This window comes from Salminus brasiliensis, chromosome 3, assembly GCF_030463535.1.
Source record: "Salminus brasiliensis chromosome 3, fSalBra1.hap2, whole genome shotgun sequence".
NCBI lineage: Eukaryota > Metazoa > Chordata > Actinopteri > Characiformes > Bryconidae > Salminus > Salminus brasiliensis.
In genome coordinates, this window is record NC_132880.1 from 2405611 (window position 1) to 2549789 (window position 144179).

Here is a 144179-nt window from a genome sequence, read left to right on the forward strand (position 1 = left end):
GCCAATCCAAGCGTGTGGGGGCGGGGCTTTGACGTTCTAGAACGGAATAATGTCTGTAAATCTAAGCAACGAAGCAATCAAAGCACAGGAGGGCGGGGCTTCAGCATTCTAGAACGTGAGTATTTGAGTATGAGCTACTAGCCAATCCAAACATTTGAGGGGGCGGGGCTTTGACGTTCTAGAACGACAAACTGACTGTGAGTATGATATACCAGCCAATCCAAGGGCAGGAGGGCGGGGCTTTGGCTTTCTGCAACAGTAGACTGCCTTTGAGTAAAAGCTACCTTCCAATCCTAGCCCAGGAGGCGTGGCTTCAGAATTCTAGAACGTCAGACTGCCTGTGAGTATGATCTACCAGCCAATCCAAGTGCGAGGGGGGGGGGCGTGGCTTTGGCGTTCTACAACAGTAGACTGCCTTTGAGTATAAGATACCAGCCAATCCAAGCGCCTGGGGGCGTGGCTTTGGCGTTCTACAACGGCATACTGTCTGTAAATCTAAGCAACAAAGCAATCAAAGCACAGGAGGGCGGGGCTTCAGCATTCTAGAACGGCAAACTCTTTGTGAGGATGATCTACCTGCCAATCCAAATGCTGGAGGGCGGGGCTTCGAAATTTCAGAATATCAGACTCCCTATGAGTATGAGCTACCAGCCAATCCAAGCTCAGGAGGGCGTGGCTTTGGTATTCTCGGACGTCAAGCCGCCTGTGAGTATGATCTACCAGCCAATCCCAGCTCAGGAGGGCGTGGCTGTCCTGAAAACGGGTGGAGAAGGAAAAATGAAGCGGCTCCGTCGCACCGTGTTTGGACCGAAGCCTGGGAGCCGCGGTCAGCTGAGGAGAAGACGCTGAAGGAGATGCAACAAGGGAGCGGAGCGACCTCAGCGCGGCTCCTGCTGTAGCTCCTGCTGTAGCTCCTGCTGTAGCTCCTGCTGTAGCTCCTGTGAGCTGTCACACACCATCTCCACGCCCCAGCCTCGGCTTGCCCCGGTAGCGGGGTCAGGGAGCTCTCAGAGCGGGGTTACAGGAGAGAGATGCCCCGCTGTGGGCTCCCGGAGCAAGTTCTCGTTGTGGGCTGACTAGGTCAGCAGCATGCTCCGACAGGGCGATTTTAAGGTCCTTTTAGCCCCCAACTTCCTCTGGTCTGCAGTGCTCTCTGTCAGCTCACACACTGTCCAGCAGTGACAGAGCAGCCGGGCACTGAGGCTCCACCTGCTCTGAGGCACCAGCACTGTCATCGGAGCAGCCACCATCACGACACCTGAGATGGCCAACAGCCACGACTCAGTCCAGGTAAGAAGCCTCCTGAGGGGAAAAGCCTCCTTCTCGAGCCTCTGGTTCATTTGGGCCACATGTGATCTCTTTTCTAGGAGTCTGTCTTTAAAGCATTAAAGGGACGATACCCTGCATCCCTGTGCACTACTGAACTCCCATCATGCTCACCTTCTACTACTGCCAGCTAGCTACCTTCTGATTGGCTTATAAGGTTACAGTAATACCCCTTATAACCTCAGCGTGAGTGTTAAAGCAGGGCTGAGTGATCTTAGGCCGTATAGACGTTAATACTGTTAATGAGTTTTTGTGACATCATAAAGTCAAATCTAGACGTACCTTTCCTGTAATGCTAATGTATGCAAATGACCTCTTTTCTGATTGGCTTATCTGTATACTGTTATACTCAAAAGGTTAAAACACCCCTTCTAACTTCAGCGTCGGCTGCATAGACATTATTAGTGCTAATATTTTTTGTGACATCACAAAGTCTGCTTAGTTTCCATATATGGACTGTACGCTTTAAAATGTTGTGTTTACATGTTTTATCAAAGTTTTAAATAAAAAAAAAAACTGATAAAACTGATATTGCCTCAGTCCTCAGCATCCAGAGTAAACATGAGGTTAATTTGGATAATTTTGGTTCGTTTGTACCACATTTGATCTCTTTCCTGTGAGTCTGCCTGCATTAAAGGGACAATACCCTACATTTCCTTGCATTTTTGCATTCTACATATAATGTTTTTGCTTATGTAGCAGATTCATTCTTTCTAACATGACTCATTTCAAACCATGTAGCATCTCTTATATATATACATTAATATAAAATAGTTGAATTAAATAAGCTTACTGTGCCTTTAATACTAATATATGCAAATGATCTCTTTTCGGATTGGCTTACCTGTGTTGTGTACTCAAAAACAGCTGTGCTCAAAAAGCAGGACTAAAACCTTTGCAGCAGGACTAAATAATTATAGGCTGTATAGGCAGAAAAACAGCTAATGGGGTTTTTGTGACATCACAAAGTCTGGTTGCATTAAAGGGCCAGTATGCTGCATCTTTTTGCATTGCACTTTATTCCTTCAGGGCTCACTAATAATGTTTTCCTTTACGTAGTAAAATTCATACATGACCAATTTCGAACCTTGTGGGATGTCTTACTGCATCTTTAATACCAACACATGCACACTATTTCTTTTCTGACTGGCTTGTCTGGGTTGCTGGCAGGGCTAAAACACTCCTTATAACTTCAGTATGAGTTTTGTAGTGGGGTTTGGAGTGTTTGTAGGCCATATGGACAGATACCGCTTAAAAATACATATTAAACATCTACATTTTTTAAATACATATAGAAAAAAAGATTAATATGACTTCAAAGCAGGCTGTAACCTTTAATACTTCTAAAAAAGTGATGATATGGGCCCTTTAAAACCATCAAATTCCACGATAGCTGTACATACAGAGCACTGACTGGGCCATAGTTTAGTAAAATTCACTGCCGTTTCCTTTTTTTTACTATTAGCTCTGGCTTTTTCCATTTCCCCTTGCTTTCACACAAACACACACACACACACACACACACACACACACCTTGACTCATTGTCCTGTTGTGGTGTGGTTATGCTGGTTTACAGACTCTAAATAAAGGCAGGCAGTCAAGCGCAGGTCAGCCTGGGTTGGACTGGCTTGTTTTTTTAGGTTGTATAAGGTGGTTTAAAGGGCCAGTCCCAGGCAAAACAGAATTGTCCTCATTAGTTTGGGATAAAGCATTGTATATGCGTTGTATATATATATACGTATATGCATGTGTTAATATATATATATAAATATATGTAATTTCTATATTCATATATATTGAAATTAAGCTGCTAAAACAAAGTCAAAGTCTTTGTGATGTCACAACAACCAACACATTTACGTACCCCCCCTCCCCTGTTCAGCCTATAGCAGTTTAGCAGTCTAGTCCCACCACAACAACACAGCCAATCAGAACCAGGCTTCAAAATAAGCATAAAGCCCTCCTGACCTTTTGCGGCTCCTTGGCTGTGAGCACAGAGCCTCGCTGAGGTCACTCTGTCCCACAGATGGCATGCTCTCTCTTTTAGGGAACGCCTCCGTTCTGCCCCAGCGGTGGGAATGGTTAAATATTAAACATTGTGGCTTTCTGAGCCCGAGCCAGAGGCCTACACCTGACTCCAAGCAGGTCAGTCTCGGGAGGGTTTGGCCAGAGCTGTGCTGAAGTGGCGGAGTGTAGTGGCTGGCGGAGGCTTCCTGCACTGCTCTTCCTCACAGCTGCTCAGTGGCTCTTCTCTCTGTAATGACCCACTCGTCCACCGCTGCATACTTCTGTCCGAATAAAGGAATACGAAATGTTAGAGGAGGTCCGAATGTTAGGTGGACTGTCTTAGAAAAGCATAGAAAAGCACTGACAAAAAGAACGGCATGCTGTGGAGCAGCTGTACGTGAGCCTAAGGCCAACATGCCCAATGTCAATCATCAGCTAGAGGGGGTGCAAAGCCTCCCAGTGATTGACTGTGGAGCAGTGGAACTGCAGTCTCTGGAGGAACGGAGCTCTTTCTAGTAACTTTGAATGCAGTCAATCAGCCAAGGCATGTTTGGTGTCCAAATTCTGGAGTTTAGTAAGGTTTTGTGTTTTAACATAGCAAATCCTTTCCTGTAAAAACACACACTTTGCTCTCAAACCGATATTTTAAAGAAAATCTAATTTTGTTAGTGTCAGAAACCCTAATTTTGAACAAGAAAACAGTGATGTTTTTATATTTATATTATTTTATATTATATACAAGAATAGTGATGTTATTATATTATTCACAGAAACATAAACATCAAAGAGAAGTAATAAGATCATAATAAGAGCTTAATGATCTGAAGAAGCTTGCACACTCACTCTGAGGAAAAACATAGCGCATCCAACAAGAATGAAAGTATGGAGCCTCTGAAATAAATGGCTAAAAAACATTGGTGAAAATATCGCCTTCCTGCTGAACAACATGCCCCCCCTATCATTTATATAGTTTATTATCTTGACCAAAAAATACAAAATACTATATAATAAGACCCTTATAAAGAGATTATAAGTGGTTGTTAATGAGCTCTTTAGCACCTGAGAGAATAATGAAAAAGGGCAACACTGGGGGACAGAGAGTTTGGTAAAAACGCTAAACTAAAGCTGTCCGATTCTTCATTTGGCTTCAGTCACTATTCTGGAGTCGATCGTCGAGGAAAATCCAGGTGTTCATAAAGGAAGCGGGATTCAGAGCAACACCTGCGGCTAGGGTTGTTAATGCCCATAGTTCCTTATAGCCCTAAACCCCATCAGCAAGTCTGCACCACCCGAATAAAGACCTGGATGTGTTTGAGGCCGCTGAGAGAAGTCTGTTAGTGACTTCGGCTGACTCTGGACTTGTAGTGTTTGTTAGCTAGCTAGCCGTATTAGTCTCGTAGCGCCAGCGCTAAACTAAAGATGCTAAATTTGGACACCTGACATGTCTCAGATAAACAGCTGGATCTGGGGTACTTGGACAGTTAGATTGTTAAATGAGCCATTCTTTTAAAAAGTTGACAGTTTGTTACTCGTTAGCTAGCAGAATTAGCCTTGTAGCTAGCTAAGGAAGCAAACTTCAGGTACCAAGTGTGTCTTAGCTGATGGATTACATTTGCGGGACATGGAAAATAATGTAAATTGGATTTTTGCTAAACCATTATTTAATAAGTTGACATAGTTTGAGGTCTGAGTAAGTTTCAGTTGCGTATTAGCTAGCTAGCGACATTAGCCTTGTAGCTCCACAGCTCCATAGGGAGGAAACGGCAGGGACACCAAACTTGAACCAGTACATTTAGGGTAGGATGGAAAATCTGTGCATTCATATATAACATTCATATATAACATTAATATATAACATTAACATATAACATTAACATATAACATTCATATATAACATTAATATATAACATTAACATATAACATTCATATATAACATTAACATATAACATTAACATATAACATTCATATATAACATTAATATATAACATTCATATATAACATTCATATATAACATTAACATATAACATTCATATATAACATTCATATATAACATTAATATATAACATTAACATATAACATTCATATATAACATTAACATATAACATTCATATATAACATTCATATATAACATTAATATATAACATTAACATATAACATTCATATATAACATTAATATATAACATTCATATATAACATTAATATATAACATTAATATATAACATTAACATATAACATTCATATATAACATTAACATATAACATTCATATATAACATTCATATATAACATTAATATATAACATTAACATATAACATTCATATATAACATTAATATATAACATTCATATATAACATTAATATATAACATTAATATATAACATTAACATATAACATTCATATATAACATTAATATATAATGTATTTGAATCTATAACGAAAAGAAACATTGGCGAGACGCCCCAGCCGATCACAGACAGACAGAGATTATACCCAGATCTCCGTCTTCATGCACGGCTCCTCCACCTCAGCTCAGAGCTTTCTCTTCCTGGCCTGCATCAGATGCATTAGGCTCAGTCAGCAAAATCAATTACCCTGTTCTGGCTGAAATAATCGCCCCAGTGTTCGCCATTAGCAGAGGCAAAACACACCGCAGTGCCTCATTAAAGAGCGAGGCCAAACCCCCTCTCAGACACTCCTCAGACTCCTCATGGTCAATCAGCAGTTCAGCAAAAACTCACATCCCCTTCCTTCCTAATTTTACTTCTTTAGTTTAGCGCTGAAGCTATGAGGCTAAGGTAGCTAACCCTGGAGGTCCGCAGTCACCCAAACTCTTTCTAATAAAACCTGCACATATTTATCTCGCTTAAACACATTAAAGAACCATTTAGCAAGAATTTAGATTCCCCCCTCATCCCAACTTTTACGTAGGCGTCGCCCAATTTTTTTCCACATATATTTATTTTGCTTAAACGTATTAAAGGAACAGTTCAGCAAGAACGCAGATTCCCCCCTCATCCCAACTTTTACTTTTTCATTTTAGCGCTGTAGCTACAAGGCTAATGTAGCTAACAAACACTAGAAGTCACCCAAATATTTTCCCAGTAAAATACCTACAGATATATTAATTTTGCTTAAACATATTAAAGGAACAGTTCAGCAGCACAAACTTAGATTCCCCCCTCATCCCAACTTTTACTTTTTTATTTTAGCGCTGTAGCTACAAGGCTAATGTAGCTAACAAACACTAGACGTTGCCCAGTTTGCCCCCCCCCCCCCCTTAAAAACCACATATATTTATTTTGCTTAAACGTATTAAAGGAACAGTTCAGCAGCACAAACTTAGATTCCCCCCTCATCCCAACTTTTACTTTTTTATTTTAGCGCTGTAGCTACAAGGCTAATGTAGCTAACAAACACTAGACGTCGCCCAGTTTGCCCCCCCCCCTTAAAAACCACATATATTTATTTTGCTTAAACAGATTAAAGGAACAGTTCAGCAAGAATTCAGATTCCTCCCTCATCACACATTTATCTCTCTTAAACATATTAAAGGAGGAGCAGTTGAGCGAGGACTAAAATCTACCCCATCGTTCCAAATTCGGGCCATAGTTTAGCGCTGAAACTACGAGGCTAATGTGGCTAAAAAAGAAAAAAGAAGTCAATAGTTGTCAAAGTCAAAAGTCTTTTCCATTAAAGCATGTGCATATTTGTCTCACTTAAAGGAACAGTCCAGCACAAACTTCCCCAAAATTCCCCCCTCATCCCAACTTTTACTTCTTTATTTTAGCGCTGTTGCACATATTTATCTCGCTTAAACACATTAAAGAACCATTTAGCAAGAATTTAGATTCCCCCCTCATCCCAACTTTTACTTCTTTATTTTAGCGCTGTTGCTACAAGGCTAACGTAGCTAACAATGAATGGTTCAAGCTAATGCCTCACTAATTAGCATCACACACTTGTTTCAAACTACAGGGTAGTTAAAGGGATGACCCTAAAAGAAATGGACACGAACAGCGTCAGAGTTTAAAGCGCTATGTGGAAATATGCTAACTAGCATTTTGACCTTTATTGTTGTTGTGATGTCACAAAATCCCCACCCATGTACAACCCGAGCCCGCCTGTCCAGCCTTCAGCAGCTGCTTAGCAGCTTATCCATTCATACCGAAGTTCTAAGCCTGGACTTAGGCTTGAATTGCTTTTTTTTTGGAATGAGGTACAATACAGAGTAGCCAATTAGATCAGAGCTCATTTGCATATGTCCCTCTTAAAGGCACAGTAGGAATAATTTGTGGGGCATGTGACTTGCTTATGTGGTTTCTAGCTCTGTGTGACTTATTGTGATCTGTAATCTGATTATATACGGTATATAACACAATATCTATATATATAATGATGTATATTCACAAAACGTCTGTAAAAGTCCACCAGACCTTTAACACTGTTAACATTGGCTTCCTGCTTTGGGTCCGGTAAGTCCAGTAAGGATCCACAGCCCTTATTGTGACAGTCAACACAGGCTGTTTACACCTCCATTTCCATGCTGCTAATGGGAAGGAAAAGGGTGAAGGTCGTGAGAGCAGAGTGAGCGGAGACAGTCTGATCTTAATGAGAGCAAGTGTGGACAGCTGGTGTGTCTTCGTGGAGCTCTGGTGTGGAAAATGGAGAGAAGATAGCGTAATGATAAAGCGACACCCATCAGAGCTTCAGTGTGAATTTTTTTAAGTCTCTGAATGCTGACAATCAATCAGATCCGACCTTTATGTTTCTCTTAATAATACAGTCAAACCCCAGTACAATCTCTATTTTTAGTAACAGGAAGCGTCCAAACAAACTATGGTGGCCAAAACTCTCCCATAGGAATGCATTGAAATGTGTCTGTAAACTTTTCTTTTTTAACCAAAAATTCAAACGTCTCTACTGGACGCATTTTTCGAGCTACATACACCAAAACTGGCAAAATGATAGAAACAATGCCATAGTTTTATGATGTATGATCTGATTATGTGCGGTTTTCATAAATTATCGTATATTTTGTCCCCTTGGGAATAAATGGCGCAATGTTCAAAAAGGTCCCACTGATAATGTCACTTTCCCCTACACCAGCTGAAGGAACGCATGCAGCACCCCTTCACTCTCTTGCTCTCCAGCACTCTCTGTGCTTGGAGGAGCTTTTGGACAAACCACCTTCTGGTATCCCACATTTTAGCCAAAAGTTTGTGGACACAGCTCAGTTCTATTATCCAGACGTATTGGATGAGCTTTTGCCTGAAGCAAAAGTTGTGGGACCTTACTTTGTAGCCAAAGGTATTGTCAACACCACTCTACCTCGGCCTAGTAACACCTAGCAACCGACACCTGTATCACAGCAACACCGCTGAGCTGCGATCACACTCTGGATTCTGCAGGGACAGTATGTAATTCTAGACTAGGACTGAATTGAACAGAAGTGATATCAGATTAGAGTGAGTCGGTTGTTGGTACTGAATATTAGCCACAGATGCTAATCTGTTTACCGTTTACTTTCATCGTTAATTCACTTTCATCAGGGACAGAGCTTTCAGAGATAGAGAGAGCGGAGTTCCCTCTAACGGAGTGCAATTAATTCAATTAATCTCTCCAGACACACCGGCCAATCCAAATCAGTCTTCTCCGTATCTTCGGCTTGTATTCGTAACATGTCTTAGCGTAACAGGGCTGTAAATCACTCTAAAAGCTGTAGTTCTGTTCCGGTCTGTTCTAATCCGGCCAACATTTGAACTGACACCCACTGCCGGAGCTACCATATGGGCGACCTGGGCCACTGCCCAGTGCTTGGCGACACCAAATGAGGTTGCACCAAATAAAAATCACTAATAAATAAAGCCAAAATAATTTTTTTTAAATATATTTATTATTTATATTCGGTTTATTTATTCAAAATAGTCTGACTATAGCAACAATACGTATCATGCAAGGTCAGTGGTCAATACGCAGTGTCTGATGAGTCCCGAAATGCAGAATTACATTCAATCCAATGCCAAAAATATTAGATATTATTGTACTTAATAAAGGTAATAAAGAAATAGTATTACATAAAGGGAAAGAGATGCGAATCCTTGCATGCCATGTCTTACATAAAGGGGAATTCCACCGATTTTCCACAATTTCTGCATAATTAAATGATTGAGACGTAAACAAAGTCATTCAGAGCAGTGTAACACTGAGACACGCTCAGTTCTGGAGCCACAGTGGTGGTGAGTGGTGAGCCAGACGTCTGAAGAGCTTAACGACCTTTAAGCTCCCTCGCAGAAAGGTATTTCTCCGAATGGGTATGAATACCAGAGACACTGTTTTACCAGCGTTTCCGCTATCTAGTACCCAAATGATCAGATTTACTGTTTATTTTTACGTAGATTAGACCAGTGGAGGTAGGCGTTGTGTAGCCAAGTCCGTCACGTTGGATTTAGAGGACGCCTGCTGAGGCCAGCCATGAAGGAATTGGGCTGAGGTGTGGTGGGGAAGGGCAGTGTGTGACTGCAGGTGTAGTATGGGGTGTAGCGTTATCGGAGTTGTGGGTAATCTGGTGAAATCTGAGTGGGTCTGGGACACCAGACTTCACTGTGGAGGCCTCTGGAGGTAGATCTTGCAATGCAGTGGGTGGCTAGTATATGGTCGGGCCCTAGCTGTAAGTATTAGCTGTGGGTTGTTAATCTGTCCTTGCAGTGGGTCATTATAGCGTTGTTTTATTTTTATTGTAGGTCTGACTGCTTAGCGGTTGAGAAAATGGACCATGGTGTTTACACACTGCTCAAGTGTCAAGTAGTTGTGGTGGTTGAGGTGGGCTTAACCCAGCAGAGCACTCACAGAGGGAAGTGCGTAGCTGATAACCCCGGTGAAGAGGTTGTAATGTAGTGGGTGATTAGAATAGTAGGGGCCCTGTGTCCTTTCACCACCATGGAAAAGAAATCAGATTTCAACCACAGAATTATGTTGAATTTTTGAAAAGATGGTGGAATTCCCCTTTATTTTCTCAGTGGCAATCAATGGGGTCCAAGCACCGTGCACTATTATAGAGCCAGTAGAGCTCAAATGACTGGGCAGTGGTGATTATAATAGAGGTGGGGTCACAAAAGGAGGTTTGTGGGCATGACATGAATTTGCATAGGTGTTGAACTTGAATAATTAGACAGTAATTACTGTGTAATTAAACTTTAATTACCCAGTAAAGTGGCTAGACCCCAGTACAGGGGCTGGTTTCTGAGTTTTACTTCACATTTGATCTGTATCACATCATTAATTCAATAATATTAACATAATTAAGTCACATTGTCAACTGGAAACCAGTAAATTTGTCAACAGATTCCACGTTGGCCCCACATATGGATGCCGACCAGGGTCACTCAGGGGAACAGGAGGGGTTAAGCATGGGCCCCATCAGGTTTGCACATTGCACATTGGGGCCTAGAGGGCGACTCATGTGAGATTAAGGTGGGCTGTAATGATTGGGCCCATTTGGGTAGCCCAACTGGGTCCCAGTGAAAACGCATCCATGGACAACGAGTCCATGCCCACCTGGAACCCACCTTGCCCACATTCCACCCATGTGAGCCCCACATATGCAGGCTGGCTGGGCTTGTATCTCCATTTTTGTCATTTGTCATTGTGTCAAAATGATAGTTAATGGACCAATAGAAATGCTCCTAAATGACTCGGAATAAACTCTTTTTCCATTTTTTAAATTGTAATAATAATAAATAATAAATAATAATAAAAACGAGCCCCAGAAAAGAAGTAAAAAAATGCTTGAATGTGCTGATTATAGATGAGAAACCGGCGGCCCCTGCCGAGACCCGAGCCCTCTTGTTGTGCTGCAGTGCTGAGAGATTTATTCATAGCCGGCGCCACTCATCCAGAGCTGATCCTCAGAGCGCGCTGCATTTCCCCCGGCGCTGGCGTGCTGATGAAGCCTTAATGCTGCGGGGGGAAGAGCTGATTGGGTTCAAATGGCCACAGCAGCCATGCTGACGGGCTAAACCTGTACACTCACTGCCTGCTGGCAGAGCAGAGCTGGACCTAATGCAGGGGGAAATGTAAGTTAAACAGGCTCCAGCAGAACCGGCTTCTTGTGTTCCCAGGGCCAGCCGCCAGATTATTATTATTTTGGATCCCAATTATCTGCTGATCTTGGTATCAGCTGTATATACCAGCTGATATGTGTGATTCACATTTAATAAATAAAGGTAATACAAGTAATATATAAAAAGGGGCAGTTAATCAAGTGGGGGGGGAGGGGGGGGGGAGGGGGGTGTTGGGAGGTTGTGTCCGACGCCTCAGAGCCGGGTGCACTGAGCTTTGGTGCGTTGGCTGCCCGGTGCCGCTGCATCGACGGCAGTTCGGAAACAGGGCCAGTACCAATGCCTGGCTGTGCACCTGTAGGTGGAGGCGTTTGTTGGTCTTCACCCTCCCAGTGCTGGGAGCATTGCATGTGATGGGTTGGGTAGCTGGTGATCCAAATAAAAAATCCAGTGATGCACATTTTGGGACATTCTCGGACAGAGCAGGAGAGAGCTTGATCAGCGGCCTGGATGAAGTGTCGTCAGAAGGGCGCGAGAACATGAGCGGCAGCCACTCGCCCCCCGCTCTCATCCTGAGTCTCATCACGTCTGTTGGAGCAGAGTGTGTCTGAGTGCTGCGTTTGTCTTGCTGGAGCAGATCCACTGATATCTGCCCGTAATGGCCCTCTCTCTCGCGCACCACTCGCGCTTTCATCTTCCATATTGATCTCTGCTTCCAGATGCAGTTTGCTCTCTTCCTCTCACGCTGCTCTTCGTTCTCCCTCTGCTGCTTTTTTTCCACCAGAAAACTGCAAACACATGCTTTAGAGGAAGAGGCCAAAGAGTCGGACAACTCTCTCTCTCTCACTCTCCCTCTCCCTCTCTCTCTCTCTCTGCTTTATTCCCAGTACTCATTCATTTTTCATTGCTCTATTGCCTCTCTCTCTCTCTTCCTCTGTCTGTCTCTTTCGCGCTCCCTCTCTCGCCCTCTCTCAGGGATGTGTAAGAAGCTGAAGAAGCAGCCTCTCATTACCCACCCTGCTCGTCCTCAATCCCCCCGTCTCGCTCCTTCAGCTTTTTACTAAATGACTCCTTATTGATCTGCTGCCGGCTGGAACGCGGGGAGATGTCCGCGGCGTCTGTCAGTCAGTGTCCTCAGCCCTCTGCATCCCACGTTCCGCATTCCGGTTTGGTTATGAGGATGGATCTGGATGGATACACACACACTCACACACTCACACACACACACACACCTGTTGCTCAGAACTGTGTCCCCCACTTCAATGACACTTGCAGCTGTCATCGCTGGGAGAGGCTAATCGGATTAGAGGGACATGCGATGCTGCCGGGTCTTGGCCCCCTGTTATTGCTGCGGCACAAGACCCTCCACTGATCCATCCCCCTATGGGGTCGGATTAGACTGGGGAGTCTGAACCCCACAACCCACCACACCCCACCACACCCAGTCCTACCCTAAGTTCTAACAACTATTCTATTTCCAACAACAGTAATAATAATAACTTTATCTGCCATAACATTAAAACCACCCCCATGATACTAAGTCGGTCCCCCTTGTGGCCCCCCAACAGTTCTAAGCGTTTGAGGCATGGACTCCACAAGACTTCTGAGGGTGTCCTGCTGTGGTATCTGGCACCAAGACTAACATGAGCAGCAGATTCGTAAAGTCCTGTAAGTTGTAAGGTGGGACCTCAATGGGTGCCCATGACCCTGTCGCGAGTTCGAATGCCGAGCCATGCTGGCTTTCCCTCAGCAGCCGGAGTCATAGAGAGCACAACCGGCCGTGCTGTCTCCAGGTGGGTAGATGGCGTTCTCTCTCCCCCTCATCACTCAGGGGGAAACAGGCATCAGGGGACCTGGCACTTTCCTTTCCTTTCCACTTTACTTGTTAGATACACTATTTGGACAAAAGTATTGGGACACCTGTTCATTCATGTTGTCTTCTTTCAGTTTGAAAAGAGGAGGTAGCTGACTTCACATACCTTAAGGCCTTACCCAGCTAGCGGGAGCCACTGGCAGTAGGGTGGGTTAACTGGCAGTAAATAAGCCTTTCAACATTGGGAGGTCTCTCCACCGTCTCACCCATGTTTACACGTGTCTTCCTTATTGGCTCTTTCTTGACCACCTCGTGCATGAGTATGAGCACAAGCACGAGCATGAACGCCCCCCCAAAATGTTTTGGACAGAGAGTGCCTTTAAGGGTGCGCGTGAGAGTGTGTTGGGATAATGGAAGTGTGTTTTCCCGCTTGGCCCTAAGCCGTGCCTTGCTTCTGTCCGTGTGTGTGTGTGTGTGTGTGTGTGTGTGATGAGGGAATGGCTTTGGCTTTTCTCTGCTCGTGCTGAGTGGACTCCACAAAAGCACAATCCTCTTTCTGCCTGAGAGCTTTAAGACACACACACTGAAAGGAACGTCCCTCTTTGGTTTGCTGTAGGGTATCGAGTGTGTGTGTGTGTGTGTATGTGCTTACACAAGCAGGCATGTGGGTATCCACAGAGCTCAGTTAACCCCTAAATGCCTAAATAGTTCTTTAACAGTCGATGCACACACTATGTCCAAAAGTATCCAGACATTGACTGGGGGAATATTACCTACACTGGTATACTGTGGCACCTCCTGCCATTCAATCCAGTAAACTCCTTACATGGTACTGGGATTCTCTGGAATGATGGAGCTCCATTCAATATCTTTAGGATGAGTTTGAGAGACCCCCGCTGAAAAAACAAAGCAAAACAAGAGCTGGACTACCACCATGACCAGCCTGGTCCACCAGTATGACCAGGTTGACCACACTGGTGAGTATGAGCAGCTTGGCCAAGTTGGCCTTACTAATAGACCAGCTAATCCTGGAAAACTCATGGAAAATATGCCATGCTGGTCAAGATCTAACCAACTCGTGTTTTGGTCTGGATGACCAGCTTTTGAACCACCTTGACCATCAGAGACCAGCTTAGGTCATCCCAAACCAGCTACCAGCTAGAAGCTGGCCCCGAGCTGGATTTTTCAGCAGGGACAGTACAACCGACTGATCATCCAACATCAGTACCTGACCTCACTGGTGCTCTTGTGGGGCTGGATGCAATCATCTCCCCCTCTGAGCAATGTTCCAACATCTAGTGTCTTGACTCCCAGAAAAGAAGAGGCGGTTCCTGCAGCACAGAGAGAGGGCAAACTCCCTAATTGTACCCGTAAATGCAGGAGAAATGTTGGAGGACCAGGTGTCCATAAACTTTTGGACACAAGTCAACCAGTATGGGGAAAATGAGGTCAGGGGTCACTGTGACCTGAGGTGTGCATTTTAGGGGCATGTAAGACGAGCAATATCAAACACATAAGCACCTTTTTAGCAGATGGCTGCACACACACACACACACACACACTCCAGCTGATATAACCCCCTGGATAATCATCATGTTTACCAGAGCTCCCTCATCCCCAGCCTTCATAATCATGTTAATCTGCTTTCCATGTCCATTAAAATCAGTTGGCCATTTATTCGGTATTTCGGTGACCTCTTCCGGACCGAGGGGAGTGAGGAGAAGGAGAGGTCAGTTACATCATCACGACACGGTCAGATCCCACCAATCACAAAAGCAAAGTCAAACACTGAGTGCAATCAGAGCGAGTGTCCCAGTTCTCTCCTTTGTAACTGGTCACTCATGTATTGTGGTCTGGACAGAGCTGTCTGAAGGTCTCAATGAGGACGTTAGCCAGATAGACTAGTTCTGGCCCAGACTTACCCCTCTCACCCGGCCCAAATACTGACATGGAACAACAGCAAGCACAAATCTGGCTACAGCTGGGCCAGTCAGTTTCAGCCCAGCATCTAAAAGTTCACCGCAGTGCTAACAAGAACAGCATCCAAGATTGGTTGGAGAAGGTTTTGGAAAGCTAACAGGAACAGCAGCCAGGATCCACATGGTTGGAGCAGATAAGGCATGATGCTAACAGTCGGAATTAGCATAATTGGGGCCGCAATGCTAATAAAAACAGCAGCCGGAGAAGGTTTGTCATGAAGCTAACAGCCGGGATCCGCAAGATTTAGGATCGTGATGCTAACAGGAACAGCAGCTGAGCTCAGCTGGGTTGGAGCAGGTTAGCTGCGATGCCAGATGAACGGGAGAAGGGAGGCGTGGCTGAATATACATTGGTTTTGTTCTGAGATGCTGGTGCCCTATTGCGACACCTAGTGGCAGACAGGATCACCTAGCGCTTCTTTACTCGGGCCAGAATGAACTTCTGTCTTGGCGATAGACCTGAAAAGCATCTCAGGTCCAAGCTTTCGGCCTTCATGTTTGTAAGTGAATCGTTCGGTTCGTGTTTGTAAGTGAATCGTTCAGTGCATTTTTGTAAGTGAATCGTATCCACCTATGATCCTGATTCTCCACTAACATGGAGGTTACCAGATCTCTGGGTGCTTGATTTTATACCTTACCGGTGGCAATGGGCTTCACCAAAACACCTGAATCCAGTGATTAAGAGCTGCGTCCCAATACTTTTGTCCATTAACTGTATATGATAATGACTCAAATCTGTTGTCTTCTCACTGCAGTTAAGTCTAAGTGGCTGGATTCTATGATGTCTGCACTCACAGTGTGCCCCCCCCCCTCCTCTATCCGATGTGGCAGCCCTCCAGAGTTCAGTAATAATCTGGCAGAGCTGAAAGCACTTCTGGCTCTGCACTAAAGCCTGAGCTTTCCTTTGCTCTGCACTGCTGTGTGACATTTAGCAGGCTCTCTTATCCAGGTCCTACTTGTTCTTCATCCACAAACTCCGTCGGTTCTCTCCTGGCTTCAAAAGATCATATTAGGGCTAGAATCACCTGGCTCACCATAGGTGGCTACTCTGCATCTCAAGCTATAAGTGACTGCTCTATTTATCTAGCTCTAGGTGTATCCACTATGTTTCTAGCTCTGGATGGGTACTCTATGTCTCTATCTTTAGGTGAGCGCTTTAACCCTTAGTGGGCACTTTATGTATGTAGCTCTAGGTGGCTGCTCTATGTCTCTAGCTCTAGGTGTGTAGTCTGTTTTTCTAGCTCCAGGTGAGTCGTCTGTGTTCTTAGCTTTGGATAGGTGCTCTATGTTTCTAGCTCTAGGTGGCTGCTCTACGTCTCTAGCTCTTGGTGACAACTAACTCTAGGTGGGTGAGCTATGTCTCAAACTCTAGATGAGCGCTCTAGCTCTTAGTGGGCACTTTATGTATGTAGCTCTAGGTGGCTGCTCTATGTCTCTAGCTCTAGGTGGCTGCTCTATGTCTCTAGCTCTAGGTGGCTGCTCTGTGTCTCTAGCTCTTGGTGAACTCTAACTCTAGGTGGGTGATCTACGCCTCTAACTATAGGTGAGCACTCTAGCTCTTAGTGGGCACTTTATGCATGTAGCTCTAGGTGGCTGCTCTACATCTCTAGCTCTAAATGTAGACTGTGTTTATAGCTCTAGGTCGCTGTGCCCCTGTGTCTCTAGCTCTAGGTAAGAGCTCTGTATCTCTAGATTTAGATAACTGCTCTATATCTGTAGCTCTAGGTGAGTGCGCTATGTATCTAGCTGTACCTGGGTGCTCTATGTCTGTAGCTCTTATTGAGTGCTCTTTCCCCATAGCTGTCAATGGGCGCTCTATGTTTCTAGCTCTATGTAGCTGTTCATCAGGACTCTATGTCTCTAGCTCTAGGTGATTGCTCTATGTCTGCCGCTGTGCTCGATGTCTCTAGGTCTTAGAGTGTTTGTGCCCTTTCACACAGCTCTGTACTCAGGACTGCGTCTCCAGATGTGAGTGCTGTATGTTTAGCTCTAGGTGGATGCTGTGTTGCTGGCTCTCAGGATGTGATTAGGATATCTGTGCTGAAGGGAAGGTTTGGGTTATTTTTATTGCCAGGCAACCGAAGCTGTGTTTGTCTCAGGAGGCTACTAACAGTTATTTCTATTACAGCTTAATCTATTGACTGTTATTCAGTTAAGCAGCTAATCGAACCATTATGCCTTCTGCCATTTCCTCTCACTTGGCCCTGTCACAGCACTGCTGTCTCTCAGAGCACACTTTCAAACCAGCCACCAACCAGCAGAAGCTCACTGAGGCCCAATACATGAGATCTGCTTTCTGGTAGATCTGATCTCCAGTAGATCTACTCTCTCTCTGGTAGATCTGCTCTCTCTGGTAGATCTGCTCTATGGTAGATCTGCTCTGTCTGGTAGATCTGCTGTCATTGGTAGATCTGCTCTGTCTGGTAGATCTGCTCTCTGGTAGATCTGCTCTCTCTGGTAGATCTGATCTCTGGTAGATCTGCTCTCTGGTAGATCTGCTCTCTCAGGTAGATCTGCTCTATGGTAGATCTGCTCTGTCTGGTAGATCTGCTCTATGGTAGATCTGCTCTGTCTGGTAGATCTGCTGTCATTGGTAGATCTGCTCTGTCTGGTAGATCTGCTCTCTGGTAGATCTGCTCTCTCTGGTAGATCTGATCTCTGGTATATCTGATCTCCAGTAGATCTACTCTCTCTCTGGTAGATCTGCTCTCTCTGGTAGATCTGCTTTCTGGTAGATCTGATCTCCAGTAGATCTACTCTCTCTCTGGTAGATCTGCTCTCTCTGGTAGATCTGCTCTCTCTGGTAGATCTGATCTCTGGTAGATCTGCTCTCTTGTAGATCTGATCTCTGGTAGATCTGCTCTCTGGTAGATCTGATCTCTGGTAGATCTGCTCTCTGGTAGATCTGCTCTCTCAGGTAGATCTGCTCTATGGTAGATCTGCTCTGTCTGGTAGATCTGCTGTCATTGGTAGATCTGCTCTGTCTGGTAGATCTGCTCTCTGGTAGATCTGCTCTGTCTGGTAGATCTGATCTCTGGTATATCTGCTCTGTCTGGTAGATCTGCTCTCTGTGGTGGATCTGATCTCTCTGGTATATCTGCTTTCACTTATTGCTATAAATTCTGATACAAATATCGATCATCAATATTAAATGGTATTATCAGCCTATCAATGTATCAGTCGGGCCTTAATACTTATACTCTCTCTCTCTCTCTCTCTCTCTCTCTCTCTCTCTCTCACTCCCTTTTACTGTGTCTGACTGAGTGTAATCTCTGTGTCCAGCTCTGCCGGTTCATTGCAAGGCTCAGATTTGCTTCCTGCTGAGACGTGGTAAAGCAGCAGACAGGCTCGGAGTGTGTGTGTGTGTGTGTGTGTGTGTGTGTGCGCTTTGTTGGTAATTAGAATGCAGTGTCACTCCTGTAGGCTCTTGTAACCCAAATCTGCTGCAGTTGAGTCTGTGTAGAGGATGAGATGTGAGGGCAATTCAAACTAACCCAACACACACACACACACATACACACACACTCACGTACGCATCACCTCTGTTGCTCTGATTTAATCTGAAATATGAAAACACAGCGATTGGCCAATGCGACTGCAGGGCCTTCTTACCGGCCCGTGCTGTGCGTGAGTGTGTGTGCGCATGTGTGTGTGTGTGTCACTAATAGCATCTCTCTGAGCCGTTTCCCAAAGAAAACAGGGCCGTGTGTCTTTAATCCCACCCCCAATATTTGATGATTTTTTTTCTTGGAATCCGGCCGAGACGTTCTTATCGGATTTGGGAAGATTAAAGGCTCGGATTCTGTGATATGAAATGATAATTGTTACTCGCAATTAATGCTTAGGATTCATTTAGAGCAGTAAGCAGCGCTAGCCATGAGGGCTGTTATTAGATTAGTGGCTTAAAGCACACTTCGGTTCAGGAGCTGCTAGCTCAGCACAGGGGCTGCTGACAGGGGGGAGCAGGGGGCGCGTCCGGGTTGTAGATGTAATCTGGGAATTATTCCAACTGGGGGAAAAAAATCCCAAATTCCTTAATAGGAAGAGTTGCATGCTATCCAGCTGTTCCAGCCTGCTGTTGTTTAAAGGGCCTGTATCAAGGGAAAGGCTTGATCTACAGTGTAAACACTGTTGACCTTTCAGTACATTGACTTCCTCAGCCCGGAACAAAAGTTTGTGGACACTTCTTCTAATGAGATAAACGCCTTTAGCTACTACTGCTGACACAGATGTGCAAATGCACACACGCAAAGCTTGTCTAGTCCCTGCAGAGTAGAAGTGCCGCCAATAGAATAGGACCATCTGGAGCAGATCAACAACATGAACCTATTGGCACCATGCTGCCTAATGCCAGGCCAGGCGTGGGCTAGTAGAGGGGTATAAAGCCCCCCAGCATTGGCTCACCCCATGCAAAGCCATGAGTGCTGGTGATCATCATCCAACATCCTGTCGCTGAACGCAATCAAATCCTCACAGCAGTTCTACTCTAGTAGAAATCTAGTAGAAAGCCTTCTTCCCTGAACAATGAATGCGCAAGCGTCCCAATACTTTTGTCCAGATAATGTATGTCCCTGAGATAATGGTTGCCTTGTAGTTTCCCGTCTTCAAAAAACAGTCTGCGCTGAAACTCTCCTTATAAGTTTAGGTGACCTTAGTGGGCGGGGCTAAACTGTTCTAGGCCAAATAGGCGTAGCTGTGCAAATGTGTGGGGTTTTTGTGACCTCACAGAGGAATTGGATTTTCCATCATATGGGCCTATCTGTGTTTAATGGTACTGGAGGCGCTGCCGCATCGTTGCAGTGGAGGGTCCCGAACTGGCTCGCACTCTTGACCTTTGACCCTTGACGGTCTCACTGTAGGAGAAGCAGAACTGTCCACTAAGACACACTCGCAGCAGACGGTGTGCGCAAAGTGATTTTACTCACTTAGACACACACCGTCCGCCTCTTGCCCTGTGAACAGGAAGTGATGCGGTTAAGCATGTCTGTGTGTGTGTGTGTGTGTGTGAGTGTGTGTGAGCAGGCATTAAAACAAGTGCGAAAGTGCAAAATGGCAATGATATGTATAGGAACAGGAAGCTAGGGTGGTAGCTAGTCTCTCTCTCTCTGTGTGTGTGTGTATGTCTCTCGCTCTCTCTTTCTGATGTCGTGTGGAGGAAGTAGGCTGTGCAGACTCTGTGCAGTGTAGAGCGCTCAGTGGCGGTTACACACACACACACACACACACAGAGACAGACAGACAGACAGACAGAGAGAGAGAGAGAAACGGGCGAGTGCAGGAGGTTAGAGGAGAGCAATGGCGAGCGAGGGAGGAGTGTGTGAGGGCTCGGAGGAGCACGGCGGAGAAATATCCCTCCTTTCTGACACCAGTGAGACGGACCCCCCGGTAAGACACTTCAGATACACCCCGACTCACACACACACACACACACACCTAGGACACACTGAGGAGTGCTGGCTGTACGTGATTCAGGCGAGCCCGTCATTTCCGCATTCATAAAATACGCTACAGTGCGGCCCAGTACAGCTACTGTCCCTTATTGGAATACTCTGGGCAGTAATTGATTATTGATAATTGATGTAATTAATTGAATCCATATGGAGTTGATTCACACAGTGAAGTTACAGACTAAAACCTTTATCTGATTGGCCGGCCTGTATTGAGCCTTATTCCAGAGCAGTCCAGTCTGAAACTATGCTGCTTATAACTTCAGTGTAAGTGGGCGGGGCTAAATATATAGATATATATGTGAATATGAGGGTTTGTGATCTCGCAAAAGCAGTGATTTTAAATCAGGCCTGTTTTCGTGGCCTAGTTTCCATATATGGGCAGTGTGGACTTGGGGAATTGGGTATATTTCCGTAGGATGGGCCCTTTAAATTCTACACTGTAGATATGTGTATTTAACAGGACAGCAGCTGAGCCTATGTACTAATACAGTACATAATATAATATATTATATATTTTATTAATATAGTAATAAAGTATTCTGAGGTATGTGTGGATCAGGGTTCTCACAGTACCAGAATTTAGATTTTGATAGCTATAGTGTAGCTCATGATTAAACGATACTACAGTTAAACATATATATAAAAACAATAAAAACATCCGCATATTTAATTAGTTGAGACAGATAATATTAAATATTACATCTTAACCCCTCAGACCTGGATTTAATTTATTTATTAATCCTAATTCAGAAACAATATTTAATATTGAAATATTTGGTATCTATTTAGTTCAGCACATTCTGTGGGGTCCCACAGGGTTCAATTTTAGGGCCAAAGCTGATGTTACTTGTGATATTACAGTAGTTATGAGAGTGAGGAACTGAAGAACCCTGAGTACACGGTGTAAGAGGTTAATTAACATTTGCTTGGGATTGTCTATTTGTGAAGCAGGTGCTAGCTAATAGGTTCTAGCTACATAAAGTACTGAAAGCTTTGAATATGAATGCTCTTTGCTTGGTTAAATGGTTCTTGTATGCATCCCTTTATAGAACCTCCTTTTATGAATGCCGACATACTGTACGTCACCAAAAAGGGTTCTTCTGTTGTTACAAACCATACCAGAACCTAATAAAAAGGTCCTTTAGGGGAATTCTGTGAAATCAGTGGTTCAGTACAGAACCATGAGAGCTCAAAGGCCCAGTGTTGAGAAGACCAGTTGGTTGCTATGCTGGAGAATATATGATAAGAACCAAGAACCATATGTTCTACATACTGTACTATGTAGAACCCCTTTTCCTTGTTTTATATTAATGTTCTAGTAAAATTGGTTGTTCGAGGGTTCTTTAGTAAAGGATCACTCTCAAAGATGTTCATATGGTTCCACCATGGTGGGGAACCTCGGGTATATGGTTCTTTGAAGCAGCCATTTAAGAAAGTCAAGAAATATTTATTGGTACTAGGGTTATCTAGAACCATTTTAATATAGTGAACATTTGCTTGTGTGTGTGTTCAGTGCGCTTTTTTGTTCATGCTGTATATGAATTTTGCCTCGCCAGCTACAGCAACACAAACATACACACACACACACACACACACACACACAAACAAATCTGTACAAATTATGTGTGTCAGTTAACTATTATGTATTAACTAACTGTATTAGCTTAACTGGGCATTGCTGTGTGTGTGTGTGTGTGTTTGTGTGTGTGTGTGTGTGTGTGTGTGTTCCTCAGTTTCAGCAGTTATGTTCTAAGTTTAGAGCTCCATTTTTCTTCCCCTATGCTTTGTCATCTGCCGTCAGCTCAGTGGAAGAGGGAAGTTCCATTCAGAGTGTCACACTACATGTCCAAAAGTTTGTGGACATCCCTTCCACTGAATGCATTCAGCTACTTCCAGCTACTTCATCGCTCAGAAATTCAGCTACGTCCAGATGTACAAACGCACACAAACACACACAGCTTGTCTAGTCCCTGTAGAGAAGTACTGCCAATAGAATAGAACTCAAGAATATGAACCTATTGGCTCCATGCTGCCTAATGCCAGGCGTGGGCTAGAGGGGTATAAAGCCCCCCAGCAGCATTGAGGAGCTGTGGATCAGTGGAGCTGGCACACTTGATTTCAGAACAAACAGTAAATAAAAGAGCAGGTGTCCAAATACTTTTGTCCATATGGTGTGATAGTCTGTATGGGCTAAGTGTGTTTCAGCTCAGTGCCACGGTGAGCCTGAAAGCTTCTTATAAAGCCAGACGGCCATTTTCTACCTCACTTCCTCAGAAGATGTGCAGAAACCGTGGCTTCACACCCACACAATCACGTACAAACACACACACACACACACACACACACTCTCAGCCTTCACCTGGTAACAAACAGCGAAGTTCTACGGCTTGTGTGTGTGTGGACATGTTTTTATCAGTGCTTTGGGTTGGGGTTTGGGTTTAGGAAGACAGGGATGAAGCCTAGTCCTGGTCTACACAGCATACGGAATGAAGATCCCAGGACTATGGAAGCCTAAGGGAGTTTATGGGAGGTTATGGAAGCGTAGGGGAGGTTATGGGAGCCTATGGAAGCCTATGGAAACCTATGGGAGGTTATGGGAGCCTATGGGAGGTTGTGGGAGCCTATGGAAGCCTATGGGAGGTTATGGGAGCCTATGGAAGCCTATGGGAGGTTATGGGAACCTATGTAAGCCTATGGGAGGTTATGGGAGCCTATGGAAGCCTATGGGAGGTTATGGGAACCTATGTAAGCCTATGGGAGGTTATGGGAGCCTATGGAAGCCTATGGGAGGTTATGGGAACCTATGGAAGCCTATGGGAGGTTATGTGCCCTCTCCTCAGCTAGCGCTGATTCAGTAAACACTGTTAGCCCTCTCCTCAGCTAGCGCTGATTCAGTAAACACTGCTAGCCCTCTCCTCAGCTAGCGCTGATTCAGTAAACATTGCTAGCCCTCTCCTCAGCTAGCGCTGATTCAGTAAACACTGCTAGCCCTCTCCTCAGCTAGCGCTGATTCAGTAAACACTGCTAGCCCTCTCCTCAGCTAGCGCTGATTCAGTAAACATTGCTAGCCCTCTCCTCAGCTAGCGCTGATTCAGTAAACACTGCTAGCCCTCTCCTCAGCTAGCGCTGATTCAGTAAACACTGCTAGCCCTCTCCTCAGCTAGCGCTGATTCAGTAAACATTGCTAGCCCTCTCCTCAGCTAGCGCTGATTCAGTAAACACTGCTAGCGCTGAGTCAGTAAACATTGCTAGCCCTACGATCAGATCTAATCAACTGTCTGATTCCGATGTTTAAAAGTAATTATCGGACGATTCCACAGTATTATATTAGGCTACGTTCAGTACAGCCATTACACGTTAGGTCTGCAGGAACGGAAGCTCACGGGTTTCAGTTTCTATACCCTGCTTTAAAACATGTTCCTGTGTGTGTGTGTGTGTGTGTGTAAGAGCATGTTCAGCTATCAGCTCCTGGTCTCAGTAGCTGTATCAGTAGCAGGTGCTTATCCTGATCTCAGTTAATGCTGCTGTAATCATGTTAGCATGGATCGCTAGGCTTGACGCTCCCACTGCTGAGAGCTGGATTAGTGAGCGAACTGCTCCACTCAACATCACGACCTCCTCCACCCTGACCCTGAACTGCCCTCTAGTGGACGTACAGCTTCCAACATCCATGTGATACGTAACGGCCACATAGAAGTATGTGGGCAGTGGCGGCCACAACATTTATAGGGGGTGTGTTCATTTCCATACGTAAAGGGAGTATGAACGAGCCTTCAGAGGTGTGCAGAGGCGGGGCTTAGTGAGGAGTGGGGGGGGGTAGAAAGGTGCTGGTCAGAGGCTTCCATTGGTCTACTGCTGTGAAATGAATGTGCTGGGATTTGCTAAATGGGTTTCTATGTTTCTATGTGTGTGTGTTAGCATTAGCGTTAGCTTCCACTCGGTAATCTGAATGGGTTCACACTGCAGAAGCTCAACTCCTTTATTTACCTTCTGAGAGCAGCCAGCTGGGCTGTAATGTCCATTAATGGCGCTGTGAGGACACCAGATGGCGCTCTGGGATTAAAATAGCCAATACCCGATCCATTAAAATATGCCTGGATCAGCTCCAATCCACTGGATCAGGTCGGGACATCCCTACTGGTGAGGAAATATTAATTAGCCAGGAAGGAATTCCCTGAGTAATCTACTGAGAAGAGCGAGAGTCCAGACCTCATCATCATTGAATGTGTTTGGGATGAGTTGGATGGTGCTCTTAATCCTGAGTCTGAACTTTGTGTTGACTTGAACTGAGTGTGTGTGTGTGTGTGTGTGTGTGTGTATTTTTCAGACAGACCCTGGCGGTTCAGTGCTGGAGCAGCTGGGTCTGGACCCCAGCTCGGATTTCTCGGACAGCGGCGTGCAGCAGCGCCTGGAGGAGCAGCGCGAGCGGATCCGCAGAGAGATCCGCAAAGAGCTGAAGATTAAGGAGGGGGCAGAGAACCTGCGCCGCGCCACAACCGACAAACGCAACGCCCACCAGGTGGACAGCCAACTGCGCTCCTCCAACCGCAGACTGGACACACTGCACACGCAGCTGCAGGAGCTCGACGCTCACATCATGGTGAAGGGGTCCGACGAGAGCAAAGGTGAGGTCAAGAACCGCCCTCTGTGGGTTCCTATGAATCATGGGTTCTATTAATGGGGCCCTTCGGTCAAGGTGTGAAATTTAACCGTTGCTGAGAAAAACTGTTGGATACGTGTAACAATATATGTGTACTATGAATAGACAAAAGTATTGGGACACCTGCTCATTTGCATTTGGAAATCAAGGGGGTTACAAAGAGTTGATCCTGCTTTTGTTGGAGTAGCTGTCTCTACTGTCCAGGAAAGAAGGCTTTCTACTACATTTCAGAGCATTGCTGTGAGGATTTGATTGCATTCAGCGACAAAAGTGTTAGTGAGATCAGGCTGTTAGATGATCGCCACCTCACCTCATCATCCACCCCCAACTCCCCAACTCATCCCAAAAGTACTGGATGGAGCACCACCATCCATCATTCCAGAGAACACAGATCTTCCACTACTGGGGGGCTTTATACCCCCTCTCTAGCCCATGCCTGGCATTATTAGGCAGCATGGTGCCAATAGCTTCATGTTGATCTGCTTCAGAGTGTCCTATTCTATTGGCAGTACTTCTCCCTACAGGGACTAGACAAGCTGTATGTGTGTGTGTGTGTGTGTGTGTGTGTATTTGCACATCTGTCTCAGTAATAGGTGCAACTTAAAGTGGCCGAATGCATTCATTAGTAGGGGTGTCCACAAACTTTTGGCTCAGCTAAAGCTTCCTCCAGGTTCTCTGCAGTTATATGAGGGGGTTTGGATTTGCCTTTCTTACCAGCATATGACACGTACAGTGTTCAGACAGTTGTGCTCAATTATCAATTATGCTGTGTGTGACCCCCAGATGACCCCCAGCCTATGGGAACGCCGGGCCGCTCTTCAGCCAATCAGGACCGGATCACAGCCCTGCAGAGACAGCTCAACATTGAGCTGAAGGTCAAGCAGGGAGCAGAGAACATGATCCCAATCTACGCTAACGGAGCTACTAAGGTAACACCCACCACCCCCAACCACCCCCCCCACACACACACTGCTGTATGCAAAAGTTTAGACACCCTTGTAAAGGGGTTGCTGTGGCAAACTCCTAAACTGACCGTATGCTGACCATAAGAGAGGCAGATTCCACTGTGCAGCATTGCCTACACAAACATACTCTCTATGTCCAAATGTTTGTGGACACCCCTTCTAATGAATGCACTCAGCTACTTTAAGTTGTATCCATTGCTAACACTGATGTGCAAATGCACACACACACAGATCTTGTCTAATCCCTGTAGGGAGAAGTACTGCCAATAGAATAGGACACTCTGAAGCAGATCAGCATCATAAACCTATTGGCACCATGCTGCCTAATGCCAGGCGTGGCTATAAGGGGGTTATAAAGCCCCCCAGCATTGAGGAGCTGTGGAGCAGTGGAAGAACTGTGTTCTCTGGAATGATGGATGGTAGTGCTTCACCATTGGGGATGTTGGGGATGAGGTGGAGTGCTGATCAACTAGCAGCCAATTATCCAAGGGGTATAAAGTAGCAAGCTACACAATATATATTGACAAAAGTATTGGGACACTTGTGCATATTTGTGCATAGAACATTTTTTTTCTGAAATCAAGCGTATTAAAAAGGGTTTGTCTGTACTGTCCAGAGAAGAAGGTTTTCTACAAGATTTCTGAACAGCATTGCTGTGAGGATTTGATTGCATACAGCAGCAAGAGTGTTAGTGAGGTCATTATGTTGGATGTTCACTATCCTACCTAATCCCCCCCAAGTCCCCAATGTTTATCTGCTCCAGAGAGTCCTATTCTATTGGCAGTACTTCTTCTCTACAGAGACGAGACAGGCTGTGTGTGTGCATTTGCACATCTGTGTCAGCAATTGTTAACACACACAACAAATCTATGTATGAACCCCGCCTTTATTAACCCAGTCACATACTCACACACACATGCCATAGAGCCAACGTAGCAAGATATAAATGTTTCAACACACACACACGCACACACACACACACACACACACAATCTCTCTCTCACATACACACACTAATAAACCCCACCCAGTCTACATCAGTAATGAAAGCCAACGTAATTGCTCTAATAGAATCAAGGTTGTCTGGTTTGTGGTCTGTTACTTAAAAATTGCATCACACACACACACACACACACACACACACTTCTCTCCTGACGCTCAAACACACTCGTCTCTGACCGGTGCATGATTTTCTGTGTTGTTTGTCAATCAGGCTTGTTGGGAAGCGCTGACTCAGTGTGTCAACTCAGTTTTAGAAAGCCGTTTCTGCATCTCCCTGCGTCGCTTCCTTCCTGTCACATGTCACTTTCTGCCTTCTGTGTGTGTATGTGCATGTGTGTGTGTGCGTGAGTGTGTGTGTGTGGTGAAAGCTGCTTTGTGCCATGTGCCTATATTCTACTCCTTAAACTGCCCAGCCAGTCTTACAGTAAGAACTGTGATAAAGGGATGCTTATCCAGTATGAATCTGCAGTCTGCCTGAATGAATTCTGTACATACATGCAGAGTCATTTTAACCCAGTATGAATCTGGGTGAGTCTGTAGTGTTTATAGTCTGACAGTAATAAATGTGGAGCGATGGTATCCAGTATGAATCTCCTGTGGTTGTAGTTTTTTACATTCTTACAGAACTGTGATGAAGTGGTGTTAATCCAGTATGAATCTGATGTGTGTGTAGTGTTTATAGATTGACAGTAATGATTGTGGAGTGATTTTATCCAGTATGAATCTGCAGTGTATCTAGTTTTGAAGTCTGACAGTAAGAACTGAGAAATGTAATCCAGTATGAATCTGATGTGTGTAGTGTTTATAGATGTACAGTAATAATTGTGGAGTGATTTTATCCAGTATGAATCTGATGTGTTTCTAATCCAGTATGAATCTGCTGTGTGTGTAGTGTTTATAGATTGACAGTAATAATTGTGGAGTGATTTTATCCAGTATGAATCTGCAGTCTGTGTCTAATTGTACAGTCTGACAGTAGCAAATGTGGAGTGATTTTATCCAGTATGAATCTGCAGTGTATCTAGTTTTAAATTCTGACAGTAAGAACTGCTGAAGTCAGTTCATTCCAGTATGAATCTGCATATGTGTCTAATTGTACAATCTGACAGTGGTAACTTTGGAGTGATTTTAATTCAGTATGTATCTGATGTGTTTCTAATCCAGTATGAATCTGCTACATCTGTAGTTTTTGTGATGAAGTGATGTTAATCCAGTATGAATCTGCAGTCTGCCTGAATTCTGTACATACATGCAGTCATTTTATCCAGTATGAATCTCCTGTGTTTGTAGTTTTCTACATTGTTACAGAACTGTGATCAAGTGATGTTAATCCAGTATGAATCTGCATGTGTCTAATTGTACAGTCTGACAGTGGTAACTTTGTAGTATTTTAACCCAGTATGTATCTAATGTGTGTCTAATCCAGTATGAATCTGCTGTGTGTGTAGTGTTTATAGAGTGACAGTAATAATTGTGGAGTGATGTTATCCAGTATGAATCTGCAGTGTGTGTAAAACCTGTGTAAAAATCACTGTACTCTAGAGTAACGTATCTGCTGTATTGTGTCTCTCAGGACAAGAAGCTGCTGCAGACGGCACAACAGATGCTTCAGGACAGCAAGACCAAGATCGACATCATCCGCATGCAGATCCGCAAAGCCATGCAAGCCACAGAGCACACGGACGACACACAGGGTACCTATCGCTCTCCACACCCCTCTCTCACTGCTTCCACATTCATTCGAACAGTGTTCTCTGGAATGATGGTGGTGCTCCCTCCAATACTTTTGGGATGGGTTGGAGAGGTTGGTGTCCCACCAACTCCAGACTTGGATGTCCTTCTTGTTAGACGTCAGGCTTTTAGAGTGTGTTTGTGTGGTGTTGTGTTTGTATTCGGCTCATGAATCCAGTGGTCAGTGCTGTAGTGATGGGGACGGTGTGTTTATGCGTCTAGAGCTTTAGTCATTCTGCTGCTCATTTCCCCTCAGGCCCTCCATCAGCGAGCCAGTTTCCTCTGCACTCTCTCTCACCCCCTCTCCCTCTCTGCCCCTCTCTGCCCCTCTCTCTCTCTCTTCAGTTCTACATAGCTGTATTAGCGAGCTTGAGTACAGTATGATGATTGTAGTAAAAGTATTATAACAGCAGTAACAGTTAATTGCAACAATTAGATGGTAGACAGTAGTAGCTAGGGATAGCCTGAACTGTGTTAGGGGTCAATGGTGTAACAGTGCGTTATGTGGTACAGGTCAGTGGTGTAATACTACTGAGTGTTATGGGTCAGTGGTGTAACAGTATTGAGGTATGGATGTTGATTTGGGTCAGTGACACTACTGACACTACTGGTGTAACACTATAAAGTGTGTTACGTGTCAGTGGTGTAACACTATAAAGTGTGTTACGTGTCAGTGGTGTAACACTATAAAGTGGTGTAACAGTATAAAGTGTAACAGGTCAGTGGTGTAACTGTATAAAGTGTGTTACAGGTCAGTGGTGTAACACTATAAAGTGGTGTAACAGTATAAAGTGTTACAGGTCAATGGTGTAACTGTGTAAAGTGTGTTACAGGTCAGTGGTGTAACACTATAAAGTGGTGTAACAGTATAAAGTGTTACAGGTCAGTGGTGTAACTGTATAAAGTGTGTTACAGGTCAGTGGTGTAACACTATAAAGTGTGTTACAGGTCAGTGGTGTAACACTATAAAGTGGTGTAACACTACAAAGTGTGTTACAGGTCAGTGGTGTAACAGTATGATGACTGATCAGTGGAATGATGATATAGGTTTTGTTGTGGGAGGAGCTATTTGCTTATCTGTTTTGTTTTGTTTTGTTTAGATTTGCTGGTTAAATTTGTCTCCAGTGTCAGTTTGAATTTATCACAATGGTGAAGACTCTCCCTCTCTCTCTCCCTCTCTCTCTCCCTTTCTCTCTCCCTTTCTCTCTCTCTTTCTCTCTCTCTCTCTCTCTCTCTCTCTCTCTCTCTCTCTCCCTTTCTCTCTCCCTTTCTCTCTCTCTTTCTCTCTCTCTCCCTCTCTCTCTCTCTCTCTCTCTCTCTCTCTCTATGAGAGGACTCTTTTACAGTCAGATCAATGCACATTTCCCTCCAGCAAAGTTAAGTCAGTCTCCATTCGGCCCCAGCAGTTCAGTTCTATTGAATTCTATTCAGCAGCAGTGTATGCAATACAGTAAAGTATAAATCATAATCATGCAGTGAAACACATCAGTGATGTCCCTTTCATGTCATCCTGAGTTACCTTCAACACTGACCAGCACATTTTAAGGAGTGTACATGCATTGATTTCTCTCTCTCTCTCGCTCGCTCACTCGCTCTCTCTCTCTCTCTCTCATCATTTTCATAAATTCATTCATTCGGTTCTCCCTTTCTCTCCCAACCTCTTGTGACAGCTGAGTTCATGTCCTTGCACTCAGAGAGAGAGAGCGAGGGGGAGAGAGGGAGTGAAGACAGAAACTAGGAGAAGAAGAAGAAGAGAATCACGCCAGCGAGGGAAATAAAGAGAGAGAGGGAGGAAATTGATGGAGGGTAGCAGTGGCAGCGGAGGGCGAAACTGAAGCGTAGAGCTTTAATGGACGGTAATGGTGTGCTTTTGGGTTTTTTTGGTCCTGTGCTGCGTCTCAGTGGCTGCTTAAGAACAGGTGGGTTTGAGCAGTGAAGACTGTAGGCAGCTTTAGCCCCAGTTTAACCACAGCTTTACACACACACACACACACACACATATACTGGTACTTTAAACTCAGAGACATCAACCCTTAGAAGTCTTAAGAGATTTGCACACCTGTCCCGACTAAACAAGACTAAACAAGCAGCATAATGGCCAAAATAGACCTAAATACAGCGCAAAGCTGAAGCTCAGTTTCTATGAGTGAGTCCAAACAGCAGATCTCCAGAACTCTGTCCCACACACCAACTCAGAACTCTTTCTGTCTCTCTGTAGATATGTGTGGTGTGGAGTTGAGGATTGAGGAGCTGTGGCATCATTATCGTGTCGAACATGCCATGGCTGAGGGGGCCAAGAACATGCTGAGGTTGCTGGGAGCAGGGAAGGCCCAGGATAAGAAGGCTATAACAGAGGTAAAGACATACACACACACACACACACACTGTCCCTGTCATTCTGTCCACTGTCATTCAACATTATGCTTGCATGCCTGTAGTTCTCCCATTGGTCAGAACCGTGACGTACCTGGGACCTGAAGGGGGAGGCAACCAATTCAGTTCGGGTTCTCAATAGATGAGTGAATGAGCCAGTTTACAGCCTGTAGCGAAGACATACTGCCATACCACTCTATAGTCCTATTCTATTGGCAGTATGTCTTCTCTACAGGCTGTAAATCGGCTCATTGTGTGGGCTAAAGGTGTATAAAGCCCCCCAGAATTGAGCTGTGGAGCAGTGGAAGAACTGTTTTTTCTAGAAAGATGGTTGGAGCTCCATCCAAGTCCTAAAGTAGGGTGGTGATCATCATCCCACATCCTGACCTCGCTGACACTCTTGTCACTGAATACAATCAAATCCACACAGCAATGCTGCTCCAAAATCTAGTAGAAAGCCTCTTTGCTAGACAGTAGAGACAGTAGTTCCTCCAATAAAAGCAGGATCAGCTTTTTTAAATACCCTTGATTTCAGAAGAAACAGTGGAGGAGGAGGTGTCCCAATACTTTTGTCCATATTGTGTATGTCAGTGAGTTCTCCTGACCTTCTCTCTCTCTCTCTCTCTCTCTCTCTCTCTCTGTAGGCTCAGTGCAGGCTGAGTGAAGCGTCTCAGCGGTTGGATCTGTTGAAGGAGTCTCTGGAGCAGCGGTTGGTGGAGTTGCCAGAAGACCACCCTAAGGCTTGTCTGATTAAAGAGGAGCTGATTTTAGCCTCCTCTTCAGCCTTCAGTGCACACCACAGCGCCCCCTATGTCCACAACCAGTACAGCACCCTCAGCAAGCCGTCACCACTCACAGGTACTACATTTTTATTTTGTTTCATCATAAATACACTCAGTGGTTCAGCTCATCCCCTAATGACCATATAGATCATATACATCATATATACAGTCTGTGTTTCATCTCCTCCCCCAATAACTAATTAGATCATATATATTGTATGTACAGTCAGGGATTTAGCTCCTCCCCCTATGACCATATAGATCATATAGATCATACAAACAGTCTGTGGTTTAGCTCCTCCCCCCCAATGACCATATAGATCATATATACAGTCTGCGGCTCAGCTCCTCCCCCAATAACTGTATTGATTATATATATCATATATACACTCAGTGGTTTAGCTTCTCCCCCAATGATCATATAGATCATATATACAGTCTGTGGTTCAGCTCCTCCCCCAGTAACTGTATAGATTATATATATCATATATACACTCAGTGGTTTAGCTCCTCCCCCCAATGACCGTATAGATCATAAAGATCTTATGTACCGCCTGTGGTTCAGCTCCTCCCCCAATAACTGATTAGATCATATATATTGTATGTACAGTCAGGGGTTTAGCTCCTCCCCCAATAACTGTATAGATTGGTGCTTCACATCAGTGACACTGTGTGTTCTTGTTACTACACCTATTCACCCTATACAATATATAAACCCCTCTCTCTCTCTCTCTCTCTCTCTCTCTCTCTCTCTTTCTCTCTCTGTGCTGTAGGGACTCTGCAGGTGCGCTTGCTGGGCTGCATGGGTCTGTTGGAGGTCGTACCCGGCCGCAGCAGAAGCTCCCCAGTGGTTTTGCCCAGCTTTACCCCCGGAGACGGGCGGCCCTTTAAACTGGGCCTGTACAGCCGCAACAGCAGCCTCAGCCTCAAAACTCCCAGCAAAACAGAGGAACTGTCCTGTGAGTGTGTGTGTGAGTGTGTGTGTGTGTGAGTGTGTGAGATAGTGTGTGTCTGGATGAGTAACTCTTTAAGAATCTCCAGGGCATATGCAGATTTGTATCTCTGCTCACGCATAGCTAATCAACTCCAGAAATATTGGCACCACTCATACGAATACACTATATGGACAAAAGTATTGGGACACTTGCTCATTTATTGTCTTTTCTGAAATCAATGGGATTAAAAAGAGTCTATCCTGCTTTTGTTGGAGTAACTGGAGTCTCTACTGTCCAGGGAAGAAGGCTGTCTACTAGATTTTGGAGAAGCATTGCTGTGAGGATTTGATTGTATACAGCAACAAGAGCGATAGTGAGGTCAGGATGTTGAATGATCTGCCACCCAAAAGTCATCCCAAGAATACTAGATGGAGCATCATCAATCAGCTCAGTTCTTCCACTGCTCCACAGCTCCTCAATGCTGGGGGGCTTTATACCCCTCTAGCCCTCGCCTGGCATTAGGCAGCATGGTGCCAATAGCTTCATGTTTATTATCTGTTCCAGAGGGTCCTATTCTATTGGCAGCACTTTTTCTCTACAAGGACAAGACAAGCTGTATGTGTGCATTTTCACATCTGTGTCAGCAATGGGTGCAACTTAAAGCAGCTGAATGCATTCATTAGAAAGGGTGTCCACAAACATTTGGACCTTTGGTGTATCACGTTGATAAAACTGTAATATGTGCACGAGCCAATCATGATGTTGTTGGTGTGTATTGATGTGATGACCACATGGACCTGGTTGTAACTCCCTCTGTCACTCACTTATTCACTCACTCATGCTAAGCAGACTCAGGATCCTCCACAAGGGGGTGCTGTTGGTACTCGAGCAGTTTTTGGTGCTTCACATCAGTGACACTGTGTGTCTCTGTTCATACATTGCAAGGCTAATGTAAATCATGCTAGATAGCGTTTTAATTATAATGTGTCTATTGTGCTCATACTGTAGGTCTCTCAATGACGATTTGTGTGTGTGTGTGTGTGTGTGTGTGTGTGTGTGTGTGTGTGTGTTTTCAGCCGAGGTCAGCGCTGTATTAAAGCTGGAGAACACAGTGGTTGGTCAGACGAGCTGGAAGACAGTAGGAGATCAAGCGTGGGACCAGAGCTTTACCCTAGAATTGGAGAGGGTATGTGTGTGCTTATGAGTGTGTGTGTGTGTGTGTGTGTGTGTGTGTGTGTCTGTGTCTATTGTTGTATGTAATGAGTGTGTGTATCTCCTTCAGTCCAGAGAGATGGAGATAGCCGTGTATTGGAGGGATTATCGCTCTCTCTGTGCTCTGAAGTACCTCAAACTGGAGGATTTCCTGGACAACCAGAGACACAGAATACAGCTGGAGTTAGAACCACAGGGTCTGCTGCTCGCTGAGGTACACACACACACACACACACACACACACAACCCCCCTACATTCATGTTTATGTAATTATAATATGTAATAATATTATTATTACATATATAATATAATATATGTAATAATACTATATGTGTATTATACACCATTATATGTCCAAAAGTATGTGGACACCCCATCCAATGAATGCATTAAGCTACTTTATTTACATTAAGTTACACCCATTGCTGACACAGATGTGCAAATGCACACATACAGCTTGTCTAGTCCCTGTAGAGAAGAAGTACTGCCAATAGAATAGGACTCTCTGGAGAAGATAATAAACAGCATTGAGGAGCTGTGGAGCAGTGAAAGAACTGTGTTCTATGGAATGATGGATGGAGGAGCTCCACCCAGTACTTTTAAGGTTAAGGTGGGGTGGTGTTCATTTTGTTGCTGTATGCAATCAAATCCACACAGCAATGCTGCTCCAGAATCTAGTAGAAAGCCTTCTTCCCGTTCAAGGAGAAACTCTTTTTAATACCCTTAATTTCAGAAGAAACAATGAAAGAGCAGGTGTCCCAATACTTTTGAGTATCTATATTTAGTAATAAGTCAAAAGTATTGGGACACCTGCTTGGAGTAACTGTCTTTACTGTCCAGGGAAGAGGACTTTGTACTAGATTTTGGAGCACCATTGCTGTGAGGATTTGATTGTATTCACGTTAATGAGGTCAGGATGTTATGATCTTTAGGTTTATAGGATTATAGGTTCCCTCGGCTCTCTTTGTCTTGGAAATGTAAACAAACACATGCTTTAAAGCACTCTGGTTAGCTGTGTGTGTGTGTGTGTGTGTGTGTGTGTGTTTCAGGTGACGTTCTTTAACCCTGTAATAGAGAGAGGTCCTCGGCTGCAGCGGCAAAAGAAAGTGTTCTCCAAACAACAAGGTGAGAGAGAGACTAGCGTGACTATAATCGGCTGGCGTCTCTCGCCCAGATGTGTCCTTTCATAGCAACTGTTGCCAGGTTGGACAAGCTTCGTCAGTCAAAGCCTCTACGTTCGACGGTTAGAAGGAATCAGATGTAGAATAGCAGTATTAGCATGGCGACTAGGTCACTGTCGTTGTTTCCAGTCCGTCTGCTTCTGATTGGCTGCAGCAGCGTAGTCCAGCTCAGCTCATCCGGGATTTTCCTTAACGTTCTGGGAAGCTCAGATTCCAGCCTAGCAACCGTTGCTAAAGGTCGGTTGAACTAAAGCTCAGTAATAAACACATGACCATAGCACTGATCTGAGATCAGCTACAAACCCCCATCTCCTGACCTAAACTACCAGCGGAGGATGGGTGTGAACTGGTCAGAGCTCAGCTGAGCTGCTCTCAGGCTCTCAGGCTCTCCATCGCCATCTAGTGGAGCTGATAAAACAGCACAGGTGATTCCTGGGTACAGGCGGAACATGGAGGGAATACACAGGGAGAGGGGGGCTCAGGGAATGGGGGGATTGTTGTTGTTTATTGTTGTTGTTTGTTGTTGTTGTTGTTTACTTTAGGTAAAGCGTTTTTGCGAGCCAAGCAGATGGACGTGGACATTGCCACCTGGGTCCGACTGATAAAGAACATGATCCCAACCAGCACCTCCACCAACAGCTACTCACACAACTCACACACACACCACACAGGGTGAGGGGACACACACACACACACACACACACACACACATACACACACACACACTATTGTTACACAGCTGTAACAATAGTGGAATCCTTATCAGTGCTACAGAGTTCTAGATAGTTCTGAAAAAGGGTTCTTTAACTGTAACGATAGTGGAACACTTTTCAGTGCTACAGAGTTCTATATAGTACCATAGTGGAAACATAGTGGAACCCTTTTCAGTGCTACTGAGTTCTAGATAGTACTGAGAAAGGGTTCTTTAGCTGTGTGTGCGCTCGTTGCAGAGGTGAGGTCAGTGAGGGTTACGGAGTGTGTTCGTGTTTCAGGGTGATCTCAGTGGAGAAGCTGCAGCTGGACAGTGAATCTCCCTCACGGTCAGAGAGCCGCAGAGACGTTCCAGACACACCACTGCAGGTGAGAGACAGACACAGAGCGAGACATATATGTCCACACCATACGGACAAAAGTATTGGGACACATTACACCACAGGCATTAATCTGGAGGAAGATATTTGATGCCCTTCTGTTGAACCAGCAGTGAAATATGAGAAAATACTGCCTCAGGAGAGAGAGAGAGAGAGAGAGAGAGAGAGAGAGGGGCGAGTCAGAGAGAGAGAGAGCGAAACAGAGAGAGAGAGAGTGAGGGGAGAGAGAGAGCGAGAGAGAGAAACAGAGAGAGAGAGAGGGGGGGGATAGAGAGAGAAAGAGAGAGGGAGAGAGAGGGAGAGAGTGTGAGGCATAGAGAAAAAGAGAGGGATAGAGACAGAGAGAGAGAGAGGGATAGAGAAAGAGAGGGAGTGAGGGATAGAGAGAAAGAGAGAGAGGGGGTAGAGAGACAGAGAGAGAGAGGGATAGAGAGAGAGAGGGTAGAGAAAAAGAGAGAGAGAGGGATAGAGAGAGACTGAGGGATAGAGAGAGAGAGAGAGAGTGAGGGATAGAGAGAGAGAAAGAGGGTAGAGAGAAAGAGAGAGAGAGAGAGGGTAGAGAGAAAGAGAGAGAGGGATAAAGAGAGAGTGAGGGGGGGGGATAGAGAGAGAAAGAGAGAGGGAGAGAGAGGGAGAGAGTGTGAGGCATAGAGAAAAAGAGAGGGATAGAGACAGAGAGAGAGAGAGGGATAGAGAAAGAGAGGGAGTGAGGGATAGAGAGAAAGAGAGAGAGGGGGTAGAGAGACAGAGAGAGAGAGGGATAGAGAGAGAGAGGGATAGAGAGAGAGAGAGAGAGAGGGATAGAGAGAGAGAGAGAGAGTGAGGGATAGAGAGAGAGAAAGAGGGTAGAGAGAAAGAGAGAGAGAGAGAGGGTAGAGAGAAAGAGAGAGAGGGATAAAGAGAGAGTGAGGGATAGAGAGAGAGAGAGAGTGAGGGATAGAGAGAGAGAGAGGGATAGAGAAAGAGAGAGGGATAGAGACAGAGAGAGTGAGGGATAGAGAAAAAGAGAGAGAGTGAGAGAAAGAGAGGGTAGAGAGAGAGAGTGAGGGGAGAGAGAGTGGATGAATGCAGTCTGTTTACTGGGCAGCTTTAACTCAATTGGAAGACAGTCAGACACTTTGCACAGCGCTGCATTAGGTAACGAGGGGTGGAGGTGGGGGTGGGGGGCTGGACAGATGGTGTGGTCAGCAGGGTCTGAGATTACAGGATTAATTATGAAGCTGTGTTTGTAGAGGACTAATTAGCAGTAACGAGGGAGACAGGAAGACAAAGAGGGAGCAGAAAAAACAGGCAAAACAGACGAAGAGGAACAAACACACACTGGATGATGGTGTGTGTGTGTGTGTGTGTGTGTGTGTGTGTGTGTGTGAGAGAGAGAGAGAGATAGAGAGTGTGTGCTGTTCTGTAGCTCGGGTTCAGAGCTCATCCTTCTCTCGACCTCCTTCTGCTGTTGTATTTACTAGATACACAACATGTCCAAAACTTTGTGGACACCTCTTCTAATTAATGCATTCAGCTGCTTTAAGTTGGACAGTAGAGACAGTTACTCCAACAAAAGCAGGAGAAACTTCATTAACTAAACTAATCTTGATTTTAGAAGAAACAGTGAATGAGCAGGTGTCCCAATACTTTTGTCAGAATAGCATATCTCCAAAACAGCAGCTTTACAGGAGAAGGAAAAAACCTTCTTAACTTTTAATAGAAGTCAATACAAAAAGATTTTATTCCAAGTCATTTTGGAGCATTTCTATTGGTCCATTCTTCATGATTCTTTAAAATTAGGCCAAAAAGTGAAAAACGACATAAATGGAATGAAATCTTTTTCCACTGAAAGTTACCTTTTTTTTTACTTTTGCCTTCTTCTGTAAAGCTGCTTTTTGTAGATATGAGTCTTTGCGTAATAGCAATACTGATTAACTCAAACTGTTGCATAAAATGAAAGTCTAAGGTTTAAATATCAAATATAATAATCAATTCGCTACATTTTACCTCCTAATAACTGATGTCGGGACAAAAAAAACATCTCACAGGGTTTGGACCCTGATGAGTCCATACAGGTTAACATCTTTCCGCTGGCCCCCTAGTGGTCATCCAGCCTGTGCACGAACATGTGTTTGGTGGTGTAAAGCCTCTGTGTAGAAGATGCACACTAGGCTGTAGTTCTTGTTGGATGCGCTGTGTTTTTTGGTTGTTGTTTTTTTACAGAGTGAGCGTGAGCTGATTCAGGTGGATTGGGTCACTGCCCTGAATTATTAAATGTCTGAATTTTGGGCAACATCAGTGAGGTGTCACGTTAGGGAACGCCTCAGAAATGGTGGACACCTGTAGGGCCTGCTGAAAGTACCCCACCGGATAGCATAGCTCTCCCTTTAAACCCCATGTGGTCTCTCTCCCTCTCTCTCTCTCTCTCTCTCTCTCTCTCTCTCTCTCTCTCTCAGGTTATAGAGCCGTTCTCTCCTCCTGATTTGGCTCCAGACCGACAAGTCTGCAGGGTCAGCTCCCACAATTCCCAGCGCAGGTACGTGTCCTGCTGTCACACAATATGGAGCTCGCTAGACCAGGCCAACATGCTGTACGACCTACTCACTCACTCACACACACACAGCGTGATGTTCTCACACACACACCCACACGCAAGATGTTGAGGGAAGTACTTTCTACACCCTCCAAACACACCCTGACTGCTCCAGGCAAAGCTCAGATGTTAACAACAACCTTCTGGAACCCCATGACCTCTGTCCTGAAGCTGAGAGATTCAGTCTAGAGCTGCATATTAACCCCTATAGGCAGAGAATAGGAGCGGACTTCAGTCCCTCGGATCTCCCCCTAGAGCGCATCCAGACATTATCCGGAGGAGCTGCATGTGTGGACACAAATGTCCAGACCAGGACATTAATTATGGAGCCGCGGGGGTTGCGGGTTCGAGTCCCGAGCCATGCCGCTTTGCCATCAGCTGCCTGATGAGTCTGAGAGAGCACAAATGGTCGTGCTCTCTCCGGGTGGGTTGATGGCGCTCTCTCCATCCACTCATCACTCTCAATGCGACAGTGGCCGGCACAGCTGTCTATTGGCTGGTGCTGTGGAGCTGGGACCCCGGCACGACCCCGGCGCCCGGGAAGGTCACCTGCCAGATTGTTTTCCAACCGCATGACTGGTCAAGTTTTCTGTGTTAGAAAGGACACGGTCAGAAACCCACCTGTTAATGTTTTTTATTGTGTGTGTGTGTGTATGTGTTTCTGTGTGTGTGTGTGTGTGTGTGTGTGTGTGTGTGTGTGTGTAGACAGAGCAAAGGTCCGCTTTCATTGCAGGACTTCCGACTGGTTGCTGTGTTGGGCAGGGGCCATTTTGGCAAGGTACACACAGCACACACACACATTGGCATAAAGCTGCAGTAGCGGAAATCTTCGTCATGGACACGAAGGACGGAGATTGGAGGAGGAGGAGCTATAAAGGACAAAATATTAGTCACCTTGCTTGTTTAAGGTGGTATTAACTTCAGGCTCCTGCAGATGGCGCTGCACGAGGATGAGCGGGCTATGAATACGTGTGGGGTGTGTGATGGGATTCATAGATGGAGAAGAGGTGGTACGGTGGAGTGAGGGTCTGGTTGGATGTGTGGAAAATGGGTCGCAAAGCAGATGCAGTTAATGATTGGCTAAAAGGAGTGATTGACTGCATCTGGGCGTGGCCAGAGACCACAGCGTGAAGGAAGAAGCAGAATCTGCAGGTGTGTGGAAGCTTACGGTCATACGGGTCTACCAGCAGTGGCAGAAATCATCTACAGTCTACAATAAATCTTAAGCTGAAGTCTTAAGTGCCACTCCCTGCACTCCCTCTGCCACTGCTGGTAGACCCGTATGACCATAAGCTTCCATCCACCTGCAGATTCGTCTATGAGTCCAGTCACACACCCTGCAGGCATTTATAGCCGGATCATCATGTGCAGCGCCATCTGCAGGAGCCTGAAGTTACTAGTTGTGTGTGTTACATTCTGCTGTTTGTGTTTCAGGTGTTGTTGTCTGAGCACAAGCGCTCTGGTACTCTGTATGCCATCAAAGCGCTGAAGAAGGGAGACATTGTAGCCCGAGATGAAGTCGAGAGGTATGGGAAAAAACCCACCAGTACCATGATGCTAATTTCTGCTAGCCCTCCAATAGGGATTCCTGTAGTATGTTAACACGAAGCTAATGACCGTGCACTCGAACATGTTTTGGCTGTTCTAGATTAGACCCAGATAGCTGTGGCACATGTTCACCTCGTCTGTCTGCTGACTGAATCCTGGTTAGACTGCTGTTCATATTCACAGCCAGGGACGTATCTAGAACCCCCCCGAAAAGGACTAGAGCGCTGTTTCATGACTGAAACCGATTGGCTGGTTGATTCCTCAGTCAGTTCCTGATTATGCTGGATGGTAATCTGACACCTTCAGTTCTTCAGTTCTGCTCATGAAGTCCTGACCAATGGAACCACTCGCTCTCCTGATTGGACAATTTTCACAATTTTAACCCTTTTGTTTCCCGCCAAATTCATAAGGCTCTAATTTCTCTGGAGGCCTAGAAGGCCCTCAGGGCTCCTCACTGGAACCTGATCTTCTTATACTGATGTGATGGGGCAGTGGTGAATCAGCGGTTAGAGCCCCGGGCTTTTGATGACAGGGTTGTGGGTTCAATACCCGGGCTCTGCAAGCTGCCACTGTTGGGTCCTTGAGCAAGGCCCTTCACTCTCTCTGCTCCCTGGGTGCCACAATGGCTTTCACTGGTGTGTATTGTCTATGGAGTCACGTCTCAGTCGTGCACAGTTCACCCTCTGCCTGATTAACCCTTCCGTTACCAGAGAATAACCCCGGTGGGGGATTACACCTTAGTGTATCACATACAGCTCCCTCTCTTTCTCTCTCTCTCAGTCTGATGTGTGAGAAGAGGATCTTCGAGACGGTGAACAGTTCTCACCACCCGTTCCTGGTCAACCTGTTTGCGTGCTTTCAGACCGAGGAGCACGTGTGTTTTGTCATGGAGTACACGGCCGGAGGAGACCTGATGATGCACATCCACGCCGACGTCTTCTCTGAGCCGCGCTCTGTGTGAGTGCACGTGTGTGTGTGTGTGTGTGTGTGTGTGCACACTTAGAGTGACCTAAATGACTACTCAGCTAGCTATTAACATAATCAGAGAATTTGTTGATTAATTTATTAGTTAAATTAAATTAGTTAATTAAATTAGTTGATGAATGAAGAATATATATATATATATAAATGTATAAACCTGTGTGTGTGTGTGTGTGTGTGTGTGTGTGTCGTTTAGGTTCTATGCTGCTTGTGTGGTTTTGGGCCTTCAGTTCCTTCATGACAATAAGATTGTGTACAGGTAAGCAAACACACACAGAAGGGGATGTTATGGAATTAATTAATTAATTATTATTGTTTAATAATAATATTGTAATTATTATAATCCAAATTGTTGTAAATTAAATCACTAAATATTGAGAAATTGCCACATCCTTTATACATCCTTTATATATACATACACACACACACACACATGGACCCTAGGCCTTGTAGTATATACTGTATATATATCCTTTAATAGGGACCTGAAGCTGGATAACCTGCTGCTGGACACTGACGGCTTCGTGAAGATCGCTGACTTCGGCCTGTGCAAAGAGGGTGTGTAAACATCGCCAATCACCGACATATGCAGTCAGTACATAAGTTTGCAGACGCCTTCTAAATACTAAATTTCGCCAGTTGGTTTGGTGTGAAATGGCTCCAGTGGTGATGAATGGAACCAGGTATCAGTCGTCATGACTACAACACAACTTTATAGTCACTTTATTTACCATCCAAACCCACCAGGGAACCTACCCCTGTCTGCGGAGTTGTGGGCATAGTGCTGCAGTGGGCGTAGGCTTGCATAGTCTCCATAGAGGAGGCTCTGGAGGAGCCTAAGGTCTCCATCCTCAAAGCCAAGCATGGGCTTGAGGGGTAGCATGGGTTGAACCCACAACACTGGGTTCCTCCTGTCTTCTCTAGAGAGATGGAGCTCCAGTATCCAGTATCCTCCCATGTGGTAGAACTAATGACCCAACATCAGTACCTGGCCTCACTGATGATCTTGTGTGGCTGAAAACAATCAAATCGTCCCTTAAAGCAATGTTCCGACATGTAGTGTACATCCTCCTAGAGGCATAGAGGCTATTAGTTGAGGCCAAGGGGGACAAACTGCTTGCTAATACCCTTGATGTCAGAAGAAACACTGGAGGAGCAGGTGTCCACAAACTTATGGATATAACCTCCTTAAAAATGCCATTATTGTGGTTAGATGTCGGTAAGAAGTCCTCTGTCTCTCTCTCTCTCTCTCTCTCTCTCTCTCTGTCTCTCTCTCTCTCTCTCTCTCTCTCTCTCTCTCTCTGTCTCTCTCTCTCTCTCTCTCTCTGTCTCTCTCTCTCTCTCTCTCTCTCTCTCTCTCTCTCTGTCTCTCTCTCTCTCTCTCTCTCTCTCTGCAGGGATGGGTTACGGGGACAGGACGAGTACCTTCTGCGGTACTCCAGAGTTTTTGGCTCCGGAGGTTCTGACTGATTCCTCTTATACTCGAGCGGTGGACTGGTGGGGGCTCGGGGTGCTCATCTACGAGATGCTGGTTGGGGAGGTGAGAGCATGTGTGGGCTTTTGTGTGTGTTATGCTGCTCTTCCTCCTCCTCTTCCTCCTCCTCTTCCTCTTTAATTATCACCATTAACTCCTACATACCTTTATTTACATTATGTGTTATATATATATGTATATATGTGTGTGTGTGTGTGTGTGTGTGTGTGTAGTCCCCATTCCCAGGTGATGATGAGGAGGAGGTGTTCGACAGCATTGTGAATGATGAAGTACGCTACCCACGATTCCTTTCTACAGAAGCCATCAGTCTAATGAGACGGGTGAGGGCCCTCCACCAATCAGATCACAGCACAGCACAGAACAGCACAGAACATCTGGGATATTTATATTTATAAATGATATGAATATAGATTATTAAATGTATTTATAAGGTTTAACTTCTATCGTGTGATTGACTGGCTGCTTTGACTGACAGCTGTTGTGTTGTTTTGACAGCTGCTCAGAAGGAACCCTGAGAGGAGGCTGGGCTCCACTGAAAGAGACGCAGAGGATGTGAAGAAGCAGCCGTTCTTCAGGGTGAGACATTTTGAGTGGCGTTAAATTTTTTACAGCCAGGAATAAAAATATATGACATCATATTGATGTTTGATTGATGTTTTCCTTTTTCCTGTATTTGCAGTTTTGGTTCGCTACTATAGAGATAAAAAAAAATCTGCATAAATATACATACTGTCCTATAGAGCTCCAACTGGCTCCCCTTCATGATTATGACCCCTAAATATTTACTGTTTCGAGACTCTTTTCCTTTAATCTTCAGGATTTATGGAAGATTAAGTCTTAAGATTAATAACCAAGCTGTACTTTAATGTGTTTATTGGCTTGAACGCGTCATTTTCACCCATTTACACCATTTTCTGCCCAATTTGGGTCACCAGTTACCCAAACCATACATATCCCCCTCTTATCACATGCAATGTTCCCAACACTGGGAGGGTGAAGGCCGATACACGCCTCCTCCGTCCCAAAAGCCGTCAGCCCTTTTTTTAGAACTAAAGCGCAGTGAACCAGGCTCTGATGCATTGGCCAGCACTGCATTATGGGGAGAGAGCGTCATCTACCCACCCTAGAGAGTGCAAGGCCAATTTAGCTCCTTCAGGGCCTCGGCATGACTAAACCACAACTCCTGTGGTCTTAGCTACAGTGCCTTATTCCGCTGGACCACTCGGGGTCCCCAACATGTCATATTTTAAACCCAGTTAAAAATAAAGGTGCTTATACCTATCTGTGTCTTTTTAGAACATCGACTGGGAGGCTCTCCTGCAGAGGAAAGTGGTCCCCCCCTTCGTACCGTCTGTAGGAGGGAAGGAGGACGTCAGCAATTTCGACGCCGAGTTCACCGCGGAGGCTCCGGCTCTGACTCCGCCCCGCGAGCGCCGGACACTTTCCCGCAAAGACCAGGACTGGTTCAGAGACTTCGACTACGTCTCGGACCTCTGCTAAACCCGGGACGGGGGTGCAGATTAGAACTTCACACTGTTGACGATACTGTGATTAGGAGGCCTGGGCTGTGTTCCAGTCTCCACCACAAGCCCTACAGACGCTCCCTGCACTCTGCTCCCTCGGGGTAAGGCAGCAGAGCCAGGGATCACTGGGGTTGAGGTTCGTTTGGACACTGTTGCTCTCAGATGATGCTGTTTATCCTCAGGTTCAGAACTATGAAGAACACTGGAAGTTTGGGGTGTGTGTGGGGGGGTAGTTAATATGATCAGAAACAGAACGAGGAGATAAGGGATAAGGGAAAGGATAAGGGAAGTGCATTGTGGGATCTGGACTGTGAATAAAGGGCTGAGAATGTCAGAAATAAAGGGCATCCAGGGATTCAGTAATCCAGATGATATGGAGCTGACTGGAAGTTGAGGAACATGGTGGGTTCCTCCAGTGTTGGAACAGCAGACCAGTAGTAGCATCATATTTCTGCACTGTGAGGCCTCCCGTTTGTAGGCTTAGTAAATCGTAGGGTTGGACGATATGGCAAAAAACATAACATCCGATACTTTTTTGTGTCTGAGTTTGAGAAGGTGGACCAAGTCCAGCACTGCCACACTTATGCAGTCAGAACTGCACGGTGTCACAGTTAGTCTAGAGCCTATTTACACCTGCCATTAACATGCGCTCTGTATCCGGACAGTATCTGCATCCACTCGGACCGGGTTCTGTTCACACTTGTCGTTAAAATGCGGCTCTGGTGTGAACAGAATTGTCCCCTGTGGACAGAGAACGAGGCCCTTTCACCCTGAGTCCCGATTTTTTTACAGGCCGACCAACCAGAGCTTCATTGTAATGGTTGCAAACCAAACAAATTGGCATCATCAAGGCGGCAGCAGCAACATTAGCAACGTAGCTGAAAGGCTGGGGAAGGCCGGCTACTTTATGTAGCTGTTTTTTTTTCCAGGTGGTCTCGGTGCACCCCGGTCTGGTCATGTCCAAAATATCAAGGTGCTACTGCGGATCCACTGCTATAGAGTACAACCACAGTGGTGATAAACAGCCGGTGAGTAGTGTAATGCTCTCGGTTAGAGGCGTATTAATAACCACTACATTAAAAACCTGGGTGTTGTGGAGCACCATCTAACCTGTATCCATCTGCGTCTTCGGCTGAAGGCGATACATCCTAAACATCTACCCAAACGTCTAGACGTCTGCTCGTAACATTTTGCACCACCATAGAAGCGGCTCTGTTACACAGCTCCGGTGAAGCCGCGGCGCCGGTTAGCTAGGTTAGCTCTTAGGCTAACCGGGTGCTTGTGCGTAGGGATAAATAGGGTTAGCTCTTAGGCTAATGTCTTATCTGGCAAGCACCCATCACATTAGCTTTACCGGAGCCTCAGAACCGAGGTTCCCCTCCGATAAATCAGGTGAGCAGACGTATGGAGACGAAGGGAGGCCTGCAGTCCCTTAGAAGTCATATGAGCAGGTCTTTTGGTAGGCTGACCACTTCTGGGAAGAAACGGTGGGCTACTGTGATATTTGTGACCAGGATGTCAAGATGTGAAAATGTCAGCATGTATCAGCACCCCTAGTTTGGGAGGCTAGGGGAGAACATGCAGAAGCTCTCAGAAAAAAAGTGTAGCACAGCGTAACTTAGCGCTGAATCGCCGTATCATCGCCATGTCGTCCACCCCTATTAAAACCCGTCACCAAATTCTCATTTAGAATTCAGCTTGCTTTCCCTCTCTTTCCTCTCCTTCCTTTCATACGTCCCCTGTCCCCTCCCCCCCGCCGCCCCCCCCAGTGTCCTGTATGTATTGTCTGTTGTGGAACTGAGTCTCTGTGTGATCCCTGGACCTTTGCTGACTGCTGTGATACACAAATATGACCACAAGAGGGAGCCAGAGTACATGTTGTTTCTGAACGAAAAAACTGAAGAAATATGTGTGTGTGTGTGTGTGTGTGTGTGAGAGAGAGAGAGAGAGAGACTTCACCGCCTGCTCTGTGTACGTGTGAGTTCAGTTTTGTGGAGTTTGATCTGTCGGTTGTGATGTCATGCTGTGTCTGGATTACAAATTATTAAAAAAAACATAAAGCTTTGATCTGTTTAAACAATATCTGTCCCTTTGATGTGAGATACCAGTCCAGTATTCAGACACACCTTCCGACTAAATGCAATTCACCTGCTTTAACGGGTTCTATCATCTTCACAGAAAAGCACTGGGAGGTCATGTAAGGTCATGTGTAATACAGAGGCCTGCCGTCAACAAGAGGGGTATGAGCTGCTGAGCTGCGGAGCAGTGGAACTGTGTTCTCTGGTTCTGTGGAATGAAGTAGCTCCATCCAATACTCCTGAGTCGAGCTGGAGTGGCTGAACTTATCATCTGACATCAGAACAGGACCTCAGTAATGCTCCTGTGAGGCTGAAGGCAATCAAATCCTCACAGCATGTTCCAAAATTTAGTGGGAATAGTACTGGTGTGGGATACAGGGGTGAGCATTGGAGCAGTGGAACTGTGGGGTGGTGATCATCCAACATCCTGACCTCACTTGCTCAGGTTCAAGGGTGGTCAGGTTGGAGCTCCGTGGGAACAAAGTCACACTTTCGTCAGAAACCAACATTTGGTTGACGTCGAGCTCCAACGTTAGACAGACGTTTCATTTTGGTTGGAAATCAAAGTCATAAATGCGTCAGAAATCAACATTTGGTTGACATCAAGCTCCAACGTTAGACAGACGTTTAATTTTGGTTGGAAATCAAAGCCATACATGCGTCAGAAATCAACATTTGGTTGACATCAAGCTCCAACGTTAGACAGATGTTTAATTTTGGTTGGAAATCAAAGTCATAAATGTGTCAGAAATTTGGTTGACACTAAGCTCCAACGTTAGACAGACGTTGATACCAGTTGGAAATCAAAGTCATATCCATCAGAAACCAACATTTGGTTAACATCGAGCTCCAACATTAGACAGACGTTGAATTTCAGTTAGAAATCAAAGTCATAAATGTGACAGAAACCAACGTTAGACAGACGTTGACTTTTGCTTGAAAATCAAAGTCACACATCCATCAGAAACCAACATTTGGTTAACATTGAGCTCCAACGTTAGACAGACATTGCCTTTTGGTCATTTAACACCATGACTTAACAGCAACAACACTTCAACATCTAACAGTGTTAGCATTTTACATTGTTTGGACGATAACATTCTAAGGTTTAGCAGACGTTGGATGTAGGTCCCCATACCTCACGGCTACATGTTGGTATATTACGTCAATATAACGTTGGCATGTGACGTTTGCAAGACGTTTTGGTTTTGGGTTATTTATCATCACAACTTAAAAGCAACAAAATATAAATAACCTCTATTCTACGCCAAGTTGGCGTTGGCATTAGACATTGGTCCAGATATCAACGTCTATCAACGTCTGTAACTAACGTCGGCTGGGCGGAGTTAAGGCAGTGCAAATGAGAACGGTCAGATGACTAAACTGACTAGTCCTGATAGCCGAAGGACAGGAGGCTTTCTTGTGACCTGCAGGAGAGGAACTCCACGTCCTCTTCCATTCCATTTCTCCACAGGCCTCCTTAAAACTAGCCTCCTGCCTCGGCACGGGAACATTGTGCCCCGCAAGTCTAGACAGCCTCCACAGGCAGGGCATGGGGTTTCTCCAGCCCTGTACGTCTGCAAAGCCCCACCTCTGAGGTGGGAAAGAGGGAGAGACAAAGAGAGGACCGAGAGGACGAGAGGACGAGAGGTCTGCGGAGATAATGTGTCTGATTATCACCCCCAGGAAGGAAAGAGCTCGGCGGTGATGGAAAGAGCAGAGTATGGGTAGAGCGAGGGACATGTGTAGAAGGCATCGCGAGTGATGTCATGATGCCCTTCCGAGTAAAAAAATAATAATTAAACCCCTCTATATCTCCTTTCGCCTCTCTTCTGCACCGTCCTCTTCAAATCCAATTACAGTGGAAATTCTGAGGCCGGTGCAGTTCTTTACCTCCAGCACTTTCCCCCCAGGCCTCGAGGGCTGGACTCCAACCCAATTACATGAGATGGTTTGGATTTTCTGTCCTGTTTTTCAATGCTGTCTCAATGCGTTTTTGGAGAGGACTAAACGAGATGTTCAAAAAAACAACCCAAAATAGTCTTCAGACGCTGCGGTTTAGATCTCTTGCTGCCTTCAGTAATCCCCCAGGTTCACACGGTGCTTCTGTAGTCACCAACTTAGTCTCTTTGGGGGGCATTCTGGCTAAAAATGACTGTCATTATGGGTCATTTGTCATAACATGGGCCTCTTTTCCACTGCAGGGCCAAATGGTTACTAAGGCCGCGGCGTACGGACTGACCCGTTCGACTAGGACCAGTGTGACAACTCCTATCCCCGCGACTGTTCCAGTGGTTACAGTCGTGCATGTGATTAACTGCCCCTCTTCACACAGCCGTCATACTTATAGGTCAGCAACAGTAGCATGCTAGCTAATACAGCCGAGAGGGTGGACCAGCTCTGCTGGCTAACAAGTAGCATGCTAGCTAATACAGTCGAGGGGGTGGACCAGCTCTGCTGGCTAACGAGTAGCATGCTAGCTACATCAGCTGGCTAATGAGTAGCATGCTAGCTAATACAGCCGAAAAGGTGGACCTGCTCTGCTGGCTAATGAGTAGCATGCTAGCTAATACAGCCGAGAGGGTGGACCAGCTCTGCTGGCTAACAAGTAGCATGCTAGCTAATACAGTCGAGGGGGTGGACCAGCTCTGCTGGCTAACGAGTAGCATGCTAGCTACATCAGCTGGCTAATGAGTAGCATGCTAGCTAATACAGCCGAAAAGGTGGACCTGCTCTGCTGGCTAACGAGTAGCATGCTAGCTAATACAGCCGAGAGGGTGGACCAGCTCTGCTGCCTAACGAGTAGCATGCTAGCTACATCAGCTGGCTAATGAGTAGCATGCTAGATAATACAGCCGAAAAGGTGGACCTGCTCTGCTGGCTAACGAGTAGCATGCTAGCTAATACAGTCGAGGGGGTGGACCAACTCTGCTGGTTAACGAGTAGCATGCTAGCTAATACAGTCGAGGGGGTATGTAATTATTATAGAGTTATAACTGCCGCATAAATATTACGAGACGCTGTGCGTGCACTTCCTGGTCCTGATTCAGCAACACAGTAGCTAGCGTTAGCTTACTGAAGCTATAACTTGTCTGTTAGCATCGTGTAACCTCCACGCGTAAATAATTACACTCGTCCCAAAGCACGTCAAGGAGGCCATTTTTTTATAGATGCAGTAACGGCGAGGTCGGCATGCAGTTAGCACTATGCTAACGGACAGCAATAGGCATGGTCACACATCAGCTGGGCCATGCTAATTTGGCGGTAGCAACAAGGTTAACCAAGCGATAGCGATGCTGGATCAGGCCCATCGCAAGCTGAGCGGGCAAATACATTCCAGTCGAGACTGTGATGTAACAGTTTTACTGTTTTGGGATTGGCCTGTTTTCCAGCCCTCTTTTGGTTTTGCTGGAGGTTCTTTAACAGGAGGAACAGCAGGGTTTGAGGTTCACAGCTCGTCACTTCCACTTCGTCACATTTTAAACCTCAGTATTATTAAACCACGCCATAAAAATACAGTTTTCCATTCTAGAGACCCCAATATTTAATCCGCAATACCTCCCCGCAATACCTAGAGGCTGGAGTACTGACCTATGTGTTTGTCTTCATCAGCATTCATGTCATTAGCCTTTCACTGGATGAAATCAAAGGATGAAGCACTAATACAGGAGCTGTTTTCTATTCGCTCACCCAGACTGCAACCGTTTTCATTTTGTTGTTTTTTTCCCCTGGCCGTGGACTAATTAATCCAGGCCCATTAGTGTTGGCCATGTTGGCTTTTATGGTTATGTTGTAGCAATATCTGTTTTTTTTCTCTCTAAAAAGAAAAGTTAGACCATAAACTCCCAGCTGGACTTCATCACACTCTGCCCCTCGCTTTATTTTCCAGAAATGCGTTCATTTTTCAGCTAATGAGGTTTAATGGGACTGTCTGCGAGCGCTTCCACGAAAAACCTGTCAGCATCCAGCAGCCATTCGTCAGGATTCTGACATTAGCCTCAGTCCATGAGGTCCATACAGTTTGCTCTGTCTTTAGGGCCATTTCCACACTGGGCCGGACGGCACGGCTGCTTTCTGGGCTTGATTACAGAGCAACGGTTTGACTAACAGAACTGTGAAGCTGTCGCATGAACTTCATTCAGTTACGCCACACATTGATTTCCATTCAGTCCAAACAGGCTCAGTTTCCTTTAGATTTGGTTGATGACGGAAGAAAACTGAAAGGAGGACAACCCGTGAACCAGCGACAGGATCATCGGCACCTAAAGAAACCTAAAGAACCATGAAACATGGACAAACGTACAAATCCGAGCTACTTGGACGATTGGAGGGTCAGAACCTTGTAAAAATCTTTTCTTGAAGGTTCCTTAAAGCACCTTAAGATGTTCCTCCACAGTTTCAAACTGAAGAACCCCTGAAAGTTCCTCAAGGATCTTATGCCTTTAACAATTTGGGGTGCTGCCGGGATGCAGTGGTCAGTACCTACCAAAAGGGCTCCAAAGGAGGACAACCCGTGAACCAGCGAGAGGGATCATTGGCACCTAAAGAACCCCTAAAGAACCATGAAAAATCTTTTCTTGAAGGTTCCTTAAAGCACCTTAAGAGGTTCCTCCACAGTTTCAAACTGAAGAACCCCTGAAGGTTCTTAAGGATCTTCCACTATGAAGAAACCTCTTTTAAGTTTTTTGGACAAAAAAAAGGTTCCTTGAAGGTTCCTCAAAGAATCTTATGAGAGGTTCCACCACAGTTTCAAACTGAAGAACCCCTGAAAGTTCCTCAAGGATCTAATACTGCTGGGGTGCTGCTGGTATGCAGTGGTCAGTACCTACCAAAAGGGCTCCAAAGGAGGTCAACACGTAAACCAGCGACAGGATCATTGGCACCTAAAGAACCCTAGGGAACCATGAAAAATGAACAAATATACGAATCCGAGCCGCTTTTCTCCACGATTGGAGGGTCAGAACCTTGTAAAAACCTTTTCTTGAAGGTTCCTTAAAGCACCTTAGTTTTAGTTTTAGTTTTAAACTAAAAAAACCCTGAAGGTTCCTCAAGGATCTTATACTATGGCGAAAAAGGTTCCTTGAAGGTTCCTCAAAGCAGTTTCCTCAAAGAGGTTCCACTATAGAACCCCTGAAAGTTCCTCAAGGATCTTCTACCTTTAACAATGTGGGGTGCTGCCGGTATGCAGTGGTCAGTACCTACCAAAAGGGCTCCAAAGGAGGTCAACACGTAAACCAGCGACAGGACCATTGGCACCTAAAGAACCCGTAAAGAACCATGTTTTTTGTTTTTTTGCTAAAACTGCTAAAGAGTTGGTTGCTGTCGGCTGGTTTGTTAACTTTCAGGTTAAACTGGACTACTGCGGCCTCTGGTCGTTGCTAGGGTACAGGCGAAGAAGGCGGATTGATACTGGCAGAGATTTGTTCCAAGTGCCATTACTGGGAGATACTAGCCCTCTCGGCCAGTCAGTCACACTGCGAGGACGGAGCGCTAATGTGGGATAATAAATGTTTGCAGTAAAAGTATGCCACCAACGTCAGCGGCAGTAATCAGCTGAATTAGTCTAAATGGCTGTCATCAGTGGTATGCTCTGCACTCAAATAACAGGTTCTGCTCTCCCATTAGCGTGGAGGGCACTTGACCCGAGTGCGACAGTCAGCCTGGTCAAATCCAGAGACTAAAACCATTCATGAATCAATTCTAAAGCTCCATCAGCCAAGAACAACATTTTCCATTTCATTAGACACTGAATTGGTGGAATTTTAATGGAGACGGCCGAAACACTGTATGTACCAGATGATGCGCGCGTTTTCATCCAGCGCAATAAAAAATAATAGAAACTTTCGAAAAGAAACCAAGCTTCAAAACCACGCTGCAGGCCCACAAAGCAGGCCCGGTTCTGAACGTGGACCAGAGGTTTCATATGCTGCATGTCCGAATATTTGTGGACACCCCCCTGCTAATGAATGCATTCGGCTACTTTGAGTTGCGCCCATTGCTGAACAGCTTGTCTAGTCCTGTAGAGAAGAAGTACTGCCAATAGAATAGGACTCTGTGAAGCTGATCAGCATGAACTAATCAACTAATGCCAGGCGTGGGCTGGAGGAGGGGTATGGAGCCCCCCAGCAGCATTGAGGAGCTGTGGAGCAGTGGACGAACTGTGTTGTCTGGAATGATGGATGGTGGTGGAGCTCCATCCAGTACTTTTGGATTTTTGGGATGAGTTGGGGAGTTGGGATGGATGAGGTGGGGTGGTGATCATTCAACTTTCTGAAAATATCACTAATGCTCTGGTTGCTGAATGCAATCAAATCCTCACAGCAATGTTCCTCCAGAATCTAGTAGAAGGTCTTCTTCTCTGGACAGTAGAGACAGTTACTCCAACAAAAGCAAGGTCAGCTCTTTTAAATGGCCTTGATTTAGAAGAAACAGTGAATGAGGTGCAGGTGTCCCAATACTTTTGTCCACTTTTGTGTAATCAGTAGGACTGAGCATCTCCAGGCCCTATTTCAGTCTAATCACTTCCTGTGTGTGTGTGTGTGTGTGTGTGTGTGTATGTGTTAGCATTAGCTTTAGCCTCCACTCAATTCATGAGTGGATGAGTGAATGAGTTCTTCAGTGCTGGTTTAAGAACAGAAAAAGGCGAGTTAATATACTCTCTCTCTCTCTCTCTCTCTCTCTCTTTATTAATATACTCTCTCTCTCTCTCTCTCTCTCTCTCTCTCTCTCTCTCTCTTTATTAATATACTCTCTCTCTCTCTCTCTCTCTCTCTCTTTATTAATATACTCTCTCTCTCTCTCTCTCTCTCTCTCTCTCTTTATTAATATACTCTCTCTCTCTCTCTCTCTCTCTCTCTCTCTCTTTATTAATATACTCTCTCTCTCTCTCTCTCTCTCTTTATTAATATACTCTCTCTCTCTCTTTATTAATATACTCTCTCTCTCTCTCGCTCTCTCTTTATTAATATACTCTCTCTCTTTATTAATACTCTCTCTCTCTCTCTCTCTCTCTTTATTAATATACTCTCTCTCTCTCTCTCGCTCTCTCTTTATTAATATACTCTCTCTCTTTATTAATATACTCTCTCTCTCTCTCTCTCTCTCTCTCTTTATTGATATGCTCTCTCTCTCTCTCTCTCTCTCTCTTTATTAATATACTCTCTCTCTCTCTCTCTCTTTATTAATATACTCTCTCTCTCTCTCTCTCTTTATTAATATACTCTCTCTCTCTCTCTTTATTAATATACTCTCTCTCTCTCTGTCTCTCTCTCTGTCTCTCTCTCTCTCTCTGTCTCTCTCTCTCTCTTTATTAATATACTCTCTCTCTCTTTCTTTATTAATATACTCTCTCTCTCTCTCTCTCTGTCTCTCTCTCTCTCTTTACTAATATACTCTCTCTCTGTCTCTCTCTCTTTCTTTATTAATATACTCTCTCTCTCTCTCTCTGTCTCTCTCTCTGTCTCTCTCTCTCTCTGTCTCTCTCTCTCTCTCTATTAATATTCTCTCTCTCTCTCTCTTTATTAATATTCTCTCTCTCTCTCTTTATTAATATTCTCTCTCTCTCTCTTTATTAATACTCTCTCTCTCTTTCTCTTTATTAATATACTCTCTCTCTCTCTTTATTAATATACTCTCTCTCTCTTTATTAATATACTCTCTCTCTCTCTTTATTAATATTCTCTCTCTCTCTCTTTATTAATACTCTCTCTCTCTTTCTCTTTATTAATATACTCTCTCTCTCTCTTTATTAATATACTCTCTCTCTCTCTTTATTAATACTCTCTCTCTCTTTCTCTTTATTAATATACTCTCTCTCTCTCTTTATTAATATACTCTCTCTCTCTTTATTAATATACTCTCTCTCTCTCTTTATTAATACTTTCTCTCTCTCTCTCTCTCTCTCTCTCACTCTACCTCTTCTCTCCCCATACTCACTTCCTCTAGTGCCCTATTCCTCTAGTCGAGACAGAGAATGAGAACACCGCCTATCTTTCTGCATTCAGCTTTGCCCCCCTCTCTCTTTCTTCCCACTCCATCTCTCCACCTCTTGGCCCCGCCCCTTCCTCGCCCACCCCATTGGGGGGCGGGGCCTCACGCGCGCATTTCACGTCTACAACAGCCCCTCGCGCCTCCTCCTCCCACTGAAACCAAAACTCTTCTCTTCCTTTCACTCATAAACTTTCAGCTCTCACAACTAACCCCTCTCTCTCTCTCTCTCTCTCTCTCTCTCTCTCTCTCTCTCTCTCTCTCTCTCTCTCTCTCTCTCATAACCGCTGCGCGTGCTCTCTCTCTCTCTCTCTCTCTCTCTGTATTCATCATCAGAGCTTAGGCTAATTAATTCTGGGATTCTGCATCTACAGGTCCCCAGCGAGTGTGTGTGTGTGTGTGTGTGTGTGTGTGTGTGTATGTGTGTGAGAGAGAGAGAGAGAGAGAGAGAGAGAGTGTGTGTGTGTGTGTGTGTAAAAGGGGCGTGTGTGTCCTCATACTTAAATATGTGAACCCAACGTGGAGCCATCCCTGCTGACTCCTCGCGCATCAGTGATGTAATTTGGGACCACGTCTTGGCACAGGTGCGTACCCCAAACCAGCCGGTCTGACCTAGCGCTGAATATGACTGAGATTTACTGACCGTTAGTGAGGGAGACCCTCAGTACCTCCACCTAGACCTCCCTCAGCGCCTCTCTGCTCAGCTCGTGATGTTTTACGCTTGTAATTAGATGCAGGGTGCTGAAATCTCAACACCCTGCTCAGTGGTGTGGTGGGGAAGGCTGGTTGACCCTTAGCTGACCTCTGTTTATATGTGTTTAGACATTTGCTGAGATGCTGAGCTATACAAGCCTGCCCCTGCTGCTGTGTGTCTCTCTGTGTGGAGACTTCTGTCAGGGTCTGAATGTATTTAACCCTGAACCTGAACCTGGTCTCAGCTCAGCTCTGAGCTGCTTGACTCTGTGCTGTGGTCTGAGTGCTGAGCTCTGACTCTGTACAAAGTGCTGAGAACTGAACGACTTGGCTCAGCTTTGTCGTTACATACAGTGATAAAGCCCGGCTCAAGACCAGTTATGGTGGCCGGTAGGTGGTTTCGGATGGTCCGAGCTGGTCTTTGAGGGTCCCTGTGCTGCTAAACTAGCTGGTTAGGTTGACTAGTGTGGTCATGCTGGTCAAACAGCATCAACCAGCAGGTTGGTCATTCTGGTAGACCAGCTAAACACACACACACAGAACCTCAACAAGAACAGACTGAATATATATATTTATATTATATATATATATTATGTATATATATATGTATATATGTATATGTATAAATGTTAAATGTATGTATGTATGTATAATATATTTGTGTTTAAAGGCGTTTAATTTGTAGTTCAGCCTTGATTTCTGTTGATTATTGATTTTAATTACTGATACTGAAGCTTTGTTTATTTTCAGCAGGTGTTTAGTTCAGTTTTATTAATATTGGTTATTAAACAGATGCAGGGTTTTAAATATATATATATATATAGATGTATAAGATAATATATTTGAGTATAAAGGCTTTTAATTTGTAGTTCAACCTTATTAATTCAGCTAAATTACTGATATTTGTTAATTATTGATTTTAATTACTGATACTGAAGCTGTAATTAAGCTGCAGTTAAACACTAAACAGCTCCAAACTGCCCTTGTCTCAGGATTGTAGTGGCTGAGGCTTTAATTAAGCTGATGAAGCTGGTTGTTGTTTAGTGCAGCTATATTTATGTTTGGGTTTTAAACATGATGTTTTTTATTTGATTTTCTTTTATGGCAAAAATAAAGATCTGCAAGTATTATATGAATATATTAGGCCTGTTGTTTTATATATTTATTAAATATGATAAATACATTTGCTTAGTATGCACTATATGTTATTTTCTGATGATTGTGTGTAAACAAAAGTGTTGTTTTTTAAGTAAGTTTTGGATTCATTTCTGTGCACTTTTATTACATATGTTAAAAAATAGGTAATTTACCTGAAGTTCCATTTAAAGAATCGAGTGATGGGAACTAAAATACTAAACGTGCAGTTAAACATTTTTAGGTTAGTTATGAATTAAATATTTGTGTTCTTTAATTACTTAAATGACTAAATAATAGAACAATAAATTATAATAAATAATAATAATAATAATAATAATAATATGAAACGGCACTGAACTGCACGTTGCTCAGTGGTGTAGTTGTTTAGGAATGTTATTATAGATAATATATATATATATATATATATATATATATATATATATATATATATATATATAAAATATATAGAGATAAAACTGGTTGCCATTTAGTTGTTTAATTAATGTATTTATATTTGTAGCAAATACATAAAGACTTATAATATAAAATATTATATATTCTACTTGTTTTATGAGTGTGTGTATATACATTTTGAATTTTAAAATAAATGAAATAAATAATAATGCAACTAAATGATAAATAAATCAATATTAAACTGCACGTTGCTCAGAGGTGCAGTTGCTGAGGTGTGTGTGTGTACAGCGATAGAGCTGGTTATTTAGTTCAGTTTCATTTATTCATTTATATTGGTTGCAAATATAATATCTATTTAATTACAAATATTAGACTTGGTTTATAAATGTATAAAAGAACAAACTTAGACTTTAAGTTAATAAAAATTAAATATTAAACAGCACTGAACTCCATGTTTCTCAGGACTGTTGTTGCTGAGGTACTTAAATATAGTGGTTAAATAAACTGGTTGTTATTATATATATATATATATATATATATATATATATATATATATATATAATTAAACAAATGAACTTATAATAAACAAAAGCACTTATAATAATAATAATAATAATAATAAATATAATTAATACATTTGTATTTATTGCAAACCTATAAGTGTAGAAATGTAAATATTGGTTGTTTAGTTATTTAGTTTTTTTTATATGTATAAATCATAAAATCTATAAGATTTGATTTAAGATTTAAACCTCATTAGTTGTCTTTGTGTTTGCGCTTCAGTTATTGGTTTATTAAGGTTGTGACTAAATGCTAAACCACATCAGACTGCACTGATTAGTATCGGTGTTGTGATTGGTTCCTCTGTCTAAGTGTGTTGATGGTTTAATCTGAGGCTTTGGTTCTTCTGCTCTGCCTGTGAAGTCCTAACCAATGGGAGAGCCCATTAAGCCAGATCTAATATCAGTGGGGAAAAAAAGATAAAGCTAGTTGTTTTAGGGTTTATTTTGATGTACTCAGTAAATAAAAATGGATACTTTAACTTGAAAAGTAGTTTGCTAATATTAGAACCTGAAAGAATAAGAGCTCAGTTGTGATTGGTTGGAGCTCCTGTGTTCAGGTTTAGTCTGATTCTGTTGTGGTTGGTCCAGCTCCGCTGTTTCACTGTTCCTCACATCGCTCACTTTATAGATTAAACTTTTTATTCACACCTAATCGTCTCTAATGCTCACAAATAAATAAATAAATACATAAATAAATAAATAAATTAATTAATTAATTAATTAATAAAAACAACAGTAGTAATAGATACTGATGTGACTCTTTTTTTTTCTTAGTACGTCTGTGGTAAACATGCCAGTTTCTCGCTGTGTATTGTGAGATTTTCCTCTTCAAAGGTCAGGAAAACCCTCCGGTGATGTAATGTGAAGGAGGGAGGAGCTTCTGAAAAGCTGTGCCCTATTCACTATATAGTGCACTACTGAGGCATTCCGCCATGTTGTTGTGGTGGACTAATAACAATCCCACAATGCACCACACTAACTAGTTTATAAAAGCTGTGTCTGAAACTGTGCCCTATTCACTATGTAGTGCACTACATTTTGTTGTGGTGTCCGAAAACGTATTGCATAGTTTTAAGTGCACTTTAACAATCCCACAATGCACTGTAATAAATAGTTTACAAACCCCCCGATTAGCTCCCCCTACAGGTGGGGAGTGTAATTCACGTTTTCCTCCACTGCAGTAAACACAAAGCACACTGTTAGGCGCCCCCTCATGGACGACTGTACACATGCATTTCTGGACAAGCTGAGAGCTGCAGAAGCTTGATCTGAAGGTGGAGCAGCATGTGGGCTGAGGTGGTGGAGTAAACACTACAGGATTTTACACTAATATGACTAATATGACCTCTAGCCCATGCAGTGTTACACAGCAGCAGTTCTGGAGGGAGGTTCTCCTCCTGCAGCTCCACCACCAAACCTCCATAGTGCAGTAGCAGCAGCGTTCCGGCCCGAAGTGGGAATGACGGAGACGCCGTTCTCCCTGTTCCAGTCAGTGGAGCGTCAGCATGGTGCTGAAGCTACAGTTGAAGTTGAAGTTTGAAGTTTTTCTTCTCTACTGTCCAGAGAAGAAGGCTTTCTACTAGATGTTGGAGCTGCATTGCTGTGAGGATTTGATTGTATACAGCGACTAGAGAGTTAGTAAGGTCAGAATTTTGGAAGATCACCACCACACCTCATCATCCCAACTCCCCAACATCCTAAAGTACTGGATGGAGCTCCACCACCATCATTCTAGAGAGCACAGTTCTTCCACTGCTCCACAGCTCCTCAATGCTGGGGGCTTTATACCCCCCTCTAGCCCACACCTGGAATTAGCAATGGTGCCAAATGAGGGTCGTGTTTATCTGCTCCACAGAGTCCTATTCTATTGGTGGTACTTCTCTGCTAGAGATAACTGTATTCACCATTTCTGTTGGACACACACACACACACATATATAGTGATCAAACACACATGGCCGGAGCAGTGGGCAGCCATCACTGCAGCCAGCGCCTGGGCAGCAGGGCGGGTTAAGATATCGGTATTGAACCCACAACCCTATCGTCATTAATAACCCGGCGCTCTAACCTGAGCCACCACCACTGAGCCACCACCACTGAACCACCTACCACTATGAGCCCACCACCACTTGAGCCACCCACCACTGAGCCACCACCACTGAGCCACCACCACTGAGCCCACCACTACCCACCACTGAGCCACCACCACTGTCTGTAAAAGTTGCCGATTTGAAACAGCGAGCTAAGAATGTAAGAAGAGTCCCCCCAACTGCTCCATTAACTGAGCTGAATGCACCTTTAGAAGAGGTGTCCAAAAACATTTGGCCAGGATGGCAAACCAGGAATTGCGGCCTAATGCCACAGATTTCATTCCCTCGTCTGTTTTGTCTGTGGTGGGCGAGAGTCAGAGAGAAAGAGAAAGCACAAGCGAGAGAGAGAGAGAGAGAGGGGGGTGGGGTGGGGGTGGGGTGGGGGTGGGGGTGGGGGGGAGCGAGAGACTTGTATTGTAAAGAATCCCAGACGTTTTTATTTTCTGGTTTTATTGAATCTTTGGAATGTACGGTTTCGTTATGAACAACAGCGACCCTAGTAAGATCCACTCTGCAGTCTGCACTTCCTGTATAAACCCCTCTGTTTTGCCTCCCTGCATATGTGTGTGTGTGTGTGTGTATGTGTGTATGTGTGTGTGTGTGTGTGTAGGACAGAGAGAGAGATAGCTGTGTTCCAGACACCCCAGACATTTTTCTTTCTTGAACTTTCGGAATGTAAGGTTTCATTATGAATTGCTCTTTGTCTTCTATCTGTGTGTGTGTGTGTGTGTGTGTGTGTGTGTGTACGCATGTGTATGTGTGTGTGTCTCAGTATGTAACAGGAGGTGTCCATTGAAGCCCTGAAACGCTTTTGGAGAAAGACGAAGATGATGCTGTTGTCAGGATGTGCTCTACTCTGCCTCCTTCAGTTCGGAGCAGGAACTGCAGGTAAGGGGGGCAGCGCTGAGTCAGGGGTCACCCACATTAAATTTAAAGGAGTGGTTTGGAGAAAACTCCCGAACTGCGGCTGATCGGTCGAGACAGATCTGGTGATTGATTTAGAGTGTGCCGCTTTTGTCGAACGCTGGAACAAGGAAGCTAATGTTGCTAACAATCACTAGAAGTCAATAGTCACCCAGAATCTGGTGTGTGGATGCTCTGCTTGACTGTTTTGGTCAGGGTGGTCATGCTGGATGACCAGCTAAACAATCAAACCCCCCCAAAAAAAAAACCACACCAAACAATCTGGTCAACCAGCTTCACAGCTTATCACCTCCCAGCACACCCAAGAGCCAAAATGAGGCCTGTGATTGGTCATTTGACATGTGCCTGTCAAAGTAGGCGGTTCTGGCCTTCTTTAAGCATTTAAAGGCTCCAAGTTTACCCTGTCATGTGTTTTTTCTGTCCAAATGTTTGAGGACACCCCTACTAATGAATGCATTAAGATACTTTTTAGTCCCCATAGAGAAGTAATGCCAATAGAATAGGACTCTCTGGAGCAGATAGTAAACATGACCCTATTGGCTCTATGCTGCCTAATGAAGCCAGGCCAGGCGTGGGCTAGAGGGGTATAAAGCCCTCCAGCATTGAGCTGTGGAACCGACTGTGTTCTCTCCAGTACTTTTTGATGAGTTGGGGAGTTAAAGGTTGATGAGGTGGGGGTGGTGGTGATCATCAACCAACATCCCTGACCTCACTGACACTCTAAATGCTAACACTAACACTCGCTAAATGCAATCAAATCCTCACAGCAATGCTCTGCTCCAAAATCCAGTTGAAAGCCTTCTTTAGTTCCTCCAACAAAAGCAGGTCGAACCTCTGATTTCAGAAGAAACAAAGAGTGAGCAGGTGTCCCAATACTTTTGTCCATATAGAGTTTATCTGTGGGATTTTTCACAGTCATCTCCCATTACACCAATGAGCCAAAACAGAGGCCTGTGATTGGTCATTTGGCATGTGCCTGTCAAAGTAGGCGGTTCTCGGCCTTCTTTAAGCGGTGAAAAGCTCCAGATTCTTGACGACAGTCAGACATTAGGATTGGAAAACCAAGTTTACCCTCTCAGATGTTTATTGCTAAAAATAACGTAATCGCCTCACACCCTTAGGTTAGCTTAGCATGTGGCTCCTCATTATTTCAGCCAAACATCTGAGAGGTTTAGGCTGTAACAGGAGGGAGCCCTGCTGCCAGACACACCTCGACAGTGTGTGTTAAAGTGTGTGGTTGTGAATGGATTAGCATTCGGCTGTGCAGCTCCAGACACCTACGTGTGTATTCCTGCTCAGCATGAGCAAATGTCCTGCTTCTCTCTGAGCAGTCCTGTTGGCTCTCAGCTGTACACACACTCACTGTCCGGCTATTCTGGAGCCGGGGGAGTGTGTTGTGGTATTTATGTGGAATCAGCCCGGCTGCTGGAAGCTAAGGGAGGGTCATCTGAACTCCACTGGTGGGTGTAATCTCCACACCACTGCAGGTTGGGCTCCTGGCCAGTTTAGGCCTCAGAGTTGGGCTTAGTGTGTGGTATGTCATGCTTGGGGTAATGTGGAGTGTGTATTTGTGTGTGTTTGTGGTGCGTGCGAGTAGAGGCTGTGAAGCTGCAGTGTTCCGTGTCTCCTGTGGGGGGCGCTGCATCCTGTTCAGGCTCAGCTGGAGCGGTTTGAGGCGGGGCCGGGCTGCGCTGCCAGGGAGGGCGGGGCTAAGGAGACCCATGTGATCGCTGTGGGGGGAGCCGGGGTCCAGACCAGATAAACGGGTAAATGTTTCTGTTTGTCTGTCTGTCAATATCTATCAATATGCCTGTCGGTCTGTCTCTCTATCTGTCTGTCTGTCTGTCTGTTGGTCTATCTATCTGTCTATCTATCTATCTATCTGTCTGTCTGTCTGTCTGTCTGTCCGTCCGTCCGTCCGTCCGTCCGTCTGTTGGTCTGTCTGTCTGTCTGTCTGTCTGTCTGTCTGTCTGTCTATCTGTCTGTCTGTTTGTCTGTCTGTTGGTTTGTCTGTCTGTCTGTCTGTCTGTTGGTATGTCTATCTATCTATCTATCTATCTATCTATCTATCTATCTGTCTATCTATCTGTCTGTCCGTCCGTCCGTCCGTCCATCTATCTATCTATCTATCTATCTATCTATCTATCTATCTATCTATCTATCTATCTATCTGTATATCTATCTACACGTCTCTCTGTCTATCAGTCTGTCTGTCCATTCATCCATCTGTCTGTCGGTGTGTCCACCTGTCCTACCTATCCGTCCATCCTTCCAACTGTCTAGCTGGTGTTCTGTACTCTCATCTGTATCTCTCTCTTTCACTCTCTGTCTCTCTCTCTCTCTGTCTCTCTCTCTCTCTCTCTCTCTCTCTCTCTCTCTCTCTCTCTCTCTCTCTCACTCTCTCTCCCTCTGTAGGTGACAGTGGTCTTGAGGCCGTTGTCTTACTCTCATCCGCTCAGACGTTCGGTCATCCTGGTGTTGAGCTCACGGCATGAAGTGCACTGGGTTCTAGAGAGCGAGGCACTACCGGAGACGCTCCATGTGCTGGTGCAGGTATGTCTGCAGTGTGTGTGTCAGTGCGGAGTGTGTGTGGCAGTGCGGAGTGTGTGTGGCAGTGCCATTATCTTTTTGACACAATGTAAATCTGGCAGCTCTCTTTAATACTTTGTATCCAGCTTTCATGCTAAACGGACCAATAGAAATGCTCCAAAATCACCTGGAATGAACTTCCATATGAAAGCTAAGAAGGTTTTCCCCCACCGTTTTGGAGATACGAGGCTTTTACGTGACAGCCATGATGTACTATACAAATACGTAGTGTGTGAATCCTCTGTGTGTTGTAGGTGTCCGCCAATTCCTCGGTGGACTTTGGCAGTGTGCCAGCACGAGCCCACTCCATCCCTGCGCTGCCCTGGCGCGCTCGAGCTCTGCTGCAGTGGACCCTGCAGCGCCACTCCACCATTACGTCCCTCACACACTCCACCCGGGCCAATCGCGTGTACCTCCGCCTCGGAGAGGGTGAGACCACATATACACGTGCAAATGTTTGGACACCCCTGGTTGAATAGATAGGGAAGTAAATCACAGCGAATCGCTAATGAAGGGAGGTACCCACCTGATGAGCCCTGTGAAGAGCCTGCGGGGTAATGGGTGAGGTTGGGAGAGCACGGGTGAAGGGAATGTAAGAGGATTAGTTGTTCATCTTCTGATGTATTTCACTAAAGATTAAAGCTTTCTTCAATTGCTGGAGCTTTTACATTTCCATCTTTTACAGGTTTAACTTAAAAAAATGAAGAAAATACACAATATTCCTGCTTAAAATATTGAAGAGAGTGTTGCGACCAGGGGTGTCCAAACTTTAATGACCTGTATATACAGTATATATATATATATATGTGTATTACAATATATGGATGCATAGGAAGAAAATCATTTTCCATTAACCTCCATTGAAAGTTAAGGTTTTTCCATGTCAGCGATGATCTACTATATCAACACTGAAAAACATGTATGTCCATGTTTGTCCATTTCAATTTTTCTGGAGGAATGGACCAATAGAAATGCTCAAAATTTATTTTACATTGACTTTCCTTCAGAACATTTCTGCCTTCTGTAAAGTCACTATTTTGGAGATACATGTTTTTCATTAGACAGGTGAAAAAATAAATATATATATATCCCAGTATTTGCTCTGTGTAAATAACTTTTAAAATGTATAATATATTTATATATTTATAATATATATATTATAAATTAAAAATGATAAATTGCCCAAAGTGTGTGTATATATATATATACTTGTATACACACGATTACTATGCAGCTACTATATATATATATATATATATATATATATATATATATATATATATATATTACCTGTCCAGTGAAAAACATGTATCTCCAAAATAGCGACTTTACAGAAGAAGGCAGCAATGTTCTGAAGGGAAGTCAATGTAAGAGTCAATGTAAGAGTCTTTCCCATGTAATTTTGAGCATTATATATATATATATATATATATATAAAGAAGTGCACAGCAATAGCACAGTAATATATATATATATATACATATAGACATGCTTTGGGAAGAGGTTAATATACATACAGCAGCGATATATATATATATATATATATATATATATATATATATATATATATAAAATGCTTTTCTAAAACTGCACATTTACAGAAAAAGAAAACAACCTTATCCATATCTTTCAGAGGAAGTCAGTTTTGGAGCATTTCTATTGGTCCGTTCTTCCTGAAATGTTCACAGTGGCTGTGCAGATTGATGTGTTTTCGGGACGGAGACGATGTGCCGACCTGAACAAATGTGTTTTTAATCTGAATTCCAAATCCTAACATTCCCCGACCCTCTGTAGTACTCAGAGTAATTAGGATCTTGGAACATATAAAGGACACACACACAAACATATATACACACACACTCACACACACACACATATACACACTCCACTCTGCTTACACACTCGTATACGCCTCTCCTCTCCCCGACTGCAGATCCCAGCATGCCGAGTGTATGTCACCTGCAGTCTCTCTTCCTCTCTCATAACTACCTGGCGTCTGAGCTGCAGCCGCAGGAGGCTAATGGCTGCACTCCTTCGCCGGCCGTGTCGGACACGGAAGTGCATGTCATCAAGCTGTGGTCAGCCGGCTCTGGACTGTGTGGGTGAGTTTGAGAGGGTTTTAGCTGAATCAGTAATTATTATTATTGAATAAAAATACACTGTGGTTTTCACTGTGGACAGTTAAAGCGTCATGGTTTTACTGGGAGTAAAGTAATTAAACAGCACAATTACATTCAATTAAATGATAAATTACACAATACTGGAAAAGAGCCTCGTGTACTAAATGTACTTTACAGAAGAAGCAAAAGACCTTTCAGTGTTTAAGTGGAAGTCTTTTGGAGCGTTCTTATTGGTCCATTCACACAGTGGTTGTGTTCAAAGAATAATAATTTAGCCTAATTTAGTGGCTGCAAACTCATTTTCTATACAGACGGGTCAGTAAGGCGTCCATTTAGACAGCAAATAAATAAATAAATCAATCAAATTGATGTGTTTTCAGGGCTGAGATATATATATATATATATATATATATATATATATATATATATATATATATATATATATATATATATATGTAACAGTTCAGAAAGCAGCATTTTAAGCATATATATATATAGTTAGTATTATTCTGAGAATGGAATTACTGTATATTGCAGTGCTGTATCAAAAAAATACAATGTACAATGTACAAACAGTTAAACAAGTAAAAGGAATACAGTAACACCTGTATATATATATATATATATATATATATTTGCAGTTTTTCACTTTTTGACATAATGTGAATCTGGCAGTTGTTATTTTCATTGTGTCCATATTTCACGATGAATGGGCCAGTAGAAATGCTCCTTTTTACATTGACTTGCTTTGAAAGATAAGAAAGTTTTTTCCTTCTCCTGTAAAACGTCCCATATAAGGCTACATCTCTGTAGTTCAGTCCCAGTCCACACCCGTGTTCAGTGTGGGATCCTGCGAACATCACATGAAATAGACAAATATGAACACAAATGGCCGCAAAACCAGCGTGAATAAAAGCATGAATACAATAAACTTTAAACCCAGGAATGAAAAGTCTTTACATTCCTCTGAGATCTGATGCCTCATTAGAGTGCTTTATAAAACACTGCAGTTTTACAGCATCTCATAACATGAATATGACACGTGACCATGCCTCTGTCTCTCTCTCTCTCTCTCTCTCTCTCTCTCTCAGCTCATTGCAGGTGGAGGTGTCTCTCTCTCTGCTGCCCTCTGTGCCCGGAGCAGGTTGGCATAACCTGGTATTGGTGTTGAGCAGCGCGGCTCCAGTAAACTTTGCCATGGTGACCCCAGGCCTCCGCGGCCACATCACTGTCCATGTGAGCCTCTTCTTCTACTTTTCCACCACAGGAATTGACGGGGGGAATTGTGGGGGAAATGTGGGGGAAATGTGTCACTGGGTTGGGGTTCCCACTATGTTTTTCTGAAGGCTGAAAACCATATGGGACATGTGGGGGGTTCACGCTGCATTTTTTGAACACTGCTTCTGCCAGCCCCTTTGCCTGTTTGTAAGCAACATAGCTGTCACTGAGCTGTGCTACGGTTTCCGTGTGCACACATGGTTACGTTTGACTATTGCTATGCACTAGCAAACATATTGCTGCTAGCAAAAACAAGCTAAACTAAAAAAAAGCTTTCTGTTCAGCATGTCTTCCCAAAGCTTCTCTCCCCCCCAACTACGCTTAGTTCATAAGCAGCAGTAGCAAGCAGCCCCACCTGCTGCATCAGGGACTTGCATCAGGGTGCATTACCAAAGGGTGCAACCAGACATACGCTGTCAGTTTTGGGATGTGAACCTACAACCTTATAGTTGCTGGAGTTTGAACCTACACCATCGTGGTTGCTGATGTTGGAACCTATAAGCTTATAGATGCTCGGGTTAGACCCTATAACCTTATGTCACTGAGGTTTAAACTTACAACATTATAGTTGCTGGACTTTGAACCTACAACCATATAATTGCTGGGATTTGAACCTACAACTTTATGGTTGCTGGGCTTCAAACCTACAACCTTATGGTTGCTGGTGTTTGAACCCACAACCTTATGGTTGCTGGGGTTTGAACCCACAACCTTATGGTTGCTGGGGTTTGAACCTACAACATTATGGTTGCTGGAGTTTGAACCTACAACTTTATGGTTGCTGGGATTTGAACCTACAACATTATGGTTGCTGGGGTTTGTACTTACAACTTTATGGTTGCATTTATTCTAAGGTTTTCTTTCTTTCAGTCTTCCCACAGTGTGACCCCTCTCTACCCTCCTAAGCCTGACCTCACCATGACCACTACTCTTGTGCCTGACCTCCTCACCCACCCCGACCTGCTGGCGTGGGCCAAGCAGAACTACTACCCCGCTGTGACGTCGTACACGGAGGCTAACCTGGCCAACCGCTTCGTGATCCAGCTGAGGGGCAGCGGGACCGGTGAGGCTGGGTTCACATTCACTACAGTTACAGTCTGACCTTTGCTTATGAGAACACTGACTGCATTCTCTCCATTTCTGACCTGATTAAATAAGCTGATGTCCTTGTCTGGTTCCATGGTGCTGCAAAACAGTGTACAAACACCAACAACATAATTCATATCATATCGTAGAGATAAACGGGTGTAAAAGTAACAAATCAAGGCCGTTTCCGTTTAGAGTGATAGAGGAAATTCTTCGTTCTGATTAGTGTAGAACATTTACATGCTGTTTCTGAATGAACACCCAACCTGCATTTCAGTACTGTAATTCCAGTGCAACATTATGGTTGCTGGTTTTGGAAAATATACCCTTATGTTTCTAGGATTTGAACCTACAACCTTATGATTGCTGGTCTTTGAACCTACAACCTTATAGTTGCTGGGGTTTGAATCTACAGCATTATGGTTGCTGGTGTTGGAACCTATAAGCATAATGGTTACTGGTGTTTGGACCTAGAAACTTACAGTTGCTGGGATTTGAAACTACAACCATATAATTGCTGGGAAGTGAACCTACAAACTTATGGTTGCTGGGGTTTAAACCTGCATTATGGTTGCTGGGGTTTGAACCTATAACATTATGGTTACTGGGTTTTTGAACCTGTAACCTTACGGTTGCTGGGATTTGAAACTACAACCATATAATTGCTGGGATGTAAACCTACAAATTTATGGTTGCTGGGGTTTGAACCTACAACATTATGGCTGTTGGGGTTTAAACCTATAACCATGTGGTTGCTGGGAATTGAAACTACAACCATACGATTGCTGGGATGTGAACCTACAACCTTATGGATGTTCTCCTGAATATTTTTCAGGAATTGTGGGCTGCAATCTGGTCAACATGAACCAGAATCTCCAAGGAATGGGCAAGGGGAGGCCTTTAGCGGTCAAGTTCAGTCCAGAATCAGGCTTAACTACAATTACAGTTAGCCTTGTTAGCCATGGTTGATTGAACTGTGCCTTTAATCATGTTCTTACATGAGTTCATCAGTCCTCCACAATAGACCATCTTCTCCCCAACACCCACACACACAGCTCAGACCACTCTGGAGGCAAAGGAGGAGGAGACGAAGCTGAGGCATTGGCTATCTCGCGAGGACGACGACAGTGCCGATGGTAGCCAGGAGGCCATCAGCACTCAGTGTCTGGACGGACGCCTCACTGTCTCTGTGGATAAACACATCTTACAGGTCAAACTCACACACACACACACACACACCTAAATGCAGATGTATTCAGTACGGGAGAGTATCTGAATTGAAGTTTTTAGGAATCTGCCACAACTGATGTATTTATTCTGTGATTACATGTATCGTAATAAATATTACAATAAAGATGTCTTATTTATATCATGATATAGTTATTTTTAGCATATTTTACTTAAACATACATATATAAATTAAATTAAATTAAATTAAATAATATAAAAAATCATAACAAAAATTATATAGTATTTTTATCATATCACCCAGCCCTAGTTTTATGAATTAGGCACAATACAGGGCCAATCATAGCAGAGCTTGTTTAATTCTAAGGGATACCAAGAGGCTTGGAAATGGTCATGACCAGATGAATTCTGGCACAGACCTCAGAGAGCAACTAAAAGATCAGTAGGGTGGGATATCGGCCCTTTAACACAGCCTCCCAAACAAACAGTGCTGTTGGAATTCTTTGCTGGTGCCAGGCCGGCCTCCTCTATACTGTAATCAGTAAGTGAGATAAGTTATCAAAGCAGTGTGTTCTCTAACATGGGATTGTTTTGTGCACACAAACACACACACACACACACACACACTGATCCGTGCAGGCCCTGTCTCTCTCGGTGTCGGCAGTGACTCTGCGAGACCCCTCGTGCCAGGCGCAGTCCAACGGGAGCCATTTCCTGTTGGCGTTTCCGGTCATTTCCTGTGGGACGGAGGGAGAGATCGAGCGAGAGAGCAGAGAAATGCAGTACAAAAACACGGTGAGAGAGGACCGGACAGACTGCTGATGAGAGGGGAAATGCACCAATTATCTGGCAGTAGCAGTGTCATGGTATTTTCATACACATGTATGTCCTAATGTTTGTGGACACCCTGGGTGTGTGGGTAGGGGGGGGTCATTGTCCTGTTGACACACCAAATTGTGGTCACGTTTCAACCATTATGCTGAGGTTATGCTGAGGAATTCTGAGGTAGCCCTCCTTTCTTCATCGATTCATCCACGTTTCATCAGCCCTATAGCATGATGCTACCACCACCATGCTTGACAGCTCGTACAGTGGGTATTCTGCCCCGAATGCACCTGTATATCAGCCTCGTAGCTCCAGTACAAAGCTGAAGACACCAGCTGGTCTCGACAAATCATCTGAAGACTACATTTGAGGTAATGACGTAGGCTATTTTAAGCTTACTCAGCTTTCTCTGGGAGGAACCTTTCATTCTGTCAGTCAGGTTGTTCAAAGTTCCTCATGGAGCTTCTGGAAGGAATAATCAAGTTACCAGCAGATGCTTCAACCCCACCCCATCATCATCATCACTGAAAATAATGAAGGCTCTCAGCATCAGTGCCAGGCCTGACTGCGTAAACTGGGATCATTTTCTAGCACAGATTGGGCTTTGTGTTCTCATCCGCCCGGGAATACACGTGTGACCTGGGTCACTCTGCCTGTGTGTGAGTATAAGTGGGAGAGGAACTGTGGTTTAAGGGCTGGAAGCTTAATGTGCTCCACTGCTGCTGAATGGCTGGTGCAGGTTACCGTGTCCTGAGCATGCACCGGGCCGTACTATTTATAAATAGAGGGGGGGGCAAGTGGACAGTCCGTGTTTAGGAGGAGTGAATTTGCATAAAAGAGTGGATAGGGTAGTGGATTCACATGAGAAAACCATTAAGCATGGGGTTATCATGTGCTTATTCCCTTTTGCAGGTGTTGCTATGGAAACGTAAGCCTCTGATGAGCCTGTCCAATCAGACGGAATGGAAAATGACTGAGGAGTTGACTCCTCTGGTTATACATGTGAGTACAGAGAAAGAGAGAATGTGTCTGTTGGTTCTAGATACACACACACACACACACACACACATAAATATATATATAGTCATATCAAAACGTTATGACCACCTACCTGTATTAGAGTGATGGGAGGTGTTCGTTATGGAGGTTAGCTGCTCCACAGTGGAGCGTCGATCGCTCTACACCACTCACCGGAGTCCCCGTTGCCCTCTGGCATCAGTGTCCCCTGGGGCTCCACTGGCACTCAGATGCTACCACCCTCCTCCCACTGTCACAGTCATATCAGAACATTATGACCACCCCAGTAGTGAAGGTGTGCAGAGAATGGACTCCTCGCACATGGAGTGCAATGCTGCCCCACAAGCGATTGATGCTAGAGGGGGGCGACGACACAGGTGAGTGGGGCAGAGCAATCGAGGGTCCTCTGTGGAGCAGCTAGCCTCTATAATGAACACCTTCCACTACCTAATACAGTCCATAGCATGATGTCTCGGGTGCTGTTCCTGCTATTAGGTAGGTGGTCATATATATGACTGTTTATGTGTGTGTGTGTGTGTGTATGCTGTATATAGATGTACATAAAAGATATAATTACATATATACAGTATACACACAAGCACAGCATATACACAGTACCGGTGCCTCATATTCTAACAGTTTGCTCGTCTCTCAGTTCAGCTGTGCAGCTCCGTTTCCCACGCCACCCAGTGCTCCCTCTCCTCCCAGTGTTCCTCAGCTCAGCTCCTTCAGGCCAGCAGGCTCGCTGTGGCGCAGCACAGCTTCAGAGCCGCTGTGGTTCATCAGTCCTCGCGGCGCGCCTCTGCTCTCCATGCAGCTGTTTGCAACGCAGAAGTTTGAGAGGAGAGCCGTGGGGCCCTGCGTTATCACCGCTAACGGCCGAGTTTACGCCGAGGTCAGTTCACGCTTCCGTCCTCCTCTGCTTTCTGTAGCTGTGTGCAGAACTGTGGATAAGGAACTCTGGGTCTCTGTAGTAGTGTTCTAGATAGTGTTATTGATTTCCTAATGTAGGGAACAATGATTAGAGCCATTTCTGTTCTCTATAATAGTGTTCTAGATAGTGTATATGTTTTTCTAATGTAGGGAACAGTGATTAGAGCCATTTCTGTTCTTTATAATAGTGTTCTAGATAGTGTACCTGATTTTCTAATGTAGGGAACAGTGATTAGAAGCATTTCTGTACTCTATAATAGTGTTCTAGATAGTGTTATTGATTTTCTAATGTAGGGAACAGTGATTTTGAACGATTTCTGTTCTTTACAATAGTGTTCTAGATAGTGCTCTTGATTTACTAATGTAGGGAACATTGATTAGAGCCATTTCTGTTCTTTATAATAGTGTTCTAGATAGTGTACCTGATTTTCTAATGTAGGGAACAGTGATTAGAAGCATTTCTGTACTCTATAATAGTGTTCTAGATAGTGTTCTTGATTTTCTAATGTAGGGAACAGTGATTAGAGCCATGTCTGTTCTCTATAATAGTGTTCTAGATAGTGTACCTGATTTTCTAATGTAGGGAACAGTTATTAGAACCATTTCTAGATAGCTTTATAATATTGTTATAATATTGTTCTAGACAGTACTCCTGATTTCTTGATAGTGCTTGTCTAAAGAGATTATACCCCTACAAGCAGCTGAATCCACTACCTTGGATGTCTGGATACATTTGGAGAGATAGTATATATATATACTCTCTCTCTCTCTCTCTCGCGCTCTCTCGCGCTCTCTCTCGCTCTCTCTCTCTCTCTCTCTCTCTCTCTCTCTCTCTCTCTCTCTCTCTCTCTCTCTCTCTCGCTCTCTCTCGCGCTCTCTCTCTCGCTCTCTCGCTCTCTCTCTCTCTCTCTTGCGCTCTCTCTTGCTCTCTCACGCTCTCTCTCTCTCTCTCTCTCTCTCTCTCTCTCTCTCTCTCTCAGATCTCTGGCAGCAGCACTCTCCGTGGGCGGTTAGAGCTCAGCTCCTGTGTGGTCTCTCCTCTCTCTGACCCCCGCGCTCACCCCGGCTGGCCGGTCGTACAAGACTTCTGCCCCGCCGACCCATCATTCCATCTGGAGAGGTGGCCGAGGGAAGAGAGTGCAGGCAAGGAGGAGGAGGAGGAGGAGGAAGAGGAGGAGGAAGAGGAAGCAAGCGACGAGGGAGGAAGCGATGAAGGAGACCGAGAGGAAGAAGAAGAGCCTACGGAGAGAGAGAAGGCTGGACGGAGAAAGGGATCAAGTCGAGACGGAGGGGGAGACAAAGCAAAGGACAGGGAAGAGAGGACAACAAGGGGCGGGAGGGCCGGGAAAAGAAAGCTGGCGGAGCAGAAATCCGAAGCTTCCGGAGCAGTGGAGGACAGAGAGCCAGGGATGGGAGGAGAGGTGGTTGGAAACAACGGAAAGAAAGAACCCCGGCTGAGGTTCAGCTTCATCCTGCGGCCGGTCTTCAACAACTCCATCCAGTTCCTGCACTGCCGCCTGCAGCTGTGTGGGGGCGGACCCCTGGGGGCCACAGAACAGAGAGCTTGCACACAGGGGCCATCGATACCTGCTCTCATACACACACCTGCTGCACAACAGGTAAACACCACATATCACTGGATCGCACTAAAGCTATCATACATAGGCATTTATAGGCACCACTGCTAGCATGGCGCTAACATAGCAACTATCTGCAAGCCTGCAAGCTACCCTTAGCTAAGGGAAGCACCATCAACAGAAGCACCATCAGGGCAAAGTGCCAACCAGGGAATGATCACTTGGGGACATATCATTGGGGGGAAATGCAGCACAGGTAGGCATCATCAAGGGAAGCACCTATGAAGGAAGCACCATTTGGGGGCGCTCCATCATGGGAAGTGCCACTAGGGGAGGCATCATCGGGGGAATCATCATCAGGGGAAGCGCCACTCCGGGAAGCATCACTCTGGGAAGTACCACTCACGGAGGCGGCACTTAGAAAAGCACAATTTAAGGACTCAGACCTTGCCATCAGGTGAAGTGCCGCACTGGAAAGCGTCATCGGAATCAACATCAGGGAAGTGCCACTCAGAAAAATTGCTGCTCAATGAAAGGGAATTCTGGGAAATTCTGTGACAGAAACACACAGAAACACAAAATAAAAATCACACTATGATACTATGATCACTATTGACATGAGTTCGTAAGCTACATTAGCGGCTGTGCACAACACCACTCCAGTGCACAACTGCAGAAAACCGCTAATAAACTGCTACTAAAAAAACTACCTGTCTCCCTCTCGGCACTCCTCTCTCTCTCCTTCTCTCTCGCTCCTTCAGTGTGAGTACAGAAACTTTTCCAGGCCAGTGCTGGTCACCTACTCCCCCACTGTCGGCCTGGCTGGCCTACTGCCTCCCCCTGCAGGTCAGTGCAGTGAATGTGAGTGTGTGTTTAAGGGATGTTGGTTGGGTTTTATGTTCCCAGCATATAGAAATAATTGAGGTATATAAATGTGTGTGTCTGTGTGTGTGTGTGTGTGTGTGTGTGTGTGTGTGTGTGTGTGATTATATATCTTGACAGGTCAACTTGCTCAAAAGCCTGGAGTCAGAGAAACAGAGATGTCAAGGCACAGCTCGTCTGACGGTGGTGAGGAAAAATGACACACAGACACACACTTCTGCACGTCTGCATTAAATTCAACTGAAACTGAATGTAAAGGACTGTCTATTGAACCTGCCCCTAACCCTAAACCTAACCCTAACCCTAAACTTAACTCTAAACTTAACCCTAACCCTAACCTTAACCTTAACCCTAACCCTAACCCTAACCCTAACCCTAACCTTAACCCTAACCCTAACCCTAACCCTAACCTTAACCTTAACCCTAACCCTAAACTTAACCCTAACCCTAACCCTAACCCTAGCCCCTAACCCTAACCCTGACACTAACCCTAACCCTAACCCTAACCCTAAACCTAACCTTAACCCTAACCCTAACCCTAACCCTAAATCTAAACCTAACCTAACCTAACCCAACCTTAACCCTAACCCTAACTGTCTATTGAACCTGCCCCTAACCCTAACCCTAAACCTAACCCTAACCCTAACCCTAACCCTAGCCCCTAACCCTAACCCTAACCCTAGCCCCTAACCCTAAACCTAACACTAACCCTAACACTAACCCTAACCCTAACCCTAACCCTAGCCCCTAACCCTGACACTAACCCTAACCCTAACCCTAACCCTAGCCCCTAACCCTGACACTAACCCTAACCCTAACCCTAAACCTAACCTTAACCCTAACCCTAACCCCTTAAGGTTAGGTTTAGGGTTAGAAACTGCAGCATCTGCTGATGTATAAACTGTTTGTGATTCTGGTCTTTATTTATACTCAGTTGCAAACACAGGCTCTATTTTGGTGATCGTGTTTGCTGCATTTCTACTGGGCATCAGTCTGATGGGGGCGCTGTGGTGCATTTACTCCTGCACAGGTACATTTACTACAGTATTATCCTGTATTTTTATGTGCTGCTTAGTGGGACACGGGGATCATGCAGTCCACTGTAAGTCTTCAGCTTGACCGTTGTTTTAGAATATCTGCATCGTAATAAGTGTTGGCGATGTCGTTGCCAGGGAAACCCACAGTTGTGCGTAGAAACCTTTTCCCAGAGGCCGTGGAACAAAGCCCCTGCTCCTGGAACCCCATAGCTGAGCTGGAACAGACCAGCAGCTCCGTGTAGAGAGGTGAGTTCACTCTATAGCAGGGGTGGGCAGTTCTGGGGCTCACCTGATTCAGCTCACCTGTACATTAGCAGGTATAGTAGGTCTGTTAGAGCGGGGGAGTTAGCGAACTGCGCCGGACTCTGGCCCTTCTGTCGCCCACCAGGCTCTAAAGCCACCAGTATACCATAAACAAAGAGCGGTGAGCTGGGCCAACTTCTTGGTCCTGAGCTCTCCCCCTGACTGTGATTGGTTCTAATCACCACTTTATTTGTCCTGAGACCTCCCCCTGACTGTGATTGGTCTAAATCAACACATCATTAGTGCTGAGACGTCACCCTGACTAAAATTTGCCCCAATCACCAGGTCATAGGTTCTGAGCTCTCCCCCTGACTATGATTGGTTCTAATCACAACCTTATTTGTTCTGAGACCTCCCCCCTTGCTGTGATTGGTTCTATTTGTTATTTGTTCCAAGACCTCCCCCTGACTATGATTGGTTCTAATCACCATTTAATTTGCTCTGAGACCTCCCGCTGACTGTGATTGGTTCTAATCACAACCTTATTTGTCCTGAGCTCTCCCCCCGGCTGTGATTGGTTCTAAACAACAGATTATTTGTTCTGAGACCTCCCCCTGACTGTGATTGGTCTAAATCAACACATGATTAGTTATGAGACATCACCATGACTAAAATTTGCCCTAATCACCACGTCATAGGTTCTGAGCTTTCTCCCTGACTGTAATTGGATCTAATCACCACCTTATTTGTCCTGAGCTCTCCCCCTGTATGTGATTGGTTCTAATCTCCACCTTATTTGTTCTGTGACCACCCCCTGACTGTGATTGGTTCTAATCACCACCTTATTTGTTCAGAGACCTCCCCCTGTCTGTGATTGGTTCCTAATACGATTAACCATTTCTAATGTAATGTCCCTGTTGTTTTGCAGGGGGTGGAAGACACGTACGAGAAGAAGCGTGAGAGTGTTCATGGGTGTGAGTGTTTGCATTGGCAGGTTCCACACATTGAGAAAAACACACATCATGATCACATCAACTATAACCCCATGAGCCATGGCCTTTTTTTAACCTGGTCTGATTAATGCGCCTCTGTGTTTGAAGCTCACACACGCTTTTCACCAAGACTGAGACCACTTAAATATGGCCACCTAAGCAGGCCTAAAGGTCAGCTTCAGGCCTGTATTGGACTAGCATCTGACCAGTGCTGGGCCTGCAGAAAGGTGCTGAGTGTCATTGTGCTGCTTTGTGTTGTTTCAGGCGGTCTGACTGAGCTGAGAGTAAAATTAGATGTATGGAGAGAAAGCGAGAGCGAGAGAGAGAGAGAGAGAGAGAGAGAGAGAGAGAGATGATTGGTGCTCTACAGTGATTGATTTGTGTGTTTTGTGACTGTGACTAATGTGCTTCAGTGTTTTCGCTCATCCTTTAGCGCTGAAGCTATTTTCCAATAAATCAGTAACATCAGACTCCTTGTGAGGTGTATTTGTGTGTGTGTGTGTGTGTTCATTCTAAATGCCACATTATTTGCTCAGAGACCTCCCCCTCACAGTGATTGGTCCTAATTATTGCCTTATTTGTTGTGAGACCTCCCTCCTGACTGTGACTGGGGCTTAATCACCATGTCAGTGGATCTAAGGCCTCCCCTTGTGTTCATTCTAAATACCACATTATTTGCTCAGAGACCTCCCCCTCACAGTGATTGGTTCTAATAATCACATTGTTTGTTCTAAGACCTCCCTCAGAACTGGTATTGGTCCTAATCACCACCTCATTTGTTCTAAGACCTCCTCTTGACTGTAGGTCCCAATCATTGCCTCATTTACTCTGAGACCTCTCCATAGCTGCGATTGGTCCTAATTGGATTGGGTTTATTTGGGTTTATTCTAATGTTATATAGAGTCAATTACAGGTAGACACTCTCACTGACCACTGACTTTGTTTATTAGGGTTTATTCTAATGTTATATAGAGTTAATTACAGGCAGTTAATAGAGTAAACTGGCAGTTAGTCCTCATTCTGAGCTGTTCAATGACTTAAAAAAGACGTGATACTGCCTTCTGTGGCTTGGAGGAAGCATGCCCCAGCGCTGGTAGCATAATGTGAGTGATATTGAAAGATATAGCTAGGGGTGAAATTGGATATGACTAAAGTAAGGAGACAGCTGGGTTTAAATGAGAAAAATCATCTTCCACCTTGTCGTCCCAGTTTGACTTACTATGGTACAGATTAGTAAGCTTAAACCTCTCCATGATTCAGTTCCGTTCTTTAGGAAATGATTCAGTGCATCATCAAATCATGTATTTTTATACAATTCAGAATTCACAGAATACAGACTGGAGTGACTGTTCTCCAGTAGTGGAGTATAGACCATTAAATTATTATACAGTGTAATCCGTATTATTATAATCCTTTCAGAAAGGTGCATTTTTACACCCCTAATAGACTCTCATCACTGAAGCAGGTCCCTCCACTCTTCAGCTGCTCTGGTACACCGTGCTGCTGCTGTTATCACCGCAGTGTGTCTCCAGGTGGCGCTGTAGGTCCACTTTTCTCTGGAAGCTGTGTGAGCAGTGCGGGCAGCTGAAGGGCCTGTAGCTGCTGTGCTTCCGGCTGTGTGTGATCAGGTTGGAGCTCTGACTGAATGCCTTACCACACACCACACACACATGAGGCTTCTCACCTGAGAGAGAGAGAGAGAGAGAGAGAGAGAGAGAGAGAAATAAAAGAACTGGAGCCTCGTTTCTCAGTGTATATATATATATATTATTTTATATATTACATTATATAAATGTATATGATGTAATTATATTATTCTAATGTAATATAGAGTTAATTGCAGGTAGACACTCTCACTGACCACTGTGTTTATGTTTATCTGGGTTTATTCTATTGTTCTAGTGTGTGTGTGTGTGTGTGTGTGTGTGTGTGTGTCTGACCTGTGTGTATGAAGGTGTGTTTCTTCATGTCTGATTTCTGGTGGAACCTCTTGCCGCAGTACTGGCAGGGGTACGGCCGTGTGTCTGAGTGGATCAGTAGGTGAGTGGACAGAGTGGACGAGCGTTTGAACACCTTCCCACACACCTTACAGCCGAAACTACGCTCCTGGAACACACACAAACACACACACACACACACACACAGTTATACCACTCCTACTGTGTCTACACTCACTCTCACAATCACACACACACACACACACACACAGCAGACTCACTTTAGCTCTGCTGCAGAACCCAGCAGGGGACTGGAGCCCATAATGTTGTGTATTAATGCCCAGTCCAGTCAAAGGAACAGCCACTCTGTTCACATGTGACCTGCGGAGGTGAGTCACCAGACCCACAGCAGACGACAGAACCTGAGAGAGAGAGAGAGAGACAGAGAGACAGAGAGAGAGAGAGAAAGACAGTGAGAGAGACACAGAGAGAGAGAGAAAGACAGTGAGAGAGAGAGAGAGAGAGAGAGAGAGAGAGAGAGAGACAGAGAGAGAGAGAGAGAGAGAGAGAGAGAGAGAGAGAGAGAAAGAGAGATTCAGATTTAAAATACTTCTAAAGAGTTTATGGAGTTCTAAAATGTGGCAAAGACGTTTTGAAGTATTTTTTGAAGAGTTCTGAAGTAATTAATTCTGAATCTCCAACAACTTCTGGAGAGTTCTAGATAGATAGATACTTTAGAATAGATGTCAATGAACAGCTTTTAGTGCTTTTGGAGGGTTCTAAGGAGTTCTGCAGGGTTCTAAAGAGTTTATGGAGTTCTAAAATGTGACAAAGAATTATGAATTGATTCCTTCTAAGAGCTCTGAAGAGTTCTGGAGACTGTTAAAGAGCTCTGAAGAGTTCTGGAGACCGTTAAAGAGCTCTGAAGAGTTCTGGAGACTTTTAAAGATCTCTGAAGAGTTCTGGAGACTGTTAAAGATCTCTGAAGAGTTCTGGAGACTGTTAAAGATCTCTGAAGAGTTCTGGAGACTGTTAAAGAGCTCTGAAGAGTTCTGGAGACCGTTAAAGATCTCTGAAGAGTTCTAGAGACCGTTAAAGAGCTCTGAAGAGTTCTGGACACTGTTAAAGAGCTCTGAAGAGTTCTGGAGACTGTTAAAGAGCTCTGAAGAGTTCTGGAGACTGTTAAAGATCTCTGAAGAGTTCTGGAGACTGTTAAAGATCTCTGAAGAGTTCTGGAGACCGTTAAAGAGCTCTGAAGAGTTCTGGAGACCGTTAAAGAGCTCTGAAGAGTTCTGGAGACTGTTAAAGATCTCTGAAGAGGTCTGGAGTTCTGGAGACTGTTAAAGATCTCTGAAGAGTTCTAGAGACCGTTAAAGAGCTCTGAAGAGTTCTTTGTTAAAGAGCTCTATAGAGTTCTGGAGACCGTTAAAGAGCTCTGAAGAGTTCTAGAGACCGTTAAAGAGCTCTGAAGAGTTCTTTGTTAAAGAGCTCTGAAGAGTTCTTGATGCTGTTCTGAAGAGTTTCAGTGGGTTCTAAAAGTTCTGAAATGATAGAAAGAGTTTCGAAGGGTTCTTAAGACTCTCATGGAGTTCTAAAATGTGCCAATGAATTCTAAAGTTTCTTTCTTTCTGACATTCTAAGGAGTTCTAAAGATGTACTAGATTTGTTCTAGATATCACTAGAGAGTTCTGAAAAGTCTCAGAGATTAATAAAAGTTTGGTGGAACTCTTAAGTGTTCTACGGAGTTCTAAAACATTCTGAAGGTCTTCTAGTTCTGAAGACCTCTAAGATCTCTTTGGAGTTCCTTATTAAAGAGTTTGAAGGAGCTTCAAAGGGTTTCTAGAGTTCTGAGAAGATATAATGAGTTCTTCAGGGTTCTAAAGTGTTCTTAAAGGTGCCCAAGAATTCTACAAAGTTTCTTTCTAAAATGTTCTAAGGGGTTCTAAGGACTCACCTTCTCACAGAGTGGACATTCGCACAGAGGGGTTTTGACATTGAGCTGCAGTCTGTGGCTCAGCAGAGCATGCACCAGTCTCTCCAGCTCCTGTTCTCTGTCCCTTAGAGTCCCAACAGTCTGTAGATGATGAGGAGGAGACCACACTGACCCAGATCCACTCTCACCACCTAGCCGCTCTGTAGGAACCCAAAAGGGGAAAGGACAGTTACCGTACATCACCATCATCACCACCAAGGTACCAGAAAGCATGCGACCCCTGGTTTCCTCGGCTACCTGCTGTCCAAGAGGCCCAGTTCTCTACTTGAGAAGCAGGGTCAGGGCTGGAAGCCGTAGGAGCCCACTGAGTTGAGGTGTAGCCCAAAGCACTGGTAGATGGTGTAGCTCTCAGACTGGACTCTTGGCCGTCAGATGAACTGCTCCAATTGGGTTTCTGGTCTTCACACTGTCCATCATGGCCATAGGAGTGGAAATGGGTGGTCCGTGTGTAATAGGATCCCACCCTCTTGCTCTTGACCAAAAAGGAACGAGGCATTTCTCAAGGTGAGAAGAAAGGACAGGAGTCTAATCATCCGCCTGAAACAAGAGGAAGAAAGCAGAACCTTCAGCCTAGAAAAACACCCTCATAAAGACATGATTCATCTGACAAGCTTTCTGCACAAATCTTGATTAGCTTAGCAGGTGTTTGTGGTGTGTGTGTGTGTGTGTGTGTGTGTGTGTGTGTGTGTGTGCATAATGCACCACCAAAAATATCTGTCTCCTCTCTTTCTAAATGACAGTTGACTTCTGCAACAACAAACAAGGAAATTCAGATCGACTCAAATTACGCGGCCGCTTAGGGCCCCAACACCACCAGGGGGCCCTCAAGAGCACCAAGATATCATAGTAATAAATCTGTACGTTAAAAATAACACTGGATAATAAAACGCAGCGATATTACCTGTTAGATAAACGTGATTTTTTTATAATATATTTTTTTCATTGGTGCATCAATACTAGGCTAATCCGCTCCTGCTATTGGCTGCTGCCACTTTTTGGGCAAATGCAGATCTGCGCCGCTTGGGTGGGCGATAAAGGCCCAGGCGCTTCAACGTATTGCGCAATATCTCTCGCCCTATGTAATCATGATGAATCATCTGGTGCTGAGGTGGTGGTATGGAGGGGGGGGGGGGCAAATGAAAATCTGCTTAGGGCCCCATAAAGACTTGGGCCGGCCTGGAGGAAATAAACAAACACTAAGAGTGTGTACCAGCGCTGTGTGGGTTCTCCTGTGGTCTTCATGACCTGCTCACTTGCTGAAGTTCTTATTAGTCATATCTCCAAGCGTTTCTACAATGGTCTAAATAAACTGCTTCACACACACATTCCTGATCTCGGTCCTCATACCCTTCTGTGAACTCCAGTCAACAATGGGTCTAGTTTTCTGAAGAACCCTGAAACAACCATGGTGGTATTGTGGTACACTGGTTGGGTTTCCCCCCATATAGAAATCTGATAAATGGGGAAATACAGATTGTAGATTTGAAATATCTCGAGGGTTCTGTCGCTTTTGTACAACAGTGGGGGAATAAATGAGGTACGAAATAAACCAGTTGAGCCGTGACTTTGATATTTGCCATTTTTTAATGTTAGATAGCGTTTCCTTCCTCCTGATTATAGTTCCTTCTCCAGCGGCTTGTGGCATAGTGTTCATATATATATGTATATATATATATATATATGTATGTATATGAATATATATATATGCTATTTAGCCAGAACGAATATATATATATGTATGTATGTATATGTATGTATATATGTATGTGTATTTCTATTGGTCCACTTGAATGGACCAATAGAAATGACCCAAATTGTGAACTAGGGGCAGTGAGCACACACACACCCAGAGCGGTGGGCAGCCAACTCCAGCACCTGGGAAGCAGAGAGGGTAAAGGGCCTTGCTCAAGGGCCCAACAGCGGCAGCTTGGCAAGCCCGGGAATCAAACCCACAACCCTGTTATCGATCCGGTGCTCTAACCGCTGAGCCACCACTGCTACTGCTACCTCCGCTCATATATATATATATATATATATATATATATATATATATATATATATATATATATATATATATATATATATATATATATACATGACCGGGGGGCAGGCAGCCATCACTGTGATGCCTGTGGAGCAGAGAGGCGGTTAGGGGCCTTACTCAACCCTAATATCGAACCCACAAAGCTGTGGGTCATCAGTACCCCGGTGCTGCTCCAATGGGCTGTTAATGAAGGCTCTGTCAGCAGTGCTAATGCTGCTAACAGTGAATTACATTACAGTGAATAGCCACCGGACAGCATTGCTCAGAAAGTGTCACAGTGTTCACCGGTGACTTCAGGCTTATACTCATTGTCAGAATAGTGACTGAGCTGCCATGACATCAGCTCCTCAGCCCACTCCATCTCCTGATGAGCGATGTGGGAATCTTCCATTGTCTCGTTGACAGATGTCTCATGTCATGTTTTGTGGTTCTTCACATCTGGTAATTTGTTATTGCATTAAATTCAATTTGCCCAGAAGTGTGAACGGAAGCATGAGCGTCTCTACAGGTCACAGCTCAGCCTGTCGTTTTTGGATCTTGTCCCTGTTTAGAGAAAAGTCTTTCTTTCCATTAGTGTTTCTCATGTTGGTGTTCAGCGGTTGAGAGGAACATGCAGGCTCACACACCTGCGTGATTCAGTTAGGATGCCAAAGCCTGAGGTTAGTTTTTTTTTTTTTACCCCTCAACACTTCGCAGCACGGCCAGCTGCAGGGCACCTCGAGCATGGCTTATCTCACACTGTACCGTTCCGTCACCTTCTCCGACTGTAACTGCAACTCAGACTCTGACTGAAGCAACGTTCAGAAATTACAGACTGTGATTCTCAGCTCGTGCCACTTTTCTGTCTCCAATCAGTAACAGAGTTTAAAAAAACATGATCTGCTTAATACAAGACAAACAAGCTGAATACAAAGTAATTAAAATAAAAATCAATGTTCTCTCTCTCAAACTTGTCACTTAAAAATATTCCCAAGTGACCAAATTTGCCTGTGGAAATCAAACTTAAATGTTCTCACATTTTCTTAACATTTGTCACATATAAAATACTTCCACGTGACCAAATTTCTTGTGGAATTCCAGATTTACAAGCATCAGTGACATTTAAATATTAAATTCTCAAATTTTCTTCAAAATTTGTCACATATAAAATACTTCTAAGTGATAAAATTCCCTCAGAAATTCCAGATTTACAAGCATCAGTCAAGTTTTAATGTCAATGTCTCACATTGTCTTATCATTTGTCACATATAAAATACTTCCACTTGACCAAATTTCTTGTGGAATTCCAGATTTACAAGCATCAGTGATGTTTAAATATTAAATTCTCAAATTTTCTTCAAATTTGTCACATATAAAATACTTCTAAGTGATTGAAGTCCCTCAGAAATTCCAGATTTACAAGCATCTGTCAAGTTTACATGCCAAATTCACAAATACTCAACCACTGACTTTCCTAAAATATTTTTTTAAAAAGGCAATTTTTCCCCCAGAATCTACATAATTCATCAGTTTTTTTCATTCTATTAAAAAAAAACCAAGCAGTTTGCTGCCTAACTTTGTACTAATTAAGGTCACAGGACAAGCGTCAGTCAAGTTTAAATGTCAAATTCTCAAATACTCTTAAACTTTGTCACATATAAAAAAAATGTAAGTGATCAAATTCCCTCGGAAATTCTGCATTTACAAGCATCAGTCAAGTTTTAATGTAAATTTCTTAAATTTTCTTCAAATTTGTTGCATGCAAAAAAAAACCGACCTGATTCCAGATTTACAAGCATCAGTCAAGTTTAAACATCAATTCCTAAAATTTCCTTTACATTTGTTACATCTAAAATACTTCCAAGTAATCAAATTTCTTGTGGAATTCCAGATTTTTAAGCATCAGTCAAGTTTTAATGTCAAATTTTCAAATTTCCTTTACATTTGTCACATCTAAAATACTTCCAAGTAATCAAATTTCTTGTGGAATTCCAGATTTTTAAGCATCAGTCAAGTTTTAATGTCAAATTTTTTAATTTTCTTTACATTTGTCACATCTAAAATACTTCCAAGTAATCAAATTTCTTGTGGAATTCCAGATTTTTAAGCATCAGTCAAGTTTTAATGTCAAATTTTTAAATTTTCTTTACATTTGTCACATAAAATACTTCCAAGTAATCAAATTTCTTGTGGAATTCCAGATTTTCAAGTATCAGTCAAGTTTTAATGTCAAATTCTCAAATTCTCCTCAAATTTGTTATATGGAAAAATACAAGTGGCCTGATTCCCTTTAAAATTCCACATTTACAAGCATCCGTCAGGTTTCTACTTCAAAATATTAGATTTTACAACTGAAACGGTCCAAATTCATTCAGTTTGCGAAACAGTCCCAACATTATGCACAGGTGACCCACCGGTATCATAATCTGTTCATAAAACTAAAAACTCAAACCTGTCGACCAACTGTAGAAAACCTCATCATTTTAAAGCTCTCTAAATCTCGAGTTTTCTAAACAGAATGTTTCTAAATTCAGGTACAGAGAAAGCTTACACAGTTACCACAGTTGCCATGAGACTGGGTTGAACCAAAATACACACACAGATTAAATCTACCAATAAAAACCAGCCTGATGTCAAAATGAATAACCTGATTTATTTGCTGTAAATCTGGAATTGGACTTACCCCTCAGCTCCAGCATGAAGTTAATGTTAATGTTGCTGATGAGCGACTGAGAGTGTGTGTGGTTGTTGTGCGTGTGTGTGTGTGTGGTTACTTGGACTGTGTATGTTCTCTGACTTTGTACAGTTTTTGTCATCACAGCACCGAGATGTGATTTGGCTTTGAAACTGGTGAGGAACCAGGCTGAGGATGGAGGCTGAACTCTCTGAAGGAGTCTATGCAAAATTACGCAACTTCACACTAAATTCTGCCGTCAGTTCACTGACCGGACTACCACAACAGAAATGGTTAAACAATTCAAATTGGATGACCACAGGGTACTTTATCAAAATCTAAAAAATAATAATAATAATAATAAAATCTAAGGAACTTTTACATTCATATTAAACATTCTTATAAGATTAGATTTTAGATATTAGATTTTTAATACATTAAAATGGAAACACTTTATAGATATTAAGGCTTTAACTAACATTCAGCTAAATATTTATTAAATATAACTGATTTTAAAAAGAATAATTAATAATAACCCAAAACCTAAATTTCAAGTAATTGGGGGGCTCAGTGGGTTTAACCTTCACCTTAGTCCTGCTAAAATTCACCTAATATTAAAGTTTCGCCAAAGTTTTTTCTGCATCTAAGGCGTATTTTATGCATTTTGTGCGATTAAAACCTATTTTTGTGCACTTTTTAATCATTTTTTGTGCACTTTCATGTTTTTGGTCTGTTTTGTCATGTCAGGTACATATTCTACACTTTTTGCATGTTTATTAAGTTTTTTTGCAATTTTAGAACTCACCTTTTTGTGAGGTTTTAGAGTCTTTGGGCACTTTTTAATTAATTTCAATTTTTTCGGTGCATTTTTATGAATCTGGTGCGTTTTTTTATGCTTTTTGCATTTGCAGGTTTATGAACCTACAGGATACCATGTGTTTACCAACCATGTTAGAAATGAAGGAGAACCGTCTCTCCATGTTCAGTGGAAACTGCTGAAATGCTGATGGTGAGAATGGGATGACTGTAAAACACTTTACAACCACAGTTTGCCTTTCTGAATGCCAAGAACACTGTGTGAGCACACACACACACACACACACACACACACACACACACACACACACCCTCTATAACCTTAAACTGACTTTCAGAAAATGTGGAACTCAGCTTTACGCAAACTGAGCTCTTCTGGGCCTGGCACAGGCTTTACTCAGCTTTAGCACTGTACACTAATTCAGTCGCTTTTGGGAAACCCAGCCCTTTGCGGCTCTCTGGTCAGAGTGTGAAGTGAAAGGGTTTTTAAGACAGTGACCGCTTAGCAGGCATTTAAGCCTTCTTTGTCCAACAACCCAACACGAGCTTCTCGTGCCCTCGATTACCGTACGCTAGTGCTAGCTCCTGAGAGAGAGGCACCGGTGCAGTATAAGCAGCTAGTGCAGTGCAGCATGCTGAACCTACGCCAGTGATGAAGCAGAGCTGATTCAGACCACAGTGTGGCGAAACAGAGTGCTCAGCCCACACCAGACAGGCATGAGATTTTTCTTGTCGTGGTTTGAAATGTGATTTCTATGCGAGCAGAAGCTGCACTGGGTTGCGATGTCATCTGATCGCTAGTGCCTTCCCTCAGATATCTCAGATCTACTGCTGTTGACATTGATCTCGGGTCATGGATGTTCTTATGTCGTTCATCGACACTGATTTTGAGATTTCAGTTATGGTGTTGGATTACGAGTTATGGTGGAATATTGATACCGCCAGACCTGGCTCTCCACCACCTTGTCCTGCTCTGGATTCATTCGAATCAGAATCAGAATCAGAATCCGAATCATGATACACTAAACAATAAATAGAATAAGAGTAAGAATAATATGTTTTTTTTTAATATAATGTACAGATATAATACATAAGGTTTATAGATTAGGTTAATAGATTAGGGTGTGAGGTGTCCACTGTGGTTGGGGAGCCGTACAGCTCTGGGGAAAAAGCTGTTAGCGAGCCGTGTTTTGCTGGTTTTGATGGTTCTGAGTCTTCTACCAGTGTGGAGTGTCAGAATCAGAATCAGAATCAGAGAATCAGAATCAGAATCAGAATACACTAAACAATAAATAAAATAAGAATAAGAATATTATGTTTTTTAGACTATTATGTACAGATATAATACATAAGCATTTGCAAAAAAAAATGAACATCTGTACAGCTGTGCTAATAATCCTAGTGTAAAGGTTATGCATGTTATAAATTAGTACTGAGTTGAAGTGAAGTCTAGTTTGATTCAGTGAAGTTTAGAAGCTCAGTTCAGTTATAGATTAGGTTTATAGATTAGGTTTATAGATTAGGTTTAGGGTGTGAGGTGTCCACTGTGGTTGAGGAGCCGTAAAGCTCTGGGGAAAAGCTGTTAGCGATCCGTGTTGTGCTGGTTTTGATGGTTCTGATTCTTCTATCAGTGTGGAGTGTCTGGAAGAGGTGATGTCCAGGATGAGAGGGGTCCGCACTTCGTCGCCCTGCTGATGTAGATCTCCTGAAGCGTTGGCAGATTGCAGCCTATGATCCTCTCTGCTGTCCTGATTATGCGCTGGAGTTTGCCACTCCATCTACAGAAGCTCGAAGTCTCTGTGTAGTCATGGATGATCAGTTATCGTTCTCATTGGTCATGCAGATTTCTCCTGTACAACATCCAGAGAATTCGACCTTTCCTCAACCTCTAGAGAGTCGCCCAGGTGCTCGTTCAGTCTCTCATCACTTCGAGACTCGACTCCTGCAGCTCTCTTCTGGCTGGTCTTCCTCTGCGCACCATCAGGCCAGAAAGGCAGCGGCACAGGTCGGGTCGTCTTCACCACTTCTACCTTCAGCCATGTTCAGCTCCTCCTCTGCTGGTGTTCTCTCCTCATTGGCTTCCTGTAGCTGCCGCCCAGGTCATCAGATTCACCTACAAATACAAGACTGGACCAGACAGCCCCTCCGTACTTGATGGCGACGGTCAAAAGCCGATCTGCACCAAGAGCCCTTCTAGCTTCAGGTACGGCTCGGCTCGACCCGCCATCCTTTAAGATCCACGGAAGAAGAGCGTTCAGACTTTTTTCTGTCCTGCACCGAAGTGGTGGAACGAACTTCCCCTGGGGGCCTGAACAGCACTCGCTGTCTTCAAACCCAGACTGAAGACCCTCCTCTTCTGAGAGTACTCAGGCGAAGAGAAGAGTATTATGGTCTCCATATTGAGTCTAAGATTAGAGGGGAAGAAGAAGTCTTTAAACTAGCTGAGGTTATTCTTAAGTGAACAGTGAAGCACTTTTGTAAGCCCCCCACCCCACCCCACCCCCCAGTCAGGTGTCTTATTGTCTCTCTCTCTTTTCTTTTTCCTCTCGCTCTCTCACTCTGGTGGTGTGTGTTGTGCTGTGTGGTGGTTGTGGCGGGGGGCTGCCTGCCTTCTCCAGGGCTCCAGGGAGGTGAAGCGATGGGGGTGCAGCTGGTGCAGACGGTGCAGTGGCTTTGGTGGCTGAGAAGAGCTGAAGCGTTTTGGGGGGATATGGGGAGGGGGGGCACGGGGGGAGGCTCGGTGGGCTTCTCTCTATCCCTTGATCTTTTGGTTTCCTTGCCTGCCATGAACACCGCTTTCTAAGAACCTGAATGTCGGGGGGTTTGGGGTTGTTGAGAAGAAAGGTGGCTGTGTGTGGAAGAGGTATTTAAATGTTCCATACCAAAACAGTGCTGTGAATCAGTCTGAGCTTCGTCTGGTCTTTGAGTCTTTCTTTGAGATTCACAAGATTCATCAGAACATGGCCTTAAAAGCCCCAGCGGGGTCCTGCCACAGCTTCTAGGCCAGTTGTCTTTAGTGTAGCAGCAGCAGTTCCAACATACCTGACCCAGTTGATAAGGGTCTTGATACGTCGCTGATGGGATGGGTCTCAGGTGTGTTGCGTTTTTAACATTTTAACCCAGACTGCGTAGCTCGAACCCCTCAATTGAGTTATTTTGTCCCATAAACCCCCACAACCCTGTTAAATTCCTAAACCAACCTGTGTGTGTTTTATTGACATTTAAATGCACTACTTATTAAACCATCTGCTGTCATAACATCATACAACATAATAGCTGTATTGTTATTTTGCTACAGTTACACTATAATAATAATTATTGTTATTATTATGATTATTAGTATGATAACTACTACTGCTGCAACAGTATTAGTATTATTACCATTAGTATTATTAATTATTACCATTAGTATTATTAATATATATATTATATACTATTACGATATATGATTTTTACTATAACAATTATTATTGTTATTATTATAATTATTATTATTACTACTACTACTGCAGCTATACTATTCATATTATTATCATTAGTATTTGTATTATTATTTTACTACTACTACTATATATACAATTTTTTATTATTACTATAATAATTATTATTGCTATTATTACGATTATTAGTATTATTATTACTACTACTACTACTATATTATTCAGATTATCATTAGTATTTGTATTATTATTTTGCTACTATTACTATTATTAGTGTTTTTACTTTAATAATGTTTTTTGTTATTATTATTATGATTATTCTTATTACTACTACTATGTTATTCATATTATTATCATCCTTGTATTATTATTATTGTTGTTATTGTGTTACTATTATTATTGCTACTATTACTGATGGTACTACTTTTACTGCCAATGCTATTATTATTATAATTATTATTATTGTTTTTTATTGTATGTCAGTATTTGATGTGTGGTATGAGCGGCCTCAGCAGTAAAAATGATCTATTTTTGTGTGTGTGTGTGTGTGAGAGAGAGAGAGAGAGAGAGAGAGAGAGAGAGATGGGAGAGGCTGTGGTTTGCGTGAGGGAATGAGGGGAAGAGTGAAATACATGGTGTCACTTTCTCACGGCCCACAAAACCCCCCCGCCCCCCTTTCTTGATCACTCAATATCTTATTCTTTCCATTATTGCTCAGCACCCCCAACCATACTACTCTCAGCTCCCCACTTTTTACACCTCTCTCTCTCTCTCTCTCTCTCTCTCTCTCTCTCTCTCAGTGTGGTATAATAAGTGTTCGGGGCCTCTAAATGAACAGGAAATAGAAAATGGTCATTTCCTGTTGATTTACAGCATTCGTGTGTCACTTTCTTTGCTCTTCTGTATGTATGAAGCCCGTCCAGTCTCCACCCCGTGGGTACGGGTTGTTGTTGGGGCATTTACTGATAACCCGTGGCTGAATTTTCACATGCCTTAGAAACGATGTGGTTGGTATGGGCGGTGCGTTGTTACCGTCGATGATGCATGGACAGGCCTTAGTGTTCACACTACAAATGCTATGCGGTCACATGCGCCCCTGACTGCCTCCGAATGTGGTTTAAACGATGGACCGTGTCTCCGAAAGTTCATTTCTTGCCATTATACTCGTACAGTTTCACAAATTAGTTGGCCCATTGTCTTCAATATATGTCCAAAAGTTTGCGGACACCCCTACTAATGAATGCATTCAGCTACTTTAATTTGCACCCATTGCTGACGCGGATGTGAAAATGCACACACACACACATACACACAGCTTGTTCAGGCCCAAGGCCTGGTCACATCCTGACCTCACTAACGCAGCTCTTGTTGCTGAATGCTATCAAATCCTCACAGCAAGTCTAGTAGAAAGCCTTCCTCTGTGGACAGTAGGGACAGTTTCCATGTGTTTGGTCTCAGAGGTTCATAAACACATTCAATGATGTTGAGGTCTGGACTCTTAGGTGGTAGGTCTGCTGTTCTGAGGGCAGGACTTAACACATGTCTTATCCGATACAAGGGAAGCCAGCCACCTGCTGATACAAGCTTCACCACACCACGCCATCACTTCAAGAATGATGGGGGGACGGAGCACCATCTACCCACCCGGAGGGAGCACAGCTAATTGTGCTCTCTCTGACTCATACTAACGGTTGCTGATGGCAAAGCGGCATGGCTCGGGATTCAAACTTTTGACCTGCAGGCTCCCCTCATGAGGTAAGACCTCCACATCCTTTCAGACCCCAGCATTGGGTTGTCTTCCCACAGGGAAGGACGGATGGAAATTATGGACACACAAACACAAAAATCTGATGTTTTTAACCCGAGGCAAGACTGAAGCTGGGCTTTCTTCCCTCTGTCAGAGAGGAAAGCTTTAGGTGCTGTTTATCTGTTGGGAGGGAGGCACTGGTGGTCCACTAGGCCTTGTGTGGTTGTTAGGAGTCCCATTATGTGAGTAAGCTTATCAGAAAAATCCCCCCAAAACATCATATGGACTGAAAATGACATAAATGCTGGATGGTCTGTGACTTCTGCACAGTACAGTGTACTGAGAGATGTTTCTGTAGTATATTGTATTCATGTGGGACGAATGTTCACTGCACTCTTTCCAGTGTGGAAACAGTTTCATCATCTTTTTGTCATTTTAATCATGATCGTCATCTTCTAACACAATCGCCAACAAAAAAAAAGAAAAAAATCCCACCACATTATTCAGAAGGCTGTCGTAGTCATAGTCTGGTAACCCCTCAGGTTGCCCTTTCAGTGGCCTAATACACTGCAACTCCTGCTTTCATTATTTATCATCCTGCTCTTAACAGCGTCTATCATCTCCCGCTCTTCCTGCCAGCTCTCTCTCTTCTCTCGGACTTTTTGACACTCGCTATGAGATGAGAGTAGGAGGCTGGGGGTGTGTGAACCGTGGCAATCGCTGGTACTCAAGACATTTAAATAGACAGTCTTGTAAAAAAGACATCACAGCATGATATCACCAACATTATGCAGAGCAGTTCCACAGGGCGTTGCTGGTTAGCTTACAAGATGTGTGACAAAAAGCCATAAAACTGGTCACACAAATAAATCTTCTGATGGTGTTTCATCTTTTTCATGAAGTGCCTTTGATTTACATAACCTTATTCTCTTATCAAGAAAAGTCCATTGTATTCATAATCTAAAAATGTACAAGTATACAAATACAAATACTACATGCAGTATATGTGCAGTATATAGGCCTACTAAGCACAGTATCTATACAGTATATATATACTGTGTACACATTATATATACTGTTTACACATTGTATACAGTAGGCCTGTATGCTGTGTGTATATATATATACAGCATTCAGACCTGCTATATACAATGTGTTTATATACAGTATATAGGCCTGCTATATGAAGTATATGTGCAGTATATAGGCCTAGAGAATATATACAGTATATATATATATATGTCTACTAAAAAAAGTATATATATATATATATATATATATATATATATAGCATACAGGCCTACTATATGCAATGTGTGTATATACATATATATATGCCTAGAATAGAGGCCTACTATATGTAGTATGTACAGCATATAGACCAACTAAATGTTGTATAGTAATACAGTATAAAGACCTACTTCATACAGCATATATACATTATATATGCCTATTAAATACAGTATATATACAGTATATAGGCCTACTAAATGATGTGTATATACAGTATATATACATACTAAATGCAGTGTATATACAGTATATATGCCTACTCAATACAGTACATATACAGTATATAGACCTATTTAATCACTAACTAGCTTTTCTGTAAGCTAATGCTATCTGGGGTGTGCTGGTAGGTTGTCTGAGGTCAAGATAGCTGTTAGCCTATCTACACACCAGGCCATCCAAAACTCCATCATAGCTAGATCTGGCTCATCTGAACATAACATAACCAAGCAGGTCAACTGAGGTCATATTCTACTATAATTTTGATGAATGATGATGAAGAAAAAGGGAAGAGTTCTTGGTTCTTTACCTTGGTTGAAGATTTGTCAGCATGGTGTTATTCATAGCGCAGGGAGTGATATCCACATGGGTGTTAGATACAGCATACAGGCCTACTAAAAACATGGCTACAGTATTTAGGCCTTAAAAGCCAGTATAGATACAGTATGCAGGCCTACTAGATATTTTGAGGTCAAGCCGCCATGCTGCCAGAAAGAAAAGTGAAAGTAGCACACAAACGTCTACACACTCGAAAGCAGGACTCAAATCATTAGAAATTGTGAAAGTAAAACTAAAGAGATTTTTCAGAGAATTTACCATTTTCAATTCTCCTATGATTCAAAACTCCTGATTTTACAGGATTTACAGAAACCCCAAGCAGCCAGATTTCTTTTTAGGAGACGCTGCATGTTGAAGGCCCAGTTACTCATGGATGCTAGCTAGCTAGTCAGGTAGCGGCTAACTGGAAATCTTGTGCTAAAAACACACACACAGATTCAAAACGTTTTTTTGACCAAATGCTGACTAAGCCATATGTGGCTTGAACTCAAGGCCTAAGTGTCATAATCACAATTGGTCACTGTGTTGGTCCCTGCCTCTGTGACACCATTAAACTGTGACACTACATTCTCCCTTAAGAATGTGTTGAGCTTAAACACACGTAAGAGGTGTCCGAAATCGCTCACTACCTCATTCAATTCTGATAATTCCCAATAATAGTTCTAATAGAGCTCTATATAGTGATCAGGACCTACATGCTACACCACAGACTGTTGTGGCTGCAAAGCATGCATGGTAAACAGGATTTCCAAGTTAGCCACACCCTCCCACAGTCCCACAGGGTTCAGTGCTAGGGTCTATCAAAGTGATGTGATGTGAACAGTTATCAGGGCAAAGAACCTCATATGTAAATAAATGAATGTGTATGTAAATAAATATGTAAATAATAGAATGATAATAATATCTTATATAATACATCACTGGTTAAATAAATAAGCTCTATATAGTGATCAGGACCTACATGCTACACCACAGACAGTTGTGGCTGCAAAGCATGCATGGTAAACAGGATTTCATAAGTTTGCCATACCCTCTAGTAGGGCTGGACGATTGCTAAAAAAAATCAAATCTTAATATGCTTAAGACAAATGACGATATATGATACGATATGATGAAAAGTTTAGTATCAGTATATGTTTGTAGCACCAAAGACAAGTAAATAACTGTGTAATAAGATATATATATATATTCTGTAATTAATCCTAATATAGAAATTTGGTTTAGCATATTTTGTGGAGTCCCACAGGGTTCAGTGCTAGGGTCTATCAAACTGATGTGATGTGAACAGTTATCAGGGCAAAGAACCTCATATGTAAAGAGTTAAATAATATAATGATAATAATATCTTATATAATACATCTGGTTTAATAAATAAGCTCTAAATAGTGATCAGGACCTACATGCTACACCATTGACTGTTGAAGCTGCAAAGCATGCATGGTAAACAGGTAGCTAGCTACCATGAGGAGCAAGACCCTGGAGTGTGAAAGAGAGATTTGGCCAGAAACAGCGTCTGGTCCTTGGTGCACTGTGGTATAATAACTATACTGCTATATTTAACCTCTTTTCAACAGTAAATAGGAGAACAGCTATCTGACATCTGATTCAGTGATCCTATCACTTGTGGGGTTTTTCAGATGTTCCAGACTGATGACTCAACTGATTCACAAGCATTTCTGTATCTAACTATGTTATAGTCATTAAGTGCACCGAACAGTGTAACCATGCAGACTCATCCAACATTTAGGTTGTAATTTAACGACAACAAACCAAAATTAGTGCCCCCTTATCTCATCATGGCTTCAGTCAAGTCCTTTAATCCAAGCTTTGACCTTGTTAACACAGAAATCCCAATTCTTCTTACTCACCGAACCGCAGTCCTTCACCAAGGCAGTGTTACGATGTTGGGTGATAAACAGACTTACAAGAACACATCAAAGAGCATAACGAACCAATCAACTCAGACCTTTACAATAATATATACCATCATAGACGGATTACCTTTCGCCCAGATAACCTACATCCAAAGTCAAGATTTCCCAGTTACCCATACCCTCTAGTAGGGCTGGACAATTGCAAAAAAATACATAAATCATGTCTTAATATGCTTAAGAGAAATTACGATATATGATACAATATGATGAAAAGTTTAGCAATGTATAGTGTTAAAATATCAGTATATATTTGTAGCACCAAAGACAAGTAAATAACTGTGTAATAAGTAAATTATATATATATATTATTTTTGTATTTTTTACATTTACAGCATTTAGCAGACGCTCTTCTCCAGAGCGACTTACCAGATAACTCGTATCAAACTCGTATCAAAGTTAGCAAGATAGCTTAGGCAACAAGTCCCAATTTCACTGTTAGCCTGTGAACTAGCATAAAGGTCCAAAGTCCCAGTTATCTAAACAACCTCAAAGTCTAGATTATATATGATCCAAATACAGTCTTCAAAGTTACCTGGTTAATAAAGGCTAAAATCGAGGAACCTAAAGTTATCCAAAGTCAAAGTCAGGATTTATTTTCAAATTAGCTGGATAATCTAGGCCAAAATTCAGAAACTCCAAGGCAGAGGTGGTGCAACGAGGGCTGGAGATTTCCAGACCTACTAAACATGGTAATTAACAGGTGGGTAGAATCAGGTGGGCTCGAGCTGGAAAAGCAGGTATTCAGGAATCCCTTCAGGGCCAGAATAGCTGACCCCTGCTCTGAGGCCTCCATATTTGGTCAGGAATTCACGGTTTTCTGTATAACTTAGGCTTACCTCAAGATTACCTGGATAATATAGGCCAAGATTCTTGATTTCATGGTTAATCAATTTGACCTGGCTTAAAAATTAAGATAACAGTGCAGTAAATATGGATTATGCCCAGATAGCATGCTAATGTGGGGCCTGTTTGGGTAGCCCAACTGCGAACCTGAAGGTTTTGGCCATGGGTTTCATGTTGGTCCCACCAGGGTCCGTGATGGGACCAGGGGGGGGTTACACATGTACTCCAGCTGGGATGGGCAGAGAATACGGGGCCTAGATGAAACCCAGGTGAGCTTAGGGTGGGCTGTAAGCCCCAGATGAGCATGTTGGTCCGTTGGTCCGTTGGATACGATCGCCGGACATTCTTATAGAGGTTGAAACTGTTCAGTTTGCGAGTTCTCCTCTTTAACCCTGGTGCCCTGAACACTTTCTTTTTTCACAGGGTTGGTTCACAGTACACTTGTGGTCATGCCGTCATGCCCTGCCCTGCAGATGACTTCCTTTCAAGCGTTTCTTTTAGAAGTTATTAATAATCTCTTTCTCCCTCTCTCTCTCTCTCTCTCTCTCACACACACACACAATGTGATCTTAATAGTAAAGTGGAACGAAAGCTTTCAGGCCGCCGGACTCCACCCTGCATTGTGGCCGAGCAGATACACACGGCCAATCTATCAGATAAAAAAAATCTGGCCTCGCGTCTCAGAGTGCATCGCTGCAGCAGTGTTGACGCCTGCATGGGCCGGTGTATCTGTGACTGTGCGGTATTTTCGGATAAGGCGAGTGTGTGTGGGCTTTCTGTCACACACACCGCGCCCTGCACAACCCTCCTCTGAGTTAATGGGTGAGATTGTGTCAAGAGAGGGAGAGGTGTGAAGCCACAGGGTCTTGAGAAGGACAACAAGACGCTTCTTTCAGCCCACACTTGCAGACAGATACACATGCACATATGCACATGCACAGGCCTACACACACACACACACACATCAATATGTGCAAACAGATATTCTTGGTATTCTTGGTAGCTGCGAGTGTGATATATCACAAACCTTTAATGATTCGTTTTGATTTCCACTTTACAGCAACTGACAGATTACACCCGAACGTCCTGCTGATACCTGCGAGTGAGCACCATCACCACAGCGGGAGGCATTTTCACAGTACACAGCCTGTGGCATGATATTTCACTTTCCTGAGGTCTGCAATTTCAGGTCCTAGAATGGAAAGCTGTATTTACCTTAGCATAGTTGGATAATCCCATACAGAATTTTCCCATCTGATATATGGAACAATTATATATAAATATAGACACATATACACACAGACATATAAGAATATTATGACCACCCCTGGTTTAGGATACACTCTGCCTTATTATATCATCTTCATTTTCCTTTGACAGCAATTTGTAGTTTAAGCACAGTCTAATTCCAGACTGTATCCATCTGTTTCTCTGCATTGCCTCCTTTCACCCTGTTTTTCAGTGATCACGACCACACAGCCACACCAGAGCAGGTATTATTAGGGTAATGGGTCACTGGTGGTACAAGTGGATCAGGCACAGCAGTGCTGCTGGAGTGTTTAAACACCTCAATGTCACTGCTGGACTGAGAACAGTCCCCCAACCAGAAATATCCAGCCATCAGCGTCCCGGGGTTCCAAATTAAGGTGTCACCACACTAACCGGGGTCAATATGTATGTATGTATGGATGGATGTGCTGTGTGTGTAAATGAAGAGCAAAGCCGGCAGGTCAGGAGTGTAGGCTGGGGTAGACCTAGGTGAGAGAACACTACACAGCTTATGTACAGAAAGGGACTTACTTTCACTGTGAGATCCTGCCCGGAAAGCATGGTGATTATAGGCCTTCTCACAACTGCTGTAAATCAATGGTGCAAGCATCAGGCTACTACATGAACAGTGTCATGTAGTACGTTTCTGCGAGGCGGGTTTTAGAGGCACTAAGCCCTCCAGACGCCTTCAGACGGTGTATAAATCTGACTGGGTAAATTCCTGCTAGAACTGAGGAGCATAGGGGTTTTCCACCAGACCCAAGACCTGGAGCCTACAGGTGGCCGTATTTGTATTGGTGGGCTGTGCATCTCTGTAGGCCTCTGTAGTACAGACGTATGTGCAGAATAAAGAAGGTAAATAGGCAGTTCTGCTCTCTCTCTCTCGCTCACTCTCTCTCTCTCTCTCTCTCGCTCACTCTCTGTATCTCTCAAGATGTCAAAGTGGTTCAATGTGCTAATGTCACACTTTTTCTGCTTACTGCTCCTCACAGCGCTCTAAAATAAGTGTGACTGCTCGGCCTTAGCTTGTGAAAAATATGCAGCACATCTCTCTCACACACTCTCTCGTCTCTTGAACACACACACACACACATCTGTGCAAGCTCTTTCCGATCTATTGGGTTTGATGCTTGGTTCAACACCTGAACCTTCCGAGTACACGGAGTACAAACACCACACACACCTAGTTGAGATGAAAGAAGACAGTTCAGTTATCGAGCGCTGCAGCTGAACACACACACCAATTTACTGGCTGCGAATGTTACTCATATTACACTGCTTTGAAGACACACACTCGAGTATGAACAGCTGGGATGTGACTCAAATACAACATCCAGCCGAGACTGACTCCAGTGTACTCGCCAGCAACGGGTCATGTACTCAGTGCCAGCGCCATCTGCTGTCTGTGTGATAGCAATGCCTGATGTCTGAACCCTATGGCCCGGCTTTTATAGTTGTTGTGGTTGGTGTGGCGCAACAGATAACACCACTACCTGCTGCTGAGCTACCACACCATGTGGGAGACTGGGGTTCGATTCCCGGGCTGGGTGACTATGCTGTGGTACATCAATAAGAGTCACTGGGCAAGACTCCTAACACCACACTGGCCCCCCTCTGTAATACGAGTAACCGTGTAAATCGCTCTGGATAAGAGCATCAGCTAAATGTAAATGTTTTATGTATATATATGTGTGTGTCCAAATGTTTGTGGACACCCCTTCTAATGAATGCACTCAGCTACTTTAAGTTACACCCGTTGCTGACACTGATGTGCAAATGCACACACACACACAGTCCCTGTAGTCCCCGTAGTTGCCAATAGAATAGGACTGTGTGGAGCAGATAAACATGAACCTATTGGCACCATGCTGCCTAATGCCATTAGCATTAGCATTGAGCTGTGGAGCAGTGAAAGACCTGGGTTCTCTGGAATGATGGATGGAGCTCCATCCAGTACTTTTGGGATGTTGAGATGGGGAGTTGGGGATTTGGTCATCATACCCTTGATTTTAGCAGAAACAATGAAGGGGCGGGTGTCCAAATACTTTTGTCCATAGCACATGTGACATATAGTATGATCCAATTTTATAATATGTCGTTCTATATACAACCTGAGCTGCTTTTTAGTGAGGCTTAATCACAGTCAGGCAGCCAATCAGAACAGAGGTCAGTCTTAAAGGAACAGTAACAGAAAAAGGGAAGGTTAGGAAATGGGCGTGTATTAATGGATTATGGCTGTTTTTGGTACATAAACCATAAAGACAATGTACTATAAATGGACCAGGGGGGGATATTACACAAGAACAAGTAGGATATGGCCCTTTAAATATGAAATTGGGTCCTCTTAAATGTTGGTTAAGCAGGCTTGGGATCAGAAGGTTGCTGGTTCGAGCCCCTGGACCGGCAGAAAGTAGGGCTAGATGGGTGTAAACAGCGGAGATGCCTTTAAACTAGCCCACCTGACCCTTAGTTGTTTCCCTGCCCACATGGGTGTGTGCTCACTGCCCCTATTCAGTAGTGTGTACTTGTGTGTGTGTGTGTGTGTGTGTGTGTGTGTGTGTTCACTTCCACAGATGCGTTAAATTAAAGAGGCTAAATTCTGCAGTACAATGTCAATAAGGGCTGATCTTCACCTGTCGGTTATTACACACAGCAGCATGTTAGCATATAGGCTAACATACAACAGCGAACAAACATTGTGCTTCATGAATACCAGCATTGTATGCAGCCTTTTTGTTCCCTTCGCCATGGCAACCTCAAAAAGGCCCCAGAAACTCGCGCCCCACTCATTGTGCGCCCCCCCACCCCTCTCTTTCTCGCTCTCTCAGAGAGAAGTTGCTGAAGTTTGACGGGGAGACTCGAGTGAACCGGACTGCACCGGCCAGGGCCATCCAGAGCCATGCAGCCTGTGTTCCTGCAGGCATTCGGGCCTGCTCAGGAGAGGACGCAAGGCTTGTGAAGCTCTGGAGAGCATCTGAAAGCGCTGTGCATTGCAGAGCAGTGAGTAAACACCTTTTAATGGATTTGTTATGGATTTATAAATCATTTCTATTGGTTAAATCATCATAAAATTCTAATACATTGTAAAGAACCACTGCCAGATTCACATGAAGGCAAAAAGTGAAAAATGGAGATATAGGGTTTTGCTTGATAGTCAGAGGGGTAAAAAATATAGGCTTACAAGTTCATGTACCTTATATCTCTTACATGAAATCTGATTTAAGCCAGTTTACACACAGAAATTGGAAATCTACACAACGGGCCACCAGGTCAGAGGTCACAGACTGTGCTCGGGGACTGTGCAAAATAATGTACAAAGTAAAAAAATCGCCCTCTGAGCAGAGGAGCCATTCTTTTTTGAGTATTTTTAATAAACAAGAAACCACGACACAACAGCAGTTGTTTTTGCATGGGTTGGACTCCTTTTTAAAAGAGCTCTGCGCAGGCTGAGGCAACCAAGTACTGATTAATAAGCTCCCCAGACATAAAATCAGTCACCTTGTGTGTGCACAGTGGTAGTAACTTCAGGCGCCTGCAGATGGCGTTATTCGAGGATGAGTGGGATATGGTTCCCAAAGCAGATGCAGTTAATGATTGGCTAAAATGAGGGGCAGTGGCCAAAGACCACAGTGTGAAGGAAGGAGCTGAGTCTGCAGGGATGTGGAAGCTTACGGTCATACGGGTCTACGAGCAGTGGCAGAAATCCCTACAGTCTACAGGAAACTCTCCTCATTCTCCTCAATCTTAAGCAGAAGTGAGTGAGGGTCTACTGCGTGCCACTCTGCGTCCTATGTTGATGGTCTGCGGTTCTTTGCGGAGTCCTTTTGCGGAATTTTGCGGAAATTGGTGGTGATGGACCTGCGCTGACTTCTAGAAGCAGTTTTTCCCTGGATACAAATTTCTTTCTCAAGCTTTCGGACACATTTCTGATCATTTATAGCCCAATTATTATTATTGATTAATTTATTGAGGTCTTAATGTTATTACGACCTTAAACACTCAAGGTGATCATTAATTTTTTGCATGGGGAGCGAATGTAAGCCATTGAATTCAGCCGTTGTGGGCAAAGTACTGTACTTCTGTACCTAAGTAAAAGTACAATTACTCCTGCTTGAGTAAAGCTATGTAAAGCCCAGTATTCTGTCGGTATTTCCAGTTGTTTGTGAGTGTACCTGAGTATCAAAACATAGCAATACTTCCTGTCGAAGTTGATCAATAAGTTAACTATTAATAAAGTCGTATTAATTAGTCAAACTGGTCCAATTTGAGACACCTGAGACGTTGATGGGCTGCTGTTTTGAGAAGGTTTTGCTTTAAATATACCCTACAATCATGGTGGAAGGATATGTGCAGGGTGTTGTAAGGCAAAATAGAGCCCTGGGAAAATGTAATTTTTGGGTTTTACCATGAATTTGATCATCTTTTTTATGTTTCATCACTAATCTATAATCAACATAACAGGACAACATCAGTCACCATACGCTCCCTGATGACTGGGACACGGGTTTGGGATAGTTCTAGTTTAGACTTACGGCCTAAAACTCCTCTAATCGTGGCGGTGAGGTACGAGGGGGTCGTTGTAAGGCAAAAGAGAGTTCACTGCTTGGAGCTGGAAGGCCTTGATGAACAGAGGTAGGACTGAGAGAGGGGACTAAGGAACAGGGAGGAGATATGGGGTGCAAATACATGTGAAAATCCTCCATAAGCAGCTTGAGAAGCTTCAGCGGTGATCCTCCACTCATGTTCCACCTGTGTCTTTTTCTTCTGTTTAATTTTATTAACCCCCTCTCTCTCTCTTTCTCTTTATCCGAGGGCCATGTTCACTCTGTCAGAGCTGTGGTCTGTTAGCGAGCGACAAGGCCGCTATAAGCTGCTGAAGCCATGGTGGGAGGTCTTCATGGACTACCTGGTGTTGCTCATGCTCATGGTGTCCATCCTGGCCGGCACTCTGTTACTGTCCCGGGACGGCATTGTGTGCGTCCCTATACAGTCCCTGTCAAGCAACTACAGCGCTGATTCGCCCATCCCACCCTTCACCTCTGGTCCCACTCCAGCTGAGGGTCCAGCTAAGGGTCGGCGGACCAACCTGGACTTCCAGCAGTACGTCTACATCAGCCAGGTGTGCTACCACGAAGCCCTGCCATGGTTTTCGCGCTTCTTGCCGTACGTTACCCTCCTGCAGTCTCTGCTGCTGCTGGCCAGCGGCTGCTTCTGGTTCCACTTTCCCCTGACATCTGCCCGCATCGAGCACTTCCTGGCCATCCTGGCCAAGTGCTGCGAGTCCCCGTGGACCTCCAGGGCACTTTCACGAACTGCCAAGCTGGACAGCGCTCACAGTCGCCCCCCAGAAGAGGAGCAGGCGGTGAAGCCTCAGGTGCATCCCGTGCTTACATCTATCACTCGACAGTCCAGCCTGGACTCAGGCACAGACAGCCCCCTGCTGGTCAGAGCTGGTAGTATATCCAACACTGCCGCCCAGGCTTCACCCTGCCCCTCCAGCCTGTCGCGCTGCTCTACACTGTCCTCCCTGACCTTTCCAGAACCTGCCTCCCTGCCCAAAGCAGCTCCCGTCGTTCCTGAAGGCTCCAGGCCAGGGCCAACCCTGGACCGCAGTGATGGGGAACAGGCTAGGGCGCTGTTTGAAAGGGTGCGCAGGTTTCGGGCCCACTGCGAAAGCTCTGATATTATTTACAAGGTGAGGTTCTGAATATCTTCATTCAAGCTAGTATTCCTCAGTCTTTATGGTTGGATTCTAAACATCTGGTCGTCCTCCTCTCAGGTCTACACGGCTCAGACCGTATTCAAGGTGCTGAAGTTCGCAGTGATTGTGAGCTACACTGCACCTTTACTGGGTTCCATCTCATTCAGTCACATCTGCCAGCCCCACTCTCACGCCCTGACGGGATACCAAGTCTTCCAGTGCAGCCACTCACTGGCCTCTGTCCTGCGCAAGCTGATGCAAGCTTACGTCAGCCTGGTGGTCCTTTATGGCCTGCTGGGCATCTACACCCTTTTCTGGATCTTTCACAAGTATGACTGTAAAAGAAATGAAACAATGTGGCTAAAAAATGATAATAATAATTTTATTATTCCAGATTTCTTGTATCTGGGATTAGGTGGCCTTTATACATCCAGTATACATCAATCAGCCATAACATTAACACCACTGACAGGTGAAGTAAAGACCAGTGGCTCCTGTCCAGTGGTGGGATCTCTATATTAGGCAGCAAATGAACAGTCAGGTCTTGAAGGTGATGAAGGTGCTAAAGCAGGAAAAATGGACAAGCATAAGAATCTAAGACATTTTGGTAAGGCCTAAACTGTGATGTTCTAGACGACTGGGTCAAAACATCTCCAAAACATCAGGCAGGTCTAGTGGGGTGTTCCCGGTATGGTCATGGTAAGGGTCATGGGCACCTAAGGCTAATTGATGAGACCCATGGAGACCCCACCTCACAACTTACAGGACTTGCAAGACACCCATTAGAGGTCTTGTGGAGTCCATGCTCAGATCTGATTTGCTGGCACAAGGGGGGCCTACTCAGTATTTGTCAGGTGGTATTAATGTTACGGCTGATAGGCCTGATTACTCTGAGAACCTCCATGATAAGAGCATGCTGTTCCGTAATATGCACAGCGAAATGTGCCGTCCATATTTTACCCATCCGTGGTAGTGAACACACACACACACACACTAGTGAACTGGGGGCAGTGAACACACACACCCAGAGTGGAGAAGGTGATGGCCTTGCTCAATAACCCAACAGTGGCGTCAGTTTGCCGAGCCCGGGTATCGAACCCACAACCCTGTCATCAATAGCCAATCGGAGCTCTAACTGCTAAGCCACCACTGCCCACACCTCCACCCTCTTATTATCCAGATAAGTGGAGGATCCATGTCCATCAGTAAAGTAATAAGTTAAGTGTCCTTAATAACAGCCTATGAAAAATGTGCAACTCTGAGCACCTTTATAACCTCATTAAAGCGATTTCCTTGATTTTTGACGATATTGTGAGTGTGTGTGGTGTGGGAGAGTGAGAGAGTGAGCATGTGAGACAGATATGAACTCAAGGTGAAGTAAAGGTTAGCAAGCTAGTGCAAATGGGGACATATAAGAATAAACTGTGTCCGAAACTGTGCCCTGTTCACTATGTAGTGCACTACTAAGGAGCTGTCGGGACTCGTTCACTACCTTGTGGAATTCGGTTCCCTATATTTTCACCTGTAGGGGATCGTGAATAGGGCGCAGTTTCGGACGCAGCTTAAGAACTGGTGTAGCTGGGAGGAGTTGTGAAGAAGGGTGATGGTGGGGGGGGGGAAGTGGGTCATTAGCATTTAAAGGAATTGACACTCAATCCGGCCTTTCTGAACAGGTCTTTAAGACGGGGTGAGAATGGTGCTGTTGGTGCTTGACCCTTGTGGTATTTTGACCAAGATGTGTCACATTACCCATTATAGACTTCAGGAAGACCCCATGGATCCGAATACATCAACTTAGACCCCCCTCCCCCTCTCTCTGTGCATTTGTAATAGATGTTGATGTCTATGTGTCGATTTCAGGTCCCTGAGACAGTACTCCTTCCAGCATCTGCGAGAAGTTGGCTCCATACTAGACGCTCCAGACCTGAGCAATGACCTGGCCTTCCTGTTACACATGACCGACCAGTACGATCCTTTGCTGGCTCAGCGCCTGTCAGTCTTCCTGTCTCCTGTAAGTGAGACACGCCTCATGGAGGAGAACTTGGAACGCCGTTGGAGTGCTACCCGCCTGCGCTCCATGATAACCTCCGACCACCAGGGGCGCTCCATGCTTCAGCTGGTGGCCGTTCCTCGGCTGCCTCCAGCCCTGTTCACCCTGAGCCAGCTGGAAGTGCTGAAGCTGGAACTGATCGGGGATGCTAAGCTAACAGCACAGATATCCAACATGGCTGCTCTGAGGTGACAGAGATTGCCTTAAAGTAGCTAAATGCATTTTTAGAGGGGGTGTCCATAAATATTTGGACATATGGTCAGTTTTTAGGCAGTTAAATGATAAATCTTCTTTGTTTTGCCCACAGGGAGCTGCACTTGTACCACTGTTCAGCCACGGTGGAGCCCACGGCTCTGGTAGTCCTACAGGAGCGCCTGGAGTCCCTGCACCTGACCTTCACCCAGGCCGCAGAGATCCCAGGCTGGATATACTCTCTCCGTGGCCTGCAGGAACTTCACCTCACGGGGCGCCTGGCCAGCGAAGCCAGTGTAGGCCGTGGCTGGGCCTTGGGCAGCCTCCGGCACCTGCGCCACCTACGCGTCCTTACGCTGCGAGGGATGGTACAGAGAATCCCAGGAGAGCTGAGCGAGATAGCAGGCAGTCTGGTGCGCCTGGAGATCCACAATGAAGGAGCCAGGCTGTTGGTGCTCACAGGACTCAGGCGCCTGGTTGGGCTAGCTGAGCTGGAGCTTCAGGGATGCCAGCTGGAGAGGCTTCCATCTGCCTTGCTTGCCCTGACCGGACTGCGCAGTCTGGACCTGCAGCACAACTGCCTGCGGACACTGGAGGAACTGCTTGGCCTGCAGCATCTCCGACGTCTTTCCTGCCTGAGGTTAGCCCACAATCGGGTGCTGGCCCTGCCCTCCAGCGTCGGAGTGCTTCGAGCTCTGGAGCTCTTGGACTTGGCGCACAACCAGCTGCAGAGCCTTCCTCCGGCCCTCTTCACTCTGCATCGACTCCGGCGACTCTTGCTGGCGGGGAACCTGCTTGAAGAGCTGCCCGCTGAGGTGGGAGCGCTGACTCTGCTTACAGAGCTGGACCTGAGTGGGAACAGACTCGAGAGCCTGCCCAAGGAGCTTTTCACAAACTGTGTGGAGCTACGTGCTTTAAACGTGGCCAACAACTCCCTAGGGTCCCTGCATCCTGGTCTGGGATGCTTGAGACACCTGTCCCAGCTGGATGTGCAAGGAAACAACCTGGAGGAGCTTCCCGTGGAGCTGGGCTGCTGCTCAGGGCTACGGGGCGGCGGGTTGTTGGTGGAAAGCTGGCTGCTTCATACCCTCCCGTGCCACATCAGGGACTTTCTACAGCAGGCCCGCTCCCAGTCTTGTGCCTCGTCCGAGACTAACTCCCGGCCCAACTCGGACTGCTTCCCCACCTTCTCCACGGCCCAGTGGAGCTTTTACACAGCCATTGAGTCACGGATATAGTCAAGGCCTTCAGAGCGAGGGTTCTGAGTGGCCTTTCTGTCTGAGGTTGTGGGGATGATGTGTACTGAGCTGTGACTTTTACCTTCTAGGAGGATGTCGTGGTTTCCTTTTGAAGGTTTTCGTGTTAAATTAGCTGCAGCAGAAATAAAAAAACACCGGTCTGACCACATTCTCATGGTGGTTAGAGTAAAAAAAAATAGGCAAATATGTGATATTGATGTGGGGCTGTCTGGGGAAGTGCAGTTTGCTGAATAAAGGAGGCTAAGAGCTCTCCTTTAATCCTCCCAACTGCTGTGAAGTGAGACTTTGAAGAACGTCTGTCTTTATTTTAAGAGAAAAGTGATTTATTTGAATGTGGTTCCACCCTCTGTAAATACCCCTGCCGGTAATAAGACAAACTGAGGATGTTCTGAGAAGAAGGCTCTTAATCCAGGTTCTTAGTGACCAGGAACTGCTTTTCAAAAGCTGTCCAAAGAAAAAACAACAATAACTAATTAAAATTTTAATATTTTACTATTTAAAAAAAAGTATATATATATATATATATATATATATATATATATATATATATATATATTATAGATTTTTTGAAAGAAAATACTACTAATAAAATAATAGTTTACAATATCATTTTATTTTATATTTGAATTACTATTATTACTTTATATATTTTCTAAAATAGTATTATTATATAAATAATAATAATATTAATGTGTTTATATATTTACAAAACTAGTATTATTGTTTTATTTTTACATATATATATATATATATATATATATATATATATATATATATATATATATATACACCACCCACTATAAATGTTCCTGGTGGTCTGGTGGTAATATGACTGGTGGTAATAAACTGATGTTCGGAAAGAGATGTTCTCAATCTAGGTTCTCAGCGACCAGGAACTGCTTTCCAAAAGCTTTCCAAAGACACAAAAATGCAAACAATTTGCATTTATGGCAAATAATTACATTTGTATCCAGATCTTTTACACCCACAAAACCCATTTATTGCTGTAGCGTGGGGGGCTTGCCCCCTTCAACCACACCAACTGCTCAGAATATTAAAGAAAAATAATGAAATCATTAATCCTCAAATATTCTGTCATTTATCATCTAGGCAGTCAATTACAACCTGTCATAAATAGAGGGAGAAACATTTTTGGGTTGGTTCCAGCTATTATGCTAATCCAGTTTAATTAGCATAATGCTTAAAGACAACATGGAAATGGTGGAAAAGCAACCAAGCATTAAAAGTGTGACTGCTGACAGAGCAGTGTGAACTGTATGCAGTACGCTGATGTTAACACGGCTATGGTTTTGTGAGCTAGCTAGTTTTCAGGGGTGGAAAGTTCTACTTTGGAAGATTTGTGATGTACTCAAGTATTACTGAAATTAAGTACTTTTACTCAATTCTTTTTACTAATTACATTTACTAAATTAATCCTCCTCAATTACACAAAAAAAATTTTGTTTTGTTCCAACTGCCTGGATGGCTGTGCTGCAGCTCTGAATATGAGTATGTAAAAGTACTACATTTAAGGATGTGTAAGTACTCAGTGAGTATGTTCAGTCAATTACAAGTAAAACATACTTGTTGTTCCTTAAGTTTGGGGCCAAATGTACACATTTCAGACACAATGCTTATCACTTGTACTTGTGCCAGTCAGAAGAGTTGCTGCTAATTTGTATTACACTGTTTTAGTAAAATATCCAGCCAAATGTGGTGAAAATCAGTGTAAAACCATGTAAATCAGTGTAAATCAGTGTTAATTAGTGTTAATTAGTGTAAAAACATCTTAGTATATGGCACAGTCCTTACCTTTAGGCATCCACACACCACCAAAAAAAAAAAAGAAAAAGCAACTTACAGGAGTTTAAATACATGTACTTTTTGTACACATAGTTTTTTAAGCACTGTACAATCTCCTAACTGATAAAATACAGCTCACATACATTCACTACTCCACTTTTTACACCCCTCATAGCTTTCTTACCTGATTTAGTGCTTTCCAAGCGAAAGCCGCTGCCAGGCAAACCATTGATTACAGTGTAAATGTTTAGAGGATGCAGTTTTAGAGACTAAGATAAGTGTGACGATATGAGAAAAATGGCCTAGAAAATAAATGCTCTTAATCTGACATTATACACAGTATTAACTTACACTCACTCTTATTAGGGGCATGAAATCTGTTCTTTTAATTGTTACAGTAAATGTAGTAAATGAAGTAAAGGTAAAAAAAAAAAACTAAAAGACTTTTTTGAAGAACTTTTTTTTATGTCTGATTTTGTATAAGGATACTATCCTCAATGCAGCCTCGGCGCTCTAGATAGCCCTGGTTCTGTCAAAGGAGAAACTAAATATGGCTTTCAGCAGCACTTCTAAGGTCCTTAGCAGATACTTAAGCTTCTATGCATATGTTTGGTGGACTGGAGGCCGAGCCCTGCCTGGAGACTAATTAACATTCTTTGCATATTCATTACAGACAGACAATGCCGAAAATATTTTTCAGCTCGACACCGACGCTGCGTTTCATACTGAAGTGGGTCGGTCTGCAGGACCTATGATTCTGTAACACCACTAATTATTAAACGGGCATCATTTGACTGAGTCTGTTTTATCAGTGGTTAAAACGCCTTGTTCCCACAGAGATGCTGCCAGCCTCCCACTTTCTGATAATACACTGACAGAATTAACTGATAATTACACAGTTCTTTTTATTTACTAGGTGTAAATAAGTTCACATCCTATGCAGAGACACATTTCTGGATATTCTGAAGCAGAATTGCTGTTTACTTGCTTAATTTAATGAATTACAATAAAAAAAAAAACATTAAATATGTGCAAAAGTAATGTTATTATTTCAAATATTTTTAACGTACTACATTGATAAGCTTTAGGAATACGAACCCTGGGACTTTTCCACGTTTTCAAAGGAAATTTTGTGGATAAGCAAAAGTATGTTGGGGAAAAATGGTTGCAGAATCCCACGACAGGATCATCTCTCCAACTGTTAAACATGGGGGTGGATGGATAATGCTTTGGGCTTGTGTTGCAGCCAGTGGCACGGGGAACATTTGCTGGGGTTGATTAAATCCCAGAAAATTAAATCCCAATAAATGAAGAGGATAATCATTGAGTATTACGTGTTTAATTACTTATTACTGCATTCTATATTCAGTTGAACCCCATTTGGACGGCTCTCTATGACGGCATGAGCCGAGCCAGACAGTTCGTTATTATCAGATCAGTGTAATAAAACATTAAGGCCATAGTTAGCATTTGTCATGTGACCTTGACGTTTCTCACTAATGCAGATAATGCTATGGCAAGTCTTGGATGCCGTCTGGCCTCGAAGTTGCTTTATCACACAGCTGTGGTACTGAGTGTATCAGTGGCACTTTGCTATAGACATATGCAGTCAACGTGGCCAAGGTCCTAACACAAAGAGTTTGCTATGTCTATGTGATAGACAAGTACTGGAGGGGAGGCCGGCATGCCTTGACACCGGGCCGAGCTCATGAAGACAAATCACTCCATAATAAGTTCAAGGAAAGATAATCAATGCATTTGATGGATGTGAATTTAACATATTGGTGAGTAAGTTATGTAAAGTGAAGTGACTGGGAGGGGCATGCAGTAGTCTGGTGTGGACCCCTCCTTGACCCCTCCAGGAGAATAATTGATAATAGAAGGATAGATACCTTATTGATGGCAAGAAGGATTTAATAATGATAATAATAATTGCCTGCCAAATTAGATAGGGACAACTTAGATTACTTTTCTATGATTATGTGAAGCTTTAATCTTTTTAATTCCTGGTTCACGCGCCTTTGTTTATGCTTTGTAATTGTCTTCAATGCTGGAAAAATAAAATAAATAAAAACACACTGCACGGAGCGTAAAGGTTTGATAAAAATGTCTAGATCTAGATATAAGTGTTTTGCAAAAATGAAAACGGCCCCTTTTACGATCCGCCCGCCTAACTAGTTCAAACAGCTTTCGTTTGGATGGTGATGAGTGACAGATCAGAACAACCAATCACGAAAGCCGTTGCAAAGGCCATTGACGTGTGGCCGTCCGTGTCTTCCAATCATATCCCGGCTTTTTGCAAGAAGGCGGGCGTTTGTTTGGCCTTGAGTGACAAGGCACCACAACCAATCAAACGTGGAGCTGCAAAGCATTTTCGCGGCGAATGTGACCGAGTCATCCAATCACAGCGCTGTATGTGGAGGAGGCGGGCTTCCAGGGCAGAAGTATAAACCTGAGGCCCCTCCATGTGCTGCGAACGGCGCTAACCTTCCTCTCCGGTACCGACACTGTAAGGTAAGAACGGCCTTAGTTTCTTGTTTTAAAGCGAGAAAGTCAGATTTTGTGGTCGTTTAGGGTCTTTAAATCAATATAAGACCTTAACGTTACAATTCTGGTCGAAATAATGGAGGTTGCTAACTGTTACGGCTCTTATTTTGAGGTTCGGTGGCGAGCTAACCGGCTAGCTGTGCTAGCTAGTGCTAATAGCCTAGCTCGAGCGAGGTTGCGTTATGAAAGCGTAGTTATACTTATTACTTATTAGTCTGTGTTTTGATGGTTTGTATGTTTACAGATGTTGTTTATAAGTCGGTTAGAATGTGGGAAGGCAATTTGGAGGGGTGCAGTTTGTGCCTAGTTAGCTAATAGCTAGCTAGTTAGCTACTTAGCTAGGTAGCTAGCTAGCGTTATCCGCGTTCCGGGCCCCGTTTGAATGAAGATGAGGGCCATTGTTCGTGTGAGCAGTTTGAGACGGAGCAGTTTCTGCTCTCTCTGCTTTAGCTAACACCCCCGTGATTCATTATATAGCTTGTGAAACATTATTTTATATAATGTAAACATTGAAAACCTCGCTCGCGCAAATTCAGCGATTTCTTACGTAAGGCAGGTTAACGCAGTCACGACCAGCTGATGCAGAAAACACAAGTCGAGCCTCAACAGCCCTCACAGTACAGTCTCCTCACAGCAGCATCTGTAAATATTATAAATACTAGCTAATACTGTCGTTTAAATGGAGGGAATGACTCTAAATATCTTCAGACCATGATACTTTAGGGGATCCGTGCATTTAAACCTCTAATATTGCTTCAGGGAATCCTTTAGACTCTCAGTTGTGTGAAAAATAAATATTTTTAAATGAAGGCATCATTATCTTGTCTGCATGGCCATGATCAGCCTACTTGCCATGTTCTTGCATGGCCATATATGCAGAGCCAACCGGTGTGAGAGTTGGGATTATCAGCAGTGGAGATGGTACAGTATAGCAGTATTGGAGATGTTTTGGACTCACACATTGCACCAAGTTATCTCTTACTCAGTTGTGCAAGAAATAGAGGCATCATAGCCATGTAATGTTAGAAATAAGCCTACCTGGAGTCTATTTTGAGAATATCATGTTCTAGCATGGACATGGGTGCAGAGTCAACCAATGAGAAGGAAAACGGGTGGAAGTTTGGGTGATCAAACCTTCTGATTCCATATTGGAGCATATAAGAATCAGCTGATATGGATGCTGAGCCAGTATTTAGCAGAAATCGGGGTCAGGCCCTGCAGGGGGAGGCTCCTCGTGAGCGCTTCTTTAAGATGAATTTGTTGGATTTGTTTTTGTCCAGCATTTTGTGTTGATTTTGGTCTGGCACTGATTTGCCATCTCTAATCAACATTTCCCGATACGCAAAACTGTGACCGTTCACGTCTCATGTAAGTGTGATGTGGAAGTAAAATCTCTTAGAATATTAATACTGGACTTAAGTACTACTACTAAAATAAGTACTGCAGCCATTAAAGAGTCCAGTATTAATATTCTAATGAGATTTTACTTCCAGTACTTATACTTACTGTCTCAGATGTAGTACATGATGCAAACAACTGTCACATCACCCCCATACTTTAAATTGGGAGCTTATAGGTCAGTAAAAGACAAGCACTTTTTTTTTGTTGCAACTGGTGGGATCAAATAAGGCCTTTTAATTGAAGTGATGCCCCTGAGTGCGTCCCATTCCTTTCAATTCCCCTGTCTTTTTAATTCATGAAGTGTCTAAGCTTGTAGTGTGTAACTGCATTGTCTCTGTAAGTGTTTGTATTCACAGCCTGAAACTAGAGCCAAATGGTCTGTACCAGAGCACCTCAGGTGTGAACTGCTCTCAGATTCTGACCCCCACCCCCTTCTCCTTTTCTCTTTGCATGTGCTTTTCTCCAGCATGGCTGAGAATGATGTTGACAACGAGCTGTTGGACTATGAAGAGGATGAGGAGCCGCAGGCAGCCCCGGAAAGCGCAACCCCGGCAGGAAAGAAGGAGGTGAAGGGTTCCTATGTGTCCATCCACAGCTCCGGCTTCAGAGACTTCTTGCTCAAACCCGAGCTCCTGAGGGCCATCGTGGACTGTGGTTTCGAGCATCCATCAGAAGGTGCGGTTGATGAACCTCTCTGATTTCTCAGGTTTTCATTTCAGCCGTGTTTGGCTGTTAATAGGTGGTGCTGTTTCTGATTTCTGTGTGTGGATCCTTTTAATTTGGGTCAAAACACTTTCAAATAAACAGAGAATCAGGTAGTGCAGGGATGTATTAATGAAATCAGTTACAGTGCTGATCTAGGACTTAAATGCTTGTTACTCCAGTACTGATATAAGTGATTAATTGCCTGCCTGTATGTACATATTGTTCTATAGATACTATAAGGCATTTATACAGATTCTGAATGTTTGTACAGAGCTGCTAATTGGTACTAGTAAGTAAAATCCCTCTACAGAAACGGGTACTAAAAATGAAGACTATTTGGTTTAAATTATTTAGTTTAATAGAGACTTTAGTGTTTAATCTCAGCCCAATCTGATCCGTTTAAAACATGCCGGGATCAGCCCGGCAGTGGTTCGTATCGTGGCCTGCCTAGATATTATACACTGGTTTGAAAGCTTTCACTTATAATTTTTGGCTGTAAATTGTCAACTCTGTTACTAGGGGATTTGCCATGTGACTTTTGATTTGTGTGTTTCAGTTCAGCATGAGTGCATCCCGCAAGCCATCCTGGGCATGGACATCTTGTGCCAGGCCAAGTCCGGTATGGGGAAGACGGCCGTGTTTGTGCTGGCCACCCTACAGCAGATAGAGCCTGTGGATGGGCAGGTGTGTGTCCCTTTCCTCCTTCTCTCCCTCTTGGCTTTTGCAAATGATTCCGCCACTTTCACATCCTAAAAGCTGTGTGAATTATTTACAAAGCAAATTCTAGCCTGTTTAAACCGACTTCATCAGTAACAACGGTCTTCTCCTCCGTGGCTTCAACCAGGTGTCTGTGCTGGTGATGTGTCACACACGTGAGCTGGCCTTCCAGATCAGCAAAGAGTATGAGCGCTTCTCCAAGTACATGCCCACTGTCAAGGCTGCCGTGTTTTTCGGCGGTCTCTCCATCAAGAAGGACGAGGAGGTGCTGAAGAAGAACTGTCCACACATTGTGGTGGGCACACCCGGCCGAATCCTCGCTCTCATCCGCAACAAGACCCTCAGCCTTAAAAACGTCAAGCACTTCGTCCTCGATGAGTGTGACAAGATGCTGGAGCAGCTCGGTAAGATTGTCCTGTTAAATCTTGAGGCAGTTCACTAGTGTTTCTGTGGAAATACTAGAAGGGGGCGGGGGGGGCTAAATTGAACTATTCTTGATGGATTATTAATGTCTGATCACTTTCTCGCAGATATGAGACGTGATGTGCAGGACATTTTCAGGCTCACCCCTCACGAGAAGCAGTGTATGATGTTCAGCGCCACCCTCAGCAAAGAAATCCGGCCAGTCTGTCGCAAGTTCATGCAGGACGTGAGTGTTCAGATCCAAACTTGACCCCTGGTGGTCCACAATTGGCTCTGATGGCATTAAGGAAACCTGGCCACAGAATAGCTGTACCTGTATGCTGTTGCGGTCACGCAAAAAACCTTGCGTCTCCAAAATGGCAAATTTACATCAACGTAAACACTTAATTGCACATATTTTAATGAGATGCTGCTGCTGTGGTCATCAGTGTGTTCTCTTGCACATGCATAAACCTGTGCACCATGTCTGTTCACTAAGTGGTCACCTTTTGTGTAACTGCTTTCTCCTCTCCTCGTTCTTTAGCCAATGGAGGTGTTTGTGGATGATGAGACAAAGCTGACTCTGCACGGGCTGCAGCAGTACTACTGCAAACTGAAAGACAGCGAAAAGAACCGCAAGCTCTTCGACCTGCTCGATGTCCTGGAGTTCAACCAGGTATGTTTTGCACATGTGCCTGCAGGAGTAACTGGAGTCTGTGTCTCTGGCGAGTTGGAGTCGGTTTTAAAGTCTCTCTTCTTGCTGGCAGGTGGTGATCTTCGTGAAGTCAGTGCAGCGCTGTGTGGCTCTGTCTCAGCTGCTGGTGGAGCAGAATTTCCCTGCCATTGCCATCCACAGAGGCATGGCTCAGGAGGAGAGGTAGGTGTAATTCGACTCCTGTCATGAGGCATGCCAGTAAACCAGCTGTATGGTTTGGCCCTATATATAAAGGTTCTGAAGGCACAACGCCTACAGAGCCCTGGAAGAAGTAATATGAAATGGATAGGAAATTTAAAAAACTTGATGAAACATCCAGAACCCTGCTGTAGTGGTTCGGTTTCATTTTTTTAAATGAATTGTCTGATTGTTTTGAGGGTTTGGATATCATTGTGTTCCTGATTCAGGAGCTTAGTCAGTTTATTATGTACATTTCTTTAAACCTCATTTTCACAATGAATTGCCCAATAGAAATACTAATCACTTGGAATTAAGTTTGTCTTTCTACTAGAAAGAAGATTTGTGCAACGGTGTTATGCAGGCATACAGGCTATTACTGATGTGTGACTTACCATCATAACCCTCAGTTGTCAGCATCTCTCAGAGTCTGATCAACACTAGATGGCGCAGTAGGTCAGCACATGGTCCCATGGCTCGACTTGTCATTCCAGGCCTTATCACTTCTTGCCCCACGCTGGTTTGGTTCTGCCCTGATTGGTTCTGATATTATTTTCATATTTTGGGAGTTTATTTACTTATCCTTTGACGCAGGCTAGTTGGTGAAAATGAACAGATGGCGTGTATGTTCTAATCTGTGCACCGATCAGTAAGCAAAGAGGCACCAAACATCAACACATCAGCTAGCAAAAACAGATGTGGCTGATGATGCAAACTGGAAGGTCTGAACTGTTCCAGATTGAGTAAGTGCGGTGTTTGATTTGCTTATGTGTTCTTGCTCTCAGGCTGTCCCGCTACCAGCAGTTTAAAGACTTCCAGAGAAGGATCCTGGTGGCTACGAATCTGTTCGGCAGAGGGATGGACATTGAAAGGGTCAACATCGTCTTCAACTACGACATGCCTGAGGACTCCGACACCTACCTGCACAGGGTGCGCCTCAATTCACAATGATTATTTATGAAGGGATGGAGCCTGAAAAGATGGATGGGAACTTGAGCATCAGTTAATCAGCAGTATGGCTTTATATGAAGATGCATTATTAAGTTGCATCTTCGTATAAATACGAAGATGCAATCTGCGTTTAAATATTTAAATGGACCTGTGAGAAGTAACACGAGAAAGTAAAGGGTCGACAGTGATCGTTTATGTGGAGTGGTCCTTTTTTGATAAAGTCCTCAGATTAACACTCTGATTTGAATGTTTGAATGTTTAGATGTTCGCCTGAGAATTCCTCAGCCAGCTGCTCTAGACCGGCTGCTGACACCAGTCTGGAACTGGATCTTAACTGGATTAGACTGGGATTAAGGTGCCAGGGTTAGGGTTAGGGTTGGGGTCAGGAAGATGGTTGGGAATAGCCTTTGGGTTGAGGTTAGGGTTGGGGCCAGGATAAGGGTTAAGGTTAGGATTAGGGCCAGGAAGAGGGTTGGGGAATAGGCTAGAGTTGAGGTTAAGGCTAGGGCGAGAATGAGCGGTTTGGTTAAGGGGTAGGTTGTGGGTAAGGCTGGGTTAAGTTAAGTCTGCTTGATTGTCAGTAAATCATCAACCGAGCATTTTCAGGATCTTTACCTCTGTGTATTCAGATGCTTCACTGCTGCTACTACGCTGATATGCTGTTGATGTTTTAGCATTATGTACCTTCTCTGCACCGAGCCCTCAGTTTACTAGCAAGTTCCACTGATGGGTTGAATTTAGCCTGTTGGACCAGAAAGTGCATTTTGAGCTCTGGATAATTTGGATAATTAGTTTCTTCCTTTACTTCGACACACCCAGTTTGTTCGTTAGTCCATTTGTTGCTTTAAGTGGGTAGGGAGTAGAGGAAACCCTAAAATGTGCAGGGCAGTGATTGGTCAGGACCATGATTGCGAACAACTAACTGCCTGTGTTTGTTTTTCTGGTTCTTTCATGGTAGGACGTGTGTAGGCTTCACTCAGCAGTCCTTTAATTTTTGTAATTAAGTTGTTTTTCTTTGCCCCTCACTTGTTTTTACCACAAGTTTGTTAGTTTGTATCTCGCGCAGCTAAATTGGGCCAAACCTGAGCTTCAGTTTAGCTGAAGAGCTTCTCATTATGTTGATTTAAAAACATAAAACTTCAAAAAGTTCTGCACTCAGCCTCTGATTAGTAGAATGACAGTCGGTCAGTCACACCACCTTGTATCGCCATAGTTGCGGCTTCTCACTTTTTGACCTTATTTGAATCTGACATGTTTTGTACCTAGTGTCAGAATGTCCTGATGAACAGACCAATAGAAATGCTCCAAATTGTCTTGCGTTGAGGTCTCTTCCGTCTCCTGTGAAGTTGCTGCTGTGGAGATTCAAGTAAAGAATTTAAATGATGGTTTTTCTGTTTCTGCGTCCGCTCTAGGTTGCCCGTGCTGGTCGTTTCGGCACAAAGGGTCTGGCTGTGACCTTTGTGTCTGACGAGACGGATGCCAAAACTCTGAATGATGTGCAGGACCGCTTTGAGGTCAACGTGGCAGAGTTACCGGAGGAGATTGACATCTCCACTTACAGTAAGATTTTCTTTCCTTTTCTCTGGACTCTCTTATACATGCTATTGTGTCATTAAGTGGGACAGGACCTCTCCTTTTATGAAGATCAACAATTGGTGTAAACACTTCCTGAACAGTTCTATTTTGACTGTCTGTGGTACAGGTCCGGTAATGGCTCGGACATGGTGTTGAATGTGAGAACCTATTGAAATTCTAAAATGCCTATAAAGTTGGGGATTTGCATTCAATAATTGACCATATGTTGAACAATTGGTGGACCAAGGGACTGGAAATGGGAGACTTAACAGCACTGTGTTTATTCCTCAAAGTCCACCTGGTTACGTTCTACATCTTGAGGATCAGGATATTCTATCTGAATCAGACCAAACAAGGCTTGTACAAATCCAATCACTCAAACCACTTCAGGTGGTGGTCCGTGTCTGCATTTGAGCCATGTTATAGCCGTGTAAGGCTATGCTTGGACTGCAGGCAAATAGATTTGTTCCTGAAATCAGCAGTCCAGATACTGGTCATGTGAAGTGACCAGGTGTGAACAGGGTTGTTTGCATTCAAGTCTTATTTAGAGGGGGATTTTCATAAGCCTTTTATTTAAAAGAATAAATAAACAAACAAGACTACCGCCCCTTGTTTACATCGGTAAGAACGCATCCCGTGCTCAGTTATACGGGCCAGATGTTCTCTCACTCTCAAATAAAGCATCTGGGGGACGTGTTTTGATTAGGCGACCTGCACAACATGTTTATGGTCTAAGTAAAGAGAAGCAGCTTTTAATTAGCTCAGATTGCTCCGTCACTTCCACGTGTTACGAAAGTTCCTACGTCTTCAGAGATCACTTGCGGGCTGACGCTGGCTCAGTAGTCTGCTGTGATGAACAATGAGAAAATCTCAAGTAGGAATATTAGAAAGCCACAGGGAATGACTTTGCATGATTTTAGGATAACTGTGGAGGGAAGGCCAGCGTCTCTCGGTTGGACTGACTGACGAACCGTAGCCACAAACAACTTGGATGGTTTGTGGGGGAACCTGACGCAGCCGTGCTGGCTGGCTGGCTTCCCTGTTGGTCCCAGCCGTGCCGTGCTACACTGCACATCGGCCAGGGTGTATAGAGACGGATGATGTGCTGCTAGCCTGTGTGAGTGCAATGGCTGTCATAACTGTAAAGTAACTTACTCTATTTTTCTCTCTTTTGCAGTTGAGCAGTCAAGATGAGTCCGAAAGTCACGCTGAAGGACCGCCAACTTATGTGTTTTTGTTTTATTTTAATTTTATCCAAGCTAACGGAGGAGTCTCCTCCAATCTGTGCTGTCAATTTTAAAGCTCTGCACCTGAACACAGTTTAAAAATTACACTCACGGGATGGGCAGGGGGGTGGGGTACATGTCTTGAATCGTGACTCCTTTTGTTTCCCTTTTTTTTTTTATTTTTTATTTTTTTTTTTTTTATGAAATTAAAACCTTTTATACAGTTACAGCTTTATTGTGTTTCGACTGTTTGTTTTAGTTTCAGTCTGGTCAGGGTTTTGCAATGTGAATTCATTACTGAACAGTAATAATCAGTGGGTTGTAAGTCTGGTTCTAAAGAATAAGTGATTTTTAAATGTAAAGTGGAGGTCAAACGGTGCTCGGACCCCTGTAGAATATTTGGTGGAATTGACTCAGACGATGTAAACACTAGAAAAGAAGACCACACTCTTCCAGCTCCAACACAGGCCCTCTGTTTGTCTCCTCAGTCTAATAAAATAACTGCCTGACTGAATGTGTGTGCTGACAGGAATCAGTGGCTTTAAAAGCTGATTAATCCGTTAATGTGGCTTCGCTTTGGCCTGACCGAGTCCGCAGACTGGTCGGTGTTTTCCTTCTTTCCCAGAAACGTCTCTGGGTCCAGTTTCCCAAAGAGAAAGGCAGCGTCCAGTCAACCTGTCTGTTGCAGGTTGTGGTGTTTGAGCGCTTATTCCTGTACAGTAAATGGGGACTTGTTCAATAATGTTTGTTTATGGTAGTCAAAAGTGAGGTTTTTCATTTTTGTACATTTTAAGCCCATTTGTTTTCTTTAACTGGAACAAGTTTTGCTGGCGATGGCGCTGCATTAGACAGTCAAAGATGTGTTTGTGTAAAATTGCGATTTCCAAATGAAAAGCGCATTGAACAGTCTTTTATTCATTAAAAATGATTAGTTTTCAAACGTTTGAGCTGTGATGGTCTGTTCAATGTGTGTTTATTACATTTACAGCATCAAAATATACAAGCTTGTGGAGATATGGCAGGAGTTCATGTTTCCAGTAAATCAGTTGTTTACATGATTATTGAAGGGAGGGGACCCAAGCTTTTAATTTCTGCATGATTCAGTGGTGGGAATGACCATCACTGACTGGCTTTTACTGTGGTGGATGGAACCAACCATTGCCACCACATGTTGCAATCTTATGAAATGTTTATTAGTGGGAAATCCTACACCATTTGTCCTCCGGGACTATTTTTGCTCGGCAGGTATCCCTCCACCATGAGCTAACATGCAGCTTTTTTTCTTCTTTTCTAAAATTGAGTTTACATTCATTTCATGATCTGATACCTGCACTAAATCAGATTATCATGTTTACATGCACTTGAGTAATCAGATAATGGGGTTTAAAAAAAAAAAAAGGTCTACATAAATTGGGCAGTAATTGGAGCTACTTTACCACCAGCCAATAATCTCCCAGAATAAAATGTGGTGTAAAGCTCATGTACAATCCTAACTAAAGCCCACAGGTGTTTTTTTTAATACACATCCAGCCACAAGCATCCATCATCTAGAAGAATAGAGGATAATATTTTGATCCTGGTACCATGGACTGTTTTCACGCATGCGCAGACTGAGAAATCCTACATGCTCTGATAGATCCGATTCCTGAGCTGTTTATTCGTTTTTTAAATCGGATTTGGAGCTGAGGTAGGGTGGGTACTCGATAGGACAGTCCTCTGAAAACGACTCCTTAGTAGCCTGCTGTTCAGAGGCGGTTTACTGAGGGTTTACTGAGAGTTTACGTTTCCCCCGTTGTTGTAAATACCGGCTGCAGAACGGCAGGGGGAGCCCGCGAGCGAGTCCTCAATGAATGGGGTGAATTGAGCTAAACGGCTAAAAACACAAAGTTATAATAGTGTCTAACCGCTTGTCCAGGATCTTCTTTTAATTTTGGAAAGTAGAATGATGTATTTCACTAAAAAAAATAAAGAAAATGTACCTGTATATTTGTATTGTTCATAGGAAGAAGGTTTTGGGCAATAGAGACGCTAGCATTACTGCTAGCTCCTGAGTGCTGGCTGGCTGGCTGGTTTCTAACAAAGCTTTACAAATCATTTTTTTTATAATTTATTTTTAATGTGAAAATAATCAAACACTTATAAACTTATAAACGTTTTGCTCAGATGCTCTATTTTAACTTCCATTGTTTTTAGACTCGCTCTGGAGCGCCCTCTAGTGGAAGACATTCTCTACTAGTTTACTGGGTCTCTAGTCTAACTAGGCGTGGTGTGTGGTGACGTCACATAAAGGGTCCCACCTCTTGCAAACTTGTGTGCTTTTTAATTTCTTCACAGAAATAAATTACAAGCATAAAAAAACAGGAGGCTTCATTTTTCTGACATTTTTTCGTGATGCAATTTTTTCCCCCTTCTTCCAGCGTAAATGAGCGCAGAGAACTGTGGGTAACCAAGGGCCGGGAAGGATACAGCAGCTGGGACCCCCACATGGCCCCGAGCATTTCTGCAGCAGCATTTCTGGGCTGTATGTGAAGGGTCCTTCACTTTGGGAAGGCCTTCTCTGACACACAGGCCGAGAAATGCAGCCTAGGCTTTGGAAGGGGGGCAGGTAGTGTCTCAGGGGTCTCAGGGATTAGACAGACGCTGTGAGGGAGCTTTTAGAAGCATGTGACGCTTCCGAGGCCTGGTTCTGATTCTGTAAGTTTCTCTAGAATGAAGCACCAATTTGCCCCAAACCTCTCTGACTGAACTTGCTCACATTGCTCAATTATTTATGCAGAAATTATGAACATTTGGTGCCCCCCCCAAAAAAAAAAAAAAAAAACCCAAAGAAAACCAGACAATTTTTTAAAGATCCGGACATCTTGCCATACTAGAACATTCAGGAGGACTTCAGTAACACCTGACAGCAACATCAACATTATATATTTATGAATATAATAAAATAACCTAGTCTAATTCTAGATGAATAACATCTGTACTGAAATGCATCTGTTACAAGCGACTTAAACACGGCCGTAGCCTTTTATCTCAGCTGTGTTGCCTCTAATGTTTACCGTTCTCAGCCCTACGGATTTCCATCTTACCCTACTGACAAAAACACACAATCCTGGCTACAGTTTAAAGCATAGTAAGGTGCACATTGGAAGTAGCTACAAAACGTAAAGGCCCCAAAAGCTCTGCAATGTAAAAAAAACTTTAAAAATAATTTTATACATCTGACTCGCCAAGCGTGCAGAGTCACCCTTCACTCTCCGCTAAGCTAAGCAGGGCTGTCAGGCCTGGCCTGCATATGTCGTGTTCGTGAGCGTTTCCTGGCTCCAGCTTTAATCCCCATGCCCTCTGTTGCGTGCTTGCTACGGCCTCCCTAACGAGGGTGATGTCACCTCCGTCGTCTTGCATATCGGAGCCAGGAGGCCGAAACGGAGACCGCAGCGTCATAAAGACACACGAGCGCGGCTCTCGTCTGGCTGAGCTCGAGGCATCAGTTGCTAGATTACAGACCAAATCCAGAGCCAAGATGGAGATCAGTCCCACCCATCACTTTCAAATTACATGTTTACTTCTGGAGCCGGCGCTTTAAAACATAGGACATATTTTTACAGCGAAACCAGAGGGTTGCTGGGTTTCTTCGCTGCTCCCAGAAGACAGAATTGTAATTTGCTCAGAGTTAGTGACTCGCCGTGTCGACGCCAGAATACTGCACTGGCACTTGGTGAACATGCACGCCTCCCCCTTCGGCTGGGTCCTCAGGCTCGAAGGAAAAACCGGCAGCTTTGGCACCGGTGCAGGGCCGCATTCTTCCATCCCGCCTTGTTTGAGTTGAGTCCAGCAAGTTGCCCTTCGGCGCTGGCTGCACCTGAAGCACAAGCTTCGTCCAGCCGGCTGGAGAAGGGCCTGTCTTTCGTCTTCTACACCAGTACAATAAATACCATCAGCACTTTTTATTAATATTATTATTATTATTATTATTATTATTATGATTAGAAAAAACGAAAACCTCTATAGAGTTCATGGCCAGGTGATCCCAGGCAGTCTTTGGGAAAATTGTCTCGACAACCCTTCCCTTTCCCCACCCCAAAGGTAGTTTTCAATTTAAAAAAAAAAAAAAAAAAAAGAGCACATTTCTGCTCGCGGGTGCGATTCTCACGCCAGCCCACCAGTCAGTCATCTTCATCAGCTTTGACTTTTATGTCCGACTCAACTCTGAGCCATTTTTGCGTGTCCTCCTCCTGAGCGACCTCTGTGGTCCAGACATTTCCATTGTTGGGGATAGGGATGGGAATGGGGGGAGGGGCACAAAATGATCGCCTAGCATTAAATCCTGGCCCTAGACTAGGCCATGAAGAAACGCGGGGGGGCAATGAGTGACATGGCCAACAGCATCTGAGCTCATTGCTCTAAGTATGGGAGCCTGCTTGTGTTCATGAGGTCAATATAAACTTGGGCTTTGTGGATCTACTCCAGACGCAGTACCGTGAAGTAGATCCACATTTCTCAAAAGTGCACAAGCTCTCCCGAAGCGCTGTGTCAAACAGCATCAGCTGTGCCGAACTAGTCCTACCGCTGAACATCTGAGGTCCAGCAAGACTCGTTGGGACATGCCAATACCAATTAGACCATGAGGCTATAGGATGTCCCATGTCTTTCTCTGCCATATAAAGCCCCCTTTAGTCTTGGGTGAAGACTACCTTAAGTACGAGAACCAGGCATGGACCAATCAGAGGAGGTCCTATGCATCAATGACAGCACCTTCATGCAGTCCTGGAGGAAGGCTTAGAGTGCTCTACGTTCATGGCACTGAGGGCCAATGTAGTGTTAAAGAAGTCTTACCCAACAAGGACCCCCAGACCGGGAACAGAACTCCGCTCACTGGCAGGTTGTGGTGTTGTCCACTACACCAACCACCTTCACCCAAGTTCTGCTTCAACACGGTATTATGGAAAGGGTGTATCTAGCGTGGTCTTGTGCACGTTTGAGAAATGGGACACTCTTGGACGCTCATCGGAGGTTGGGAGTATGAACGAAGTACCCCAAACTGCAAGTGTGATCTTTGGGACGGGCCTTGGGTGTCTCCTGCTGTTGGGAAAGTGTGTAAAGTCTGTGATTGGCGGGAGTGGAGTGGGGTGGGGGAGGTGGGTGATGGAGGCGCGCTAGTCGATGAACTTGTGCGTGTCGCCGTAGAGCCAGCGCTGGGGCGGCAGGGACGCCTCGTTCAGGTGGCCGCACTGGTCGCTGCACTTGCAGGACTGGATGAACATGACCGCTCTGTCGAAGTGCTCGCCGTCTGGGCAGGTGAAGGACACAGAGGCGGTTCGGGTGCGGCGCGGGGAGCAGCAGCGGCCGTCCCGGCACACGCCGCAGTAGTTGGGCCGGAAGAGGCGAGAACTGCGGCAGCCTGCGTAGTGCAGGCGCAGGGGCTCCGGAGACTTCTGGGTACGGGAGCATTTCCGCCCCTTCTGTGGGAGCAGAGAGCAGAATTGAGAGGAGAGGTTAGAGCTGGAATCCTTCGTCATATTAAGCACCGATACCCAAACTTTTAAACCTTTAATGATAAAATTAAATAAAAAAAAATTAAAGTAAAATAATACGGCCATTTCAAAAGCTTCAGTTTGTGAGTTTTCAGGACTCTCCATGGTGGTTTTGAGGTAGGTCTGGACGATATGGTAAAAAAAACTAGATCACGATATTTAAATAATTTTTTCGATATACAATGTTTATCACGATACTGTAATCACAGACTAAACACATCAGTAGCTACAGATTCTTATAAACTACTATTCAGATCCTCTCCTGTACTGAATACAGTGGTTTATACTCTATTAACATCTGCTGCTCTTCATCTAATTAACCCAGTCTAATTACACTGTTAGTGATGAAACCAGCAGCTGATCAGTGTTTATTAAGCACCAACAGTCTTAATAGTCATATGATTAGAAAAGCTTATTGTCATCACGATACGATAATATATCATCATATTGCCCAGCTCTATTTTGAGGTCGGTTAAGGGTATATTATATCCTGCAGTCTTGAGAATAAAGGTGCTGCCTTGTTTGTAAGCGAAAAACCTTTACATTGACTTCTTTAAACTTTTAGACACATGTGAAGAACCGAAGAAATGAAGTAAAGCACAGTTTAACTAAAACTAGATTTTTAATTATGATGAAGTCTGCATATAACATTTTATCAGGTGGCTGGTATCACTGGTTTTACTGGTCCTAATGTTTAGCCTCATTTAACAGCATAGTTTGATGAACGTGACGCTAAATGCTAAAGCTAAATACACCCACAGCAACTTTAACTGCCATTTTTCTGACTTAACTGATTTCCAGCTCCTCAACGCTGGACCGGCAGCGTGCGTCGCTTCCAGGCTCGCTCTGAAAAGCCTGGGGACGACTTATAAAAGCTCACAGCATGAATGGAGTACCTTTATAGGCACAGCCATGGCGCTGCAGGGCCTGATGGTGCAAAGGCGAGTCTCCTTCACCAGCTTGCACTGAGCGTTCTCGTTGGTGACTCGAGAGGACACCCCCATGCCACAGCTCCGGGAGCAAGGCGTCCAGCTGGTGGTCTGGGCGGCACACTGCTTTCCCACTTTCTTCCAGGCTGGAGGCCGAGAGAGAGAGAGAGACAAATGCAGTGAAGTAGAGGTGGAGAAGAGGGAGGGAGGGACAGCGAGCGAGTCAGTAAGCAAGTCAGTAGGTAGGTACACAAGCACCATTCACCAGACAGGGCAACACTGACGCACAGAGGAGGCGATTACGCAGTGGAGGAAAGAGCTGAGTGACAGAGGAGCGTGCTGTTCGAGGCCAGGCTGAGCGCGTGTTTGGGTCTGGTTCACAAGGCTCCATTGGAAAATGCTCACCTAGCACTCCAAGACTGAAAACACACGCTCAGGACAGGTACACACTCTGCTTTTTCACAAATACTAAATCGCCACGCTGCTAAAAACGGCCAGTCAGAGACCAGCATGGGATGACAGCATCAGTTCAGTTCAGTGTAACACACTGGTCATTTACTGGTCATTTAAAGTCAGCATATCTAGAACATAATCCGGTCATTTTCTGGAAATATACTCTTGGTCCAGTGGACTAAAGCACTGCCACTATAATCCGAGGATTGCTGGTTTGAGTCAGGGTCACACTGCTTGCCATCAGCAGCTGGAGTCAGAGAGAGCACAACTGGCCTAGCTCTCTCAGGGGTGGGTTGATGGGACTTTCTTGTGCCTTGTCCAATCTAAATATAACCTTGGGCTTCTAATTCTGAGGGAATTTGACAGCGCACAGGTTTGTCCAGTCAGGCATCAGACATCGGAGGTTATGGATATCTGGAAAAGTTTCCACAAGTCTGGGACTCCAAATAATCTTGAAAAGATGATGCCTGGTGATGCCACCAGGACGTCCCAGACAGTACCATCGGCCTCACTCTCATCACTCAGCGTAATGCTAGCCAGTGCAGACGCCTGTTAGCTGACTTCAAATAGAAATAAGCTAGACAGTGTGGGCCAGAGGACCAGGCTCAGCCCAAACACACACGCCCTCCCAATACAGACACAAACACACCGTCCCTCACCTGCCAGGTGTTTGTGACTGTGTGGCTTCTCCCACTTTCGTCCCACTTCCACCAGCTCGTTGCTCAGGGTGTCCTCGGGTCGGCGTCCTCGGGGGAAAGGCTTAGGATAAGGCTTGGGGTACGGCTTGGGGAAGGGCTGGAGGTGAGGGTAGATGTATGGGGGCGGCTGTGGCCGTCTGAAGACAGGGGGCAGCACAGAGGAGTCGCGGTGGCAATCCACGCTCAGGCAGCACTGACCGGGCACCTTCACCAGCCTGGGAGAGGGGCAGGAGGGCGAAGCCAGCGGGACGTCGCTGGGGCAGAGGGGCACACACCCCACCGCCCCGTCGATGCATGTGCACTGGTGCTTGCAGCCGGCACGGAAGTTCTCCCCGGTCTGATACATGCGGCCGTTGTACTCACATGAGCGGCCCTCTAGCTTGGCTGCGGGAGGAGAGACAGGAGAGAGGGGTTATATAATGAACAGCTGAGGGTTAAACACACTTAATACTTTTCTGTATTTAATTTATTTGATACAAATGATCATCAGTGTTTCAAGATTACATAAGAAAAACACCAACAATTAAATTGTCCAATCAAGTTTGACTCCTGGGGTATCTAGGTAGAATTACCCAAGCTAGCTCCCCTATTGGTTGGGACTGTTGGAGCTGGAGTATTTACACATGTGTTGTTTCTCACTGCAGGAAAATGTGAATCCACCAGTTGTACATGCCATGATGAACGGACCAATAGAAATGCTCCAAAATGACTTGGAATAAAATCGCTTTCCATTGAAAGTTTACAATTTTTTTTTCTTCTCCTGTAAAGTTGCCATTTTAGAGATACGAGGTGTTTGCATAACAGCAATGAATATATACACAGTGTATTAGACAGACAGAGAGAGGGAGAACACTTAGCAACGTCCTAAAACAGACAAAGCAATGGTGGACCAACAACCAACCACCCCCAGGGTCGGGGTGAAGGGATCTCAAATCCACTGTTCTCAAACTTTTTCTGAACTCAAACGTTGAGGCCATGTCACAAGACGTGAACCGCTCATCAACCGGTTTATTAGATTAGAAATTAGCGAAGCACCACAAAAGTTCTGGGACAACGTTTCATGGACTAATGAGACCACAATTAACCCCCAGCCTACTATAGATGGAAAAAAAAAGGACCTGCTCCTGATGCTAAACATGCTCAAGCTCATCAGTCAAACATGGTGGAGGTACTGTCATGGGTGGGGCTTGCATGCTGGCTTCCAAAACAAGCTTGTGGATCTTTAATGACTGTGAAGCCCATGATGACAGCTGGCTTCAGAAATGTCTGCCGTCTGCCAATTTACAGAGAAATGCATCCAACGAACTTCATCGTGCTGCGAGACAACGACCCAAAACACAACAATCGTGAGAGGTTTTAGACTGGTCTTCAACACAACTGAATTATTGCTAATGCTAGCAGTAGATCCTACTCTTGCAGGTCCAGTAAGTTGTGAGGTGGGGCATCCATGGATCACATCAATAGGCCTTAGGTGCCCATGACCCTGTCGCTAGTTCACCAGCAGTCCTTTCCTGTAGCACTTTTTTTGGTAGGTACTGACCACTGCATGCCGGGAACACCTCACAAGACCTGCCTGACGTTTTGGAGATGTTCTGACTCAGTTGTCTAGAACATCACAGTTTGGTTCTCGCCAAAAAAGTGCTTCCCTCCTCACTCGCTGCTTTGACAGATGCCTCTGTAGATGAAGACAATCAGTGTGTTTCACTTCACCGCTCAGTGTTGCTAATGTTTTGGCCGATCGGTGTATAATAATTACATAGTAAGCAAATAGGAAACTCTGTTCTCATTCAAACGGAATGAGGCAGCAGAACCTGAACCCTACTGAACTGAGAGCCGAGAGGGAGATTATTGCAGCTATTTTATCTGAGCCAGTTCTAATATTAGCACAGAGTGGAATTCGGACTTGTTTACAGAAGGTGTTTGGTTTGAGTCCCACAGTGGGTCTGCTGAACATGCCCAGTTCCCCCTTCAAAAAACCCTCTACCCAAAGCCACATAGCTTCTTTTTGTAGCAACAGCCCTCATACACATAAATAACCATGAGGGCATGAGGCGACTCACTTGGCTGGGTGGGCGGTTCAGCCTGGTTCTAGAGGGAACACTCTGTAACCAACTGTTTAATACCTCAAACCTCTTCAGGGTATACAGCACTTAAACACTGTCCCAGTTCCTTGTTAAATCTTTGTTGAAATTTACATACACTATATGTCCAAATGTTTGTGGACACCCTTTCTAATGAATGCATTCAGCTGCTTTAGGTTGCACCAGCAGATGTGCAAATGCACACACCTGCAGTTTGTCTAGTTCATGTAGACAAATACAGCCAATAGAATAGGACTCCCTGCATGAACCTATTGGCACCATGCTGCCTAATGCCAGGCGTGGGCTAGAGGGGTATAAACCCCCCCAGCATTGAGGGGCTGTGGAGCAGTGGAAGAACTGTGTTGTCTGGAATGATGGATGGTGGTGGTCCTTCCAATACTTTTGGGAGTTGAGGATGATGAGGTGGGGTGGTGATCATCTTCAAACATCCTGAACTCACTAACACGCTTGTCGCTAGATGCAATCAAATCCTCACAGCAGTGCACTGCTCAACATCTAGTAGAAAGCCTTTTTCTCTGGACAGTAGAGACAATCCCTCCAACAAAAGCAGGAGAAACTCTTTTTAACACCCTTGATTTCAGATGAAACAATGAACAAACAGGTGTCCCAATACTTTTGTCCATATAGCGTATACTGTTAATATCCACCAGTTCAGCCTGCAGCAGTTTAGACACACCTACTCACACTGAAGTAAGAACTGTCTAATAAACAAACAAACAAACAAACTCATTTTTAACGTACCCCGGCAGATACCGTGGGTGCTGCCCACGTCGTTGCCGTAGTTACACTCCAGCCCCCTATGGTGGTCACATGGCCGGCCCTCGTGGCAGTCCTGGTTAAGCTGGGCGGCACACACTTTACAGCACCCACACCCGTCAGGTACTGAACTCACACCTGGTGGGCACACGGGGCGTTCCAGCGGGCACTCGCACACCTTCGGGCAGCCCGCCATCACCTGCTGGGAGGAGAACGTGTGAGGTGTCAGAGACCACAGCATATTTATCATTTAGAAGTTAATTATTTGATGTATTTATTAGGAATTTATGTCATAATTAAACAATAAAAACAATGATTTATAGAATAATTGTCTTCAGAAGGAGTTTCAGCTTCTTGAGAAAATTATAATTAAATACTGTAGAATTTAATAATATACAGTGAGGAAAATAAGTATTTGAACACCCTGCAACTTTGCAAGTTCTCCCACTTAGAAATCATTACGGGGGCCTGAAATTTTCATCTTATGTGCATGTCCACTGTGAGAGACATAATCTAAAAAAGAAAAACCGGAAATCACAATGTATGATTTTTTAATAATTTATTTGTGTGTTACTGCTGCAAATAAGTATTTGAACACCTGCCAATCAGCAAAAATTCTGGCCCTCAAAGACCTGTTAGCCTGCTCTAAAAAGTCCACCTCCACTCCACTTATTATTCTAAATTAGAAGCACCTGTTTGAGGTCGTCAGCTGCATACAGACAACTGTCCACCCCACACAATCAGTAAGACTCCAACTACTAACATGGCTAAGACCAAAGAGCTGTCTAAAGACACCAGAGACAGAATTGTAGACCTCCACAAGGCTGGAAAGGGCTACGGGGCAATTGCCAAGCAGCTTGGTGAAAAAAGATCAACTGTTGGAGCAATTATTAGAAAATGGAAGAAGCTAAACATGACTGTCAATCTCCCTCGGACTGGGGCTCCATGCAAGATCTCACCTCATGGCGTATCAATGATCCTAAGAAAGGTGAGGAATCAGCCCAGAACTACACGGGAGGAGCTGGTCAATGACCTGAAGAGAGCTGGCACCACTGTTTCCAAGGTTACTGTGAGTAATACACTAAGACGTCATAGTTTAAAGACATGCATGGCACGGAAGGTTCCCCTGCTTAAATCAGCACACCTCCAGGCCCGTCCATGACCATTTGGATGATCCAGAGGAGTCATGGGAGAAAGTTCTGTGGTCAGATGAGACCAAAAATAGAACTTTTTGGTCTTAATTCCACTCGCCGTGTTTGGAGGACGAAGAATGATAAGTACCATCCCTACTGTGAAGCATGGGGGTGGAAGCATCATGCTTTGGGGGTGTTTTTCTGCACATGGGACAGGACAACTGCACTGTATTAAGGAGAGGATGACCGGGGCCATGTATTGCGAGATGTTGGGGAACAACCTCCTTCCCTCAGTTAGAGCACTGAAGATGGGTCGTGGCTGGGTCTTTCAACATGACAATGACCCAAGGCACACAGCCAGGATAACCATGGAGTGGCTCCGTAAGAAGCATATCAAGGTTCTGGAGTGGCCTAGCCAGTCTCCAGACCTAAACCCTATAGAAAATCTTTGGAGGGAGCTCAAACTCCGTGTTTCTCAGCGACAGCCCAGAAACCTGGCTGATCTGGAGAAGATCTGTGTGGAGGAATGGGACCTAATTCAGCCCTGTGACTCCCAAACTCAACATATCTGCCCGGGAGAGAAGTTCATGATGGAGGGGGCTTCAGGAGCAGCCCGGCTCAACAGATATGTCAAAGATGCTCCAAACGCGACCCAAGCTGCTGGGGATTTAGGTCCATTACCACCAGTTTGGTATTGTGCAGTAGTTTGGTGTTGGTGTTAAGACGCGCAAAATGCTGCATAAGGTGTTGTTGTTAACTGGTATTGCTAACAATGCTAACCTTGGGCTGGATTCACAAAAGCTTTTCGGATCTTAAGAAAAGAAGGATTTTATTAACACTAAGATGTATTTTTTTTTATTCTTAATAATATAAAAATATTTAAAAATATAAAAAGAAAAATGATTTGTTGAAGAGCTTTTTAAGATGCTTGTTGTTTTCTTATTTAGGCCAGCTGTAACATAGGCCGTAATAAAATCTTTGCACAGCTTATATAAACAATGCAAAATTATTTTTTTTATTTTTCAGTACTTTAAGAAGAATCTCTGCTTTTAATCGTATTAAATTATATATTAATTTTAGCAATTTAACCATTGAAACTGATCATTTTAGAGGCTTACCCACTCTTACCCAGCTCTACTCTACTAAGACATGTGTGAGGCCTTCATAAGGTTAAGAAAATATTTGGAATATTTAAGGATCTTAGGATTCTTTCCTAAGTGAAAAGTTAGGGGGAAATATATATATATTTAAGTTGTTTTTTTTTTATATCAATTTATTTGAGCTTCATGCTTAAGAAATCTTTTTTTTTGGTAAATTCAGACCCATGCACATACAATCAGGACATATTTTGGTTAGATTTACAATAAAACACCAGTAAAGCACGGTCAAACCAGTTCAGAGTCTTAGCTCATGTGCTCAATTATATGAATCTCAGATCACTCCCAGCTCCAAAATCTGATTTCCGAGGCAAATGAAACGCAGCATAAGCTAGAAGTTCACCTCAGCCCCCTCACACTTAGCTTTACAGAGTCTAATGCAGTATGGTGACATGTTCAATTTGGGGCAGTCCACTAACTTGCGTGAGTAATATGCCAACCTGAGTGTGTCCTGAGATGGACTTTGTTACTGGGGGTCAGTTGGAAATGAACTTAGCAAGCTATCAAACGGCTGAAGCTGGGGACCTTTCTGTGAACCTCATCAACCAGATGCTGATTAAAAAAAAATTCTAAAAATGAGCTTTTATACTTTCATACAAAATAACCATCATTTAGCATCAATCACACACTTAGATATTTGACAAAAGTGTGAGTTGTGTTTCCAGGCCGTTAGCAAAGATCCAATCAACCCAATGACAAAATCTGAGCCCAGGCCGTGAGGAGGCAGGAACCCCTGCTGTAAGTCAAGTTACTGGTCAATGCCTCCAGCCGGGTTCAGCCCATGAGAAACTGTACCACGTCCAAACTCTGTAGAACTGAAGGCAGCTTTGTCTGAAGTTCACTACACCACCGGTGTGTGTGTGTGTGTGTGCTCAGGCAGAGAAGCCTGGTGTATTGGTAGGTCACACTACAGATGCTCAGAGTGGTTTCCAGCCATCCGGCGGAATCCTCAACAGTGTCCGGCTGAGGTGAGGGTTAGGGTGGGACGTAACACACCGTTATCATCTCAGTGCTTCAAACTCCAGCAAGTATTTCTTCAAACAAACTGCAGATAGATCGGAAGTGTAGTGCGGTGTTTACCCTGCTCTGACACACCTAATTCAACGTACAGCATACTCCACAAACCTGTCATGACCTGGTGTCAAGCGTGTAAAACAACAGTGAGCAACAAGACTGGTGTTGAAATCCATCCATTCGTTTACTGGATATTACCCCCTATTCAATAACAACCAGCCTGAACTGGTTTATGCTGGTCTGGTGCAGGTTGACCACCAGCATACCAGCCTTCAAAACCCAACAAACGCTGGATTTGCTGATTAACAGCATACTAGCAGGTCCACCGCTAGTGACTTGCTGGTTTACCAGCATTCAGAGGCCTATTATGCTGGTGGCCAGCCGCGGTCATAGTCCATCGATTACATTGAAGGCCTTTAGCAGACGCTCTTCTCCAGAGCGCCTTACAGAAGAGCTTCACTGTACACTCAGGAAATACCCTTAGCTAGTGTGTAGAGGCTAGAAAGCCTCTAAGCTTAGACTCTAGTAAATACAGAAGCCAGTATGCAGACCATAATACTCTACATACTCTACACTCTGCACACTAAGGATGTGGAGGGTCTGGACGCTCGCCTTCCATGGATCTTAAAGGGTGGCGGGTCGAGCCGAGCCGTAGTTGAAGCTGGAAGAGCTCTTGGTACAGATCTGGTTTTGACCGTTGCCATCAAGTCCGGAGGAGCTGGTCCGGTCTTGGCTTTGTAGGCCAGAGTCAGGTTGGGTTGGCCTGCAAACCTGACGTTGAAAGACTGGTGCAATTTTAGTACTTAGTATTTGGAGAGTATTTGGTTACTGTAGGTGTTCGCTCTCAGTGAGCCGAGGCTCTGTGCTGATACTGTTTAAAAAAAGAAAAGAAAAACAAACAAACACATGCCCTAGCTTGTCAGATATGACTGGATATATGCAAATATGACTTGGCTGGGCTAGCCTGAGTGAGCAAATCACTGCTGCGGATAATTGCTCTGGAACTGTGGTACACTGCCTTTAGTTTGGCTCTTGTCAGCTCTGTAGCCCAAAGCCCTGTAGGCCATAGCTCTGTAGGCCAAAGCCCTGCAGGCCATAGCCCTGTAGGCCATAGCCCTGTAGGCCATAGCCCTGTAGGCCATTGCTCTGTAGCCCAAAGCCCTGTAGGCCATAGCTCTGTAGGCCAAAGCCCTGCAGGCCAAAGCCCTGTAGGCCAAAGTCCTGTAGGCCATAGCTCTGTAGGCCATAGCTCTGTAGGCCAAAGCCCTGTAGGCCATAGCCCTGTAGGCCAAAGCCCTGTAGGCCAAAGCCCTGTAGGCCAAAGCCCTGTAGGCCATTGCTCTGTAGGCCATTGCTCTGTAGGCCATAGCCCTGTAGGCCATAGCCCTGTAGCCCAAAGCCCTGTAGGCCATAGCACGGTAGGCCATAGCTTGCAAACTAGCAAGCTAACAGAGCAGATTTTGGGTGATCCAGCATTTAGCCTTGCTAACACGAAAGCTAACAGAGCAAACTAGTGAAGTTGTATCGGGAGTCGTGTCGGCTGCTGCATAATTGCATAGATATAAATATTATTTTGGAAATAGCATAAAAAGTATATTCAGCATCCTATTTACTCTAGCCCTAACCAAACACTACTACATACACACACTTTGGGATCACCCAAACTCTCTCAACCTTCCAAAACATCTCCCCTTCCCCGAGGATGGAGCCCAGATTATTTACTTTTGCTATTCGCTTTTGGCAACCCTCCAAACCAACACCCCCCCTGGCTGTACCACCATCAACTGGTGCCAACAGGGGCCTAAAAGCTGAGCTATATCTATTTTCAGCTTCAGCCCCCACATGTACGCCATATTTCATCTCTGTTTATCTGCATCACTCCCAGCTACGGAAGATCACATCTAAAGCCCAGGACAGGTGGGCTATCTACCTGTGAAATCTGACCGGACGTTTCTCCAGATAGAAACACATACACACACACAGACACACACACACACACACACACACACACACACACACACACACACACACACACACACAAATTTATGCTAAACTGCTTAGCCTGTAAGACTCAACACATTATCCAAACATCAAAAAGAACCACCAGCCTGATAACCCAGACAAAACATCTATGCACAGGCTAGAATTGGTACCCAGACATCTGGGAAATGATAACAAGACAACAAACATTACTTAGATGTTGCTGTAAGCTGATAAGCTAAATATATATATATATATATATATATATATATATATATATATATATATATATTTTAGATGTAGTATGTGTGCTGAACCTGAATAAAGGTTCATTAGATCTTGCTAGATCTGAACTAAATATGAATAAACATTGCTCAGATGTTGCTGGTGTGTGCTAAAATGAATACATATTGCTCAGATGTTGGGCTGAAAATAAATTATTGTTACTTAGAAGTTGCTTTATGGCTGCAAATGACCAAATCTTTCTTAAAATGTTGCTGTCTGTAAGCTAAATATGAATAAATGTTGCTTAGATGTTGCTGTAGATGCTTAATGTAAATGTATACTGCCTCAATCTGTTGTGAATATGAACAAACATTGCTCAGATGTTGCTGGATGTGGGATAAATAAATAGGGCTGAAAATAAATTAACATTATTAGAAGTTGCTTTACGGATACAAATGAGCAAATCTTTCTTAAATGTTGCTGTCTGTAAGCTGAATATAAATAAACGTTACTTAGAGGTCGCTGTATGTATTCCGAATATGAATAAACATTACTTAGATGTTGTTGTATGGGCTGAAAATGCATCCACATTGCTTAGATGTGGATCTATGGGCTGAAAATGAACGTGAAAGTGTTTCTTAAATGTTGCTGTCTGTAAGCTGAATATGAATAAACGTTACTTAGATGTTGCTGTAGACAAATGTATATATGTATAATGTATATTTTCTGTAAATGTATATTGCCACAATGTGTTCTGAATATTAATAAACATTGCTCAGATGTTGCTGTCTGGGCTGCAAATGCATAAACGTTGCTTAAATGTGGATGTATGGGCTAAACAGAAATGTATGTTTTCTTAAATGCTAAATATGGATAAACGTTACTTAGATGTTGCTGTATGTGTTCTGAGTATGAACAGACAACTTTGATGTTTATGTTTATGGCTGAAAATAAATGAACATTGCTTAGATGTTGCTGTATTGGCTGAATATGAATAAACGTTATTTAGGTGATGATGCATGTTTGTATGTGAGGTAAATATGAATAATAATTACTTGGATGTTGTTGTGTGTGCAAAAAAGTAACGTTTCTTATTGTTCTGACGTCATCGTCGTGGGTGTGGCTGCATTTCGAGAATTAAACATATTAAAAATCTGACGGCATGATGGTAGAAAGTTAAGGCTGCAGTTTCGTCAAGCACAATGTAACTGTATTCCGCGTTCATCCTATTTAAAATATGTAGGTATTTACAGTGATGTTCAAATATTACATTTAATATATATTATTAAGTTTTCAGTTTCAATAGTATTTTTTTAAACTGTTTAAGAAATGAAAATTGAATACTAACTAACTTTTTTAAAACTAGTAAATCACTGTTTTTCTGTCAATACTGTCGTTAGATCTGAGCAGAGAGCTCTAGAGAATACAGAGGAAAAGTAAAGGAGGAAATAGTAAGTAAAGATTTCTGCACTAAATCAATTTATGAAAAAATATTTAATTTATCTTCAAAAAATGTGTATTATAAATAATATCTTCTAAAAAAAAGGAGCTAATTTTATTTTTCAAAACTGAACTGAAAAATCCCCCTTAACTCAAACAGATGGTGTGTGTGTGTGTGTGTGTGTGTGTGTGTGTGTGTGTTGGGGGGGGGGGGGGGGGGGGGGGGGGGGGAGTGTGGTGTCCCATTTTTATCTGAACATTAAAATAATGCAATTAAGCCACTTACCGAGTGCAGTGCCACGGTTAGCAACAGGAGGAAGCACATTATAATCCTCATCTTAAATCTCGGTGGTGAAAAAGCCCCCAAAAGAAGCCAAAGGAGGATTTCTGTGGAGTGGACTGTGGCGAAACTGCTGCTGCTGAAACGAACGCTCTCAAAACATCCCCACACGCAGTCGTTCCCTCAGGAGCGGCGGATAAACACCGCTCTGCGGCTCTTCTCCTCTCTGAGGGGAGGATGGAGCTCTTCTCCTCTCTGAGGGGAGGATGGAGCTCTTCACTCCTGCTCAACAGGTCACTTTCACCAGCCTCTTCTCCCCGCCACTCTTTATACCGCCGTCATGCTCTCGCCGTGGCCACGCCCCCTCTAACTCATCGGGCTAATAAGAACGCGGGAGCCCGGCGAAGTGGGCGGGGCGTTTGCGTGTGGCTGCCGGCCTGTGGGCGTGGCCTCGGATGAATGCAGTCATTCATAAAAATTCAGAATTACTACATACCAAAGAGGAGCTGGCTCTGCTCTGTTTATTTATATAAAGGTCGAATAAAAAAAACATTAGCGCTGCTTTAAAGTCGATTTCACACTCCTGCCCCTGTCCAGCCTCCTGCTTTGTGAAAAGCAAGATAAATATGCTCAGCTGTCTCCTGTGAGCTGCAGTAATATTGGGGGCTGGCATGAAAAACAAAAAAAAATCAAAAAACATATCCAGGAATGTCCGCCTCCACTCCTCTTTGAAAGGGACTGGGAGAGATGAAATGGGCCGGCCAGCGGGCGAAGCTGTTCGATATGGACAGAATGTTCTTTTCTCCTGTTTATGAATTCATGGTGGAGGATGTGATCTCCATCTGTGTACTCCACTTTCTTTCATGCTTTGTTCTCCCTTCATCCTCTCCGATCACCCCTGTTCTGTTCCCATCCTTCCCTTGCTCACTACTTCCCTACCCGGCTCGCTTGTTTGTTTCCTACCTCGTTTGCTTACTTTCTCACTTTGCCTCACATTGTCAATATCTCACTCACTCCTATCCCATAGCTCATGTACTCACCCTTTAAGTGATTCAATCACTCAGCTTCTAATTCATTCATTCATTCATTCATCCTGTAACTCCCTAACTCACCCACCTTCTAATTGATTCATTCACTCACCCTCAAACTGATTCATTCATTCACCCTGTAACTGCCTAAGTCAACCACCCTCCAATTGATTCATTTACTCACTGCCCATTTGATTCATTCACTCATCCTCTAACTGGTTCATTCACTCACGCTCTAACCGGGTTGTTCGTCACCCTCCAACTGATTCACCCACTCACCCTATAACTGATTCCTTTATTTACTCACTAACTTACTCACCCTCAAACTGAGTCATTCATTCACCCTGTAACTCCCTAACTCACCCACCCTCTAATTGATTAATTTACTCACCGCCTATTTGATTCATTCACTCACCCTCTAACTGATTCATTCACCCACCCTCTAACTGATTCATTCACTCCCCCTCTAACTGATTAATTTACTCACACTCTAACTGATTCATTCACTCACCCTCTAACTGATTCTTTCACGCACCCTCTAACAGATTCATTTAGTCACGCTGTAACCGGGTCGTCTGCTCACCCTCTAACCAGGTCGTTTGCTCACCCTCCATCTGATTCACCCACTTACCCTATAACTGATTCCTGTACTCACTTTATAACTCACTTACTCACCCTCTAATTTATTCACTCAATCACACTGTAATTGATTCATTCATTCACTCTGTAACTCACTAACTCACACACCCTTTAATTGATTAACTGCCTTGCCTTCTAATTGATTCATTTACTTACCCTTTAATTGATTAATTGACACACACTCTAATTGGTTAGTTCACTTACTCTCTAATCGATGAATTTATTCACCCTTTAAATCACTAATTATCTTATTCTAACTCACCCTCTGATTCACTCTCTTACTTTCCCTGTAATTGATTAATTCACTCACACCTTAAGTAAGTCATTCATTCACCCTGTAACTGATTTACTTACTTCATCTTTGATTCCCTCTTTCCCACTTTTTCCAACTCATTTACTCACCTTGTCTCATTTTGACTCATTTTCTAACTAACTGACTCATTCACCCTGTAACTGATTCTTTCACTCACCCTGTAACTGATTCTTTCACTCACCCTGTAACCGATTCATTCACTCACCCTGTAACTGATTCTTTCACTCACCCTGTAACTGATTCTTTCACTCACCCTGTAACCGATTCATTCACTCACCCTGTAACTGATTCTTTCACTCACCCTGTAACTGATTCTTTCACTCACCCTGTAACCGATTCATTCACTCACCCTGTAACTGATTCTTTCACTCACCCTGTAACTGATTCATTCACTCACCCTGTAACTGATTCTTTCACTCACCCTGTAACCGATTCTTTCACTCACCCTGTAACTGATTCTTTCACTCACCCTGTAACTGATTCATTCACTCACCCTTTAACTGATTCTTTCACTCACCCTGTAACTGATTCATTCACTCACCATTTTAACTGATTTATTCACTCACCATTTTAACTGATTCATTCACTCACCCTGTAACTGAATCATTTACTCACTTTATAACTTGTTCACTCCCCCTCTGACTGATTCACTAATTCTCTAATTGACTCTCTTCCTCAGTGCCACCATTGCTTGTTTGCTCATTCACTCCCCCTCGTTAACTCACTTTCTCCCTTTCTCTTATTCATTCATTTATTTTTCCATATCTTTAACTGAGTAAACACACACACACACACACACACACACACAGTGCTGTCTCCTTCACTGTGTCTCTCACCCACATGCTGCCTCTCGTTTGACCCTTCACTTTAGAGTAGGTGTTCTAACAGGGCCAAGACACACACACACACACACATAGGCTGTTATGTTATTTTTCCTGAAAGAACACACAGTAATGACACATTAAAGACACGCCCTGTCCTGTTCATCTGGAGCTGGTTGTAGACGGATAACACACGGCCGCTGTGCAGACAGGTCATGACCTTTGCTCCTCGGTCCCTCAGCGCTGACTCAGATACAGCAAGAGTCCTTACCTTCCACACAAACACTGACCTTCTACACAAACACTGACCTTCCACACAAACACTGACCTTCTACACAAACACTGATCTTCCACATAAACACTGACCTTCTACATAAACACTGACCTCCCACACAAACACTGACCTTCCACACAAACACTGACCTTCTACACAAACACTGACCATCTACACAAACACTGACCTTCCACATAAACACTGACCTTCCACATAAACACTGACATTCCACACAAACACTGACCTTCCACACAAACACTGACCTTCCGCACAAATTCTGACCATCTACACAAACACTGAGCTTCCACACAAACAATGACCTTCCACATAAACACTGACCTTCCACATAACCACTGACCATCTACACAAACACTGACCTTCTCCACAAACACTGATCTCCCACACAAACACTGACCTTCTATACAAACACTGACCTTCTACACAAACGCTGACCATCTACACAAACACTGACCTTCTACACAAACACTGACCTCCCACACAAACACTGACCTTCCACATAAACACTGACCTCCCACACAAACACTGACCTCCCACACAAACACTGACCTTCTACACAAACACTGGACATCTACACAAACACTGACTTTCCACACCAAATACGGGGAGAGAGAGGGAGCGGAAGAGAGAGAGAGAGGGGGGGGGGGCAGAAAAGGAGGAATTAGGATTTTAAGAGTTATTTTTAACTTTGAACAGGAACTGCAGTGTTGACTCCCCAAACAGTCTCCCCAGACTGGATAACACACACACACACACACACACACACACACACACAGGGTGCTGCATACAACCATGAAATCTGTATGAGAGGCATAAAGCAGGTACATTCTTACACACACACACACACACACTGTTTATATTCAATGTGGGCCGTACAGTAACACACTCCTCATGTATTACATACATAAGAGCATCAGTCTAACAGTAAATGACCCAGATGTATCACATGACAGAGGCTCTACAGTAACAGGCTGGGTCTCTCGTCATTTCTAGGTGTGTAAAAGTTCGGGAACAGAAAGTAACACAGCAACGCAACCCCCAATAATACCAGATCGACCCCTCGTGCTTCACAGTTGGCTAGGTCTGCTTTTCATGAAATAAAAATGAGAAGTTCTCTTCCATTAAGACTGTTTGGGAAAGCAATGCTGCACAGTTGAACAGTGCACCACCACTCCTAACTTATGCAGGCTGTTGGGATTCATATGGGGGGGGGGGTGTATGAGCGAACGAGCAATGGCGGTACTGAGGAAGAGAGTCAATTAGAGAGTTAGTGAATCAGTTAGAGGGGGAGTGAGTGAATAAGCGAACGAGCAATAGCGGTACTGAGGAAGAGAGTCAATTAGAGAGTTAGTGAATCAGTTAGAGGGGGAGTGAGTGAATGAGCGAACGAGCAATGGCGGTACTGAGGAAGAGAGTCAATTAGAGAGTTAGTGAATCAGTTAGAGGGGGAGTGAGTGAATGAGTGAACGAGCAATAGCGGTACTGAGGAAGAGAGTCAATTAGAGAGTTAGTGAATCAGTTAGAGGGGGAGTGAGTGAATGAGTGAACGAGCAATGGCGGTACTGAGGAAGAGAGTCAATTAGAGAGTTAGTGAATCAGTTAGAGGGGGAGTGAGTGAATGAGCGAACGAGCAATGGCGGTACTGAGGAAGAGAGTCAATTAGAGAGTTAGTGAATCAGTTAGAGGGGGAGTGAGTGAATGAGTGAACGAGCAATGGCGGTACTGAGGAAGAGAGTCAATTAGAGAGTTAGTGAATCAGTTAGAGGGGGAGTGAGTGAATGAGCGAACGAGCAATGGCGGTACTGAGGAAGAGAGTCAATTAGAGAGTTAGTGAATCAGTTAGAGGGGGAGTGAGTGAATGAGTAAACGAGCAATGGTGGTACTGAGGAAGAGAGTCAATTAGAGAGTTAGTGAATCAGTTAGAAAGGGAGTGAGTGAATGAGCGAATGAGCAATGGCGGTACTGAGGAAGAGAGTCAATTAGAGAGTTAGTGAATCAGTTAGAGGGGGAGTGATGATTTAGAGGAAGAGTAAGTGAATCAGTTAGAGGGGGAGTGAACAAGTTATAAAATGAGTAAATGATTCAGTTGCAGGGTAAGTGACTGAATCAGTTAAATGGTGAGTGACTGAATCAGTTACAGGGTGAGTGAAAGAATCAGTTACAGTATGAGTCAGTCAGTTAGTTAGAAAGTGAGTGAGTCAATCAGTTACAAGGTGAGTGAATGACTTAGAAAAAGTGGGAAAGAGTGAATCACAGATGAAGTAAGTGAATCAGTCACAGGCTGAGTGAATAAATCAATCACAGGGTGAGTAAGAGAGTGAATCAGAGATGGAAACAGCGTTAGCGAGTTTAACCTTGTTGTGGATAGATCAAATCTTTGGCGAAGGCCCCGTCATCAGCCCAAGTCTTGCAACATCAGGACTCCCCTGGGCTTTTAACACAGGCTGAAGAAAGGTGACCTGCAAGGGACTTTCGCCAGAGCTTTCATATTTTTTCTTTGAGAGTGACCTTGACCTCCACAGTTCCCCTGAACTGTCCCAGCTGCCCCCGAACCGCCATTTCACTGCAGTGCAGAAGCCACAAGCCAGAGAGCTGAATCTCCCCTAGCTTTCCCCGGCCTTATGGATCCTCCTCAGATCTTCAGACGGCTGCTTAGAGGAGCTCATGGTTCAGCTCCTCATTATAACTGGTGTCTAAAACCTGAGCCTGTGTGCGTCCGAACTTACTCTGTAGCACACGGCAGACATTCTGCTCTCTCTGAAGAGTCTTTCACATGAAACCTGCCTCCGCCTGGGCAGGATGGTGTAAATGACCGTTTTGACCAGCATTAACAATCACCTCAGACACTCTCCATTCACGCCACATTATGCTGTGTGTGTCAGCTGGCTGTAAATCATAGGAGGAAAATAAGAGAACCTGGTATTGAGTTTTGGCAAAGATCTGTCTCTCTCTCACACACACACACACACACACACACACAGAGCGAACACCTGGTCTTCTGTCCACTAAGGCGGATACGTTGGGCTCTTTGTCTTCTTTCAGTGGAAAAGTGTGTAACCTGTTTGGTGGCTGTCACATTATCCTCCAGGGAGCCGGAGCCGGAGATTTATCACCCGGGCCTGAATGAGACGGAGATATGAAACTAGGAATGAGGGGAGGGGGAAAAGGACATAGCCTGGGATGAACCTACTTTCAGGCAGCACCTCCCAAAAGTCCTGCAAACTGCCAAGATTTGCACTTCTCTGCTTCTACTTTTGCCCCGGAGCTACACAGCTAAAGTAGCTAACAACTAACTGAAGCTTAAGAAGGATAATTAGCACTGCGCTAACATCTAGCATGCCTAAACCGACCCTATCATTGTTATCATTAAGTTAAGGCCAGCGACTGTAGAAACCGTGGACAGCGCAACATCTCTCAAAAGTAAGGCCACCACGGGTCTAGTGCCTCTGCTGGCTGGTTGCAGTATGACGTGCCGTTCCGCCCATCCTCCTATGTTTCATCTTGATACGACAATGCGTAAGCTCAGTGATGGCGGTCTGAGACACATACGTTTGGTCTGGGGGAGGGAGGCGGGTCTTCCAAATGAGAAAGCGAGTCTGGCTCCACCTCTGGTCACTACTGCACAGATTCTGGTTGCAAATTTCCCAACATGGCGGACAGTTTTGGCTTCATTTATCACCGTGGCCATGTAGCCTGCACTGGTTGAGGCTTATAAGATTCCTGATGTCATATAGCACAGTGTTAGCCTATCTCTAAACATGGACAAAGTATAATGCTTAGCTAAAAACAGTAGCAGCTACTACAGCTAATTCAGTATGGTCAGGTTGACAACCACTAACTAGCCACCTAGCACCCGATTCATTGTAGCTCCCATATCCAGAGAGGAAAAAGGAAAAAGGAAAGGCCTAAATAATCAAGTCCAAACCTTCACAGCACTAAGATCTGGGACGAACGGTTCAAGATGAGGGTGATTTTATTGACCTATCAAGAAGGAAGGAGCCCACTGAAGCAGCTTTCCCAGAGAGTCAGACTATAACGGGGGTCTTCATCTTGCCCTTGTGTTTTTCCCTTTCTGGTCTGCCATGTGCACATCAGCACATCAGCACATGGCTCTGTTTGTATTTTGTCCTTGCCTCCTGCCTAGTCTCTGCCCTAGCCCCGCCTTGCCATTAGTGTTCCCACCTGTGCCTCCTTTGTAGCCGAGACCTCTTGTTAGTCTCAGGTGTTGCTTGTTGGTCCTTCTATAAGAAGTCCCTTCGGTCCAGTGTTTCTTTGTCTGGTCATGTATGTGTACATGTCCCATGTCCCACGTCCGCATGGCCTGTCTGTTTGTGTTTATTTGCCTTTAATAAACTCACTGTGTTTACCTCCACCCCCAAGCTCCATACTGTGACACTGACGACACCAAGGTTTTCTTCTTTGGGATTTGTTACATTTACCAGGACAATGGATCCATCAGTGTAAGCGCATAGCTGTGAAAAGTTTTTTGGGTTTTTTTAATTTAACAAATTTTAATTTAATTTAATAATTTAATAAATGCTAGAAAAATATTTTATATAGCAATATATTAGTGAACAAGGCCTATTCTTCATCACTTTTCAATACAACTGATTAAAATGGATTTTTGCATGTATTTGTGCAAGACATTGGTGACAGTCCAAGTCCAGTGTTTGTTAGCAGTGTTAGCCTAGTATCTCCCATAGGAAACTAAAGATGCCTATAGATAATATAGTCAGAAATCCTTCCTGCTGTTCGACTGCATTTGGGGTCAGTGCATTTCTGCATTTCTCCAAATCCAAGCTAAAGGTCGGAGGCCGCAGTTCTTTAGTTCACCTGTATCTACTTGTCTTTTTTTTTTTTTGGGTGCATTTACCGGTAAAGTCCCGCTCTCCACTCCCTTCGCAAAGCCACAGTCACTCCCTCTATTCCGGCCTATCCCACCTCTCGACTCACCTAGCTCCTCCACCCCCTCCACCCTGGAGAGAGGTGTCACACAGAGCAGCCTTGTTTCCCTGCGCTCCCTTCTTTCCACTGGGACCCCACAAACATCCCAGAAATCCTGGCTATTTCCGCTACCTTGTTTGTTTGGTGGGCGACTCTCGACTCTCTC

At 44.1% G+C, this 144179-nt stretch overlaps 6 protein-coding genes across 7 annotated transcripts; 4 read left to right on the top strand and 2 right to left on the bottom strand.

The window, feature by feature from the left end:
* The first annotated feature begins 819 nt into the window (after positions 1-819).
* On the top strand, positions 820-46750 carry pkn1b (protein kinase N1b). Of its 2 annotated transcripts, none has more exons than XM_072675158.1 (22): positions 820-1290; positions 24958-25255; positions 26074-26219; positions 28831-28951; positions 31207-31343; positions 32006-32219; positions 32917-33102; positions 34155-34264; positions 34361-34504; positions 35341-35416; positions 36015-36144; positions 36465-36552; positions 39002-39081; positions 39844-39916; positions 40573-40664; positions 41467-41643; positions 41864-41926; positions 42149-42225; positions 43065-43207; positions 43375-43482; positions 43658-43738; positions 44459-46750. In XM_072675158.1, the coding sequence occupies exons 1-22, from the start codon at positions 1264-1266 to the stop codon at positions 44660-44662; spliced, it is 2775 nt and encodes a 924-aa protein (XP_072531259.1). In that variant the 5' UTR covers positions 820-1263; the 3' UTR covers positions 44663-46750. The 2 variants fall into 2 exon arrangements, with proteins under 2 accessions (XP_072531259.1, XP_072531258.1); XM_072675157.1 differs by lacking the exon at positions 820-1290 and adding an exon at positions 20398-20565.
* Positions 46751-55055: 8305 nt separating this feature from the next.
* On the top strand, positions 55056-76738 carry engl (endoglin, like). Its single transcript, XM_072674535.1, is given in 20 exon segments — positions 55056-55333; positions 60418-60533; positions 62167-62201; positions 62203-62304; positions 62306-62335; positions 62985-63122; positions 63413-63587; positions 65092-65260; positions 66370-66514; positions 67427-67619; positions 68698-68852; positions 69470-69625; positions 70568-70657; positions 71328-71567; positions 72586-73224; positions 73944-74028; positions 74185-74250; positions 74999-75094; positions 75237-75347; positions 76273-76738. Coding segments are annotated over 18 exon segments (2682 nt in total). The 5' UTR covers positions 55056-55333; positions 60418-60472; the 3' UTR covers positions 75344-75347; positions 76273-76738.
* A 585-nt stretch (positions 76739-77323) lies between these two features.
* Positions 77324-85056, bottom strand: LOC140551161 (uncharacterized). The gene is made up of 6 exons (XM_072674537.1): positions 84973-85056; positions 80504-80803; positions 80228-80406; positions 78555-78695; positions 78277-78442; positions 77324-78020 (listed from the first exon to the last, which is right to left on the bottom strand). Exons 2-6 carry the CDS (start codon positions 80760-80762, stop codon positions 77815-77817), a joined length of 951 nt encoding a protein of 316 aa, XP_072530638.1. The 5' UTR covers positions 80763-80803; positions 84973-85056; the 3' UTR covers positions 77324-77814.
* A 14662-nt stretch (positions 85057-99718) lies between these two features.
* LOC140551162 (volume-regulated anion channel subunit LRRC8D) lies at positions 99719-106521 on the top strand. Its single transcript, XM_072674538.1, has 5 exons — positions 99719-99860; positions 101673-102555; positions 102640-102890; positions 104422-104799; positions 104919-106521. The coding sequence occupies exons 2-5, from the start codon at positions 101677-101679 to the stop codon at positions 106039-106041; spliced, it is 2631 nt and encodes an 876-aa protein (XP_072530639.1). The 5' UTR covers positions 99719-99860; positions 101673-101676; the 3' UTR covers positions 106042-106521.
* Positions 106522-110295: 3774 nt separating this feature from the next.
* Positions 110296-119225, top strand: ddx39ab (DEAD (Asp-Glu-Ala-Asp) box polypeptide 39Ab). Its single transcript, XM_072674539.1, has 10 exons — positions 110296-110379; positions 112280-112488; positions 113075-113202; positions 113363-113639; positions 113766-113884; positions 114182-114313; positions 114405-114514; positions 115315-115459; positions 116893-117040; positions 118233-119225. The coding sequence occupies exons 2-10, from the start codon at positions 112281-112283 to the stop codon at positions 118247-118249; spliced, it is 1284 nt and encodes a 427-aa protein (XP_072530640.1). The 5' UTR covers positions 110296-110379; position 112280; the 3' UTR covers positions 118250-119225.
* A 3235-nt stretch (positions 119226-122460) lies between these two features.
* On the bottom strand, positions 122461-136218 carry LOC140551164 (CCN family member 1). Its single transcript, XM_072674540.1, has 5 exons — positions 135983-136218; positions 128733-128949; positions 125851-126273; positions 124706-124884; positions 122461-123737 (listed from the first exon to the last, which is right to left on the bottom strand). The coding sequence occupies exons 1-5, from the start codon at positions 136031-136033 to the stop codon at positions 123432-123434; spliced, it is 1176 nt and encodes a 391-aa protein (XP_072530641.1). The 5' UTR covers positions 136034-136218; the 3' UTR covers positions 122461-123431.
* Positions 136219-144179: the final 7961 nt, after the last annotated feature.

What these genes read in the sequence shown, in the direction of transcription:
- LOC140551161 (XM_072674537.1), bottom strand. Translation starts at nt 80,762, where the DNA reads ATGCCTCGTTCCTTTTTGGTCAAGAGCAAGAGGGTGGGATCCTATTAC. An exon ending in AATGTCCACTCTGTGAGAAG is followed by an intron (nt 78,696 to 80,227) that starts GTGAGTCCTTAG and finishes TCTCTCTCTCAG; the next exon opens with GTTCTGTCGTCTGCTGTGGG. An exon ending in GGTTCTGCAGCAGAGCTAAA is followed by an intron (nt 78,443 to 78,554) that starts GTGAGTCTGCTG and finishes TGTGTGTTCCAG; the next exon opens with GAGCGTAGTTTCGGCTGTAA.
- ddx39ab (XM_072674539.1), top strand. Translation starts at nt 112,281, where the DNA reads ATGGCTGAGAATGATGTTGACAACGAGCTGTTGGACTATGAAGAGGAT. An exon ending in TAGAGCCTGTGGATGGGCAG is followed by an intron (nt 113,203 to 113,362) that starts GTGTGTGTCCCT and finishes GGCTTCAACCAG; the next exon opens with GTGTCTGTGCTGGTGATGTG. An exon ending in GTCGCAAGTTCATGCAGGAC is followed by an intron (nt 113,885 to 114,181) that starts GTGAGTGTTCAG and finishes CTCGTTCTTTAG; the next exon opens with CCAATGGAGGTGTTTGTGGA.
- pkn1b (XM_072675157.1), top strand. Translation starts at nt 20,476, where the DNA reads ATGGCGAGCGAGGGAGGAGTGTGTGAGGGCTCGGAGGAGCACGGCGGA. An exon ending in TCACACACACACCACACAGG is followed by an intron (nt 36,145 to 36,464) that starts GTGAGGGGACAC and finishes TTCGTGTTTCAG; the next exon opens with GGTGATCTCAGTGGAGAAGC. An exon ending in TTCCAGACACACCACTGCAG is followed by an intron (nt 36,553 to 39,001) that starts GTGAGAGACAGA and finishes TCTCTCTCTCAG; the next exon opens with GTTATAGAGCCGTTCTCTCC.
- LOC140551164 (XM_072674540.1), bottom strand. Translation starts at nt 136,033, where the DNA reads ATGAGGATTATAATGTGCTTCCTCCTGTTGCTAACCGTGGCACTGCAC. An exon ending in TAACCGTGGCACTGCACTCG is followed by an intron (nt 128,950 to 135,982) that starts GTAAGTGGCTTA and finishes TTCTCCTCCCAG; the next exon opens with CAGGTGATGGCGGGCTGCCC. An exon ending in CACCCACGGTATCTGCCGGG is followed by an intron (nt 126,274 to 128,732) that starts GTACGTTAAAAA and finishes CTCCTCCCGCAG; the next exon opens with CCAAGCTAGAGGGCCGCTCA.
- LOC140551162 (XM_072674538.1), top strand. Translation starts at nt 101,677, where the DNA reads ATGTTCACTCTGTCAGAGCTGTGGTCTGTTAGCGAGCGACAAGGCCGC. An exon ending in GCTCTGATATTATTTACAAG is followed by an intron (nt 102,556 to 102,639) that starts GTGAGGTTCTGA and finishes TCCTCCTCTCAG; the next exon opens with GTCTACACGGCTCAGACCGT. An exon ending in CTTTTCTGGATCTTTCACAA is followed by an intron (nt 102,891 to 104,421) that starts GTATGACTGTAA and finishes TGTCGATTTCAG; the next exon opens with GTCCCTGAGACAGTACTCCT.